Source organism: Fringilla coelebs (genome assembly GCF_963513975.1).
Source record: "Fringilla coelebs genome assembly, chromosome: 9".
In the NCBI taxonomy this organism is placed as follows: domain Eukaryota; kingdom Metazoa; phylum Chordata; class Aves; order Passeriformes; family Fringillidae; genus Fringilla; species Fringilla coelebs.
This window is the reverse complement of record NC_140067.1, coordinates 1244595-1382836: the sequence shown is the minus strand read 5'-3', so window position 1 is coordinate 1382836 and position 138242 is coordinate 1244595. Positions and strand designations below refer to the sequence as shown.

Genomic DNA, 138242 nt, shown 5'->3' with positions numbered 1-138242 from the left:
ACCTGAGCCAGGGCTGCCCACCCTGCCAGGGAACAATTCCTAATTCCCAATATCCCATCTAAATCTCTCCTCTTTCAATTCAAACCATCCTCTCTTCACCCCAACTCATCCTTCCCACGTCCCTGGGCTGTGGCAGCCACGTCCTGCCCATGGCTCCCGGGGATGTGCAGGGATGGGAAAGGGATGGGAAAGGGATGGGAAAGGGATGGGAAAGGGATGGGAAAGGGATGGGAAAGGGATGAGGGGGCTGGAAAAGCATCAGCACTTCTGGGGGGAAAGCACCGAGCCGGGAGAGAGCAGCAGGCAAAGCTGGGGCAGGGCAGGGGGTGCCAGGGTGGGTGCCCGGGGCGGGGGTGCTCTGTCCTTGCCCCCTCCCCCCGAGCCCCTGCTCTCTTCATTCCTGTCCCTTCCTGACCTAGTTCTGCCCGGCAGCTTCCTCGGGGTCCGGGCAGCTCTGGAGCTGGAGGAGCCGCCTCTCCCTGCTCCCTCCCCGCAGCAGCAGCCGGGAAAATGTTCCAGCGGCTGCTGCACCGCAAAACCCCCCCGGACCCTTCTGCTTTCCCTCTGGTTTTGGGGGAAATCCCAGTTCAGGGACGCTGGCTGGCTCGGTGTCCTCCGTTCCTCGGGGGATGAGGATTCCCGTGGCTCTGTTTCACCACGCTCACATCCAGAGCTGCATTGGCACAGATTCCTTTGGCATAGGAAGGTGGAGCTGGGATGTGGCGCTTCCTCCTCGCTCCGGAGCAGAGCTGGCGGGGCTGCTCCCTCTCCCTGGTGGTCCCCAGGTCACTCCAGGGGCTCCCAGCAGCTCCTGGTGTGTGCAGGGTGGAAGGTGAGGACCCCAGCTCGGGGTCTGCACCTTCCTGGGACAGGGATGTGCAGGGATGCACACGGATCTGTCCCCTCCGTGCTGCCACCATTAACCACAGATGTCACCCAGAGCCCCTGAGTGACAGCTGGCCTTGTCCCCAAGGACATCGTTTCCCACTGAGGCATGGAGCTGGGATTTCAGGGGGATTTCCACCAGCCCTAAACCCACCCAGGGCATCAATCCCAGGGATGAGCAGCGGGAGCAGATCCAGCCCTTCCTGGGACAGGGGGACAAGGGTCCCACAGAGCTCCTGCCACTGCCAGGAAACTCCTGACCCGAGGTCACCGTTGTTCACAGAGACTGCGATGCAGAGAAATGAAATAATAAACCAGCCCTGCTGCTTTTTCCCAGCTCAGCCTGCTCTCCTGGGGGTGCAGCTGGAATTCCACGTCCTTTTCCCTCCCCATTCCGTGGGAGTTGGGGATGAGCGTGGCTCACCAGTGATGTGTGACAGAGCCAGAACCAGGGACAGGACAAAATGGCCTCAGGTGGCACCGGGGGGGGTTTGAGTTGGATATTTGGGAAAATCTCTTCATGGAAAGGGTGGCCAGGCATGGGAACAGCTGCCCAGGGCAGTGCTGGGTCCCCATTCCTGCAGGGATTTAAAGGCCACGAGGATGTGGCACCTGGGGACGTGGTCAGTGGTGGCCTCAGAGGGCTTTTCCAGCCTCGGTGATTCCATATCTTTCTGTCCCTGGTGTTCCTCTGTTTGGGATGCAGTATTCCCAGGCAGGAGCTCTCTGCCAGCCGAGGGGATTTGGGCGCCACTGGGGCAGAGTTCACCTGCGACCGCAGCGGATGAGAAAGGAGAAGTGAAAATGCGAAGTTTCTCTGACAGTTGTGCAGTAAAAAACAGGAAGGAGCCGGGGCAGGAGCACAAAGCTCAGATTTTATCAGGGCTGGAGCGGGGCCGAGGGCTCCCGGCAGCAGCTCCCAGGGAGGGGAGGTGGCACTGCCAGCCTGGCACTGGGGACGCTGCGGGGACACGGGTGTGGCCAGGAAGGACAGGCAGGTTGTGGCCCTGCTGGTGGGGTTTAAGGCGGGTTTGGGGTTTTAGCTCTCCCCAACGTCCCTTTTGGGGTGACACCAGGAGCCCAAACCCGAGAATTCCCATTGCCAAGGTCCCCCTGTCCCCGAGCCCTGCTGCCGCCCTGGAGTGGCACCTCTGGGGACACGGGGGACAGCCGAGCTCTGGGGTGGGCTCGGGGGGCGACGGCAGCGCCAGGGGAGCACGAGGTGCCGGCACATCTGTCCGGCCCTGCACATCTGTCCAAGCCCAGCCTGTCCCCGCACATCTGTCGGGCCCTGCGCAGCTGCACAGCTCCATCTGCCGAGCTGCCGGCGCTGCACAGGGAGCGCCGCTCGGAGGGCCCCGGGAGTGGGGAATGTCCGCTCCGGGGACACGGCGGGGACACGGCGGGGACACCGGGGCTGGGACGGGCCCTGCAGGGCTCACACGCCGCGGGCGGCACAGCTGGATCCCGGCACAGCTGGATCCCGGCGCAGCTGGATCCCGGCACAGCTGGAATCCAGCACAGCTGGAGGCAGACGCTCCAGGGCGGCCTTTGCTGCCCCAGATGTTCCCCAGCACCGCCCCCACCTCTGCCCCCTCCCCGTCCTGTTCCTTTTCTGTGAATAAATTAATTTTAAGAAGAATTCTTTATTAGCCATGGCCCAAGCAGGCCCAAAGGGGATCAGGACGATACCCAAAGACACCTTCAATTTAATGGAAGGCTCCACTGGCATTTCTGAAGCTCTGGATTATGTCAGGGCAGAATTTGTTCCTCTGCATTTCTTTACACAGCTGTGAAATTTTCCTGGTGGATGAACTCCTGCAGCACTGACCCCCAGGCAGGCTCGGGGGCACAGGGGGTGGATCCACCCCCATCCTAAAGCACGTTCCAGGCTGATGCTTCCAGAGATCAAACCCAAAATAGGCTTAATAACATTTCAGGTGAGGCACGTGGTGTGAAATGGGGGTGCTGGCTGCAGCCCCCCAGGCCTGCATGAGGGTTCATTCCTGAAGGCCTTTTTTGGCTCAGAAATAAAGATTGATCAATTCCCACCGTTCTGGAGCATCCCGGTGCAGCCGCAGCTGGAGCCCATCGGGGTGGGGCTGATTGCCCGGACCGGTCCCGGTTATCAGGGCCGAGGGTGGAGCCAGGGGTGATCCTGGCAGAGCAGCAGGAGGTGGGATCCATCGTGGGGTGTGCAGGGATGGTCCTTTGGGATTTTGGGGGCTGCTGGTGAGCGGGTGATCCTGGGCCTGGTTGTGGTGGGGATTGGAGAAGGAATCAGGCAGGTGCAGTGAGCCTCTCCATCAGAAATTTCATTTTCCCAGGGCGGTTCTCCTGCCCCATCCAGCTCTCCTGCTCTCCCTGCTGTGTCCCGGGGTGGGGGCTCATTCCCACGTCCCTCTGTCCTTCCGGGAGCAGCTCCCAGGGTGGGAGCGGCTCTCTGTGCCTGGGAAAACCCCGAGCTCCTGGGGCAGGGGGGAAGGGGCTGCCCCGTGGGGCTGGGAGCAGCTGCAGCCCTGGCAGGGGCTGTCCCCATGGATCCTCCATCCCTGCTCCTGCCAGGACACTCTGGATGCCCGTGGAATGCTTTGGTTGCCCCCAGCACAAGGTGGGGCTGCCCAGGAGCGTTTGGGGTGCAGCCCCCCAGGGGTGGCACCGGGGAGTCTTGGTGGGTTTTCAGGACCTGGGGGATGGATTGATCCCCTCTGTGCCCTCCTGAGCTCCTTGGAGGGTTGGGTTCAGCTGCTCCTGGGGGTTCTCCCCTCTCCCAGCCTCCTTCCCTGCTAGGGAGAGCCTTTGAGGAAGGAATCCTGGAAATTGGCTCCAGGGAGAGCTCAGAGGCCTTCCAGGGCCTGAAGGGGCTCCGGGAGAGCTGGAGGGGGACTGGGGACAAGGGATGGAGGGACAGGACACAGGGAGCTGGAAAAGGGGGGTTTAGATGGATACTGGGCAGGAATTTTGGCTGTGGGGATGGTGAGGCCCTGGCACAGGTGCCCAGAGCAGCTGTGGCTGCCCCTGGATCCCTGGCAGTGCCCAAGGCCAGGCTGGACCCTGGGGCTGGAGCAGCCTGGGGCAGTGGGAGGTGTCCCTGCCCTTGTCCCCGGTAACCCCGGTCGTACCGGGAAGAGGCAAAGGCCGAACTCCCGGGAGCTCCGTCCCGCAGCCCCGGGAGCAGCCCCGGGCCGAGCCGCTCCCAGCCGGGTTTAATCCCGGCCCATCCGAGGGGCGATTCCGACACCCCCGGCTGCTCCTAACGCCGGGGATTTGCGGGGCCGTGCCTGAGGCTGAGGCTCGGGGTTTTATTTAGCAAATCCCGCCGCTCTGCGGGGCCGGGCGGGCTCCTCGGCGCCGCTGTCACATGGAGCCGCGGCTGACTCTGCCGGCAGATGAGTAATGCTCTCCGTGACTCATTTTCTGCCGCTTTTATTTGGTGTTTTTTTTCTTTTTTTTAATCTTCGGGCCCTTGACTTCATCTGTTGCTGGCAGCTCCCCACGCCTCTCCTTCGGGAGCTGCTGGAGGTTTCCAGGGCCGTCCATGGGAATTGTCCTTGAGGAGCCTCAGTGGGGCTGGGGGCCTTTGGAAGTCAAATTCCAACGTTTGGAAGTCTCAGCTTTGCCTCGGGAAGAGGGGTTGGGTGGTTTGGTGGCAGCTGCCCCCCCCCCAGGGAGCCAGGAATGCTCCAGGCTCTCCCTGTGCCTCCTGTTTTTTGGGAAGAGCCCATCCCAGAAGCAGCTTTGTGGGGTTAATTCTGGCCACGGGAAGGGGAGGTTTGGTCAGGCAGGAGGTGTTTGACAAGGCTGAGCTCTCCCACGGATCCAGGGAAAGCTGGAGCTGCCAAAGCATTCCCAGGTGTGAGGGGGAGGCTGCCCAAGGCCAGTGCTGAGATGGAGGAACCCTGGTGAAAAGGATTTTCGTGTCCCCAGGCTGGCCTGGAAGGGGTTTGCAGGGAAATCCCGGCTCTCCTGGCTGGCTCCAGGAACTCCACCCCTCTGGAGCTGGGGAAGGGGCACTGGCTCTGTCCCGGCTGTGGCACCCCAGAATCCCCAGGTTTAGGTTTGGAAGGACCTCAGAGCCCATCCCAGCCCTGCCAGGGCAGGGACACCTTCCCTGGGATGGCTCCAGCCCCGGCCAGCCTGCCCTGGGCACTGCCAGGGGTGGCACTTCTGGGGCTCTGCAGCTGCCCCAGGGAGATTTTGGGGGGATTTGTGTTATTTGGGTTATTTGGGAGGAATCTGGGCACGGGAGGTGCCCGTCCATCCCTGGGATGGTGGCAGCTCCCACGTGTGCCAGCCTGGCTCCTGGGCTGTTTGAGGGCCGGGACAGTGGCACAGCCAAGGGGACAGTGGGACAGCATTCCAGGGGCTGTGCTCAGCCTGGGATTACCAGCAGAATTCCCGAGGGCACTGGGCTCCTGTCCCTGAGCTGGCAGTGGGGCAGGCAGGTCACAGGAGCTCCTTGCAGGGATTACAGGAACCATCTGTTCAATAATCCCGTCCCTGTGGCTGCTGCTGTGGCATTTCCCACCAGCTGGGAGGGGACAGGGCTGGGCACAGAGACCCTGCTGAGGTCCTGCTCCCTCACTTTATCCAGACCCTTGCAGCTGCTTGGCTTTTGGATTAATTTTTTAAATGGGAGAGAAAAAAATTTTTTTTTTTGTTTTTTTACTATTTTAACAGGGCAAAAATTTTATTTTCATTAATGAAAAATAGGGTGGTTTTTTTCAATGGGAAGAATGATGTGGGCATTGCTCCCGAGCGGGGAGCAGCCCTGACAAACACGTGGGGCTGCCGGGGATGATCCTAAAGATGCTGATGCAGGGCGAGCGGCAGAGGGGAAGTTTTCCATCCCCGCTCGGCGGTCACGTTGAAAAGCCACATCGGAACGCGCGGGTTGTCCCCAGACCGCCGCTGCTGTGCCCTGCGGGGACAGGAGGGGCAGCGGCGGCTCCTCCGGATTTTCTGGGCGCTGGTGGTGCCGATCCCGGGTTTGTTTTTTTCCCCGGGCTCTGGGAAGCGGCGGGGACCAGCCCGGGCTGTCCCGTCCAGCCCCGATGCTCTTTGGGATGAGGGTCCCGGGAGAAGCCTGGGGGGGTTGGAGCACCTTCCTGCCAGGAATAAAAGAAATAAATACCCGGACTTTCAGAGCTGGTTTTGCCAGGGACGGTTTTAAATCCCGCATTTTCTTGGATAAACCAGGCGGGATCCCCATGATTTAGGCTGAGCCCCCAGTGACAGGTTGGGAAGGGGTGAGGGATCCCAGGGCGGGGGGGCACTGCGGGGGGAGGCGGGGCAGGGTGGCACTGGGGAGGGGACACGGGGCAGGGTGGCATCACAGGGACACGGGGCAGGGTGGCATCACAGGGACACGGGGCAGGGTGGCACTGGGGAGGGGACGCGGGGCAGGGTGGCATCGCAGGGACACGGCCCGGCCCCAGCTCTCGCAGCCCCCCCGCCGCCTCCCCGGCCTCTTTTGTTCCCCGCTCCGCTCTCCCTTCATGCGAGATTAATTCCCGGGCGCTGCTGGAAGCAGTCGGGGAGGAATTTCTCCCGCATCCTTCTTTCGGGCTAATTGCTGGCGCTGTGACGTCAGCGATGGATTTGTCCCCGGGATGGCAGCGGGAGCGGTGCCGGCGCTGCCCCGCTCGGTGCCGCTGCCTCCTCCAGCCGGGATCGATCCCTTCCCATCCCCGCACTCCTAATCTGACAGCGGCCGGGAATTAACCCGCAATAGGATTAAGGGAGGGGAAGTGCGTCACGAGGTGCGGACAGGGGTTCTGCTTTTGGGGAAAACGGAGCTGGGGAGGGTGGAAAAGGGGAGGAAAAAAAAAAAAAATCTGGGAAATAGGTTGGAGCGTTCCCGGGGGGTGTGTCGGGAGCGAGCGCGCATGTGAGCAGTGCGGGGCGGGAGGCAGCGAGCCCGCCTCGTCCTCCCTTTCTGCGAGCATCCTCCGCGGTGCCATCCTGGAGGTGATACAGGCGCAGCAGCATCCATGGCCTGCCCCTAGCCGCGGCGTCCCCGCTCCTTCCTCCTCCTCCTCCTCCTCCCCGCCGCCCGGGAAGCGCCGGGCCCGAGCGCTGCTGCCCGGCCATCGCACTCTCCTGCGTTTTTCCAGGCTCCTCGGAAATTGAGGAATGCAATTCTGCCACCATGATGGAAGGTAGGTGATGAGCCGGGCGCGCTCCTCCGCGGCTCCGGAGGGGGGGAGGCACCGAGCCCGTGCCCGGGGGGCTCCGGCCTTTCCCGAACGGAATAATAACGCTAATAATAACAGCAATCATGCAATCGGATCCTCCCCTCCCCCTAATCCCGGCCGCTCGGGGCTCAGCCGAGCGGCAGGGCGGTGATATAATATCGAGCCCGTCAGGTTATTTGCAATTCCATCCCCAGCCCTGTGTAGGCAGCTCGGGCTGCGCGAATTCCCGGCTTGCCGGGGAGCCGCCGCTTCCCCGGCCCAGAGCCGGCTGGGTTCGGATCCCGAAATCCCGGTTTATTTATCCTGCTGTGCTGCACAGGGGATGGAGCCGGGGGTGTGCAGCTGCCGGATGGGATCCGGTGGTTTTCCCTGGATGCGTGAGCACCGTTTCTGTGGGAAGCGAGGGAATCGCAGCTCGAGATGATTTTTTTTTTTTCCCCCTTGCCGAGCCGTGGAGATGCAGGTCGGGGGAAGGAGGGGGAGAAGCTAGATTGGGGTTTCTCGGGGATGAGGAGGAAATATGGGCTATAGGCACAGGATGCTTCGGGGAGCTGTGTCTGATCCTGTGTGGGAAAAGCCTCTGGGCATGACAGGAATTTTATCCTCTGTCGTCTGTCTCGGCCGTATGTAAAGCTCTCCTTCATTATTTATAATTTTAATTCCTTCTGGAGCAGGATGCAGGGAAAGGATGTCTTGGATTTAATCGTATTTTAGCAGAATGGATACTCCAGGGCCAGCAAGAGCAAAATATATTGAATTTAGGGGGATTTCTGGCCCGTTGGTGGCAGCAGCAGCAGGGCCTGGTGAGCTGGAGCCACTTCCAACCCACGGAGCTCCCCGGAATGACAGGCAGAAATTGGGAAATTGCTTCCTGGAGTATCCCCAAAATCTGGGGCTGCCCCTGCCCAAATTCCCCTGGAGAGGCCTCGGGATCCGTGGGATTTTTGTGGGTTTAGGATGTTTCCCTGGCCTCGGGGATTGGGGTGCTGTGAGGGCACATGGAGCAGCCTCTCCTGGGATGGTTCTGGAGGCTTTGGTGGGAGGGAAATGAGTTTTGTTGTCCTTTAGACCCCAGGAAAAGCCTTCCCTGCTCTCCCTGGTGCTGATGAGAGTCACAAGCAAAAGAGGTTTTAATTTTAGCCCATGACATCAAACCCATCCCACGACAGGAGCAGGTCATGGCAGAGAAAATGCCATTAAAAACCTGTCTGCTCCCAAAATTCCAGTGTTGATGGATGAATTCACGTGGATAAACTGAAGCTGTCCTGCTGTAGGCCTTGGTTTGAGTTATTTATTCAGCTTTGAGGCTGCTTGGGGGAAGTGATTTGGGGTTTTGAGGTTCTTTTGAGATTTGGGGTTTTTGGTTTGGGGATTTTTTGGGTTTGGTTTTATTCCTTGAGGGGTTTGGCCTGGCAGGAGCTTTGGTCACTGCCCAGCCCCACGCTGGAGATGGATCCAGGGCTGAGGCATTGGGCTCTGCCAGAGGTGGAATCACCTTCCATGGCCCAGTCATGCATGGGGAAAAAATTAAACACTAATCATAAAAAGTGAATTATTAAACAGCTTGAAATGTTCCCCAAGTGGCTGATGCAGGCCTAGAACAGAAGTTGGAAAATTAGAAATAATCCCTGGGTTTTTTGAGTTGTGAAATAGTTGGAAATTGGTTGGATTTGTGGGAGAGTGGAACCTCAACCCAAGGTGCCCCTGCAACTCTGGCCCCTTGCAGGGGTGGTTTATTTAATATTAATACAATTAATTCAGTGGTTTTAACAAGCTTGGCTTAACTGGAGCTGGAACTTTTAAACCTGTGCAAAGCACCGAGAGTTCCTCGCAGCGAGCATCTTAAAGGGGTTTAATTATCGTTGTAATGAATTATTTAAATAATTTCTCCTGCTGGAGTGGTGGACACTGGGCTGGCAGGGGAGGGTGGGAGCAGGACCTGAGGCCACCCACCCATGGCCTGGCTCGTGGATTCTCTTTGGATCCTTTTCCTTGGGGGAAAAAGAGAATTCCCCTGGTTGGGAACGGGGCAGGATGAGCAGTTTTTGCTGGCTGTGGACATTGTGCTCAATATATGGAATATTTTGTTGTTCTTCTGGGAGATGGGAGAAAAATATTTCTTTTTCCTGGGTGTCTAAAAATCCCAATGATACCCCAAAAAAACAAGCAAAAGAGGTTTTTTCCCAGAGCCTAGTCCTTGCTGGAGGACGCTGAAGGTGCCACAGGTGCCTCCAGGAATGGAAATTCCTCCAGCTCCATGGAGGGGCAGGAGCTTTCCATGGATTTGCTGTGCTTGGTTTCACTCAGCAGGGTTGGGATGGGGATCAAACCCTCTGGAGATCCCTCACGTGTGGAGGGAGAGGGGTTTGGATGTTCCCTGGGTTTGGATGTTCCCTGGGATGGAGGAAGGAGCAGGGTTTGGATGCTCCCTGGGTTTGGATGTTCCCTGGGACTGAGGAAGGAGCAGGGTTTGGATGCTCCCTGGGTTTGGATGCTCCCTGGGATGGAGGAAGGAGCCAGGGTTTGGATGTTCCCTGGGATGGAGGAAGGAGCAGGGTTTGGATGTTCCCTGGGTTTGGATGTTCCCTGGGATGGAGGAAGGAGCAGGGTTTGGATGTTCCCTGGGATGGAGGAAGGAGCAGGGTTTGGATGCTCCCTGGGATGGAGGAAGGAGCAGGGTTTGGATGTTCCCTGGGATGGAGGAAGGAGCAGGGTTTGGATGTTCCCTGGGTTTGGATGCTCCCTGGGATGGAGGAAGGAGCAGGGTTTGGATGCTCCCTGGGATGGAGGAAGGAGCAGGGTTTGGATGTTCCCTGGGTTTGGATGCTCCCTGGGATGGAGGGAGGAGCAGGGTTTGGGTGTTCCCTGGGATGGAGGAAGGAGCAGGGTTTGGATGCTCCCTGGGTTTGGATGCTCCCTGGGATGGAGGAAGGAGCAGGGTTTGGATGCTCCCTGGGTTTGGATGCTCCCTGGGATGGAGGAAGGAGCAGGGTTTGGATGCTCCCTGGGTTTGGATGCTCCCTGGGATGGAGGAAGGAGCAGGGTTTGGATGCTCCCTGGGTTTGGATGCTCCCTGGGATGGAGGAAGGAGCAGGGTTTGGATGCTCCCTGGGATGGAGGAAGGAGCAGGGTTTGGATGTTCCCTGGGTTTGGATGTTCCCTGGGATGGAGGAAGGAGCAGGGTTTGGATGCTCCCTGGGATGGAGGAAGGCTCGGAGGCGCCCCGGGCAGAGGTGAACATCCGGACACGGAACGGGTTTGGCTCCTTTGGAAAGCTCTGCTGCGTCTCCAGGGCCTTGGGAGGCTTTGGGAAGTTTGGGAAGCTCCTCCTCAGGGAGGAGCTTGGATGTTGGGGGGACAGGAGGAGATGTGGCTCCTTTGGAGAAGCTCATTCCTGCTTTCCCTGGGGTGCTCCCTGTGCTCCTGCAGACCCCAAAACGGGGGAGAGCCTTCCCAGAGTGGGAATTCCTCGGAATCTCTTCACTCTGGGGAGTTTGGTCACTCAGGGAATTTCCATGGGAATGTTCTGTCCAGCTGGGGACAGTGGAAGGCGCCCCAGCCCATGGCAGGGGTGGGGTGAGATGGGATTTAAGGTCCCTCCCAACCCAAACCAGTTTGGGATTCTCTGGTCACATCCAATCTTTTTGGGAATCATCTTTTAGCCCTGGTGGTCTCCATTTCTGGATTGCTGGGCCCAGAGGCATCAATGGCACATCCCAAAAATCCTTTTTGTTGCTTGAAAAGTGACTTTATTTTCAGGTGGTGGGGTTTCAGTAAATTCTGTTTGAATGTGCTCAGCGTTGTCTGCAGGACTCAGCAAGGAAATTATCTGGGAAAACTGGGGGGGAGTTTGGATTTGAGGAGGGCAAATTTGGGGGGGTTTGAATTTGAGGAGGAAAAATTTCTGGGGTTTTCTTTGAGAAAGCCACCAGCAGGTTTGATGGAAATATCATAAATTCAGGCCTGGATGGAAAACCATCCCAGAGAATTCCCAGAGCAGCGAGTCAGGAGTGGGATTTTCCAGAGTTTGGTCAGAAATCCACGGCTGAGCTCGGCTCCAAGGAGAGCCAGGGCTGGGTGTGGGATATCTCCATCTTTGCCCTCTGAGATGGAGTCTTCCAGACCTGCTGGAATTTTCTGCAGAACTGGGAAGGAAACCACTTTTTGAGGATGTAGGAGAAGATTTTTTTCCCCTCTTTTCCCAGGAAAAGCTGAGCCTGACCCGGGGATTTGGCTGCTCTTGTATCCCAGGATGGGCTGGGGGCTGGGGACATCCCACCACGCTCAGGACCAAAGATGTCCATGGAGAATTTTGGGATGTTTTTGGGGGGCTGATCCAGGTGGGTTTGAGCTGTCAGGGAGGGATTTTGTGGGAATGAGGCCTTGGAAGTGAAAAGGTTGGAAGAGAAGTGGGGAAAAGCTCTGGAGCTCTCGGGTTTGGGGTTCGAAAGCAAACAAAAAAACCCGGAACAACAACAAAGGAAAGGAAGCAAAACCTGGGAAAAGAAATGTGGCAAAACCTAAAAAAAAAAAAAAGAAAGGCAAAACTCCTCCTTGGGGTGAGCCCGGTTTGAAATGCGCCCTTGAGCATCTGGAACTGGTGCCCAAACGCAGGAATTTGGGATTTCCTGCCATGGCAGGAATTTCCTGTGTGATTCACCAGCCTCGCTCTGTTCCAGGGATTGCAGGAAAGAAAATTCCAGGTGAGGTCAGGGATGCTCACCTTGGACCCCCCCAGGGCAGGGTTTGATCCTTTAAAAACGTGGATTTGGGGGAAATCCTGCCCCAGTGTTGATGCTGAGCCCCCAGAGGTGTTGGAGGTGAAAAATGGGATTTACCCAGGATTTGTGGCAGGAATCCTAGCCCAGTTTTGGGATTGCAGTGGAGGAACGTGAAGGAAAATGGCATTTATGTAGGATTTGTGGAATCCCATCCCAATTTTGGGATTGGAGTGGAGGAATGTGAAGGAAAACGGGATTTATGCAGAATTTGTGGTTGGAATCCTGACCCAGCTTTGGGAGAAGAAGAACAAAAAGGAAAATGGGATTAACCCGGAGTTTGTGGCAGGAATCCCAATCCAATATTGGGATTGGAGAGGAGGAACACAAAGGAAAATGGGATTTAAGCAGAATCTGTGGCAGTACTGGGGTTGGAGAGGAGGAGTAAGAAGGCGAAGCTGGGCAGGAGGGGAATGCAGAGCTCCTCCCCCGAGCAGTGACCTGGAAGTGCTGGGAGGCTCCCGAGCTGTCAGGGAGGATCCATCTGCCTCGGCACGGAGGCACTGGGAATCCTGCCTCCTGCCCACACAGGGCTGGATTTCTTTTTTTCCCATATTATATATAGGTTTTCCCATCTATATATAATTTTCCCGTATATATATGTGTAATTTTCCATATAAACATATATATTATTTTCCTCATATATACAAAAATTTTTCCCATGTATATATAAAAATTTTTCCCATGTATATAACAATTTTCCCCATATATATATATATATATAAAAATTTTCCCATATATATAAAATTTTTTCCCATATATATATATAAAAAAATTTCCCTATATATATATATAAAATTTTTCCCATATATATATAATAAAATTTTTCCCATATATATAAAATAAAATTTTTCCCATATATATATATAAAAAATTTTCCCATATATATATATAAAAAATTTTCCCATATATATATATAAAAATTTTTTCCCATATATATATATATATATAAAATTTTCCCATATATATATAAAAAAATTTCCCATATATATATATATAAAAAATTTTCCCATATATATATATATATATATACACATATATATATATATATATATATACACACACATATATATATATATATATATATATATATATACACACATATATACATATATATATATATATACATATATATATATATATAAAATTTTCCCATATATTTATATATAAAAAAATTTTCCTATATATATATATATAATTTTCCCATATTTATCGTACTTTAAAATTTGTGTTTAAATTCTGATTTTTTTTAATTTGGTGACATTTGTGTTTAGTTCATTTTTAGACAATGTATTGAGGAAAAAAAAAATCTTAAAATTCTCCACCTACACCTGGTCATGAATTGAAAAGCTCAAGCTGGGATTCATTTGTGACACATTTCAGGAATTTGGGGATAATTGGGGGAGGAAGGATGAGATTTCCCAGGTGCACCAAGGATTTCAAGCAGCCCCACAAATAAATGAAATACAGGAAATAAAATATGATGTTAGCTTTATGGAAACCATTAAAGGTGTGCCTTGTTATTAGAGTTGATAGTAATCATTAATTAATAATAATCATGAAATCCTGGAATGGTTTGGGTAGGAAACACCTTCAAGCCCATCCCATTCCAGCCAGGTCAGGGACAATTCCCAATATCCCAGGTTATTCCCAGCCTGGCCTTGGACATTTAAACAGTCCCAAATTAATTAATAGATAATAATTAATAGAATTGCTATAACATGTAATATAAAATAATATAAAATAATATAAAATACAATATATAAGATACAAACCAGGCAATAGACACTATTATAAAATAATAGGAAATAGTAGGAAATGCAATGTATAAAATATCATATATAATAGTATATTATAGTATATATATATAATAATATCTAAGTTACTTCTGTGTGGGGTGAAGGGAAGGCAGCTGGGAGCTCTGCCACCTCCCTTTATCCCCCAAACTCCTGAAATTCCCTGAATTTCCCCCTCTGGATGTGACTCTGGGGGCACATCTGGCACAGCTGGGTCCAGGCTGAGCTCCCTGGCAGTCCTTAAACCCAGGCTCAGGTTTAAGCTGGGTTTAGCTTTTTCCTCCTCCCAGCAGTGCTCACAAACAGGGAAGGAGGGATTCATCAGGACAGAAATATTGGGAATAATAGCTGGGGAAAAAATAATAACTGGGAAATATTAACTGGGAAACAAATATTGAGTGGGAAATAATAACTGGGAAATAAATATTGAATAGAAAACAAATATTGAGTGGGAAATATTGAGTGGGAAATAAATATTGAGTGGGAAATATTAACTGGGAAAGAGAATATTGAGTGGGAAATATTAACTGGGAAACAAATATTAATTGTGATGCACATATTGAGTAAGATATTAACTGGGGAAAAACTTAGCTGGGAGAAAAATATTAACTGGGAAAGAAATATTAACTGGGAAATAATAACTGTGACACAAATATTGAGTGGGAAAAATAACTTGACTGGGAAACAAATATTGAGTGGGAAATATTAACTGGGAAAGAGAATATTGAGTGGGAAACAAATAATGAGTGGGAAATAATAACTGGGAAACAAATATTAATTGTCATGCATATATTGAGTGAGAGATATTAGCTGGGAGAAAATTATTAACTGGGAAATATTAACAGGGAAAAATATATTAACTGGGAAATATTGACTGGGCAAGAGAATATTGAATGGGAAATATTAACTGGGAAAGAGAATATTGAGTGGGAAATATTGATGGGGAAACAAATATGAACTGTGATGTAAATATTGAGTGAGAAGTATTAACTGGGGAAAAGAATTAGCTGGAAGAAAAATATTAACTGGGAAAGAAATAATAACTATGGAGTGGGGAAAAATATATTAACTGGGGAAAAATAAATTAACTGGGAAAAAATATATTAACTGGGAAATATTGAGTGGGAAACAAATATTGAGTGGGAACCACTAACTGGGGAACGATGACAGTGAAACAAATCCCTGGCCCTCCAGCCCTGAGCTCTCCTCCCCAGGTGGGCATTCCCAAATTCCCAGCTGGGCTTTGTGGCTGGATCTGGCTCCATGCCAATGCCAGGATCTGTGCCCCAGCCCCTCCCAGGCAGGGCAGGACCAGCTCTGGGGTCTCCAGCCTGGGGTGGGGTTGGGATCCCACCTGGAATATTCCCACTGTGGGCAGGGAAAGCCTTGGAGCGTGAGGAAGGCATTAATTAACCTAATTACCCAGGAAAACCGGGCACAATTAAAGCAGCAGGGCTGCAGGGGGAGGAGCTGGGGATTTGGGGCTGTGCCAGGGACCAAAAATGCCCAATTTTGGACCAAAATCTCCTGGTGGTGCCCAGGCTGCTCTTTGGGGTGCCCTGCAGAGCCCCAAAGCTGGGGTCTGGCTTTAGGGCCTGCTGGGGTTTAAAGCAGACAGGGCTCAGTTTTTTCATGTAGAAAAAGCTAATTCTTTATTCCTAAAACTTAAATAGTTTTTAAAGACTTTGTGTTTGACTCCAATTGGCTGTAATTTTTTGCTGCTTGTCCTATTGGTTACAAGGTGCCTGTGTGTGCATGTGCCAGAGTTTTTAAATGGATGTTTGCATTATTTTTGGGGGATTCTTACGGGCTAGAGTTATTGTTTATTACTATTATTTGTTATGACAGCTGTGACTAATTTTTCTAGGCAAGAATAGGTTGTTGTGTAAACTCATTCTTTAGATTCTTTCTCATGGGAATTAACTAACTGCACTTAGCAGGCCTCAACAACAATTTTATATTTTTCTTTTACAATGTTTTTATTTGTATGTAGCAATACCCTGCCTTAGAATTGAATTTACCTCGTGGCTTTTCCCTCTGGGAATACCTGAGGATTTCAGGAGTTTGCTTTGCTGTGCTGAGCACAGGCAGGGCTGTCCTCTCCTTGGATTCCCACATTTCTGGGCTCTCCCAAGGAATTTGAGAGGAATTTGAGTGTGCTGAGCAAAGGAAAAGTCACACAGTAAATTCAATTTTAAGGAGCGTGATGTTACCCACATAATAATTACATTATTTGTAGGCAGAATTTATTTTTATATATTTATATAATAAATATTTACATCTATATTTCATATATTTCATAGATTTCTATATATTTATTATTAACATTATATTAAATACCTTCAAAATATTACAAAAGAAAGGCTTTATAAAATGATGAACTTAGAAAAGTTAATTCCCACAAGAAAGAATCGAAAGAATGAGAATCAGTTTACATAACAACCTAATCTTGCCAAGAAAAATGTTACATCTGTCATAACAAAAGATCCATCCCATCAGAATCCACAAAAAATAATGTAAACATCTATAAAAAAACCCTTGCACATTCACACACAATGTGCAAGGTTCTATTCTAACCAATAGAACAAATAGCAAAAAAAATTACCAGCCAATCCGAGTCACACACAGTCTTTAAAAACAATATAAATTTAATCTTTATAAATAAAAGTTAGCTTTTCCTACGTGAAAAAATGATTAGAGGCTGCTCAAATCCAGCTCTGAAAACCCAAAACAAGGAAAAATCCATCCTAAGGGTGATTGTTTCATCTTTCTCCTCTTCTTCCTTCTTTCCCTGCTCCTGAGTCTGCCATAGATAAATTTTATCTTTGTGCACAGATGAAGCAGAATCCATTTCAAGCAATGTTTTTTCTACTTTAATCATCACAAAGAGCATCCACACCCTGTCATTCCTCTTGGGGAGGAGTTTTCCCTATGAGCTCCATGCTCCCAAGTGAATAATTTTCCCTCCAGGGACCTCCCTCAATATTTAAAACTTAAATTTAAATTAAAAATCAATATTTGAGAGTCCAGAGGCAACCTGGGGCTGGAGGGTGAAGGGCTGGATTTGGGGGAGTGGGGTTGGTTTGCTCCTAGAATTCAGCTTTTGGTACAGAAAACGTTGTTGGTCCTTCTTAAGAATACAGCAGAGAAAATGTCAGAGTTTTAAAACAGCAAATTGTGTTTCCCAGGTGGAATTCTGATGGATAGCAGGAAGAAAAGGGGTGTGGAGGTGGATGGTGCTGGGTTTGGAGAGGTTTTGAGGTGAGATCAGCCAGCAGCAGGGTTGGCTCAGCCCTGGAACCTCCAGCCCAGAGAATTCCCTGTGCAATTCCCGTGGCTCAGGGCTGGGAGCTTCATGGACGAGGTTTGATCACTCTTTGCAAGGCTGAGTCTTGTCAGGACAGGTCTGGGGGTGCTTCAGCCCTGAGAGCACCTGGCAGGGGACAGGAGGGGCAGATCCCAACCCCAGCTCAGCCCCTGCTCCTCCAGATGGGGAATTCTCCTGTGCCAGGGGCTCCGGAGCAGATCCCAACCCCAGCTCGATCCCTGCTCCTCCAGATGGGGAATTCTCCTGTGCCAGGGACTCAGGAGCAGATCCCAACCCCAGCTCAGCCCCTGCTCCTCCAGATGGGGAATTCTCCTGTGCCAGAGACTCAGGAGCTGCTGGAAATGCCACCCTGGGATTGGGGATTGTCCCCTGGGCTGTGTCCCTCTGTGGTGTCACTCACGGGGGGTTTTGGGGTTTGCTCTCAGCACCCCTCTCCAAAGCAGAGCTCCTTTTGCTTCCCCTTTCCCAAATGTCCCTGAATTCCCCTCTCCTGGGGTCACCAGCCCTCCAAGCAGATGGAACTCTTACCCAACCCAGCTTCTGGGCACATTCCTGCCACCTTTGGGGTTCTGCTCCAGGGGACACCAAAGAGCAGCTCAGCCCTGGGGCTCTCAGCCCCCCTGGGTCTGCTCGGGTTTTGGGGAGCAGGATTCTCCAGGGGGAGAAAAATGGGAATATTCCTCTGTTAAAGGACTCACCTGAGCCTTGGGGGTGGGAAAGGATGGATTTGGGAAAGCAGAGCCAAGAATGGGGCAGGATGAGCCTGTGGGGCTCAGATGGTTTTAGGGAATTCATGGATCCCACAGGCTGGAAAACCTGGGATGGGGGAAGATGTCCCTGCCTGTGGGGAGCAGGGTGAGCTTTAAAATCCCCTGCAGCCCAAACCATCCTGGAATTCTGCAAAAAGAGGGAAAAGCTTGGAGGAACCTGCTGTGCTTCTCTCCAAGGGCTGTGGTGAGGCTGCAGCTCCTGGGGCTCTGGAATTCCAGGATTTCCCAGCTGGCTCTGGAATCCTTGGTGCCAGGCATTGAGCAGATAAAAACCAGGGCTGAGCACAACCAAACTCGGGTTTAAGCTGGGTTTTAGCACTCAGGAGGGCTTTTCCTCCTTTCAGCAGTGCCCACAAACAGCATGGGAAAGGAGGGAGTCATCAGAACAGAAATATTGGGAATAATAGCTGGGAAATACTGAGTGGGAAACAAATATTGAGTGGGAAATATTAACTGGGAAAAAAATATTAACTGGGAAATATTGAGTGAGAAACCAATACTGGGAAATACATATTAGCTGGGAAATAATAACTGCAAAACAAATATTGAGTGGGAAATATTAGCTAGGAAATTTTGACTGTGAAACAATTAACTGTGAAAAATATTACATGTGAAAAAGAATATTGACTGGGGAAATAAATATTAATTGGGTAGTTATAACTGTGAAATGGATATTAACTGGGGAAAAATATTAAATGTGAAAAAGAATATTAAGTGAGAAATAAATATTAATTGGGAAGTTATAATTGTGAAACAAATATGAACTGGAAAAAAATAACTGTGAAATTAATATTAACTGGGGAAAACCCCTGAAATATTAACTGGGAAATAATAACTGAAACAAATATTGAGTAGGAAATATTTCCTGGGAATTAACTGTGAAACAATTAACTGGGAAACAATAACTGTGAAACAAATATGGAGTGGGAAATAATAACTGTGGAACAAATATGGAGTGGGAAACAACTGTGAAACAGATATTGAGTGGGAAATAATAACTGTAATAAATATTAACTGGGAAATAATAACTGTGAAATAACTATTGAGTGTGGAATATTAACTGTGAAATAACTATTGAGTGTGGGATATAAAGTGGGCAATAATGCAGTCCCACACACTGGGAGGGAGTTAATTAGTGTCAAATGAACAAATAAATGGCAGAAAGAAACGTCCCCACAAGCTCGTGGCAGCCCCTCAATTCTGAGACTCCCTGATCCCCTGGCTCTGGCTCTTCCCTTTTCTCACCTCATTTATGGGCTGCAGCCAGGAGGGCCTGAGGAGGATTTCCTGGGGTCCATGAATAATTCCTGTTCCCTGTTCCTCCCTCAGGACTGAAGAAGCGCACCAGGAAGGCCTTTGGCATACGCAGGAAAGAGAAGGACACTGACTCCACGTGAGTGACCAGGGCTCAGGAGGCTTTCATGGGCTGGCAGCAGCAATCTGGGCTGTCCCAGGCCCTCCTTGTCATCCTGGGATGCAGTTTCATCAGCAGACACATTCCAGCTGTTCCCTGCACGTGCAGCAAGTGTGGGATTTCCTGGGAGCTCTCAGTGTGCGGGGGATTTTTGGGGATGGGTGGAAAAGGAGGGCTCAGAGTTGGAGCAGATTCCTCTCTGCTCTTTGGAGCTGGTTAGAGTTGCAAATTGGATTTACACAGATGTTTGTGCAGGGCTTGGTGGCTGGGGAAGGGATTTTGCTTCCCAGAAAACATCTGGATTCGTCCCACATCTGGTGGGGGATGCTGTGTGTGGGGGATGAGCCTGGGCTGGGGCCCCAGGAGAGGCTGAGGGAGCTGGGCAGGGGCTCAGGCTGGAGCAGAGGAGGCTCAGGGGGCCCTTGTGGCTCTGCACAGCTCCTGCCAGGAGGGGACAGCCGGGGGGTCGGGCTGTGCTCCAGGGAACAGGGACAGGAGCAGAGGGAACGGCCCCAGGCTGGGCCAGGGCAGCTCAGGGTGGATATTGGGAATATTCCTTCCTGGAAAGGCTGCCCAGGCCTGGCACAGCTGCCCAGGAGTCCCCATCCCTGGAGGGGTTTAAAATCCCTGTGGATGTGGCGCTTGGGGACGTGAGGTGGCCTTGGCAGCGCTGGGAATGTTTGGGTTTGATGATCTCAGAGGGGTTTTCCAACAATTCCGTGACTCTCAGCCACCCCTGCTGTGGCTTTGGGGTGAATGTCCCCAAGTGTTGTGGCCAAGGAGTCTGTGCCAGCAGGTCCTGGGGACAGCAGGGGACAGGCAGCAGGGAGTCCCTGGGGACAGCAGGGGATGGCAGCAGGGAGTCCTCTCCTGCAGCTCTGCTGGGGTGTTTGTGTGTGTCCGAGGTTTTTCCTTTTATTCCCCTTGGATTTGTTCCCCTGAGCTGTTTTATGTCCTGCTTGGAGATTTCCCATGCCAAGGGACACAGGCCTGGCCAGGTGGCCCTGGTGGCACTGGCATCTCTACCGGGTTTTTCCTGCTGCAAAGAACAGGGACACACGGAGCACATCCCCAAAGAGGGAGGCGCCATCCTGCTGTCCCCAGGGATGGTGGCATCCACCCACCGAGCTGTGGGACAGCCGGGAGCTCCGGCTGGGAGTGAGTTCATCCACCCTTTATCCTGATGGGCGGGACTGAGGCTCCTTTGCCTCTCCTCCTCTTGGAAAACCACTGGAGCCGGGGCTGGCTGCTGCCTTATCCAGCGCTGGGATTCGCTCAGCTCCATCCCATCCCAACCCCGCTGTTCCCTCCATCCCATCCCGTCCCAACCCCGCTGTTCCCTCCATCCCATCCCGTCCCAACCCCGCTGTTCCCTCCATCCCATCCCGTCCCAATCCCGCTGTTCCCTCCATCCCGTCCCAACCCCGCTGTTCCCTCCATCCCGTCCCAACCCCGCTGTTCCCGGCGGGCTGCGGAGCTGCGGCGGGGCCGGGAGGGATTCCCGGCCGCTGCGGAGGTCGCGGAGAGGCCAGCCCGGAGGATGCTGCAATTAGCAGCAGCAGTGATTAGCACGGCGGGGTCACGGCGCGGGCACGGCCCCAGGGGCTTTGGGCGCTCTCCAAATCCCCGCCGGCAGCGGGGATGGAACCGGGAGAGAAGGGCAGGGATGGAGCGGGACAAGAGGCAGGATGAAGGGGGTGGAGAGAGAGAGAGGGCAGGGATGGTGGCACCTGCCACACCCTGCGGCCGCCCCTGGCCGCCACCCTCCCAGGACACCGCCCTGGGGCCCCTGGAGCTGCTGATGGGTCTGGAATGGTTCTGCTGGAGCTGCTGGGAGGGTCTCCCCAGCAATTCCAGCCGGGATGGGAGCAGGAGGTGACACCCCCTGTGCTGGGGGATCACGCAGTGAGGGGGAACCGTAACAGCAGAAGGGATTTTTGTGCAAAGAGATGGAACTTAAATAGGAGAGATGGGATACAGCAGGGGTTGATTGGAGAGCTTTCAGGGCTGGCGTTATTCCCTGGGAAAGAAGGAGCTCCCAGCAGGGTTCCCTGGTGCCCGAGCCCGGTGTGAGCCGGTGGCGCTTCCCTGGCGCTGCGGGAAACCCGGGATGAGCGGGGGGCGGAGGAGCCCGTCTGGATCCCATGGACATGGCATTCCCGAAATCCCAGCATCCCCTGCAGAGCTGCCGTGACCCAGCCCCGATCCCAAATCCCATCGACAGTCGGGGATCAGGGTCCCTGGGGAGCCTCAGCGGCCCCCGATGCACTCTGCAGAGCAGTGTCTGTCCTTCTGGAGAATGAAGGCCTGGAATTCCTCCAGTGGGATTCCCGTCCCCTGCAAGGGATGCACATGGGGCAGGGATGTGGCTGTGGGATGGTGCAGGAGCCAGCTGGGACAGTGCCAGCACCAGCACTTTATTTCCTCATAAACCTAAACTTTATCAGCTGATAACACGAGGGGAAAAAAGTCTGTGGCCTTGCGTGGGCTCCACAAGGAGTAGGTAACTCAGATGTGCTGATAATGTCATAACTTCAGGTTTTGCTGCCTTGAACTCATTTTAAAATTTAAAAAGTAATTTCCACAAGTTAATTGGGTGTGCTCTGGGCACTAACACAGCTCCTTTTTCTGTTCTTTCCAGAGGGTCACCAGACAGGGATGGCATCGTGAGTATTGCCCAGTGTCACCTCCCCTCCCACCACCATCAGCATTTGTGAGCAGCTTTCTGTTTAATATAGAAAATAAATGTAAAAAAGGCAAATTCCAGGTTTCCTATAAAAACACCAACAGAGGGAGGCCTGAGGAGCACAGGGGCAGAGGGAGCAGGTGTCCTGCTAAAGCCCAGCTCCTCATCCTCGTTTCCACCCCTGCTAATTGGCTTGGGCCAGATTTGCTGCCTGAGGAGTTCATTGCCAGAGCAGCTGTTTCCAACCTCTATTTTTATTTTCTATATTAACCTGAAGACAAGGAGATGTTTGTGGTTTGTTGGTTTGTTTTTTTTCTTTTTCTTTTAATTATTGCTGCTTTTATTCCTGGTGTTAGACTGAAATGTCCCTGCTAGAGCTGGGTAGGAGATGGGCCCTGACTCCTTTAGTGTTTGATATAAAAAATATTCTGGGTTCAGACTGGGCTTTACTTCCTCAGCAAATCCAGATTTTAGAATTTCACCTCAAAATAAAGATGAGCCCCTTGTGAGGCTCAGCAGGGAGAGCAGTGCTGGGGTATCTTCTAAAAGTTACAAATTTGGGGGCCAAGCTGCTCCTTGCAAAAAATCATTTTAGCTTTCCCCCCAATCTGACCCCAAATCCTTGGCTTTGGGCACTCCCTGTGTTTTTAAGCTGCTTGTTAGGAAATAGAGATGAAAGTAAAGGTAATGCCTTCAGCAGGGCTCTATTCAGCAGAGAAATTCCCAAATAGCAGGTTTAGGTTGGATAAATTCACAAATAGCAGGTTTAGGTTGGACATCAGGAGGAATGTCTCCATAGAAAGGGTGTTCAGGGAAGTTTGGAGTCCCCATCCCTGGACGTGTCCACACCTGGGTGTGGCACTTGGTGACAAGGTGGGGATGGGCACAGCTTGGGCTGGATGATCCTGGAGGTTTTTTCCAACCTGAGTTCTGTGAGTATCCAGGGAACACCCCCAGGCTGTTCCCTCTTCCAGCAGAAATCCCATGGGCAGCTTTTCCTTGCCAGGTGTGGGCGGAGGGACCTCAGGTGTCCTCTCCAAGGATGCAGAAATGCAATTTTTGGGGAACAAAACGAAGCTCCTGGAGGTGTTTGAGGCAGAGGAATTGGCAATGGAGACATTTAATATAATTTTTCATCCTCCAGACCCTTTTCCACATAATTTTTGTAGCCACTGGAGTGGCCAGGAGGCAAATCCTGACTGCTGAATAGAGCCCATGGGAAAATCCACCTTCAGTCCTGGTGGAGCCACAGCTGAGCCTTCCTTTCCTGACAAATCCGTGTTCCCTGGTTCCCAAAACTCAGCTTTGTGCACTTAAAAAGAAAACCCAAAAAACCAGGCAAGGAGCAGATGTTTAACCCTTTTTCTGCCACCCCCACCCTTGCAGCAGCCCAGCCCTCATCCCAATGATCCAACTTCCAATAGCAAACCCGAGGGCACGCGGGAAGGAGGAAATAAAAACGGGGTAAGGAAAACTGAGCTCGGCTCCCAGCTCCCACAGGGCTGTGGAAAACAGGGAGCTGCCCTTGGTTTGGAATCCAGAAAATCCCTTTAGGGTCAGCCAGGCCCATGGGAATGGGGTTAAATACAAATGGATGGGGGAAAGCGGGAATCCCCTGGAGCAGCACCCAGAATTCCCGCAGAACAGAACCCACAAGAGGTTTTCCCTCCTCAGCTGAGCTTCCAAGGGAGCTGCTCCATCCAGAGGTGTGGAGGCGAGGGGCTGCAGCCAGCCCTGGATCAGGGAGTGCATCCTGCCAGCCCCTTGGAGGGAGCTGGGATGGGAATGGTCCCTCTGGAAGCTCAAGGGAGCTGGGTTGTCCCATTTAGGTGCCCAGAATCTTGTGGCTGTGGGACTTTGGGTGGGTTTGGGTGCCCAGAGCCAGCCAGGAAAGGGTCCCAGAGGTGAGGGATGCCTGGAACCTCTTCCAAATGGAATTCCCTCGATGCCAAGCAGCAGTTCCTGTGTGTGTTGGTGTTTCATGTCATGGAATCATCCCACTGCTCCATCCCGAATTCACAACACCTGACATGTGGGATAACGGGATCTGAATCCTTCTTGGGATTTCCCTTTCTTGGGGAAGGGGTTTTATCTCCCAGGAAATGTTTCCTGAGAAGTTTCCCTGCTTGCCTGGTGTTGGGAGCTCCCTAAGGGCTGGAAGATCCCAGCACAGGGAGAAACAGCCCTTTCCTCACTTTTCCCTAAGGGATGTTGGATGTCCTCCTAAGGAATATTCAAACTCCCCCTCCTTTCATCTCTCTGGGATGGGAGAACCCCAGAGAGGGGAATGCCCTTGGGTTTCTGGGATATCAGCAGCAGCATCTGCTATGGGATGTGCTGTGCTCCTGCTTCCTCCATTTGAACCATGGGCATTTTCCTTTCCAGAAGAAAACCAACGGAGCCCCAAATGGATTTTATGCAGAGATCGACTGGGACAGATATGTAAGTGTCCCCTGGAGCTCCCCTGCCCCAGCTGCATCCCATGGGAACCCCAGGCTCTTCCCACACTCATTTTGGGCTCTTTGGGTGAAATCAGCTCTGTCCAAACTCCAATTCCACACCTGCAGGTCAGCCAGAATTCCCAGGAATGGGGTGGCTCTGGAGAGCTCTGTCCTGGCCCATGGGATGTTGCAGTTTAGCCAGAAAAAACTTTAAATTACAAACAAGGATTAAAACTTTTCCTTCTGCAAAATGAATCGTGGAATTTGAGGTGCCCTTTGCTCTGTGGGGCCTCAGGGGCTTGGGCTGTGCAAGATATCCTTTCCCACAGGAGGGAAGAGCTGCTCCAGCTTTCCAGAAATCCAAATTCCTAATTTTCCTGGGTTTGTGTTGTTTTTTTTTTTTTTTTTGTTCCCTATCCAGAACTCCCCTGAGCTGGATGAGGAGGGATACAGCATCCGACCCGAGGAACCAGGATATATCCTTTGGTTTTGGCTTTGCTTCTTGGGTTACAGCCTGTAACAGGAGCTCACAGGCAGGCCTCTGGCTCTTTTTATTTCACTGTTATTATTTATTATTTATTATAATTATTTATTTCCACCTTTTGATTTTCATTTGGAGCTGGCTGCTCACAGGGAACAGGGACAGGAGGAGGGGGAGCAGCATCAAATTCCAGGGGAAGTTTCGGTTGTATATTGGGAAAATTTCTCCATGGAAAAGGCTGATCAGGCATTGGCACAGCTGCTCAGGAGAGTTATGGAGTCTCCATCCCTGGAGGAATTTAAAATCCATGTGGATGTGGCACCTGGGGACACGGGGCAGCATTGGGGGATGGCTGGACCTGATTGTCTCATAACCTGAACAATTCCATGAAATCCAGACACAGAATCCAGAGAGAGATCCATAAATCCAACCCCTGGGCTCATAAATCCAACCCCTGAGAGCAGCAGCTCCTCGTGCTCTGGCTGCACAGGGATGCAGCAGTGACAGGCCCAGCACAGGATTTCCTCCCCCGTTTTGGGGTCAGCATTTTGGGACCGCCAGATTCCTGCTCTCCAGCCAGCCTGGACCACTGAGGGAGGAAAATTCCTTAACTGAGCTGTACCTACCAAAGGAAAGCACTTCTACTCCTCCAGCGAGTCGGAGGAGGAGGAGGAGGCTCACAAGAAATTCAACATCAAGATCAAGCCCCTGCAGGCCAAGGACGTCCTGCGCAGCGCCGCCACCGTGGACGAGCTCAAGGCCTCCATCGGCAACATTGCACTTTCTCCATCCCCCGTGGTGAGTCCCCCTTCCCCAGCCTTCCCCGGGCACTGGTGTGTCACAGTGCAGCTGGTTTGTAGCTGCCAGATGAATTTGGTGGTGTTGGTGCCTTGTGCAGGCTGCCCCAGAGCAGAGGCTGGGCAGAGCTCCAGAATAAAGCAGGGATTTATCCAAAGGATCTCCTCCATGCACCCACCTGGGGCAGCACCAGAGCCCAGCCAGGGCTGCACCCAAGATGAACCAAAATGGCCCCAAAATGCCCGGCCGGGCACGGGGTCTCTCCCTGGGATCAGTTCTGCTCCATTTGCATCTTGGGGTTCATTGTCCAGCCAAGAGTTTATTATGGCAGCCCCTTTTATAGGGGATTCCAAATTCCCAAGGATAGCTGATGGGTGGGGATCTCTGTGGTGTGTTTGCATTTCGGATCAGATGGGGCCGGCTGAGGTCCCCGGTGTAGGTTTGAATCCAACCTGTCCTTGCCTTGTCTGGGGATTTGTTTTACTTCTAAGCTGGTGAGGTCTGATATGACCAAATTTATCTGGCAGCTACAAAGCAGCTGCACTGTGACAGTGGTGGGCTGGTCCCTGTGCACCAATCTCAGTGGGAGCTGATGTTCCTCTTGGCTTTAGTGTGCTTATTTTGGGGTCTGGTCTGCAGGTGTTGCTCAGATGTATTGAAATTATGTTTCTAGTCCAAAACATCTAAAAAATTCCCTTTCCTGCTCATAAAAGAGATTAGGATGTATTATTCCCTGATTTCCCCTGCCCCTTATCCTCATTTTTCAATGAGGAAAAAGGGGGAATTTCAATTAAGGGGAATTTTCAATCATCACGATTCAGGGTCTTGCCCTGACTCCCAAGCCAAGGGAAGCATTTGTGGGGTTTTCCATGGGATTTTAGAGGGATGTTTCCCACCCTGGAGGTGAATCCATGTTCCCAGAAGGAAAGATCATTTTTCCTTATTCCATTCTCACATAAAGACCATCCCCCTCTGCTTTTCCTGAGGCTTGGTAGGATTCCTGTTGGCTCATCCCAATCTGTTCAGCCATGAAAAGATTGGATTCTGGGCTTTTGGGAGGTTTTGGTGTGGGCTGAAGTGACTTCCCAGACAAAGCTTTCCATGATTTATAAATAACCTGGATCTGAAGTGGGAATGGCTCTCCAAGCCAAAGTGAAGCTAAATCCATGAGCTTTGTTTCTGCTTCCCAAACAGGGAGTTCCTGTTTGGCATTCCAGGATTGGAAATGGCAGCTGGATGCTTTGGGAAGCACAAAAAAAAAGGGGGGGGGGAAACTCAACCTCAAAATGAACAATTTAATATTGATGATAATAATAATAATCAGAAAACCAAATTCTTGTAAAATGTGCATTTTACCAAATATTATTTCTGTCTCCTCTTTCCTGTGGTGTTTTTCCTGCCAAGGCTGGGGAGTTTGGGGAGGGGTGAGGAGGATCCCAGTGTGGGGTGGGCTGAGGGATTTGGGTGCTGGGCTGGAGGGGATCCCTGGGGCTGGGTTGGAGCCTCCCGTGGAATGTGCTCAGGGAAAGCCCCTGAGGCTGGGCAGGAGGATCCCAGAGCCAGCCAAGGGAGCAGATGGGCTGGGCAGTGAGCTGGGTCCTGGCACAGGCCAGGAAAGCACCAGAGCCCCGGGCAGGAGCTGGCCTGCAGGAACCTGGCATCCACAGGAATTCCAGGATTCACTGCCAGGTCCCTGCCCTCATCCTGGCCTTGTCTTCTCTCCCAAACCAGTCACAAAGCCCTGCTCTGGAACTGCTGGGAGGGAGATCATAAATCCCATGGACTGGGCTGGGAGGGACCTAAAATCCCATCCCATTCCATGGGCAGGGACACCTCCCACTGTCCCAGGCTGCTCCAGCCTGGCCCTGGGCACTGCCAGGGATCCAGGGGCAGCCACAGCTGCTCTGGGCACCCTGTGCCAGGTGCTGTGGCTGTAGTCACCATCATTCCCAGCCCTCAGGACTGGGAGCTCTGGTGCCTTAACTGGGAATGGCCAGCAGAGCCTGTCATGATAAAACAATGGAATTCTTCCCCTAAAATGGCTCAGACACAACTTTTCCATTTCCAAGTGCTCCCTCTCCCTCCAGTCTCCCATGTGAGGGGTGAAGCTGGAGCACTCCTGTCCCTCTGCTTTGTCTTTAACCTGACACAAATCTTTGATTCCTCTTTATTAAAAAATGCCTCACCTGATTCCTTCTTTTTTTTCTCTCTCTGCCTTCTTTTAGAGGAAAAGTCCGGTAAGAAATGCAATTTTTATCTCCTGGAATATTTAATCCAGCTTTGTGTGTGCTCTTGTCCTGTCTCTAGAGCTGAAATGCCAAAAGCAAATAACAAATCCTGCCCTTCTAGAATGAAGTTTAATTTCCTTTATTGCTGACTTAGAGTGTTTTAAAATAGAATGTGTAAAAATAGAGCTGGGCTTGGCTCTGAGAGTGCTTTAGGGGTGTAGTTGGGGTCCAAGAATTTGGACCAGGTGTGTAAGGGCTCGGTTTTACCTGGATTGGGGCACAGCCAAAGGGAGGAGAAGGCAGGAAACCCATCCATGGTGCCACTGGGGTTTCTCCAAGAGAACTCAGCTTCCAGGGAGGAAACTCCCCCATTTCCCAGGCTTTGGGTTCCCCTGGGGGACTGTCCCAGGGTGACCCACGAGGCGTGGTGGCAGCTGGGGACCTGGGGTGCTGACGTGTCACTCTCTGACCAGGTGTCTCTTCTCTCCCCTCTCGCTGACCGCAGCGGCGCAGCCCGGTAAGAACCCGCTCCTGGGATGGGCTCTGGGGGGCACAGGGCGTGGGGACAGCTGCCAGGGGTGTCACACAGCCCCTTGTGCCACCCCAGTGATAACACAGAGGGCCCTCAGTGATGGGAACCCCTGGAGATGTCCCGGCTCCCGTGGCTGGGAGGGTTTGGCTTTTGCCCCACGAGCCACTGGCACAGCTGCCCATGGCAGTGCAGGGTGCCCATTCCCAGAGGGATTTACAGCCCCGTGGATGTGGCACTGGGCACAGCAGAGCTGCCAGCCGTGGCTTTGTGTGGCTCAGGAATTTTCTGCAGGGCTTTCTGCTCCCTGGAGCTCAGGCTCCTGCAGGAAACGTGCCCTCAGACAGCTCCTGCCGTCTCTACTGGGCTGCTTTGCTCCTGGGGTGACAGCTGCCACTCACCCCTGTCCCTGTGCATCCCACTTATCCCTGTGTTTCTCCTTCCAGGGGACGATTAAAAGGAATTTATCCAGTAAGTATCTCCTGGATTCTGTGAAACCAGCACTCATTGCACCTGCTGAGGGGGTTGGGGAGTGGGGGGGCCCAAAAAAGGAGTGAGTTGAATTTGGTTTAAAGTGATCCTGCAGAGCTGGTGGCTCCCATAGTTTTCCCTGGAGAAGGTGTGGGGGACATCTGTAGCAGTGCAGTTCCCAGATTTTGCTCTGGACAGAAATCAGAATTAAAAGCAGATTTTTCCTGCCAGGATCCCTGCACAGCAGGTTGGGGGGGACACCAGGTGTGCCAGCAGGGGGTCTGGGGGGCCAGGGGGATGCTCTGGAGTGGGAATGGCTCTCATCCGTGTCTGTGCTGTCCTGTCCCAGGTGAGGAGATCACGCGGCCCCGGCGCTCCACGCCCACGCCAGACCCCGCCAGGTCAGTCAGATCATCCTGGCTGGGCCCATCCCAGGCTCAGCCTCCTCACCCCACCGTGGCTTTGGGACAGTCCCTCTTGCACTGCGCTGGATGGGAGGCTGGAGGGGTCAGATGGGATTTTGGGAAGAAATTGTTCCCTGGGAGGGGCTGGGATGGAATTCCCAGAGCAGCTGTGGCTGCCCCTGGATCCCTGGCAGTGCCCCAGGTCAGGCTGGACCTTGGGGCTGGGACAGTGGGAGGTGTCCCTGCCATGGCCAGGGTGGGGTCTAAGGTCTTTCCACCCAAAACCATTCCAGGATTTTGGCAGGACTGAGGGGCTGGTGGTGGTTGGGATGCTCAGTATCCATCCCTGCTCTCCAAGGACATTCCCTGCTGGAAGCCACCTTGAGCCTGATCCGTAGGGAGCTGGCCAAGCTTTGGGGGGGGGGGGGATTTATTGATTTAGGACAGCAAACATGCAAGTTTTTATGGAATAAAGCCAAATGTCCCAGGGAATGTGCCCTGTGCAGCTCCAGGGGTCGACTCAAGGTGTGTTGGAGCAGAGCATGGTCCAGACCTCAAGTATTTTTTTTAATCCTTTTCCATGAAGTTTTGACAAACCCCAAAGCAACTCAGTGTCCCAGCAGCTGCTGTGGCACCACAAGGCACCACAAGCACTGTAGTGCTGCTCCTTTCCCTTTTTCCCACCTGGAACCCCGTGTTTGGCCAGCTCCTCCTTGGTCTGGGGTAAAAAAGTCCTCAAGGATATTTGTGTTTGCCTCAAAGACGGGGTGAGAGCCCAGATCTGCCCCTCATGGCTGCTCTGTGCTCCTCTGTCCCCCCCAGACCTGCCCCTGATGGCTGCTCTGTGCTCTCTCTCACCCCACAAACACAAACCTGTCCCTCATGGCTGCTCTGTGCTCTCTCCTCACAAACACAAACCTGTCCCTCATGGCTGCTCTGTGCTCTCTCCTCACAAACACAAACCTGTCCCTCATGGCTGCTCTGTGCTCTTCTGTCCCCACAAACCCAGACCTGCCCCTCATGGCTGCTCTGTGCTCCTCCCTCCCCACAAACCCAAACCTGTCCCTCATGGCTGCTCTGTGCTCTCCCTCCCCACAAACACAAACCTGTCCCTCATGGCGGCTCTGTGCTCTCCCTCCCCACAAACACAAACCTGTCCCTCATGGCTGCTCTGTGCTCTCTCTCTCCACAAAGACAAACCTGTCCCTCATGGCTGCTCTGTGCTCCTCTCACCCACAAACCCAAACCTGCCCCTCATGGCTGCTCTGTGCTCTCTCTCCTCACAAACCCAGACCTGCCCCTCATGGCTGCTCTGTGCTCCTCCGTCCCCTCAAACCTGCCCCTCATGGCTGCTCTGTGCTCTCTCCCCACACAAACACAAACCTGCCCCTCATGGCTGCTCTGTGCTCTCCCACCCCACAAACCCAGACCTGTCCCTCATGGCTGCTCTGTGCTCTCTCTCCCCACAAACCCAGACCTGCCTCTCATGGCTGCTCTGTGCTCTCTCTCCCCACAAACACAAACCTGCCCCTCATGGCTGCTCTGTGCTCTCTCACCCACAGCAAGAAGGCTGGGGAGGATCCGGCGGCGCTGGCCCCGCTCTTCGGGCCCCCGCTGGAGTCGGCCTTCGAGGAGCACAAGCTGGAGGGTGAGTCTGGGACATGGAGGGGGACTTTGGGGCCGGGGTGAAGGAGTTTGGGGCCAGGGTGAAGGAGTTTGGGGCCGGGGTGAAGGACTTTGGGGCCATGGCAAGTGACTTTGGGGCAGGGGAGTTTGGGGCTGGGGTGAAGGAGTTTGGGGACCTGGTGAGCTTGGGCCTGGGCGGATGAGTTTGGTGACAGGGCAAGGGAGTTTGGGGCCACGATGAGTGAGCTTGGGGATTTGGCGAGTGAGTTTGGGGATTTGGCAAGTGAGTTTGGAGACAGGGCGAGTTTGGAGCTGGGGTGAGGGAGTTTGGGGCCATGGTGGGTGAATTTGGGAACCTGGTGAGGGACTTTGGGGCCGTGGTGGCTTTGGGCCATGGTGGGTGAATCTGGGGAGCTGGTGAGGGACTTTGGGGCCGTGGTGGGTGAATCTGGGGACCTGGTGAGGGACTTTGGGGCCATGGTGGGTGAATCTGGGCACCTGGTGAGGGACTTTGGGGCCGTGGTGGCTTTGGGCCATGGTGGGTGAATCTGGGGAGCTGGTGAGGGACTTTGGGGCCATGGTGGCTTTGGGGCCACGGTGGTATGTCCTGGCAAGGACATGGGAAGGTTCTCCAGCCCTGGCAGGGGTGGAGTCCCCGTTCCTGGAGGGATTTCAGAGCTGTGTGGATGTGGCACTTGGGGCAAGGTCAGGGGTGGAACTCCATGGGCTCTGAGGGCTTTTCCAAGCTGGACAATTCCCAGACTCCCAGGTTCCCAGCCCTCCTGCCGGAGGAGGAAGAGGCCCAGGCAGGGGTTGAAGGACAGGTGACCAAGTTCAGGGTTAATTCAGACTGGGTGGAAACACAGCAAGTGCTTAAGTCAATTAGTTAATTATGAGGTCTGGGAGAGATCCTGACAGGGAACAGCTCAAGAATATCAAAACTCAGCATTTTCCAGCCAAACCTTCACGCTGGAGCAGGGGGCTTTAACTCCACCCAGGATTCTGGAGGCAGCTGTTGGACGAGCCTTGCACCCCTCCATGCCTAGGAAAAGCCATCTCAAAAATGTCATTTTTTCCTTCCTTTGACACAGAGACACTTTGCTTCCTTCCAAAGCTGATTTTCCCAGCTTTCCCAAAGCACAGGAACCTTGCAAGACTTGCTTTCCCCAAAACCAACCCCATCCATGCCCTGGAGCGGGCTCTTCCCAGAGATCTCCTCCTCCTCCTCCTCCTGGAGGGGCCACTGCCCTTGTAGCCTCGTTATGTCCTGTCATTAACGCCTCCAGTTAATTCTTTTAATCAAAGCAACATTTGCAAGCAGTTCTCTGCACAAAAACTCCAAGAAATCTAAATTATATACAAACATATCTTTTTTTTCCCTGCCTTTATTCTCTGGGAATACAATTATCTTTTCATTTTACTACCTGATGGGGTTTTTGTTTGCATATCCTAAAATTCCAGACCACTTTGGCCATCAATACAATGTTTTCCTTCCCATAATAAGCCTCCAAATCCATCCCTGGCATTGTTTTGTTTGTCAAGCAGCATAAGTGTCAAACTAATCGCACGACCTGCTTCAAAATCAGACAGGATTTTAATTATCCACCGTTACAGAACCCTCTGTCCTTAATTAATGAGGTTTCTGTCACTGTCTGGGCCCTCTTTTCCCAGAGCCTCAGTGTCTCATCTGTGTGTTTGGGTGATGGGAAGAAAATATTTGGATTTTTCATTGCTTTCAAATGTTTATTTTTGATTTTTCAGCTGCTCTGGACCAGCCTGAGATATGGGGGTCAGTCCAGCCCATCAACACAAACGTAGAGTCCCCAAAACTTCCAAGACCTTTTCCAACTGGAAGTAAGTAACCATGGAAATAAACGAATATATCCAGAAATCAGGTCAAAGATTTGAGCTGTCCTTATCCAGGCTGTGCAGTTCCACAATATTTTAAATTAAAGGGGCTTTTTTCCCCCTTTGTTTGGCTTGGGTGACAGCACAGTGGGGTGGAGGAGGGAGTGGGATTGACAAGGGGTGGAGGGATGGGGTGGATCCTGATCCTGCACGTTCATGCCGAGGTTACTTGGCTGGAAAAGTCGGCAGCACCGGTTTTTCCAGGATAACATCAGGGAGAGCAGCTCAGCCCCAATCCCGGATTTTTATTGCAGCTTTCCCTCTGCCCGGGGCAGCTGCGGAGCCATTTCCTCTGCAGAAATGCCCCTGTAAAGCACAGCTGGTTAATTAGCCGCTGTTAATTAGCCCCAGCATTCCCGATCCGGATCCACATCCTGGATCCACGTGGGATGGGCACGGGAGAAAGGCGAAGGCAGCTCCGTGCCTCAGAGGATCCAGGTTTAATTAAAATGCTAATTTAGGGGGTTGAAGCAGGAGCGCAGGCTGAGATGTAAAAAAAGGGGAAAATTCCATAAAACCCGACAGAAATGGCTTCCCACTGCCAGAAGGCAGGAAGGGATGGGGTATTGGGAAGGAATTCCTGGGATATTGGGAAGAATTCCTCCTCGTGAGGGTGGGGATGGAATTCCCAGAGCAGCTGTGGCTGTCCCTGCATCCCTGGAAGTGTCCAAGGCCGGACTGGACACTGGGGCTGGGAGCTCATCCCTGCCCTGTCGCCTTTCCCAGCGATCCCGTCTGACATCCCATGGGCTGTCCCTGCTGCTCTCCAGCTGAATTTTCCCCTCTCTGCTCTCTTTCAGCCCCTCCGCCGCTCCCCCCGAAGAACATCCCGGCTACGCCGCCGCGCACCGGCTCCCCCCTGCCCCCGGCCATCGGTAACGGCTCCGGGGGTGGCACCGGAGCCACGGGGACAGCCCCGGCTCGGGGGTGGGACAGGGACAGCCCCGCTCTGGGGTGACACCGGGGGTGACACATCCCATCCCCAGCTCTGGGAGGACAGGTCCCCGTCCTCGTGGCTGCATTTTGGGCACGGATTTGGTCCCTGCGCATCCTCTGCCCTTGGAATTCAGAGAATTCCGGACTGGGCTGGGTTGGGAGGAATTTCTGTCTTATCCAGTTCGCACCTGCTGCTGTCTCAGGCTGCTCCCAGCCCCAGTGTCCAGCCTGGCCCTGGGCACTGCCAGGGATCCAGGGGCAGCTCCAGCCCTGAGGTGTCTCAGTGGATGCTGCAGTAGAAGCAGCACAAAGATGTTTTTGCCTCCCAAGTCGGTCTCACCCCGGTGAAATTAATGTTATTTACACCATCCCTGCCTTTGGATCAGTTGCTCTGGGAATGCAGAGCAGGATTAACCTCAATACCCTGCTGAAAGCTGGGATATATTCCCAATTCCAGAGCCCTGCTCCTGCCTGGAGCAGCCCTGCACAGCCTGTGCTGAGGAAACCAGAGGTGTGCAGGGTCTGCCTGTGGCAGGAGCTGCTCCTGCATTCCCTGCCCCCAAATCCCTGCTGAGAGGTGGGAAAAGCTCCCCTGATCCTGCAGCCCGGGGCAGGGAAGGGAAATGGTGCTGGGAATGAGGGACAGCGTGAGGGCAGGGATGGAAAGGTGTTGGATGCGGCCAGAGGACATCAGGCGCTTCCAAGCATATAATTCATGGTGCTGGCTGGGTCTGAGCAGGGAAGGCAGAGCCTGGCAGAGGGCACTGCATGGGGCCAGCCAGAGCCCCTCGGGGTGAAACCCCTGTGCCACGAGGAGCCCCCTGCTCTGTCCATCTCCATCTCATCTGTGCTCCCAAATCCTGATTTTTCCAGGCTGGCAGGGTGTCCATGTCCATCCATCCATTTCCAGCAGCAAATGCCTGATCATTTGCTGGACTGTGCCTTGTGTATTTGTGAAGCAAGTGGCTGAGGTCTGGTTTTGTCTGGGTCAGCAAATCCCTATTTTATCCCCCTCACCCTAAATGTAGATCCCAAAACAGAGGAGCAGGGATGGGGTGATGCTCCCATGAGGAGCCCAGAGGGCATTTAGTGTTAGGCTCTCCCTTCCCTGGATGTGAAATGCTTGGCTGATGGATCTGTGGTGGTTCTGGAGTCAGGTGGGAATGTTGCTGTGTGGTGGCTCAGTGAGCAGAGCCCTGGAATCCCCATCTGTGCCCTAAAATCCCCTTCTGTGCTCTGAAATCCCGAGCTGTTCCTGCTTGTGGCTGGATGCATTCCCTGTGGCTGGAATACACTCCCCATGTGCATCCTGTGCTGCATGCCCAGACTCCAGCAGTGTCCAACCAGCATGTCTGAATATATGTATTTATACCTGAGTGTTTATAAATATATATATGGAGAGAGTGGGGCGTGCCAGAGCGCTGAGTGCACACCTTTGATACCTGCTGATAAATCAGTTGTTGATAAGGACGTGATGTGGTTTAGAGGACAAAAAAGGCTGTGAATTTGGGATTCTTGGCTGTGAGTGCTGGCTCGTGGTGCATGCTCCCTCCTCCAGCCTTTGGATCCTGCGGGATTCATTCCATGTCACACCTGGCTGTGGTGGAAACGTCCTTGCCCATGAATTATATAAATATAGATGAGAAAAGGTGATTTTAGAGCCTCTCCCATAGAAGTAGAGCCCGTAGAGAGTAGTGCAGCCCTCGCTTAACGCCCGGTGTAAAATAAACCTCCTCTGACCACAGGAGGGGACCAGGCAGCAGCAGAGCCCAAACGGGACAAACTCCCGTCCATCAATGACTTGGACAGCATTTTTGGCCCCGTGCCGTCCCCCAAATCTGCTGCTGCCACCGCAGAAGACAAGTGGGTCAATTTTTCCGATCAATCCCCGGAAAACGCGCCTCCGGAATTGTCGCCCCGGGAAAAAGCGCCGTCCCCGGCGGCGGCCGCGGGCAGCCCGGCCAGCGCTCCGGCCGAGCCTCCCCGCCCGCTGCCCTCGCCGCTGCAGCTGGAAGACGCTCCCAAGAAGCTTCCCGAGCAGCCCCACCTTAAGGATGATTCCGCCGAGCCGGTCGCCTCTCCCAAAGATTTTGGGCCGGGCCAGAGAGGCACCCCGCCGCCCCCTCCGCCGCCCACCTACCGCGCGGTGGTGTCGTCCCCCGGACCGGGCGCCAGCACGGGAAGCACCAGCGGTACGTGCTGTGAGCTCGGGTGTGCTGCCGTGTGGCCCTGGTGACCCTCCCGCCTGGCTGTGTCCCTCCGGCCGAGCCCTGCTGCCCGCCTGTGTCCTGCGCCTCCCGTGTCCTTCCTTCCCTGTGCGGCTGGAAGCCCTTCCCGCCCCAGTCTGAGCACGGGGTTGTTGTTGTTGTTGTTGCTGCGGTTGTGTCCTCCGTGGGGATGGAATGGTTCAGGTAAATGGTCAGAGCGAGCCTCAGATCAGGGTTGGGGTGTTTGTTTTAATCACGTCCTCTCATCCCGGTGAGTCCCGGGTGGGAATGGTGCTCGGCTCTTCCTGGCTCTGGGTGTGGATGGGGAGATATGCTCCGGGGTGAACCTCTCCCCCGGGAGAAGCTGCTGGCTCTGCCTGCCTTCACCTGCTAAATTATAAATGTTCATTAAGGCAAACGAGCAGGGGAGGCTCGGCTTACTCTCACTCCTCGCTTGAGGAGCTGCAGCCTGAGCCTGTTCTTTCAGGGCCTGAGCCCAGCTCAGCCCCGTGCTCCCACCCTGCATCCACCAAAGGTGATTTTGGGGGGAATCAGAGCCTTGAGGAACCTGCACTGGTGCTGGGGTGGGTGTGCAGCCCTCCAGCTCCATGTCTGACTCCTGCCACCCTCCTGGTGGGAGCTCGGGCTTTGTGTCACTGCCTGGGGGATTTGTCACCTCCAGGAGGGTGCCCTGAGTGTGGCTGCTGCTGCAGCTGTGGCTTTGCTTCAGTGCTGGTGGCTTTTCTGTGCTGGCTCGGGGGGTGGGCAGGGGTCCCCGTGGGGGCTGCGGTGTCCAGCAGGAGCTGGAACTTCTCCAGGAGCAAGACACACCAGGATCCATCCTGCACTGCTCTCCAGCCCACTCCCAGCTGAGTGCAGGATGGAGACGTGCCAGGGCTCCCCCCGTGGGGCTGGATGGATGGAGAAGCCTGTCCCAGGAGATCCACAGCCCTGCTCCAGGAATTGCCTCCTGGCTCAGTCTGGGCAGCAAGCTGGGAAATGAGAGTGTGGGCACAGCCACACAAAAATGGTGCAAATCATCTGAAAGCTGCAGCACGGTGTGCAGCACAGATCCAGCATCTGTCCCACCCTCCTACCCTTCCAAGGCTGGTTTTTGGGTGCTGTGGAGCAGAGCCACCCCAGGATCTGCCTTCAGAGCCCGTGGGTGTCACCAAGGCTCTGTGCAGGGTCACGGTGGAAGGGCTGGGCTGGAAAGGATCTCAAAGCTCCTCTTGTTCTAACCCCCTTCCACCACTCCACGCTGCTCCAAGGCCAGCATTCCAGCAGATTTCTGATTCCATGCTGGTTTCCACATGCTGTCAGTTTCTGGTGTAGGAAATATCCATTCCCTGGATGGAAGCCACCATCTGGCTGGGATTTGGCTACCTGGTGGCCACAGACCCCTCCCTGACACTCAGTCCTGCAAGGTTTTTTTTCCCTCAATATTTCTTATTTTCTATGGCTTTTCTTGGGCTAAGGAAGGAAAAATTCAAACTTTGGTTCCTAAATTAGGCTTTGAAATAAAAGTGGCTTGAATTTTGGAGTTGTGCAGAGGAATGACTGGAATTTACTCCCTGTCAGCCAGGCCCTCTCTTGTCTGAGCCTGCTTTCCTTCACCTCTTCTTGTTTCTATAAATCCACCTTTGATCTTTGCTTATTCTGAGCTATCACCCAAAGAACTCAGGAAATTATTCTCTTGTAAGTGGGAAAATTATTAAGTTATCATCTCATCAGTCTGAGCCATGAGCTGCTGAGCTCCATGGAAGCTGGTGGCAAACACTGGCTCAGCTGTCCTGGCAATGAGCTCTGAGCTCCCTCCCATTCCTGCTGCCCTTTGTGTCCTGGTGCCCCCCTGCCCTCTCTGCCCAGGTCTTGCTGGGCTTCTCCTGGAAGGAATTCCTGTGTGTGGAGAGAAGAAGGCTCCTGGATCTCCCAGGAGGCTCGTGTTGGAATTCCCATTCGGCCACAGAAATCCCCTCTGCAGCAGGGTCTGTGCGAGCCCTGAGCTCAGCTCCCTTCTTCAGGAGTCTCTTCCAGAGGGGTGTGAGCTGTGTTGTGCTCCCAGCAAATCCCAGAACCTTCCTCTTCCACCCTTCCCTTTCTTTGCTGGGCCAAAGCTTTGCCCTGTGATGAGGATCTGTTGTATTTGTGGGGTGCTCTGTGGCAGGAAGGAATGATGAATCTGACTCCATGTTCTCAGAAGGCTATTTTATTATTTTATGATAATATATTACAGAATACTATACTTAACTATATTAAGGAATACAGAAAGGATACGTACAGAAGGTTAAAAAGATAACAATGAAACTTGTGACTCTCTCCAGAGTCTTGACACATCTTGACCCTAATTGGCCAATAAGTCAAAACAATTCACATCAAACCAATGAAATAATAACCAGCTGGATAAACAATCTCCAAACACACCACATGTGAGCACAGCACAGGAGAATCAATGAGATAAGAATTTGTTTTCCTTTTTCTCAGAGGCTTCCCAGGAGAAATTCTGGGTGAAGGGATTTTTTCAGAAAATGTGATTGTGACAAGGATCCCTAACTCCCAGTTGTGCCAGCCCTGGAGCAGTGCTTCATCCATCATCCCATCCCTCCTGCCCGTGTTTTTGAGAAAGCTGTAAGACTCTGCTGTCAATTTTGTAGAGAGAGCCGGGCACTGAGCAGCCCCTGCCAGGAATCCACGGGCATCATCCCTCCTGGAATGTTCGTTCCTTGCACAGCAGCTGGGCTGTGCCCCCATCCCGGGCAGCTCCTGGGGCTCTGGCGTGGGCAGCGCGGGGGCAGAGCCCGCGGGCACTCACGGCTCCCGTTCCTTGCAGGTTCCTCGTCCCCGGCACGCCCCGGCACGCCGCTGGCCACGTGTGGCACCCCGCCGCCGCCGCCGCCCCGGCCCCCGTCCCGGCCCAAGCTGCCCCCGGGCAAACCCCCCGTCAGCGATGTGGTACGTGGGGAGGGGCTGGGGGCACGGCAGGGCTGTGCCAGGGGCGGCGGGTGGCATTCCCAGTCCGGAACGGGACAGCGGAGCGGGGCGAGCCCGCCGCGGACACCGGGGTGGGCTGGGCTTCTCCAGGATTTGTGAATGTCCCGTGGGAAGGGCCGTGCCACCTCTGCTCTGGCAGCCTGGTGGTGCCAGCCGCGGTGCTCAGTCACGGCTGCGGCAGGGAGTGGGCTGGGGTGGGAATGTGCCCCGGGAAGGGTCAGGGGGCAGAGCAGAGCAGTTCCAGCCTCCCCAGGAGCGGTGCCAGCTCAGGGCTCTCCTGTGTGCCACCCCAGGCTGCTCCAGGTAAGGTGTGAGGGCTTTGGGGTTGATGCTGGGGATACAAAATGACCCCAAAGGATCCCTAAGGGCCTGGAGAGCTGGGCACTGCTCCCTGCCCAATTCCATCCATCCTACGGCCCCTGGAGCTCCCACCCTCAGTGTGGAATCTCCACCCCCACCCCCGCAGTGGTGGGGATAATCTATTTTCCCAGCTCCAAGCTAAAATGCCATTGGTACTAAAACAACTCAAGTCATTCCAGTTTTTCCTCTGGGCTGAGCAGTCAGGAGGGTCCAGGTGAAGTTTTATTTGTTTGATGCAAATGCTTCTGTGCGGATTTTCTATAACTTTGTGTTGTTTTATGTTTCTCTCCAGTCCAGGCCTTTTAGCCCTCCTATCCACTCCTCCAGCCCTCCTCCGATAGCACCTTTAGCCCGTGCTGAAAGTACTTCTTCCATATCTTCCACCAATTCCCTGAGTGCAGCCACCACTCCCACCGTTGGTAAACACACACAGCATTGCTGTTCTTTCACCTTTCCTAATCCTCCAATAATTCCTGAGGCCTTTTCATTCCCTAGGTCATTCCTTGGGGTCAGATTCGTTAGTTTCCATCAGGGTTTGAAATGCTAAAAGGGATTTGAGGGGGGTGATGGATCAGGAGGGTGATGCCGTGAAGGAAGTTGTTCCAAATGTTGTGGGAAATGGATGTTTGGTGAAAGTCAAGGGAATTGTAACAGAAAATGTGGTTCTGGGCTGTAAATTGGGGTAAAATAAGCTTTTTTTGTGGGGGATGCTTGTGCCTGGAGGGGAGTGGGGCTGGAAGCCAGACCTTGGGATCCAGGGATATTAAATCTCTTGGAATGTCTTAAATTCATACTTGCCCTTAAAGCAGTAATGGAAAAGGGGTCTTGGAAAAGAAAGTGGCTCTTCCCAGCCACTTGGCACGTCCTAGGGCAGAACCATATGCTGCAGTTTCCATCCTGGGAAAAGCGGGGTTTGCCAAAACCCCGGGGCTGAGATGAGGAATGGGAATCGAGTCTGGCTGGCAGCTCCCAGTTCCAGGCGCTGGGTCCCCCCACGCCTCCCTCTCCATCCCCTCTGTCCCCTCCTGTCCCCTCTGTCCCTGCTGCCGGTGCTCATCCCCCCCCTCCATCCCTGGCTGCCAGCCCTTCGCCCTTCGCTTCCTGCGGCTCCATCTCTTCCAGGATCACCTCCCTCCTTTGTCTTTTCTTCCCAACCCTCTGGAAAACCCGGCCTGGCGGGAGTTCCCGTGCTCTCGGCCACCGCGCTGGCGGCAGCGTTTGTCACCGCTGTCACCGTGGGGAGCGGTGGCACTGCCACCACCCCCCCTGCGGTGGCCGGAAGGTGCCGGTGACGGCTCTGTCCCCGCGGTGCCGGTGGCACCGAGCCCTCCCCGTGGCTTTGCTGGAGTCTCGACTGCGTCTCCGTCCTGTTGTCACCTCACTCTCAGGTGTTGTAGGTGCTCGTGCCTGTTCCGGCTGTTGGTCACTGTCACAGCACCTGGCTGAAAAAAATGTCACCAGGACAGCGAGCCCTGAGCGTCCCCTGTGCCACTGGCAGTGGCCTTAGCAGTGCCTGAGGGCATGGTGGCCACAGGCACACGGTGTTAGGGGAGGGGACAGCCAGGCTGAGGACAGGGACAGTGCCAGAGACTGTAGGAGGCTGGGAAGGGCAATGGGAGTGAGCTGACCTCTGCCACCCCAGCTCTCTCAGGCTCTCCGTTTGGATTTTTTTTTTCTCTCATATTTTTGGGATCAAAAGCTGCTGTTTGATGATTTAGTGACTTCCCCGTGCTGAGCAGAGGTGATGAGGTTGCTGGGCTGGGGGGAGAAGCTGGGGTCCCACACCCTCCATGGAGCAGAGCCAAAATCGGGGCTCTGGGGTCACCCCTGGCCAGGGAAGTCCAAAGGGGGCAGCCAGGAGGAGCATCCCAGATTTTGTAGGTGTTGCACTCCCAGCTCCATGCATAGATTATGCTGAGTGGGAAGGGACCCATAAGGATCACTGATCCAACCCCTGGCCCTGCACAGACACCCAACATTCCCACCCTGAGCATCCCTGGCAGCGCTGTCCAAATACTCCTGGAGCTCTGGCAGCCTCGGGGCTGTGCCCATTCCCTGAGGAGCCTGGGCAGTGCCAGCACCCTCTGGATGAGGAACCTTTTCTGCTGGCATCCAACCTAAACCTTGGGAAAAGCTGGATGGGGCACAGGCAGAGACAGACAGGTTTGGGGTCAGCCCTGGGAAAGCACCTCCTTGTCCCCACCAAGGTGAGGGCAGGCACTAGTGCTGGGTGAGCATCCAGGGAAACCCACAGCAGAGGAGGGACAAATTCCAATTCCCAAAAGAGGAAAAGCTGGGCTGGAAGGCGTGCAGGGATGGGCAGGTCTGGGATCAGGGACCACTGCAGGTCCCGGGGGGCTGGGGCACCCCAGTCCAGCTGGGGCTGGAGTCTGGCTCCACCACATTCCCCATCTCCCGTGCCCTGTGGCAAAGTCCCACGGAGTTTGTCCGGGAGCAGGGGCAGGGCTGTTCCATCCCCGTGTCCTCCGTGCTGTTCTGGTGTGCTTTCCTCGTTGGCTGCATGTCAGTCTGGACAATTCCTGGCACAGCAAGGAGCTCTTTTGTTCCCGTGTTGGTGCCCCTCCGTCATTTCTGTCTCTGCGTTGATACAAGTGCGCTGCTTGGTTTCACTTGGGATCCGTGTTTTCATTCTTTTTGTGCTCTTTTTTTTTTCTTTTCTTTTTTTCTTTCTTTCTTTCTTTGTTTCCTTTGCGTTTCTTCTGCTTGTGTTATCAGAGGATGATGCTTTTATTGACAAACTGCCCGCGTTTGAAGGGCGCAGGGAAACGCCGGCAGGTACTGTACTAGCAGGGAGTTTGCCGAGAATTCCGCCTTCGGAGCGGCACCCACCGCTCGCAGCACCTTGCATGACAGTTTCTCAGTGACTCAAAGGACTTGGAGGTGGAAGGTTGGCACCTCCCGAATTCCAAAAGGTTCATTTAGCAGCTCCAAAAGCTGTTTGCCCCACCCCCCTCCCGCCCTCACATCCCGAGTTATTCCAGCGTGGTGCCTTTGGAGGCGGCGGGAGCGCAGGGAGCTGCCTGTGATGGGAAGGGAAGGCTCCAGCTAGGATCCGCTTCTCTGTGTGCGTGTGTCCGGTTCTCTGCAAGTGTCGTGTCCTGAGATGCGAGAGCAAACAGCCACGTGTCACTGTCCCTGAGTGTCACTGCGGGGTGGCATGCGGAGCAGCATCCCGCCGGGAATGCTGAGGAGCGCCGGCCCCGCTCCGCGCAGGCAGAACCCGGAGCGCATGAGCCGACAAACCTCTTCTACCGCGGCCAAAAAAAGCGAGAGCACCCCTGCAAACCGCTCACCAGCGGGCAGAACGACTCTTCCATCTGGGCTTCCATAGCTTTGCTTCCTGCTTTCTGTCCCCCGAGCCGGCGGCCGGGTGTCACGCCCCTGTCCCTGCACGTGTGACCGCCCTGCAGCGCCTCGCCCCCTCCCCGTAGCGACATTAATGACCTGCTCTGTGACTCACACTGTGTCCTTCTCTCTCCCTCTCCTTAACCTTTCCCATCCCGCTTCAACTCCTGGCCATACAGAGAATGAACAGCCTTCCCTCGTTTGGTTTGACAGAGGAAAGTTTTATTTGACTTTCGAAGGTAAGTAGTGCAAAGCACACCCGGTAACCACTCGCTCCCCTCGCTCTCTCGCTCCCGGGGTTCCCTTCCAAGGCTCCATCCAATCCAGCTTTCCGGGCTTCATCCAACCCAGCTTCCCGTGCGGAATGCTATGGCTACTTAGATGACATCGCCAGTCCGACCGGAATCGGTTTGATTTGATTTGGTTTGTGCCATTTGTCCCGCTCATCTCTTTTTTTAACTCGTTGATTTCATTAAAAAAAAAAAAAAAATCCGACCCAAGCAAACCAAAAGCCCAAAGGAACATTCCGAATATTCCCAGACGGAGGTGAAAACCAGGGAGCGGAGCCGCTTGCACTGCCGAGGAACCTGACCCTGCCAGCCAGGGCTTCTCTCCGCGCTCCCCGCTGGCTCCCGGAGCTGGGCGTGGGGAATTCAAACCCCGAGGAGCCGCGTCCGCCGCCTCCTCCGCTCCTCCCGTCCCGCTGTCCGGCCGGCAGGGCTCCGGGAACGCGCTGGCTCTGCCAGCACCGCCCCGGGCTGGGCCAGGTTGTGCTGCCGGGGTGCTCGGCTGGAGGTGCCGGAGGCTTTGGGGTCCCTCGTGGATGAGGATGCAGGGAGGGAAAACCTCGGTTTGGGGCCGATGGCACCTTCTCCGAGCAGTGTCACATCCCAGAGAGGACAACCCCCCGAGGCTTTGGGGGCAGCTTCGTCTCGCAGGCACGGAGCCGACATTTTCCTTTTAACAGCCGAAGGAGAAGCAGGGGTTTGCCTGCAGCCGGGAGGGATTCCCGCAAATCCCAAAGAAGCAGCTGGGAGCTGCTGTGGGGCCTGCAGGCAGAGCTGGGGATGGTTCCATGTGGGATTCCCAAAGTGTCCCCTCCTGCAAAGGAGGGACCTAGGGTGGCGCTGCCTGGCTGGGGAGTGGCCCAGGACAGCAGTGCCTGGCTGGGGACAAAAGGGGTGGCCCAGGATGGCAGTGCCTGGCTGGGGAGTACAGGAGTGGCCCAGGATGGCACTGCCTGGCTGGGGAGCACTGGAGTGGCCCAGGATGGCACTGCGTGGCATGAGCTGCTTGGGATCATGGAGCAAACCCATCCTGGTGACAGTGATGGCTGAGCAGCAGCAGAAAGCAGGGATCAAGGTGGTGACCAGGGGTTTTAGGTCCTTCCTTCCCTCCTTTTTCCAAGGTCCCCACTCTGACAATTCCCACTTTGATGTCCCTGCTCCGATGGCGTCTCCCAGCTTAGACCCAGCAGGGGTCGTGCAGGAGCTGCTTCCTCCTGGTGCTCGGGGCAGTTTTGGTATTTCCAGCCAAAATCCCTGCTTGGGTTTCCTTTCTCAGGGGCTTGTTGGGAGCTCTGGGAAGAGCTGAGGGCAGCAGGGACAGTGTTATTTCTCAGCAGGAATATTCCAGCTCTACATTCCCCCTGCTTCCTTCCTGCCCCTCGCTCAATCCAGCCCCAGCACTGTGCTTTCAGGGCTTTTCCTGTGCCTTGGAATCTTAACCTTGTACTGGAATTCTTGGGCTTGGTTCTGGTGGTGTGAACGGTCTGGAGCTGGGGTGGGATTATCCCAGGAATGCAGGAGTGTGGCACTGCCCCAGGATCATCCCACAGCCCAGCAAGGAGCTGTCTCACTTCCACGCACTGGGTTTCCTCATTGATCTCGAAATATTTAAGCCCAATTCAAAAAGAAAAAAAATATAAACTTCGTGTACAGGGAAGTGAGAAGAGATCTGCTGAGTTTGGTGGCTGGAACTCAGGGCATGGAATACCAGAAGGGAAATTATAGTTTCTTTCTGGATTTGGGTTTGTTTGTGGGTTTTTGGAGTTTTTTTTTTTTTTTGGTGCAAGATCCACGTGCTTGATGAATGTGGGGCAGTTTGTCCCTGTGTGGAAGGAGATGTGGTGATACTCTCATGTTCTGGGATCCCTGGCTACTCCACTGTTGCATTTTCCACCTTTTTTGTAGGGAAAAATAAGGCTAATTAAGCTGGTCTGCTGCTTATGGCTGGATGCAAAGCTCCATAAAGTGGATTTATTTTTTTTCTCTGTCATTATCAGGTCATTTGTGCAAATGAAATGTTTATAAAAATGACTTTTGAAGCAGGAGCTGAAAAGGCAGGTTTGGGGTGGAGCTGTGCCACACCAACTGGATTTCTCTCAAGTTTCTGGACAATAATTGCAATCCTTATAATAGCTTATTCTTTTCATTTTTAATGAAAATATGTGCGTAAGGATTAATTTACTCCCTGAAGTCATGAAGAGAAGGATTTATGGATTCATGAGGGAAGAGTGGAGGGAACCAAGAACCCCAATTCCACCCACATGACCTTTAGACCATTAGAAATGAGGCTGTTTTGTTGTTGTTGCTGCTCAGATGGACTTACATTCCCACATCCCAGCTGAGCCTGGGAATCCAGATCTCCCTGTTTATTCCTGATTTTTCATCCAGGAGAATCAAAGATACAGGGGCAGAGGGAAAAGGAGAGATGAAAGATGAGGAGAAGAGTGTGGTGCTGTGGCAGACCCCTGGCCCTGGCGCGGGGTCCAGGCTAAGCCCAGCTGGAATTTGTGCATTTGGGTAGTGGAGATTTCCTTCTCCAAGGAATGATTATTCCATTGCCAAGCCCTTTCCTGTGCCTTCCCTAGGAGCCAAGCCTGAGGCTCCTCTGCTGCTTGGCACCTCTTCCATAGCCAGACTTTGTGGGTGTTTTTGGATCCCATCTGGTGGGGGCACACCTCGAGCGCTGTGTCCAGTTCTGGCCCCTCAGTTTGGGAAGGACATGGAGACACTTGAGAGTGTCCAGAGGCTGGAGAGGGGCTGGGAACACAAACCCTGAGAGGAACCCCTGAGGGAGCTGGGGGTGCTCAGCCTGGAACAAAGGAGACTCAGGGCTGCCCTCATCACTCTGCACAGCTCCTGAAAGGTGCCTGTGCTCAGCTGGGCTGGGCTCTGTCTGCAGCAGCACTGACACAACCAGAGCACACAGCCTCGAGCTGCACCAAGGGAAATACAGGTGGGATAGCAGGGAAAAGTGTTTAGAGAAAGGGGGATAAAGTTCTGGAATGGCTGCCCGGGGAGGTGGTGCAGACCCCATCCCTGGGGGTGTTTAACAAAGCCTGGATGTGGCACTGGGGGCCAGGGCTGAGTTGGGGTGTTGGGGCTGGGCTGGACTCGATGGTCTTGGAGGTCTCTGCCAACCTGGTGATTCTGTGAATTCTGTGAATTCTTTGATTCTGTGAATTTCCAGGTGGATGCAGTGGGAATGTCCCACTGCCAGGATATCGGCTGTGTTTGATGCTCTGAGGTGTTGTTGCTCTGGGTGGGCAGCAAGGATTTGCTCCCAGTGGTGTCTTTGGGAAGGAATTTTAGAAAATGTTGTCCTGCATGCCCCCTCAGTCATGGGGTTTTGGGATGCGGTGTCCTGTGGTTTTGGGGACCATGCCCTCATCTGGAACTGTGTCTGTTCGTCAGTGGGAATTCCACCAGGGAATCCCTGATGGATATCCTGGGCTGTGGCCTCAGGAGCAGGAGGCTCTGGGCTCGTTAGGATAATGAATGTGTGTGTGGCATGGGTCTGGTGTGTGGGGGTGAGGTGTTCCAGGAACAGCAGGATCCACTCCCTGAGCACCCCCATCCTGGGCTGCAGCTGCAATCCCTGATTCCCCCGAGCCTCCCCGGGGCTGGCACCGAGAGGGACCCGTGTGGCTGCATCAGTGTTTTACACTTTCAGGCTGCATTAGGCACTGGAAGGGAAAATCCCTCATCTGTGCCTCCAGGAAGGAGCACTTAGGATCTATCCATTAACACGTGGGTGCCTCAGGGAGGTGTGAGGATTCCTCCTTGCTGGTGGAAACCATCATTTCCCCCATTAATGTACCCACACTCAAAGTGTCATTGAAGTGACAGAAGTGTATCTCCCAGGAGATGTTGCAAATCCCAATTTCCTGCTCCCAAACCCCTGTTTATTCCCAGGGGTAGCAGCAGAAAAAGAAGGGAAGGGATCGTGTCTGAGGATGGGCCAAGCAGAAGAGCTTGCCAGGAGTGTAACACGTTTTGCTCAGCTTTGCTTCCCCCTTATCCTCTGCCTGTGGAAGTGCTGCCCTTCCCGGGGCTGGTGTTGGAATTCCTGTGGCTCTGGAATTCCTGCAGCTTTGGCTGGAGCTGGCAGGTGCTTGTATGCTCCAAGCAAAGCCCGGGCTGGATCTGTCCCCACTTCCACCCGCCTGGCAGGGATGGTGATGGACTGAGGTGTCCCTGGATAAGCTGCTCCTCTGGAGTCCTTTTCTGTTCCTTTTCAGCAGATTTGGGGCAAAATAATCCTCATGCGTCACCGAGTGTACAGGATGTGGTACTTTAAAAAGGTTCCCAAATGGTGCATTGCAGGAAATAGAGAGGCTGAAGGGTGGTGCCAGGGCAGGGAGTGACCTCTCCAGGATTTTTTGGCTGTCAAACACCTTGGGCATCTGGGCTGATCTTTGGATACTTTCCATGGGGAAGAGGTGTGGGCTTGGCTGTGCCAACCCCTTGGTGGTGGGCACAGGACTTGTGGTCCCTCAGAGGGTTTCCAGCATACCTGGAGCTCCTGAGGAGCACTTGAAGTGATGATTTCATCCTCAAATGTCTTTTGGAAACAATTCCTGGCCAGCAAAGGGAAACCTGTGCGTGATCCTGCAGGGCTGAGTTATTTTAGAGCCTGACAAGTGTCCAAGGAAGCACAGTAACACCAAGGCAAGCTTTTCCCCTTTTCCAAATCACGGAATCCTAGAATGATTTGGTTTGGAAAGAACCTTAAATCTCAGCTCCTTCCAGCTTGTTCCAACTTCCACTCTCCCAGGTGGCTCCTGTCCAAGCTAGCCTTGGATACTTCCAGGGATCCAGGGGCAGCTTCAGCTTCCACAGCTTCTCTGGACAAGCTGTGCCAGTGCCTCTGTTTTTCCAGGTTTCTGATGATTTGCAGATTTCCTGTCAGGCACTGAGGGTTTTGTGGAGTGAGGGGGGTGTGGAGGATGCCCCAGGCATCCACAGGGCAGGAGAGGGGAGCAGAGCAGAGTGTGCTGGGGATTGCAGGAGCCCCCTCAGCTCGGGGGGACATCAGGGAGACACTGCCAACACCCCGATGCCCGGGGTGACACACTGAACCCCCCAGCCCCTCGTTGTGGGCCCCAAAAAGCGACTGCAAAAACTGTCATGCAAAGCCTGCCGTGTGGCAGCCCCGCATGCTGCTCCCGCCTGGCCTCCTCCATCCTTTTCTTTGCTTGCTTTCGGCAGCGGGGCGGGGGCAGAGATCATTTCCCAAACGTTTCGAAAGCCTCATCTGAAGCCTGGGGGGTTTTGGTGATTCTTTGCCCGTGGAGTCAGGCCGGGGGCACGCCGAGGTGCCCGGCAGGTGCCAAGGGGGCCGTTTGCTCTGTTGCAGGCTCGTCACGGGGCCCCAGCCCCCTGACCATGGGGGCACAGGACACCCTGCCCGTGGCCGCCGCCTTCACCGAAACCGTCAACGCGTACTTCAAAGGGGCTGACCCCAACAAGTAGGTGCCGACCCCCGGGGTGTCCCTGCCGTGGGGACAGTGGGGAGGGATGAGGGGTTTGTCAGGGATGAGGAGGGAGGCTGAGGCCTTCCTCTGGCTCTGGCCCAGGCGGTTTTCCAGATGCTTTCTGTTCCAGCTGGGTAGTCAGAAACTGATGCCTTGTGCAGGCTGTCCTAGAGCTGAGGCTGGGCAGAGCTCCAGAATAAAGCAGGGATTGATCCAAAGGATCTCCTCCATGCACCCACCTGGGGCAGCACCAGAGCCCAGCCAGGGCTGCACCCAAGATGAACCAAAATGGCCCCAAAATGCATGGCCGGGCATGGGGTCTCTCCCTGGGATCAGCTCTGCTCCATTTGCACCTTGCAGTTCATTGTCCCATCCCAGCTTCAGCCCCTGCAGTCCCACCCTGCTTGTTTTTCTCTCTCCAGCCCACGGGGTTTGTGCTCTGGGGCTGAGATTTGGATCATTTGTCCTTGGTGCCCAGCTGGAGCAGGAATTGTTTTGTCTCCTGCTCTGTGCAGAGAGCTCAGCATGCCCTGATGTGAAGCCCAGACCCACACACTAAAGCAGAATCTGAATATAGAAAACCCAAACTTGAGGCATCAGGACAGGAGGTGATGTGGCCTGGGGTGTCCAGGGGCAGGACACTGTTGTGGTGACCTGTTTCAAAATGTTTCTGCTGTGGGAAAGGGAGGTGAGGACTTTGTGTGAGGAATCTCAGAGAGCAGCACAGGAAGGGTGGCAGGGGGGCTGCAGCCTTCCCCTTCTGTGCGTGGCCAACACAGGATGGCATTCCAACAGAATTCCAACAGAAACTTGGAGGGGTTTCCCACCTATGTTTTAAGACCCTCTAATAGATAAAACCCAAAAGGGACGACCAAAGACAAATTCATTTCACTGAAATACTGAATGACAGCAAAAATAAGAAGCTGCAAACAGGGTTTATTTAAGCAGATCCCTGTCAGCCCTTGTGCTTTTTCTGCTCTCTCTGAGGCCCTCAGAGGCTCAGATGTGTTGGGTGGGGAAGGGGGGACTGTCCCCACACCATCCATGGTGGCAGCCCTCCCTCGCTGCTGCATTTTGAGCCCCCTTTGCTCCCCCTGGCTCTCTGTGCTGGGCGCTGCAGGTGCATCGTGAAGATCACGGGGGAGATGGTGCTGTCCTTCCCGGCGGGCATCACCCGACACTTTGCCAACAACCCCGCCCCAGCCGTGCTCACCTTCCGCGTGCTCAACTTCAACAGGCTGGAGCACGTCCTGCCAAACCCCCAGCTGCTCTGCTGGTAAGGCCTTCCCCGGCAGCATCCCAGGGGAGGGCGGGATTCCCGGAAAATGGGGTGCTTGCAAAAATGCATGGCCTGAAGTGTCTTCCTTGGGAGCACGTGCTGATTGTGGGAGTGAAACTCTCAAACCCTTAAATACTTGATGAAATCCCAGAATGGTTTGGGTTGATAGAACATCAGGATTATTCTGATATCAAAATTACCCCATGGGCAGAGACACTTTCCACTGTCCCTGGCTGCTCCCAGCCCCATCCAGCCTGGCCTTGGGCACTGCCAGGGATCCAGGGGCAGCCACAGCTGCTCTGGGAATTCCATTCCAGCCCCTCCCCACGATCCCAGGAACAATTCCCAATTCCCAATCCCCCATCCAGCCCTGCTCTCTGGCAGTGGGAGCCATTCCTGTCTCCTGTCCCTCCATCCTTGTCCCCAGTCCCTCTCCAGCTCTGCTGGAGCCCCTTCAGGCCCTGCCAGGGGCTCTGAGCTCTCCCTGGATCCTTCTCCTCTCCAGGTGAGCACCCCCAGCTCTCCCAGCCTGGCTCCAGAGGGGTTCCAGCCCTGCAGCAGCTCTGGGGCCTCCTCTGGGCTCTCTCCAGCAGCTCCAGGTACAGCTGCTGTTGGCCCCAGGGCTGGGGCAGCTCTGCCGGTGGGGCCTGTCCTGTGAGGAGCAGAGGGGCAGAATCCCCCCTTTCCTGCTGCCCACACTGGGGGATCAGCCCAAGATTTGGGGGATGCAGAGGGATGAGGACAAGCCAGAGCTGTGTGGGAGGGAGCCAGTGTTCCTCTGGAGGTGGGATTGAGTGCCATCCCTGCGCTGTGTAGAACAGCCCTGTCCTGCCCAGGCAGGTTATCCAAAGGGTTCCTTCTCCTCTGTGCAGTGACACCGTGCAGAGTGACTCCAACTCCAAGGAGTTCTGGGTCAACATGCCAAATCTGATGACTCACCTAAAGAAGGTATCGGAACAGAAACCTCAAGCCACCTATTACAATGTGGATATGCTCAAATACCAGGTAGGGGTTTTTTTGTGAGATAAAATTATGAAAAAAAAAAAAACAAAAAAAAAACCTGTGCTGATTATGGCTGTAAAAAATGGTAAATGTAAAAGATGGTGTTTCCCTAGTGCAGAGTGGAGCTAATGTGAGGTGGGGGCTTGTTGTCCCACTGTCCCTTCTGTGTGGCACTGGGTTGGCTGGCTTTAAGCCCAGTACTAAATTCAGGGGGAATTCAAGGTCTTGCCTCCAAGTGCGATGTCTGCGTCTGTAAAACGGGATTTCTCCCTTCAGCCCTACGGAAACTAAATGTTTTTTCTGTCATTTTGGAAGGTGTCTGCCCAGGGTATTCAGTCTACTCCATTAAACCTTGCAGTGAGCTGGCGGTGTGACCCTGCAAGCACTGACCTGCGCATCGACTACAAATACAATACAGAGGCAATGACCACGCCTGTAGCTCTAAACAACGTCCAGTTCCTCGTCCCTGTCGACGGAGGAGTAACCAAACTTCAAGCTGTGCTTCCTCCTGCTGTCTGGTAGGGATTGCTCATCCTGTCCCTGCCTAGAATCCCCATCCTGCTGAAAGAGGGTCGGTGGGTGGGAGCAGGGGACACGCTGGGAACCCAAACCTGCCCTCCTCTTGCAGGAGGAAATGTTTAACCCCACTCTGGTTCCCTTTCTCTGGCCATTCCCACAGCAAAATGGTCAGAGATGAAGGGACATGTGCAGGCAGCAGAGCATCACCCTTATTTTGTGTTTTGGCTGCTTTATCCAGAGTTTAGAGGGATGCACAGGCAGGATCCCTGGCAGTGCCCAAGGCCAGGCTGGACACTGGGGCTGGAGCAGCCTGGGGCAGTGGGAGGTGTCCCTGCCATGGCAGGGGCGGCACTGGATAAATTTTAAGGTCCCTTCCAACCCAAGCAGTCTGGCATTCTGGGATTCATGGAAGGACGTGTGGCTGTTGCTGCTGAAGGCACTGGCAAATTTCCATGTCTCTTGTTAACCTGCAATCCTCATAACAATCATACAAATATTTTGTTTGGAAAAGCCTTCTAAGACTATCAAGTCCAACCATGACTTGAACTTTCACTTGCTGGGAAACCCAAATCCAAGCTCACAGAATTGCTACTCTAGAGAGCAGCACCAGAGTAGTTCCCCCCCCACCACACCCCCAGCCTTTAGCAAAATTCAAATTACTCCTTGGCAGTTTCTTGATTCCTACAGAAATGCTCTTCTCCATGTGTTTGCAGGAATGCTGAACAGCAAAGGATATTGTGGAAGATCCCTGATATCTCCCAGAAGTCAGAAAATGGAGGTAATCCTGCAAATATGCATGTCACTATCTCAGAATCCTCCAGGCAGGCATGGACCCACTGAGGGTGCCGGCACACGAGCCCAGACACTCGGGTTCCTGCTGGGGCTTGCTGGGGACAAAGCTATTTCATTTTGGAGCTCAAAAAGCAGGGCTGTGTGCCACCAGCGCTGCTTTGCCAACCACCTTGGCATCCCGAGGGGCATTCACACACCGGGCTGGGATGTGGTGGGGTGCCAAATCCTCAGCTCCCCTCTGCTCCGAGGCTGAGGCCCCGTTGGGAGGATTGCTGTCTCCCACAGGAGGTTTTCCACGTGGAAAGCTGTTCCTAGCGCTGGCATGTGTGAAAAGCCGAATCCTGCTGGGCGGATGAGGGGGTTTGGCTCTGCCCGCCCGGGGACGCTGCGGGGCCGGCCCCGCCGTGGCTCCGGTGGCGCTTTGGCCGTGCCCCCGTCCGTGCCGGGATGCTCGGAGTGCCCCCCGGCGCTCACCGGGGTCTCTCTGCCCTTCCAATCGCAGGTGTGGGGTCGCTGCTGGCGCGGTTCCAGCTGTCGGAGGGGCCGAGCTCGCCGGCCCCGCTGGCCGTGCAGTTCACCAGCGAGGGCAGCACCTTGTCCAGCTGCGACATCGAGCTGGTGGGCGCCGGCTACCGCTTCTCCCTCATCAAGAAGAGGTTTGCGGCAGGTGAGTGCCTCACCGGCGGCTCCGGTGTCCCCGCAGGTCTCCTCTGGCCGTGCCGGGATGCCGGGAGCGCCGGTGCTGCGTGTCTGCACACTGCAGCTCGGGCAGGGGGGGACAGAGGGACAGCCTGCGTGAAATAAATCCTGCTGCCGTCTGCCAGCCTTGGCTTTCACGGCTCATGTCTGCTCCTGCATGAAAGGCAAGGGCTGGCATCTCCAGGGCATCTCCAGGAAGAGCTTTTGCCCCGTTGCTGCAGAGAATAATGAGGATTTCTCCTCATGGCTGCAGAGAATAACGAGGATTTTTCCTTGTGCTTATGACTGTAAAGAATAATGAGGATTTTTCCTCATTGCTGCAGAGAATAGTGAGGATTTTTCTTCATTGCTGCAGAAAATAACAAGGATTTTTCCTTATGGTTGCAGAGAATAAGGAGGATTTTTCTGTGGGCAGGAAGGGCTGGTGGAGGTGGGCAAAAACTCCTGGGAATCAGGGCTGCTCCCTCCCCCCAGCTGATTTCTGATCCCGTTTCTAGGTAAATATTTGGCGGATAACTGATGGAAGCTTATGCAAGTCCATGGAAAATACTATGGAAAATACCCAAGGACTGCTGTGCGTGGAACGGGTTTTAATTACAGTTTAAGGAAAATGAACTAAATCCTGCACTCGGGACATTTCTGTTGGAAGTGTCGACAACTTTCAGCATTTTTTTTCCTTGGAAAACACCGTCTTGACCAGTCCTCCAGTATTTACTTCTAGATGTAACATTGTTAATGGTTTTAAAATGTAATTATTGTATTTGTAAATTGTACTCATTCCAGTAAGGCTGTATTTTGGCAGTTAGACACTTGAGTTTTAGCATTTTACCATTCATGAAATGGATGTAATTTAAACTGTGGTATATAAATCTAATAGTAGTACTGTTGAATGGCACAATGCTTACAGAGGTAGATTGCATTTTGTCAATATATACAATTTAAATACGATACTGGTAGCTGTTATGAAGGGGGTGCCTCATCAAAAGAGAGTTCAGTAGGGCCCACAGGCTGATTTAATTTTCCTTCAGTCCTTAGTACGTCTCACAGCAATCAATAAAAACCTTCAGGTTTAGCTGGTTTAACTCCAGAAAAATATTCTTGGAAAGGTGGAGGTTCCTAGGACAGTCTCCCAGGAAGGAAATCTCACTTCTGCAAGGAGTATTGACTCCAAATTTCCTGCCCTGTGTTCTCTTACATCTGCAGATTCCCTGTTGGAATCCCAGCAGCTCTTCCCTCCCCCATGCCTGTGCATTTTGCAGGGATACAGATGAGGAAAGAAGCAGCAAAGAGGCTGGGTGGTCCCTCTGAGCTCCCAGCACTGGCACAAAATGTCACTGTTGGGTTCAAGGATGCATTTTCCGAGCTGCCTCCGGACGTTCGGTCGTGTTTTTACGTTGCTTTGCTGGCTTTTTTCTGCCTTTGCCCCCCATTTTTGAAAGCTCTACGGGTTTAGAAAATGCTTTACAGGATTGCAGCCACACCTGCTTCTCTATTTTAGCACTCAGGCAGGGAAATGTGTATGGAAAAGCACAGGGCAAGAATTCCCCAGGGAGCAGGAGCAGCACGGGGGCTGTTGATAGCGGCCAGGGCAGGAGCCCAGCTCGCCAGCACTGGGAGCAGCTGTCTTGTAGAGATGGGAAAACACATGGAAGTGCTAAAATGGAGATGGGGGACACAATATTATCCCTCTGTGTTTTCCCTGTCCCACTGAGTGCTGCTCATTCCCATGGATCTCATCCCACTCCTGGCAGCACGGTGAGAGCGTTGGTGGCGTTCATGTGCTGCAGCTGCTGAGCCGGGCTTGTGAAACAGGAGAATTTGGCAATTTTGGGAAGAAAAATGAAGGAATCTTTGTGAGATTAAACACAAATGCACAGAGGAGCATCCATGAATGGTGTGCTGGGACTTTGGGAATGTGTAAGGTGACAAAAAGTGCTGATTTGCCAGGTGTTGCCAGGATTAGAGTGGTGAATTTACATTGGAAAACAGCCTGGGCATGGTGGGAAGAGCTTGCTCATGGAGCAGTTTGATGAAGGAAAACAGAGATCTGTGCCCATCTTGAGAGAAAAGAAGGAAATGTGGGGATATTTCAGGTGTGAGGCAGCTCCTAGGCTGAGATTTGGGGGGTGAGCTGTGTGTGAGGTGACAGAAGGCAGCAGCAGGAAAGAAAAAGCACAATTTGCTCCTGCAGCTTCCCACATCCTCACAGATTTTGGGAGTGCACTCCCCAGTGTTCCACTCCATTAATGATTTTCCCCCTGAACTGGAAATTTGTATAAAGTGTGCAGCTCACCCCTTTCTGACACAGAAATACAGGGGTAAACCCTAAGAATCAGGTTTATGGTGCATACAATTGCTCCAAACCCATCCTTCCAAATGAGATTTATGGCATAGACCTGAAAAAAAAGATTTATAATGTAAATATTACCAGAACATAGAGATTTTACTTTATATTTCATTTGAAAGACAAGGTGTTTACATTAGCATTGGGTTTTTGAGTGCTTTTTAAACAGAAAAACCCATAACCCAAAGCTCCCAAGCTCATCCTGTTTGAGCTGGTGAACAAAACAGAGGTCAGTCACTTTTTGGGGACACAGCCCTCACGGCCTGGAGAGAGAGATGGGAACAGCCTGGGACATTCTGTCCTGTTTCTGGGACATGTGGGATGTGCCAGCACTCCCAGCCCCACAGGGACACAGTCCCAGCTCCAGGCACTGCCAGGTGACACCAACCCTGCGACACTGGGACCAAAAGCAGTGATTTGGGAAAGGTTTTTCCACCCTGCTCTTGCCAGTTTTTGGCACAGGGTTTTCTCAGAGTGCCATGAGGTTTGTTGGGAGTTTGGTGAGAGCACCTAGCTCCAGAGAGGAACCTGTAGTGCTCAGGGCATTTAAGCTCTGCCAGCTTCACTTCGGCTTTTAGGAAGGAAAATCTGTGTATTTTCAGGGATTTCATCTGTTTGGGGTGGCCTGGCCCCTCACAGAGAGCAGGGAGGTGAAATGGCACTGATTTGGTTCCATACACATCCCAGACTGGTTTAGGTGGGAAAGGATCTTTAAAACCATCCTGTTCCACCCCTGCCATGGCAGGGACACCTCCCACTGTCCCGGGCTGCTCCAGCCTGCTCCAGCAGCACTGCCAGGGATCCAGGGGCAGACACAGCAAATCTGGGAATTCCATCCCAGCCCTCCCCACTCTCACAGGAATAATCCCACCCAATCTCCCATCCATCCAGGTCAGTGGGAGCCATTCCCTGTGTCCTGTCCCTCCATCCTTGTCCCCAGTCCCTCTGCAGCTCTCCTGGAGCCCCTTCAGGCCCTGCCAGGGGCTCTGAGCTCTCCCTGGATCCTTCTCCTCTCCAGGTGAGCACCCCCAGCTCTCCCAGCCTGGCTCCAGCCCTGGAGCATTCCCAAGGGGAAGCACCACAGCTCTGTTTCCCAGCAGAGCTTTTCCCAAGTCAGGCTGAGGCTGGAGAGGGGGCTCAGCCCTCTGGCAGCACCAGGATCCATCTGGGTGAGCAGAAGGATAAATAAAGGAGGCATTCAATCACAAATACGTGAATGCATGCACAGAAAGGCATCAGCTCCGTTCCTTCCATGGACATTTCCCCTCTGTTCTCAGCAGCCTCTCCCAAAGAAATTTCCCCTGGGAATTTGGCAGCCCACACCTGCAGAGTCAAGGTCCCACTGGCAGAGCAGGAGCATTTCTCCCCATGGACACCTTCAGACTTGGAATCTTACGTGGTAGGAGCAGGAAGTCATTTTTTGCCACCTTTCTGCTGTTTGTTGCAAACAGTCACAGTTCTCAGCCAGCTCACGGTGCTCCTCACAGGAGACCTTGCAGAGCAGATTCCTACTTTAACAATATTTCTCAATAACTCTGAAATCTCTCAATAGTGGGAAAAGCACCAAATACTGAGCTTTTCACTTGGTGTCTACATTTGTTCTTAAATATCACTGCCCTATTACATCTTCTTGGTTTTGCTGTCATTTGGTATTCCAGTGAAATTAATTTGTCTTCACTCTGCTCTTTCAGGTTTTATCTATCATTTTTTAAGACATAAATGGAAAAAACCTGCAAGTTTCTGCTGGAATGCCATCCCTTTTCAGCCAGGCAGAGCAGGGATGGGAAGGGAAGGTACAGCCCCCCTGCCACCCTTCCTGGGCTGCTCTCTGAGATTCCTCCAGCAGGAGCATCCTAAAAAAAAGTCACCACCTCTTTCTCCCAGCAGAAGCATTTTTCAATGGCTGGACTGCACTGAAAGGGTGACAGATTTTTAATTTACCTAAGAGAGAGTCAAACATTTTTTCCCTAACCTTTTGTGATTTTTATGTGAAAACATCTTGGTTAAAACCCCTAATTTTGAAGCTAGTCATGACCAAAATACGTAACACCATCCTGTTGTAGTTTCCAGGTTAGAAATTACTGTCTCAAAGATTTCATTTCATAGCCGGAATTCCTCTGTTCCTCTTTTTCTCACGATTTCCCAAGGAAATGAATCCATGTAGAGCAGGGAGGTTTTATGATAATCAGGATTATTCCAGTCAGGATTTTAATTCTTCTTTCACTGCAAGGCCAGGAAAAGATTTGCAGGAATACGCCCCGCTCATGCCTGGCTTCCCTTGTCCCTTTAGAAGGGATGATGCTGCTGGCAGTGGTTCTTGGAAGCAGGAATTGTTGGTGGTGATGCTCTTCAAAGGCCTGGGGACAAGCAGGATGTGGTGGGACACACAGATCCCAGTGAGGCTTTGGGGATGCCTGGTTCATCCATCAGAAATCCAGGTTTTCTGGGACAGTGGGAATCGCTGCGGATGTGCTGCCCCCATGTTGGGTTCCTCATCCATGCAGGAAGGGGTTTTCCAGTCCCAAACGTTGTAAGGTTGATGAAATTCCCTGGATGCTTGGATGACATGAAACAAACAGAGATGTGGCATGGTCTGAGGCAGGATTCGAGTCAGAATGTACCGGGAAGCTGCCAGGGGCTGGTGGGAGGACAGCCCAGGATGTGAGATAACCCCACTGTGACACCCCAGCAGTGAATCAGATATCCCCAGGTATCACCCTGGACCACTCAATGAACTCCCTCGTGTATAAAATGTTTATAAATATTTGTGGATGAAGATACACAGGTCTATTTTTAAGATTTAAGTTAAATAAGTTAATGAATGGCTGGCCTTTTCTGCCTGAACGTGCAATGAGATATATTATACCTTCAGTCTACGATGGCCTAGGTACTGCTTAGTCTGTGATGAAAACTTTGCTGCTTTCCTACTGTTCTCAGAGAAAAAAAAACAACCTATAAAAGACGTACAGGTTTGTTGCACAGGGACTACTGCAGCGAAGCTTTGTATTTGACCACTGGTAATATGAATGTGTTGTATTGACTTGTTGAAGATAATCATGAAACAACATATTTTAAATGTTACTTGCCTTATAGATTAGAGTACGACTATGTGGATATCATTTTTGTAAATATTGTTTTTTATAACTGTTTCTCCTCCATCCTCCCCGTCACCAATTTCACTGACTCTCAAATATGCAATTATTTACCATGCAGAACGTTGTGACAAAGAACAAAGTTTATTCATTCTATACATAAGAACCACATGAAATACCCAACTGAGTTGCAATTTAAATGTGATTATTATTATTTTTTTCCCTGAAAATAAACAAAAAAATGTAAAACATTTCTTATTCAGAGCCAGTTTTGCTTCCACGTGCAGGAGCACCCAGAGGAGTGGGCAGAGGGATTGAAGGTCGGCCCAAAAAAGGCTCCCTGTCCCAAAACCCATCATTGCTGCTGGAGTTATGTGCAGTGTCCCAACATGGGGACAGGTCGAGGGTGGCATGTGGGGACACACGAGGATCCACAGGGACCGTGGGGCTGGATGGAGCCTGAAGGAATGGGGCTGTGGGGACATAGGGATGTGGGCTTGAGGGACCTGTGGAGGCTATGGGGACACCTCAGGGCTGTGGGGACATGAGGAATGTGGGGCTTGAGGGACCTGTGGAGGGCATGGGGACAATTCAGAGCTGTGGGGACACGGGGGTCTCTGAGGATCCACAGGGATCTGTGTGGGCTATAGGGACCCATGGGTGACATAGGGACCCACAGGGGCCATAGGGACATTTCAGGGGGCTGTGGGGGCCATGGGGACCTGAGGAGGTCACAGGGACCCTCAGGAGCCATGAGAACATAAAGGAGCTGTGGGGACATTTGGAGGCCATGGGGCCATGCAGAATTTTTAGGTTTACGCGGGGACATGTGGGAGCTGTGGGGACATGTGGAAGTTACGGGACTGTGCAGGGGCCTGTGGAAGCCGTGGGGACACAGAGGGAGCTGGGGAAGCCATGTGGGAGTCATGGGAACCTCTAGGGACTGTAAAGGAACTCAGAGACCTGCAGAAAACATGGGGACGTGTGGAAGTCATGGGAACCTGTGGGGACTGTAGGAATATGTGGAAGCCACGGGGACACACATGGAGCTGTGGGGACCCGCGGGAGCCATGGGCACCTGTGAGGGCTGTGGGGACACACAGGGACCGCTGGAAACCATGGGGAGCCGGGGGAGCCGCCGAACTCACAGCCGTGAGGGTGGGAATGGCGGGGCCGAGGGGGGAACGGGAATGCGGCGGCGGGGAACGGGAATGTGGGTAAACGATAGGCCGGGAACGGGAATACGGACGGATGGAGGCCGGGAATGTGGGTAAATGATAGGCCGGGAACGGGAAAACGGACGGATGGGGCCGGGAATACTGAGGGCGGAGGCGGGGAACGGGAAGGCGGCGGGCGGGCCCCGCTCCCGGCACCGCCTCCCCTCACGCAGCTGAGGGCGATGGAGGGCGGTGAAACTCCCGCCGAGCCCGGCTCGGGTGGGTGTCGATTGCCCCTCCAAAACCCTCCGGCGCTGCGGTTTCTCCTTGCTAAACTCGGGCTTTGCCTCGCAGGGCCTGCCAGGCGCTTCCCGGTGGCGGCGGTGGAGGAGATCCTGAGGGATGTGCTGGGCAGCGCCCTGAGGGAGCGGCGCTACGAGCCGGGGCCGTGCCGGGAGGCGGCCAAGGACATCGCCGAGGTGGGACGGGGACGGGACACTTGTCCTCGTGCCTCCGTGGGGTGCCCCAAATATCCCCCCAAAATGCCGATAAAGTGTAAGATAAAGGCTGGAGGCAGTGTCGAGATGCCGGCAGGGGTTGCTCAGAGGAGGGTATACGAGTTAGTTAATGGATTTACAGGCTGTTCGGGTGGGGAGGGACCTTAAAGCTCATCCAGCCTCAGGGACACCTCCCACTGTCCCAGGCTGCTCCAGCCCCAGTGTCCAACCTGGCCTCGGGCACTGCCAGGGATCCAGGGGCTCTGGGAATTCTGTTCCAGGCCCTGCCCAGGGAACAATTCCCAATATCCCATCCATCCCTGCCCTCTGGCAGTTCAATACCATTCCCCCTTGCCCTGCTGTAAATCCATCCCCATTTTGAACACATATGAACTGAATCTGTTTTTCTCCGCAGGTCGTTAAGGCGCGGGTCAAAGCGCTGGTGGTGCCCAGGTACAAGATCGTGGTGGTGGCACACATTGGGCAGCTGGGTGGGCAGAGCCTGCAGATCAGCAGCAGGTGCCTCTGGGATCCCGAGAGTGACACGTTTTCCTCCTACGTGTTCAAAAACACCTCGCTGTTTGCTGTGGCAAATGTCTTCGGTGTGTATTTTGAATAGGGAGGTAGTGGAGTTTAACAGCAGGAGAAATTAATATTCAGCCTTACTCTTCCTGGCTCTGTTGTTGAAAATATCTGTGAAGGACCAAGGTACTCTCACCTGCTTTGAAATGTGAGCCTTTGGGTGAGTGGAATAAAGGTCTTTCCCAGAGTTTTCTCTGGGAAGTGGCTCTCCGTGGCACAGTTTTGCAGCTGATTGCTGCTTTCAGAACTTGCTCTGTAGGGGAAATATTTTCAGAATATTCACTGTAAGCAATGTTTTTCCTGTTCTCCTCCAGGAAACATTACTGGAAGTATTTGGATTAGGGAATAACCATGGGTTTTGCTTGCTCACTTTTGGGGCTGGTAGTGATGGTCCTAAGTCTCTCCTGGTGCAGCCATTCCCCACCAAGGTGGGGTCTGGCTCACCTTGCTCTGAATCTGAAACCAGACTTTTTGCTACTCCTATTTCCCAGCTGAAACCTGCTGTTAGGTTTTCCTGAGTCAGAGAACAAACCTATCACAAGCTGCTTATTTTAGTACATTTTAGGTGCAAAGCTGAAACCAGAACAGTAGTTAGTTGGGAAGTAATACTTCATGTACTCACAACTGAAAGTTTAACTCTTAACCCACTGTAAACACTGTGAAGTGCAGGCAACCTGAAGCCACTTGCTGGTGTGCACTGTGACATTTTAACACCCAAAAGCTACAATTAAAGAACAGAACTGAAAGGACTGTGGTTTATGTCATGATTATTTTAATCCCTGGAAGCTGTGACTCCGAGCTGCTGCATTTCAGCACAGGGAGCTGATCTCTGTCCTGCTGCAGCCCTCGTTACAGCAGGATGTGGCGAGCAGCTTGGCTGCCTCTCGCTTGCTGAGCACAGGAACTTTGCTGGTGTTTTGCAAGTCTTGCTCAGGTTTGACGTCCTGGGGTTCTTTGCTGTGGATCCCCAGCCTCGACTCTGGGTGTGGTGAGAGGTCAGCGTCACCTTTGTCCTCGTCTGGGAAACGCTGGGGGTTTTCACTCTCTGTCACAGGAAAATGAGAAGTTAAAAGTTGTGGAAAGATGAGTAATTTATGCTTTTTGTCTTGACTAGAAAGACACCAAGCTACAGCCAGGGAGCTGGGTGTTGCCCTCTGATAAGAGCACCACATCATGGACTCCTCGCTGTGAGGAGCAGTCTGTGATCAACGTGGTAAAACTGAGGAGTTCAGGGATTTATACTGAAGAGTCCGGTGGTGCCTTGGATCCTACACTGATACATTTGTTTCTCCAGGAAAAACTGTGATTTGATGTGTCAGAGGCTCTTGACCAGCACCTTAAGCTGGACCTGGGGGGGCTCCTGAATTGCAGGTGTTGCATGAAGGCATCAGTTACCCCAGAGTTCTGGGTGTTCCCACAGAAATTACAGTCCAGCTGCAGTTGAAGCGCCTCAGTGCAGCTGGGCCATGTGCAGTCTGTAAAGGTGTAGTAGTTCTCAGTTTTTGAAAGCAAGGTTCTTCAACAGATTTTGGGGAGGGGGTTGCCCATGCTACCACTTTTGTATTTGTTTAAAGCTGCTGCTACAAGAGAATTTTCCAAAAATGCAGATGTAGGAAGTGCAGAAAGCCTCTGTTGTTGTCACCTGCCTCCGTTATTTTCTTATTCCCTATTAATTTTGAGCAGAGTACAGATTTCTAGCTGTGCCTGTAACGGTTGAATTTTCTGACTATCAAATCAAAATTTTCTGAGTATCAAGAAATGTGCTAGTAAGTATAAGTATATACAGCATGTGAAGGTGCTTAAATTGCAGAGCAGATATTCAACATGATTTAATTACACAGTTTTATAAAGTTTCTGGTTTCTAGTGGGGAGAGTGAAGACCACAGCAAGACACTTGCACTGCCTTCACTGAAACGAGATGGCAGGTTTTCAGTGATTGCCTTGCCTTGGATCCTGTTCCTCAGGTGAGCTTAGAAAACCTCGGTCTGAATGATTTTTCTTTAGCAAAACAGCCCAGGGAGCTGAGCCGGGCAAGCTGCAAGGAGAGGGAGCAGAGCGCAGCCCGTGCTGGGGTTGGTGCTGTGGGGATTGAGGGCAGCAGGGCAGTGCTGATGCCCAGTCCCTGGATGCCTGGGATCCCGCTGGAGGGGTGCAGCGGGCAGGGCAGGGCAGTGCTGATGCCCAGTCCCTGGATGCCTGGGATCCCGCTGGAGGGGTGCAGCGGGCAGGGCAGGGCAGTGCTGATGCCCAGTCCCTGGATGCCCGGGATCCCGCTGGAGGGGTGCAGCGGGCAGGGCAGGGCAGGGCAGTGCTGATGCCCAGTCCCTGGAGCCCCGGGATCCCGCTGGAGGGGTGCAGCGGGCAGGGCAGGGCAGGGCAGGGCAGTGCTGATGCCCAGTCCCTGGAGCCCCGGGATCCCGCTGGAGGGGTGCAGCGGGCAGGGCAGGGCAGGGCAGGGCGGGTGCCGTGGCTGTACTCACCCCGCAGGTCGCGGTGCCTCCTCCAGCGCGAGCCGCCGCAGGTGAACACCACGGCTCTGATGAAGTCTCTCCCGCAGAGCCTCACCTTGTTCCCTTCCCCTTCCCCTTCCCGTGCCAGGAGCAGGAGAACGAGGCAGCCCAGTGCCAGCAGCGTGCCCCTCATGCTGCCAATGTGGTGCAGGGCAGGAGGGATGAAGGGAATTGTGCTGGAGCCTTCCCATTTATACTGACGGTCTGTCCACTCCACTGGGTAACAGCTCACTCTGAGGGTGGCAATGTTTGCTAAAAACAAATAAACTGCTTGTTTCTGGTCATGTTTGAAGTGCTTTGGGATCTCAGTCAGCTAGGAAAGATTTCTGTAGGTAGCTGCTTTACTGGGAACACCTGAGGTGTAACAGTTTATGGGGAATGGCTTAGGTGGATGCAGTTAATGTGTGTTCTGCCAGAACAAAAGGGTGTTTGTGATGGGATTTGTCCTCAGTGGGTTTGGTGTCTGTGTTCCCCACACAGCCTGATGCGCAGTCCTGAATGGGGTCTTTTTGTGTTGGTGATCCCAAAGAAAAATGGCATGAACTCCCCAGGATGTCTGAATCTTGCACCTCTTCATTCCCATTCCCCGCCTTGGTCGCTGCTAACTGTGGATGCTTGTGGGGAAACCCTGCCAGTGCCAAGCACTGCTGAGAAAACCCACTCCAGAGGAGTTTGTGCCATGTATTGCTATCCCAGCCAGGATTCCCAGTGTGCCAAGGGACAGGACATGATCCTGCAGCACATGGAGCTGAGTCTCTGCTCTGGGAGCAGAGCTTGGTTCTGAGTTATTGGTTCCTAATGTTGGCTTCGGTGTATTTACGTTTCTATAAAAAATCCTTGCAATAAAACTCCTCTAGGAGGAAATTTCTGAGTTATATGGTCAGAAATTCCATGTTTAAGAACAAAATACATGAGGAACTTTGGAGATCTTGAGCCCTTCCTAGCACCACAAGGATTTTCCAGCACCATAAAGTTACAGGTAATTGATTTTCACTGTGTGCAGGGTGGGTTATGGTGTGTTACAGAAAGCCTGTTTTTTAGCAGTAAGCAAACAGTCCCGGGCATGAATGGAAAATGCAGGGTGTATTTTGGTCAGATTTATAATAATGATTAACAAATGATTCACCTTAACGAGTGCCTTTCCTTGAAACACACCAAGATGAATTTTATGTCGGGGGAAGTTTGCACGTCCCCTGTCAGGTGCGCAGCACACAGAAGGAAGTGGATGTTAATGCAGCACAAATGGTCCTTAATTCAGTGATGTGTTTGAGTGCTGGGTGTTTATTGTCAGGATAATGAGAGAGGCTGCATGCTCTGCATCTATAAAATGTTTCCATACGTAATGTGCTCAGCAGCAGGGCTACACCTTGTGCTTAATCACTCCTAGAGATGCTCCCTGTTTCCTGTGGGCAGGAAGTTCCTGGAAATCCTCCAGCTGGGTATTTTTTTCTCTTTCTTCTGCTCTGCCCCCCAAAAAAGCCACTCTAGGCAGCCAAACACTGCCTGCTTTCAACCCAAGGAAGAAAGACTTAGGGGGAAAAGCAGAAAGGGATAAAGGCCTGAGGAGAAAAGACTGCAGAGACCTTTCCATGATTAGGATTCCAGAGAAGGCCATCCATGCATGAGCACTGATGGTGCAATGAGGGGACTTCCAGGAGGAAATCGAGGCCATTTGAAAGAAGTTTCTAAGAGGTGTGGCTTCAAAGAGAAACTTTATTGATTAAAAAACATAAACTGGTTATGTTCACACTACAGCAAGTGTTTCCTGAAGGAGAAGGGAATCAGCTACTGTTAAACAGCTCCAGCAGGAGCAACAATGTCATACAAGGAGCCAACCTGGAAAACAAGAGGAAAAAGAGCTGATTCTTCTGTGGAATTCTGTTAATGCTGGAAAACAGCACTTTTTGGCAGGCCAGGTTGGGTTGCACTTGTGCTGTCCTATTTGGCAGCATGCAAACCTTTATCTTGTTTATAAAGGAAATTAATTCCCAGTGGTGTGGCGGCAGAAGAGCAGGAACCACCACCTTTAGGCCAGCACTGGAACTGTGATCCCACCCATTGCAATATTGCCTGGCTGGGTGTTTCCAGGATTGCCTGGCTGGGGATGAGCCCAGGCACTCTGAGCACGGCCGTACCTGCTCGGCGCTGGGGACAGCCAGGCTGCGCAGCTGCCACACCCCCACCTGGCCACAGCTGTCCCCCAGGAGCAGGCACTCGGCGTTCCTGGCAAACAGCAGGGAGCTGAGGTTCCCTTCAGGGCTGGCAGCACACGAGAGCACGGGGTCGAAGCTGCAAGCCAAGAGTTAATGGGCACCATGCATTCGTCAGTGAAAGGCTGCACATCTCACTTGCTGTGTTCTAGGTTATCTCAGGGGTTGGGAAGTGAGGCAGTGCTTGGTTTGGGCTCTGCCTCCAGAAAAATCCCAGCTGCTGTTAACTAAGATACCCTGCTTGCCTAAAATCTGTCCTAACCTGGAGAGTGGTGGTTAATATTTTTATTAGCTGAATAATTTGCAGGATGTGGCAGGGCTCTGGATCCACCAGGGCTTCACACTGTCAGTAACACAAAACCCAAATCAGCTGGACAAGGTCACAGGTAACTGAGTCACCTCAACTTCAGACCATCCAATCTTTACCAAAGTAGCTCAGTTTTGTTATTTTTCCTTCTAACTCTGCCACAATTTCTGCAGAGAAGGGGCGGTTTTACACTTTTTCAGCTCCAGGAGGCATCCAGCTCCTTCTCACCCCAAATCTCAGGTAGCCACCATCTGCTCTTACACAACAAATATTTCAAAATGCAATGGTTTGAGCAAGCAAAGCTTGCTGTAATGATCTGATGAAAACACCGATGAGGTAACAATGAGTGACAATTAAATTTCAGACTCTTCCTTGAGAAGAGTCGTTACTCACATGCTGACACTCAGATCCCAAATCTCCACCCTCTTCTCATTCACTGCTGCGAAGATGAGGGCTGATTGTGGAGCCCACTTGATGTCATGAACAAAAGCTGTGACAGAAGTGAAGGTTAAAAGGGGGGTGTAGGAATCCCTGTGCCACAGAAGGATGCTCCAGTCTGCAGAGCAGCTGAGGAACATGTTTGTGCTGGTGGGATTCCAGGCAACTTTGTACACAGGGCCCTGTTTGGAGAGAAACAAAGCAGAACTTGGTGTTGCTGCAGAGCTACAGAATCTGTTCTAGAGCTACCCAGCCTTCCTCCCGCAGGTAAGACTATTTAACTCTACAGGACAATCAAATTTCTGATCGCTGTCTTAAAATAAAGCCAGAGCTAAAGTTTTAAAACAGTTTATAGTACCAATTTTAATAAATTACTTGAAAAAATCCTGACAGCACAGAAAGTAATGCTGTAAGACTGTGATGCTTTATGCTATGGGAATTCATTCCTAATATAAGAGAAGAAGTTTAGGGTTCTTTTGTTGCAGATGTTCATAAATATAAGCAAAGATTACATTTTTGAGTTGAGCAGTTTCTGCTGTCCTTGTTTACAGTGTCACTCACCTTGTGGCCTCTGTATGTGCCCAGAATCTGCTCCTTGCTTGAGCAAGAGCAGCAGTAAATGTGTCCCTCTTCTGTTCCAGCAAGAAAAATATCAGTATCCTGAAAGAAAGGGAAAAGTGGCCTAGGTTGGATGAATTTATCACTCCTGCAGGAATCATCCAGGGCTGGAGGAGTTCAGGGCCAAGGAGAAGCTCCTGTGAGTGGTGGGGAAAGTGGAACCACAACACTGCACATTTGTTTGGTGTGTTCTCCACCAATGCACAACGTGCTGGGCCTTGACTCCTCAAAATCTTGGTTTTCCAGCAATCCATCTGGAAAATGCATGAGTTCTTTGAGTGCTCTGCAGAGTAAGGACTCAGCTGGATGAAGAGAAGCTCAGCTGAGTCCTGGATGTGGGAGGTGTTGGAGAAATTCTCCCAGCCTTGGCCATCACACGAGGGGAGCTGCCCCGAGGCCTGCCCAAGGAAATGTGAGTAACGTGGCTGGGAGTGATGCCAGAAGTTTGAGCCTATTTACCTACAAATCCATTTCCGACAATTTACCCTATAAATCCATTTCCCACAATTTACCCTATAAATCCATTTCCCACAATTTACCCTATAAATCCATTTCCCACAATTTACCCTATAAATCCATTTCCCACATTTACCCTATAAATCCATTTCCCACAATTCTGTACTGCATTAGTATTTAACTCTGAACTTCATATAAATGTCAGCATGTTCTCCTCACAGCTCAGGCACACAGAGCAATCCTTTTCCAGCCCAGAGCCAAGGACAGTGCTGCAGCTCCAGCCCCAAAAGTGCAAACAGCAGGGAATGGAGGAGAGCAACCTGGGAGGGTGGGACTGCATCCCCTGGAGCTGGGATTGGACACTGATCCCCAAGATGGAAAGGGGCCCAAAAAGTGTGGTACATTTCCATATTGGGGTTAAAAAAGTAGGGTCATAAAAGTGTGAGAACTTGTGACTTGGGGTCCATCCTGGGTAGAGCCATGGCCAGGCTCTTGTACTACCCAAGGTGTATCCTTCAAAGGCCTTTTAATAAATCCCTACTTTATTCCTTTAACACTGCCTAGCCTCTGTTCCAGGGAGCCTCTCTAGGCCTCAGGAGGACTGGGCTTGTTTTACCATTTCACCCATTTGAGGTAAACCTTAGTAGCTAAAAGCAATTTATTTCAAAATTAATATGCTTTAAATAGCAGTGCCCAGTCCCTGGCTAGCTCCCATTAAAGCAGCTCCAGCTGAGCATCCCACCTCTGCTGCAGAGTTTTCCTGGCTAATACTTCAGCCAGGATGGGCCTTCTGAGCCTACCTCTGGATGGAAGTCGAAGCACATTCCAGCTGCCTGTTGTGATATGGGACCTTCACTTTTCCTTTCTTTCTCACCTGGTAATTTTTTCTTCTCACTTTCTGTTCGCTTGATTTGCATCACATCTGTGCAAAGAGCAGGAGGTTTTGTCAAACAGGAGTGAGGAACCTGTGCTGCCCTGGGATGCCCAGCAGCTCTGAGATGTTTTGTGGGATAACTGGTGTCAAGAATGCCAGCTGGAGTCAGAGAGAGCAGTTTCAGGGCTCACCAGAGCAATCCAGCCTTTGCTGAATGAACCACTGGGTCATTCGCCCATCTCCCGAGATGCACATCAGTCTCTCTTCTTTGTCACCTGCTGTTCCACCTCTGTCCTGCTCCACCCACCTCAGCTGCCACACTGGACCTTTGTGTTTATTTAGGGATGCACTGGGACAAAAAAGATACACAGGGTAAATCATAGATGAGCAAAGACAAGACAATATGGTTGAAAAATAATTAAGCTTCCACTTTGTAATGAGTGTTAAGTCTTATAATAGAAATGTTCTGCTTTTCTTTTTAAAATATGGTCTGAACATTGGTTGTTTTCTCCAGGACAATGTTTCATTATTAAATATGTTTGATAATTAGTTTCAGGGCATTGTTTATGTGCTTGTGCCATGAAATCAGTCTGCACCTTGTAGGAGAGACCTGGGGAGCTGCCCTTAGGGCAGGTGCTTCCCTCATCACCCACCCATCCCCTCTCCCGTTGTCTCCTTAATTCCTGCTCACCCCTCACTTTTGCTGATGTTCTTCTCTCCACTTTTGACAAGAGGGATAAGAGAGCAAGCACCAGAAGCTACCCCTGGTGTGCCAGGGATTGATTACCCAGGGCTGGACTATCCCAGCTAGGACACGGAATATGAATTATTTATTCATGAATTTACACTGTATGGGGTAAAGAGCTGCAGTCCCTTAGAGGGTGAGGGCCTGCTGGCTCAGGGGCGGGGGTCCCTGACCTGCTGTCCAGCAGCGCGGTGTCCCGGCGGCTGCTCACGTCGTAGATGGCCACACGGCCGCTGGCTGTCCCCACTGCCAGCAGGTGGGGCCGGGACAGCGAGAAATCCACAGCGGTGACGCCGTGCTCGCAGCGGAAAATGCGCTCTGGCCACTGCCAGGAGAGAGCACAGCAAGCTCTGAGCTGGGCGAGCACTCACCTCGCCTTCTTAGCACTCAGTGTCTGCGGGGAAACTCCAGGGACGGTGCCCACAGGGACCAGACATTCTGACTGGCACCATGTATTTCTGACTGGCACCATGTATGTCTGACTGGCACCATGTATTTCTTGCTACGACTGATAAAATTAGGAAAAAGATAAAGATTGGGCAGAAATATGACACTGGAAAATAAGTTAGGTGAGCCTACTCCAAACCAATTACGTAAAAATATCTATGGTGGCAGCAGGGAATCATGAGAGTATTTGGTGTGGCAAGGCTACTCCAAACCAATTACATAAAAATCTCTATGGTGGCAGCAGAATCACAAGAGTATTTGGTGTGGCAAAAATGCACCAAAGACTCGACTCTGTCTGGTCTAAATTAGTCTAATAGAATTTTGGCTAAGAGAAGTTTGTAGTAGAAATCAAACTGAAATGTTTTGATTTATGGCAATCAGAATTTTTTTACTTTGAGACACTTTGTGAGATTTCCAATTTTTTTTTTAATGGCTGGTTTTAAAATGATCCCTTTTCAGATGGATCTGCAGAGGTGTAAATGTTACATCTATGAAATTTCTTCTCTTTCTGACAGTGTTGTGAGAAGTTAGAGTAAATAACTGTAGCTAAAATGGAAATAAAGCAGAAATTGTCCAGAGAAAAGCAGACTGCAGGAAAAGCAAACAAAAGGGCTCGTTACCATGGGGTTCTTCAGTGACCAGCAGCAAGCCAGGCCTTTCTTCTTATCCCGAGAAAGAAACTCCCTGTAACCAACTGCCAGGAGATCCTGCAAGCACAGAGCAACAGCAGGGCCCCAGTTGCACCTGGAGCTCAGCAGGACATCTCCCAAGCCAAGTCTGGAATAACAAAGCTCTGTCCCATGCAGGAGATACACTGCTCTATAATCATATTTTAATGTGCATTATTTAATGGAGGACTTCTAGTTTTCCCTCTCAGGGTTAGCTGCAACAGGAGCTTCAGAGAGCACCTCAAACTCCTGGCTTTTTGCTTTCCACTGTTCAGTGAATTCCCTTCATTCCCTTCCATAGGCAGAAGTAAAAACCAGCAGCCTTCAGCTCCAGTAATTTTTCTTTTCTTGCACTCAACAAGTAGTTTGTGAAACTCACATTTTAAAAGCAGCTGATTGTTTGCCCTGTATTCTAAAACTGAAGTCTCTAAATGTGCCTAACTTTTTAATATCTGGAGATTTGGTGCACTAAGAGCATGAAATGGTCTTTATTTTCTCTCTTTTTTTTCCCTCACTGGCTTTCTGTTTCTCATCCTCAGCTGCTTTTTACCCCTCTTCCATTCATTATTTTTGTTTAATAAGTGAGTTCTGGTGGGAAAACAGAGCTTTACATGACCAGACTTAGGAGGCTTTGCCTTCTGTGCTGTCATTGTGCATCTTATCCCTAAATTTGGAGGAATTCTGCTGTTTTGGGAGGTTCCTGTTAGAGACAAAGACGTGGTGTCTAAACTACCACGAAAAAAACTCCATCAATGGTAACAAAGTTTAGCAGCAGGGGTTAAATTTCAATTTTAGAACAGACCAGGTCTATGAACATTGCTGCTTAGGGTAGACTGGAGCAATTAATGAAATTCTGTGCCAATTAAAGCCTATGGATTAAAGCAGTGAGAGTGAGGGACTGGATCCCCCTTGGAGATGCACCCAGGGTCAGGAGTTCTTGCCAGCCCCAGCTGCTTGTCCCAGCTCAGGAAGGGTTTGTGACTCACAGGGTTCACTTTGTTCCAAGCCATGCTGCTCACGCTGTGCCCGCTGGTTAAATCACAGCGGTACGACCACAGCAGCTCCAGCCTGGGGCCAGCCCCCTCTGCTGGGCTCTCGGCTGCCTCTGCTGCCCCTGCTGCTTCCTCCTGCTTCTCCTCATCCTCGTCTTCCTCACCTTCTTCCCCCTCGGTGTCGGAGGTAACAGGAGGTTCTAAAATGCACAGATGCAGAATCTGAGTGGAAACATTTCACTTACCTAATTATATATATTTAATTGTGTATATATATACACACCTATGTAATGTAACCTATGTGTATATATATACACACCTATGTAATGTAACCAATGTTATTGTATATAACCCACATTATATAACCCATATTATTATACATAACATAATATACATCATACAGAATATAACCTCTGTTATTATAGGTTATATCTCACTGCAATTATTCACACCAGAAGAAAAACTTGCCCTTTCAGCAAAGATTTTGCAGGAAAAAATAGAAAATAAAAAAAGTGAAGATTTGAGGAATTAAGACATCCTAACTAAAGCTGTGACTAAAATTGGCTGGGGACAGAGCAGACAGCTGGATTGGGCTACAGTGAGCCAGGTCTGCTGCAGGTGGGTTTAGCTACCCAGCCAAAAGTGAGGAATTTCTGTGGAAAATGAGGAATTTCTGGCTGGAAAGAGGGTACTGAGCAAGGAACAAACCTATGAGGACAGGAATCTGCCGATAGACTGCGAGTTTGGGCTGGAAAATGTTCTCCATGAGAATCCTCTCCACGACAACTAAATCCTGCTGCAGCTTTGCTGAAGTTAGGATTGCTCCTGAGTGGCATTCCTGCTCCTCGGGGCTCCTGGCAGGAGCTGCACTCCCTGCAAGGGTGATGGAGGAAGCTGAATTACAGAATCCTGGGATATTCTAAGCTGGAATGGATCCACAAGGATCGTGGAGCCCAACAGGCCCACACTGCCTGATAAGAGATAAATGGGATAGAAATGCTTTGAATATGATAAAACTTCACACAGAAAGATCAAGGGATAAGAATTTTCCTCCACCTGCAAAAAAGAGAGAATTTTAAAAAATACTTTCACTGTGAATTTTTTTCCCTATAATTTTCATATAATTTTATAATCTTATCATTTTTTCTCATTATAACTTTCTTCTCTTTTTCAGCTGCTTCTGGAATTTTTCACAAATGGTGTTTTGCTTCTACTTTTTAATGTGAGTACCAGCAAACCTTGTCCCTGAGTATTTATCTTTATTTAAGATGATTTCTGATGGCAGAAGATTCTTCAGCAAACTCTCTTGCAGGTTCCAGGCAGTGTTTTTCAGGAAGTTTTCCCCACAGATCCCAGGGATGTGCCTGCTTTAGGAAGGTGAGGACAGGGCAGAAGTGGGAAATGTTACCTGTGGCAGGAGGGACAGCCCCAGCCTGGCCCTGCTCTTCAGCTGTGGGAGATTTGCTGCTTCTCCCTGCTGGGCTTTCGGGTTCTTCTGTCTCTGCAGCTTCTGTTCCCGAGGCATCCAGGGAATTGCCCAAATCCCAGGGAGTCACCACCGTCCCTGGGAAGGAATTCCCTGTCACACAGGGCTCTTCTTTTGGTAAATTATTGCAGGGAGCTTCCTACACCCCAACTGCTGGGCTGGGCTTTGGAACCACCTTTGCTTCCAAAGCTGTTGATATTTAAACTGATATTTTTCATTTAATATTTTAATTTCATCTTTGAATTGCCATATTTTACAAATTTACAGAAAAGGTTGCCTGTGCTTAATAGGAATCATTGAAGCAGATAAAATAACCTCAAAGCTCCTCCTGTTGTGTGACTGGTGCAGCTCCATCAGGGTTTTTGGGGTGTGGCTCCCCTTGTGCAGGGCCAGCTCCCACCCAAAACTTGCCTGGATGTGCTCAGGGGCTGGAATGAGCCCTGCTGGTGCCACAAAAATGGTGGCAAATAGCTTTTCAAAACAGATTATTATCTACTTTTGGGGTTTATTCCCTCCACCATGTGTTAGTGGATGTTATTTTACATCCACTAACACAAAGGAAAACTGTTGGAACAGCATGCCCTGTAATTTCTTTAGCCTCTTACACACAACAATAACATTCTCTGGGAGTGTTAACAACAATTTTATTGCAATGTATTCGGTGTTCCAGCACTAAACTCGAGATTTAGGAGGGGCAGAAAAAGCCACCACAACTCACAGTGTCCTGTCTGCACTTAAAACTCTGGAAGTGGAAGTGGAGGGAATATCTGCCCAGAGATGGAAGTGAAAATGCCTTTTGCCATGCCCTGGCCAGGGTTACCTTTCTCTGCCACGGTGATGGCCTCACATTGCACCTCCTTGGTCTTGGCAGCTCCAGAGATGGTCTGCACGATTTTTTCTTCAAAGTACTCACTGTCAATTTTAGCCTGGCAAATCTCTGCATAAATCTTATTCCTCTCCCTGGGAGACAAAGGAAACACTGCCTGGAATTCTCAGTGTCTGGAACAAGGAGCTGATCAGGAGAGGCCTTTCCATGCCTTCCACGTCCTGCTTTTTGCATTGCTGGATGGAATTTCAGCCTTTGTGTTATTCAGCAGCTCGTTCTGATCTTTGCCATGCTGTTCTACAACAGGAATGGCCAGAAAAAGCAAAATTCCCTCTTCCAGCTGCCCCTGAGCTTTGGGGAATTCAGAGCTCTCACACCTGGGAGTGAGAGGCAGGAGACAAAAGGGAAACTTCTCCTTTTCTGTTTCAGCATTCCCACCAAAGCTCTGGTAGCTCAGGGAGGACCAAGGGGAGCTGCCTGCTACATTTAACTCTCCTTAATTAATGACTAATTAGAAGCTACCCACAAGAATCAATGGAGCAGTTTGGAATGTCTCGCTGCTTTCATAAAAACCAAATGATCACCCTCCTGCACCCCTGGATTTTCCTAAGCTGCCATGGTTTTTCAGTGGAAGGGAGGAAGAATTTCACCCAGAATAGGGAGCTGTAAGAAATGGAAGTTTTGCACTCAGAAATGGGTGCCAGCTGTGAAAAACACATTTATTTTCTTGAGAAAATTAAAAAGGTTTCCTAAAGGATAACAGGAGATAAGGAACATCAAGTAAAGATTAGGGCTGGGTGCATCTTGGCACTCAAGATACCTTTTAAATATTTTTCCCTTACATTAGCTTGCTGTATATTCATCAATAACCATGTAAACTTTTTCTTTAAAATATTAATATTCTAAGAATTGTTTAGCATGGTTCCTCTGCAGTTAGCAGAGGAACCATAGCATCTCTTGTTTTTGGTTGTGTTTTTAGGTTTTGTTATTATAATTTTTAAATTTTTATTTCATTATTTATTTATTTTAAATATTTTTATTTATTTATTTTATTTAGTTTAGGCCCTGGCCCACACTGTCTTTAGACAGTGAGTGCTGATAGTTGGTATATTTGTAGTAGCTGTCTTCTTTATGTGTTTATTGGATTTTATTTCATCTAAGTAGGTATTTTAACACAAGTATGCTTATATCAGCTATTTCACTACTATGTCTAAGCTTAATGAACATAAAATAAAAACTATAAAAATAAAATACATAAATGTTATATATTTATAGCAATATATAATATATAGCAATGTATATATATATGATAAATTAAAAATATATTCTATAAATATACATAGCAATATATGAAAATATAATATAGATCTAAAATATATATTATATGTATCATATATAGCAATATAATATATAATATACATAATATATATAATATATAGCAATATATACAAATAAAACCAATATATTTAAGCAAAGTTCTTTTAACACTACATGTGTGAAATCTATTTTAATATTGGCAATATGTATATAAATATAATGCATATATAATATATGTAGCGATATATATATATAAATTATATATTTATAGCAAAGTTCTTTTACCACTACATGTATGAAATCTATTTTAATATTGGAAATATATATATAAAAATATAATGCATATATAATATATATAACAATATATATATAGATGATATATTTATAGCAAAGTTCTTTTACCACTACATGTATAAAATCTATTAAAATGTTTATATTTATATATAAATATTATATATGTAATATATATAGCAACATACATCTATAAATAAAAGCTATGTATTTATAGCAAGGTTCTTTTACCGCTACATGTATAAAATCTATTAAAATGTTTATATATAAATCTTATATATATAGCAACATACATCTATAAATAAAAACTATATTTATAGCAAAGTTCTTTTACCATGACACATACCAAATCTATTTTAATATTTCTATTTATATAGAAATATTAGATATATAATCTACATAGCAATATAGAAATGTTTCTAGCAGAGTTATTTGAAGCCTGCACAGCTCAGTTTCAATATTCACAGCGAGGTTTGTGACTCACAGCACCCGGGGAGCCTCCTCAGCCTCGGTGGAGAGCAGGGCGGGGGGCAGGTGCAGCATCCAGAGCGTGTCTGTCTCACTCAGCAGCACCTCCACCACCTGCTCCAGCTCTGCCTCCGTCAGGGCTGCCTCCTGCTCCTCCTGCCCTGCGGGAGACACCCAGCTGCGTTTGTGCCTTTGTCACTGTGCTGTGTGTGCAAACCCACGTGGGACAGGTGGATGTGTGTGCAAACCCACGTGGGGCAGGTGCATGTGTGTGCAAACCCACGTGGGACAGGTGGACGTGTGTGCAAACCCACGTGGGACAGGTGGATGTGTGTGCAATCCCACGTGGGACAGGTGCATGTGTGTGCAAACCCACGTGGGACAGGTGGATGTGTGTGCAAACCCACGTGGGGCAGGTGCATGTGTGTGCAAACCCACGTGGGACAGGTGGATGTGTGTGCAATCCCTCGTGGGGCAGGTGGATGTGTGTGCAATCCCTCGTGGGACAGGTGGATGTGTGTGCAAACCCACGTGGGACAGGTGGATGTGTGTGCAAACCCACGTGGGACAGGTGGATGTGTGTGCAAACCCACGTGGGACAGGTGGATGTGTGTGCAAACCCACGTGGGACAGGTGGATGTGTGTGCAAACCCATGTGGGACAGGTGGATGTGTGTGCAAACCCATGTGGGACAGGGTAGAGACAAATTCCAATAATGACTGAGGAAAGCAAAGCATGGAACAAGGCCTTTGAACCTGTCCTTGGTCTGCACCTTGATAAGCCTTAGTTGATTTAGGAACATTTAAATTAAAGCTTTAAGGATGTTGCTTTTTGACAGGAACTTTCTGCTGTAGCTCAGCCTTAAAGAGTTTTGCAATAAAAACCTTTTGAGGTATAATTTTAGAATATTGTGTGTAGTGAGGATCTTTGAAACTAAAGCTTTAGAATGTACATAAAGGAAACATGCAGCTTGAGAAAGGAAGGTGGACATCAACTCAAGGACTAATAGGTTTGACCAAGGGCAGCTGGACATCACTGTTATCAGATTTATGGTCCTTGCCATCAAAAGGTGGAGCCACATCTGGAGACTGGACCTCACCAGATGGAATACTCCTCCCTTCTTTCAGAAACCGAACCACCACCACCTGGGACACTCCTTTTTCTGGGATACATCCTGAGAAAAACTAAATCACAACAGTGTATGGAATTGTGACCTAAAAATTGGGAATAGAACCTGCTGATGAGTAAAACTTGGGAATAGAAACTGCTGAGAAAGCTGATGAGCACCCTTATAAATACCTGAGAGCCCCAAATATCAGCGTGCAGCTGGAGGGAAAACTTCCCCCACTGCACCCAGCCCTGCATAGCTCACACTTTACCATATTAATGAATAAATTCATTGCTGCTGGAATATTGGCCTAGTCAAGCTTCTCATTTATAACACTGCTCCAAATCAATGGAAAAATTCACGCTGGGAATCAAGCAAATCCCAGAACACAGAATTTTAGGTATGGAATGGCTCGTTATTGGGTGTGCTCTTTACCAGGCAAGCTCAAAGCTGGGTCTTCTTCAGGTTCTGTCTCATCTAAGCCAGGCTTGGTTGTTCCTGTGCTGCTTCCATGTGTCCTTCAGGGATGAGAAACAAACAGAAATTGTCTCAAAAAACTAAAAAAAATGTTCATTTTCTGGATCATTATAAGTATTTTTAATCATTAGTGTTTATATTTAAATATTATTAGTATCTATATTTAATTATTAGTATTCTAATTATAATTTTTAAGTAATTTTTTAAAGTATATTTGCTCCTGGTTGGTATCCCAAGCCCTGGCATTGTCCTTTGGAACAGCCAGTTTGGGAAACATGGCAGAAAAAGCAATCTTCATCTCAGAAATCAGTGTTTACAATTGTAAATATAAATTGTGAATAATTACAATTATTCCTTCCTTTTGATCATGCTGTGGCTCAGGATTTTTCATTTAAGACAGCAATAATTATTCCTCTTCTTTGCATGACTTAATTGAGTTTGTCAGCCCAAAGACTTTGTTTTTTCCCTCTGTGCTGGATGTTTGTCATTGAAAGTGTAGTGAAACATAATTTAGGAGTTTTAACTCCACATTTTTTGTTTATGAGCTTTTTTGGAGATGGATGCACATAACCACACAGAGGTAACTTGCTTAAATGTAATTAAAGCAGAGAATTTTTATTATGTTAAACGCATTTTGATCATTGAACTGATATTTTTAATATTTTAATTAGATATTTTAATTTCTATATTTTATAATTTTGCATAAAAGGTTGCCTGCACTTACTGATAGAATACTTTAAAATACATATTTTACTTTTTAAAAAAATACTTATAATGCTTTTTTTTTTTTTTAATAGAACTTTTCTTGCCTGGCAGCATTTGTGTCTGGCTGGAAGAGGGGTTGGGGTGTCACATTCTTCCCTTCCTCATCAAAAACCTGGAGAAAATGGAAATGATTTTCAGGATAATCTCCCTGTGTTGTAGGGAGGGTACCTGGAAGCTCTTTCCACCTTTCCCAAATGCATCCAACCCAACCATTCCAGTTCTTCCCACCTTTCCCAGCCCAACCATTCCAGGGTTTCTGAGATCCTTCCCACAGGTGGATTTGGGGCTCTTCCCACTTTTCCCAAATGTGCAAAATCCAACCATTCCAAGGCTTTTAAGTTCTTCCTACAGGTGGATTTTAGGACTCTTCCCACTTTTCCCAGCCCAACTATTCCAGGATTTCTGAGATCCTTCCTGCACGGGGATTTGGGGGTCTTCCCACCTTTCCCAACCCAACTATTCCAGAGCTCCATGATTCTTCCCACAGGTGCATTTTGGGCTTTTCCCAAGGGTGTCCAACCCAACCATTCCAGTTCTTCCCACAGGTGGATTTGGGGCTCTTTCCATCTTTCCCAAACCTTCCCAACCCAGCCATCCCTGGGCTTTTTGGTTCTTCCTACAGACAGATTTTGGGCTTTTCCCCACTTTTCCTAAATGTTCCCAACCCAACCATTCCAGGGTTTCTGAGATCCTTCCTGCAGGTGGATTTGAAGCTCTTCCCACCTTTCCCAAGGGTGTCCAACCCATCCATTCCAGGGCTCCATGATTCTTCCCACAGGTGGATTTTGGGCTTTTCCCAAGGGTGTCCAACCCAACCATTCCAGTTCTTCCCACAGGTGGATTTTGGGCTCTTCCCACCTTTCCCAACCCAACCATTCCAGGCCTTCCCACCTTTCCCAACCTGACCATTTCAGGGCTCTCTGGTTCTTCCCACAGGTGGATTTGGGGCTCTTTCCATCTTTCCCAAACATTCCCAACCCAACCCAACCCTCCCCGGGCTTTTTGGTTCTTCCTACAGACAGATTTTGGGCTTTTCCCCACTTTTCCTAAATGTTCCTAACCCAACCATTCCAGGGTTTCTGAGATCCTTCCTGCAGGTGGATTTGAAGCTCTTCCCACTTTTCCTAAGAGTGTCCAACCCATCCATTCCAGGGCTCCATGGTTCTTCCCACAGGTGGATTTTGGGCTTTTCCCAAGGGTGTCCAACCCAACCATTCCAGGGCTCCATGGTTCTTCCCACAGGTGGATTTTGGGCTTTTCCCAAGGGTGTCCAACCCAACCATTCCAGTTCTTCCCACAGGTGGATTTTGGGCTTTTCCCACTTTTCCCAACCCAACAATTCCAGGCCTTCCCACCTTTCCCAACCTGACCATTTCAGGGCTCTCTGGTTCTTCCCACAGGTGGATTTGGGGCTCTTTCCATCTTTCCCAAACATTCCCAACCCAACCCAACCCTCCCCGGGCTTTTTGGTTCTTCCTACAGACAGATTTTGGGCTTTCCCCACTTTTCCCAAATGTTCCCAACCCAACCCAACCATTCCAGGGTTTCTGAGATCCTTCCTGCAGGTGGATTTGGAGCTCTTCCCACCTTTCTCAAGGGTGTCCAACCCATCCATTCCAGTTCTTCCCACAGGTACATTTTGGGCTCTTGCCACTTTTCCCAACCCAACCATTCCAGGGTCCATGGTTCTTCCTGCAGATGGATTTGGGGCTCTTCCCACCTTTCCCAACCCAACCATTCCAGGCCTTCCCACCTTTCCCAACCCAACCATTCCAGGCCTTCCCACCTTTCCCAACCCAACCATTCCAGCCCTTCCCACAGATGGATTTGGGCCTCTTCCCACCTTTCCCAGCCTGACCATTCCAGGGCTTTCTGGCTCTTCCCACCTTTCCCAACCTGACCATTTCAGGGCTCTCTGGTTCTTCCCACAGGTGGATTTGGGGCTCTTCCCACCTTTCCCAAACGTTCCCAACCCAACCATCCCCGGGCTTTTTGGTTCTTCCTACAGACAGATTTTGGGTTCTTCCCACCTTTCCCAACCCAACTATTCCAGGCCTTCCCACCTTTCCCAACCTGACCATTCCAGGGCTCTCTGGCTCTTCCCACCTTTCCCAAACGTTCCCAACCCAACCCTCCATGGGCTTTTTGGTTCTTCCTACAGACAGATTTTGGGCTTTCCCCCCTTTTCCCAAATGTCCCCCCCCAGCCACTCCAGGCCTGGCCCCAGGAGGATTTTGGGCTCCCCCAGGCCCCTCTCACCTGCAGGGCTCCCTGGCTGCCCACGTGGGCCCCGCTCCGGGGGGATTTTCCCAGGGAGGCCAAGGAGGCCGTGGAGGCTCTGCGGGAGCTCGGGGCTCTGCTGCCGCCCGGCCCCGCCCTGGCAGCGCCCCGGAATGTCGGAAAACAGCAAATTAAAAACAGGCAGTGGAAACCATTAAAACCATTGATAGGAAGGGATTTGGACAGTTTCTTCTATAATACAACTTATTCTTAATAATTAGATTCTAGTTACCTAACTATTTCCTAAATTTTATAATTATAATATTACATTTCATTATAATTCGTTATAAATTAATTATAAAATAATTATAATTACCTAAGTATTTCCTAAATATTATAATTATAATATTACAATTATAATATTACAATTCATTATAATTAGTTATAAATTAATTATAAATTACTTATAAGTAATTATAAATTCATTATAAATAATTATAGTTACCTAAATATTTCCTAAATATTATAATAGATTACATATTACCTATATTTTATATATTTAATATTTTAAAGGATGTAAACCATTTAGACGAAAGGATTTTTACCCATTTTTATATCATACATCTTTTTAATAATTATATTATAAGTACCAATTATTTTAAAGGATTTTAACAATTTTTAACCATTCATAAGAAGGGATTTTTACCATTTCTTTAATATTATAATTTATTACATATCACCTAATATTAAAAACTATGTAACCCATTTATAAGAAAGGTTTTTTACCATTTCTTATACAATACAACTTATTTTTAATAATTATATTATAATTACCAATTATTTTAAACGATTTTAACAATTTTTAACCATTCATAAGAAAATACTTTTACCATTTCCTTAATATTATAATTTATTATATATTACCTAATATTAAAACTATGTAACCCATTTATAAGAAAGGTTTTTTACCATTTTTTATACAATACTACTTATTTTTAATAATTATATTATAAGTACCAATTATTTTAAAGGATTTTAACAATTTTTAAACATTTATAAGAGAGGATTCTTATAATTTATTATATAGGACCAAATATTTTAAAGGTTGTAAACCATGCATAAGAAAGGTTTTTTGCCATTTCTTATCTATTATAATAGATTATATATGACCTAATATTTTAAAGGACATAAACCATTTAGAAGAAAGGATTTTTACCCTTTCTTATATAATACAACTTATTTTTAATAATTATATTATAATTACCAATTATTTTAAAGGATTGTAACAATTATTAACCATTTATAAGAAAGGATTTTTACAATTTCTTATATAATACAACTTATTTTTAATAATTATATTATAATGACCAATTATTTTAAAGGATTAGAACAATTTTTAACCATTTATAGGAAAGGATTTTTACCATTTCCTAAATATTATAATAGATTATATATTATCTAATATTTTAAAGGTTGTAAACCATTTACAAGAAAGGATTTTTACCATTTCTTCTATAATACAACTTATTTTTAATAATTATATTATAATTACCAATTATTTTAAAGGATTTTGACCATTTATAATACAGGATTCTTAGAATTGATTATATATAATAATATATATTATATGCAATCTCTTATAGGAAAAGATTTTTTACCATTTCTTACAGAATATAAATTATTATTTATTACCAATTATTTTAAAGGATTTTAACCATTTAGAATAAAGGACTCTTATAATTTTACAAATTGCCAATTATTTTAAGGGATGCAAACCACTTAATAATCAATATGATAATATAATAAATAAAATATTTGTAACAATTTTTCTTAAACTATTATATATGATGACATATTATAGAATGTAATTTGTTATGTATTATAATTTATTATGTATGACCAATTATTTTAAGGTATGTAAATAATTTATAATACAAAATTGTGGGATTGCAGCCACTTATTGATTATAATTTATTATATATTAATAATTATTTCAAAGGATTTTAAGCATTTATAAGAAAGGAGTGCAGCCATTTATTATAATTTATCGTGTATAATAACTAATTACATATTTCCAATTATTTAAAAGGATTTCAACCATTTATAAACAGAGCTTTTGACTATTTATTTGTTATAACTTATGCCTCATAATTTTAGAGTGTAATTTGTTATAGAATGTAATTTATTATAGAATGTAATTTATTATATACTACAATATAATTGATTATATACTACAATTCATGATCTATTGCCCATTAATTTAAATATGTCAACCATTTATAATAAAGGCTTTTTACCATTGATTTATTATGACTTATTACAGAATATAATTAATTACATATTATCATTCATTAAATGCTATCCTTTGTTTTACGAGATGTAAATAATTTATAATTAATATTTTGGACACTTATGTAATTTATTAACTCTAATTTATTATTACAGTATAGAATTTATTATGTATTACAACTTATGCATTACTAAGTATTTTAAGGGATGTAATCCATTTAAACTAAAGGAACCTTTTCCATTCATTAATTACAATTACTGCTCTGTTATAACCAGTTCTGTACTACAGTTTATCATCTATTCCCCGGCATTTTTAGGCTTTAAAGCTTTTTAATTCGCAGCTTTAGGCCGGGCCCGCTCTCACTCACCGCGGAGGCCGCGGCCCCTGCATGGCGTCGCGCCGTTACCGTGACAACGCCGCCCAAGACGCGGCGCGCCGATTGGCCGCCAGCAAGGGCGCCGCCGATTGGTCGGCGCGCGGCGCGCGGGCCGCGCTGTGCTCGCGGCCGCAGCCCCGGGCCGTCCCCGGCGCCGGTTCGGGTCCCGCCCCCGCCCCGTGTCACCGAACCGGCGCTGCCCGCGCCCGCCGCGGCACCGCCCCGCCGCCGCTCGGCCCTCCCGCGGGGCTGCGGCGCCTCGCTCGCGGGGGAGTCACCCCTGAGTCAGCAAAGTCGCGCCCGCCGGTTCTTTCGGCGCCGCCCGCGGGGACCGTGTGAGGGTCGGGGATGCGGCTCCTCGGCGGAGGCGCCGGGCGCGCGTGAGCCGCGCGGCTCTGCAGGGCACGGCCGAGGCCGCGGTGTCCTCGCTGTGACACGGCCGCGATGCCCGGCGGGCGCGCCGGGCGCTGCCCCGTGCCGGCCCGGGGACGGCGCTGAGCCGGGCAGGTGAGGCACCGGGGCGAGGAGGACGCGGTGAATGCCCGCCGGGCCCGGGTCTTTGTTCCGTTTATTCGGGGTGGTGTTTCGGGTGCTGTGTGTGACCTGGAGCTGTTATTGTGTCACCCAAGAGCCTCACGCCCATCAAGAGCCCCGTTCCCCGAGGACCCCGCGTTCTCCTCACGGCCGATGAGACACCCCCCACGCCTCTGCGGCTCCCCGCGTGAGTACGGCGGCCGCGGCCGGGCCGGAGAGGGGGAGCGGGGCGATGATGCGGAGGCGGTGGCGGCGGCGGGCGGGGCCGGGGGCACTCGGGGGCCGTGAGGGGCCGCGGCGAGCGGGAGCCCCAGCACCGAGCACCGGCCGGGGCGGGGCCCGGGCATTGAATGAGATCACAGGGGCGTGGCCTGCGCGTGATTGCCAGGTGAGGGGCGCGGCTTGTTCATTGAGCGACACGTGAGGGGCGTGGCTTGTGCCGAATGACATTTATGGGCACGAGGGGCCGCGGCGGCCGCGCCTCGGCGGGGTGGGGGCGTGGCCTTGCGGTTTGAGTGACAGGCGGAGCTTGTGGCGTCGTGACAGACGAGGGGCGTGGCCTGTGCGCTGAGTGGCAGGCGGTGGGAAGCGGTGTGCGCTTTGATTGACGTGTAAGGAGGCGGCCTTAGACTTTGAATGACAGATGGGGCCTTGCCTGTGAGTTGCGTGACACACGAGGGCGTGACCAATCGCCAAGTGACAGGAAAGGGGCGTGTCTTCCGCCCTGACTGACAGGTTGAACCAGCGCTGTATGACATACGAGAGGGCGTGTCCTTCCGTTGACTGACAGGCGCGGAGGGCGTGGCCTCCCCTGACCGACAGCCGCCGCACGCGCCCTGCCCGCTTCCCGCGGTGCGCGGTGACGTCGTGCGTAACGTGGCCCCGCCCCTCCCGCCCCGCCGCCGCTCCCGGTCCCGTCCCCGCGGCTCCCGCCGCTCCCACCGGGACCCGGCGGCGCTTCCCGGCGATGTGACCCTCTCCCGGGAATACCAGCGATCATGGCTGAGGTGAGAGCGGCGGGCGCCTGCCCGGGAACTTGTTGCGCGGCGCCGCAAGTTTGTTGCGGGGACCGGAGGCCCGCGGGCACCGGCGGTCCCGCCCGCTCCCCTCAGGGAGCCGCCCGCTCCCGTTCGGGGCCGTCCGGGGGGCTGAAGGCCCCTGAGGGGAGCGGGCGGGACCGAGCGCGGCGCCTCCCGGTTTTTATAGGACCGCGTATGCTAAACCATCGCTTTATTTCCTTTAAATACCTTTTTTGTAATCGTTAAAACAAAGGGGAATTGCTTAAAAGGTAGCCCGGGAGAGCTTTCCGGTGGGATTCCCGGGATTTGCGGGGAGTGGGGGGGGGGAATTGGGGATAATGGGAGTTGTGTTGTGGGATGTAATGTGATAATGATAGGGAAGTAATGGGGAAATGGGAAAAAAGCCTCTTTATCGCGGGGCTGGGTTGGTGGGGGTTGGATTTGCCCGTCCCGATAGGATCAGCTCTTTCCCTTTTGGGAGGGGGATGGGGACTGATGAGTGGGGACTGATGAATGGATATTCCATGAAGTTTTCCTCGAATCATGCCCTGATCCCAATCTCTGGGCTGTTTGCTGCTCCAGCACTGTTGACAAATGTGTTGAAAATGAAAATTTGAAAAGTATGCTTTGGAAAAGTAAAATTTGTAGGACGGGTGTTGCTCCCAGGGCAAGCTGGAAGTGTCAAGATTAGATTTTACAGATGGAGCTTCTCCCTTTGAAATTCCTGAATATATGGGGGTTTCTCCTTAAATTGCTTTCTCTTTTCCTTCCAAACCAAACCTTTAATGGAGCGGTCTTCCTGTTGTTGGGACAACACGTCCTGAGCTAATCTTAGAAGTTCTAAGAACCTGCCTGGGTGGTTTTGTATCTCCAGAGGGAATCACCAGTCTGATCCCAAAACCTGTGGGTTTTAAACCCACTTCTACAAAGCTGGAGAGACAGTGGTGTCTCTGCTGTGGCCGTCGGAGTACTGGGGATGTTTGGCTGGAGGTTTTGCCCGTTTTTTCCTGCATTGACCCCAATATCCTGTGGCTGTCCCTCTGTGTCCTGTGGGGCTGAGCTGGGGTCACTTCCTACTCGCTGTCACCCCCAGGGCAGGGAGGTCCCGCCGGGATGTGGGGCTGGCCACCTTTGGCTTTTCCCTTTTGGATGTTGTTCCTGTGGCTGAGGCCTCTGTTGCTCTCGGTACTGCACTCAGGGGTTTAATCTTGGTCTTTTTGGGGGTGAATTCCTTGTTCTGTTTGAGGTGAAGGGGCATGGGCAGTGTTTGATCTGCGTGTGGATGAGTTCAGCAGCTGCTGAACCTCGAGTTCATCCCCAGGCAACTGTTGCATCTGCATGGGGAAACAGTAATAATTTTAAAAAATTGATACTCAGAGTGATTTAAGGTCCTGGATACAGTTTCCAGCTCAGTTTGTATCCCTGCCCCTGGCAAAGAGCCGGAACTGGATGGTCTCTAGGGTTCCTTCCCGCCCAAACCGCTCCAGGATTTCATGAATTTAGGAAATCCACAGGGAGCAGAGTGGGAATTCTCCTTAGCATGGCATTTCCTCGTAGCCCTAGTGTCAGCCATCGGCCTGGAGGAGCTGCAGATCACCAAAGTGTGGATGGGAAGGTGGCAGACTGATGGTTCTTGCCCCCTTTGCCATCCTTTGTGCCAATGGCAGACCTCGTGCTGGCTGTGTGAGGGTGCACAGGAGCCCAGCCTGCCCTCAGGAGCAATCCAGAACCTCGTGTTGCAGAGGATCAGAGACAGGCACAGCCCTCCAAGCCCAGTGTGACTCTGGAACTTGTTGGGTTGCACAGGAAGGCTCTTCAGAAGATAGGGCTGGAGGCCAGAAAGTGAAACTAAATTCACCAAAAGTGCTGCTTCACTTTTGCAGAAGCGATTTGAATACAGGACAGACAAAGGGGGGAAAAAAAGAGATTTTGAATATATATTAAATTTGGGATTAATAGCCTGTGTTAGGGATCTTTTTACTTTTACATGATTCCTCATACTTCAACATGTCAGAAGTTTGTTCCAGGCATAAACTGGAAAGAAAATATCTCTAATTTAAGATCAGCTGAAGCTTTGTGACTGTTACAGTATCCTGCATTAAGCTGCTTACAGGGTGGTTTTGGTGGAGGGAATGCTGATACACACAGATTTTCTCCAAAATAAGTATTTTAATGCCTCCTGAGAAGAAAAGGTTGGGGCTGAAAAGCTTGATTAGCAGCTGAAAGAGAATGGTTTTTGTTAGTTCAGCCTGTATAGTGTTGGAGTGAAATGTAAGTGAGAGAATGAGATCTTCTGATCCCAAACTGCAAGAGCTGGGGTCAGACTTTTGTGTTTGTGTTGAACAGAGGCAGCTCAGTACCTGCTGTCATTTCCAGAAGTGCCCAATTCCTGCTGTTCCTTCTGTTCCATGAAGGGATGCCCCAGTCAGGTTGCTACACGATATCACTTGCCAGGAAACTGAGCACGCAAAACTAAAGGGAGCCAGGTGAGGGTTTGGGTTTTTTGTTGTTCTTCAGTGAATTAGGAGCGGGAAAGAGGGTGGGCATGTGTGGTCAGAGGTGAGGTGGGACCACTGGGGACTAAATATCCCTGATTTTTGGTTGGCATAGCTTGGGATTACCTGCAGGCTGGTTTAGTTCTGGGCTGAGGGGGTCTGAAGGCCCTGAAAGGGGAGGTCCTGCTCCTCCTGCTGCTTTTGTGTCATGTCCTGAGCTCCCATGGGTTGATCCATCTTGCTGAGAACCTCAAAGCTTCCTGCAGGGCAAGCAGGGAGAGATCCCACAGGAGCTGGAATGGGACAGCGGGACCAGCCCTGGGACCAGCAGGTCCCCAGAAGGCTCAGGGGGCCCTTGTGGCTCTGCACAGCTCCTGCCAGGAGGGGACAGCCAGGGGGTCGGGCTGTGCTCCAGGGAACAGGGACAGGAGCAGAGGGAACGGCCCCAGGCTGGGCCAGGGGAGCTCAGGGTGGATATTTGGGAATATTCCTTCCTGGAAAGGCTGCCCAGGGCATGTGGAGTCCCCATCCCTGCAGGGATTCAAACCCCCTGTGGATGTGGCACTTGGGGACACGGGCAGTGCTGGCCTTGGCAGTGCTGGGAGTGGTTGGAATGGATGGTCTTGGAGGGATTTTCCAACCCAGAGGATTCCATGGTTCCCTTCCCCGTGACCGATGCTGGAACATAATTCCTGTTTCTCCCAAACCTCCAGCAGGCAGCTGAGCAGCTCCTTGTGGTTCTCACCCAGAACCTCTGAGGTTCCTCAATTTTCTGACTTGCTGAAATAAGAACTTAAAGTTTTGCTTCCGCAGAGTGAATTTCTGAGGGGTTAAAAACCTGGACTGGCATTTTTTGGTGTTGGGAAAGTATGGAAAGGAGCAGGAGCTGTCTTGGAGCAGGAGCTCTCCTCTGGTGTCAGTGGACAGTTAAATGTCTCAACCTAATTTCTTTGACTGCGCTGTAATGTTTTTAAATTTCTGAAAGTTTAGTTGTTTTCAAGCAAAAAATCAGTTTATTAACATGGTGTGCTTTAAGAAGTCATTATAAATTCCTGTTGTCTGGAAAAATTTCCATTTTCCTCAATGTTCTGCTTCTTTCTGCTAAAGAATTTTGAACTTTGGGAATGTCACTGAATTCTGTTTTCATATTTTGAACATTACTTTCTGATTTCTGTTTTGGAACAGCTTCAGGACAGAATGCTGAAGGAATACGTGACCTGATAACTGTTCTTAGTAACCTTTTCACTTTCTTAGTGTTTTTATTGAACTAAGGTGTAGTAGGAAGCAGCAGTAAAGTTCACACAGTCACTGATGTGTTTGCTAATTGAGCTGTTTGAACAGTCAGGGTTTTTGAGGAGCTCCTGGATACAGAACAAGGTCAAAATAGATTAGATCCTGGTTTTCTACAGATCTAAATCACCATTAAAGTCAGGGATTGACAGCAGTCAATCATATTTTTCCTGGTTTGATCTTAGCTGTAACTAATTGGGTCTTTTGTGTCATTTTGAGCAGTGTTTGTAGAATACTGCACTGAGGTACCAGTGAGCCTAAAGCAGAGCTGGGAACTCTGGACTTTCCCTTCCTTGGTGAGAGAATAAACCCTGCAGTGGTTGGTTATAGGCACTGCTTGGATTCCCTCAAGGGAATTGCAGAGATACAGTGGCACTCTGCCTTTCTAATCTTAAAAGGAGGGTGCCCCTTGAGTTCTTTTGTCATAGTAGAAGAGTTTTGAGGATATTTTTTACATGTGATAAAACACTGATGTTTGTGGGCTTCCAGTCAGGACTTCAAGTCCTTCCTGACGCAGCAGAGGGATTTAGGCAGACACTGGAATTGTTGTAAAGTTGTTTCTTTTTGAGCCTTTTCCTGGCCAGAAGCCCCAGGCTGCATTAATATTTCCCTCCTAATCCGTTCACGTCACAAATTGTCCATAGGAATGTTTCCTTGTGCTGCCTGGCATATGACTGGGGCTGGTTGCTTCTGGAATTCTATAGCAGGAGCCAATCACTCCATAAAATCCCAGTTTTCTTACCACAATATTTTAGATTATTACAAGAAGTTAAGGGAGATGCTGGAGTGAAAATGAATAGGAGATGGGGAAGTGTGGAACTGTGTCCTTCAGGTAGGGCAGGTGTAGTTCTGATTGCCTGTGGTGTGGTGCTCCAGAATTCTCTTGGAATGGGGAATTCTCCTGGGGAAGTTGCAGGGAGCTTCATCTCCTGTCCCTCCAGCAGCTTCCTCAGCCTGGAGCAGCAGCACTTCCCTGAGGGCCCCATCCCTTGGGAAATCCCTGCCTGGTGCTTCTGGAGTGGCACCTGGGAGAGAAGCCATTGTCAGCACCCCAGAGTTCCCTGTCCCTTGCTGTGCCTCTGCACCCCAGGAACTGCAGATGTGCAGAGCTCTGAGCTGCCCTGGGAGGGATTTCAGGCTGGGATGGACCCAAGTCCTTCAGTGCAGGGATCCAAGGGGGGTCAGCTGCTGGCCTGGCACTCTGATGTCACTGTCACCTGTCCTCCTGCCCTGTCCCCACTGGACACCTCAGAGCCCCTGGCAGAGCCTGAAGGGGCTCCAGGAGAGCTGGAGAGGGACTGGGGACAAGGATGGAGGGACAGGACACAGGGAAGCTGAAAGAGGGCAGATTTAGGGGGATATTGGGAAGGAATTCCTGGCTGGGAGGGTGGGCAGGCCCTGGCACAGGGTGCCCAGAGCAGCTGTGGCTGCCCCTGGATCCCTGGCAGTGCCCAGGCCAGGCTGGAGCAGCTGGGGCAGTGGGAGGTGTCCCTGCCGTGGCAGGGGGGGATTTAAGGTCTCCTCTGCAGGCTGAACACGCACAGCTGTCTCAGGAATCTCAGAACTCAGCATTGTGGGATGGTTTGGGGTGCAAGGCAGCTCAGGAGGTCTCTGGTGTGACCTTCTCTGCTCTCAGGTCTCCCAGGCTTGCTCAGGGCTGTCTCCAGCCTGGTCTTGAAAACTTCCAAAGAAAAACATTGGGAAAAAGTCCTGTGGATACAGGGGTCAAATCTCCGAAGGGAACGGCCAAGGCGGCTTTGCTGAGGTAGAAGCTGCAAGGTTTGGTGTTCACGTTTGGGATCTGTGAGTTCAAACACTGCTCTTGATCCTTGTCTTCTGGAAGGACAGGAATGTCAAAATCCATGGATGTGAAGGCTTCCATTTGAGGGATGTCACTGCAGTTTGGGCTGTGCAAGTGTTCACAAACGGGACTGGAAAAGAGGACCAGAAGTGGTTTGGTTTTTTTCTTTGCTTCAATGTTGCTATTTTCTCCCCAAGATAAAAATGTGGCTTTTTTTTTTTCTTTTTTTTAGCATTTTAACACAAGTGAATTTGTAACACAACACACAGAGAGGGGCAGGCTGGGACTGTAGCCTTCCTCTTGTGGAAAGGGACATATTCCCTGTGGAATAAATAGTGTTATTCCCTATTTTACCCAGTTCTTTTCTCCAGACCCAGCTCACAGGAGAGTTTATTAACTTTGGGATATTTTGCTGTTGCAGAGTTCAAGACCTGAACAAATTGATGGGCTTGTCAGGCATATTGCTATCAATATAAAGAGAATTTAATTCTAGTTTTTAACTGTTTTATGTAACATTTCAGGAGCTATTAAAGATAACTGAGTCAGTTTGGACAGGATGTGTGTTTGTCTTGTAGACACTGCAGATTATTCTGCAAATTTTAAGATGTTCCATTGTTGATCAGTTCTGTTAAACAGTGTGAAAGGTGTCAGCAAAGACAAGAGTTTTGTGGGTAGGAGTGAAACTGTGCAGTGTCTGTCCCTTCTGTTCAGGTGGTTTTGCTGTAGGGGAAAGAGAGAAAGCTCAGTGCATCCCACTTGGAGCATCCCAGTTCGTGCCCCGTGCTGGAGTCAGACCTGGCTGTCCCTGCCAGCATGCAGCCCTGGGAATTGCCTGGAATAAACTGGGCAAGGCTGCTGCCTCCTGAACCAATGAACTGTCACAGGGCCAGCTCAGGGAGGGTGTGTCATTGCCATCCCAAGGGATGGGATGAGCCAGATCCCAAAGTCCAGGCAGATGTTTTAGGGAAATGCTGGGGATGTTCCCAGGTCTGACAAATCTCTGCTGCCTTCACCTCTTGGCAGTCACAGGTGTCTGAGGGCCACTGGCCAGCTGCAGTCCATCTACCCCATATCCATCTACCCCATATCCATCTACCCCATATCCATGCCTGGGGAATGGATTGGATGGGATCTGTCCCATCTATCCCATATCCAGGGCATGGATTGGATGGGATCTGTCCCATCTATCCCATATCCAGGGAATGGATTGGATGGGATCTGTCCCATCTATCCCATATCCAGGGAATGGATTGGATGGGATCTGTCCCATCTATCCCATATCCATGCCTTAGGAATGTGTTGGATGGGATCTATCCCATCCACCCCATATCCTATTGGATGCATACTGGGAATACACTGGATGTGATCTGGCTGGTTGTTGCTGCCAGTGTCCCTAACCTTGGGAAGTCCTGTCTTTCCTGAGATCCCTGAAAATACCCCTGGAATCAAGCAGTGGCATTCAGCAGTGCTGGTGGTTTGGGCTCAGTGACTCTCCTTTCTCTCTTTGCCTGAGGTTTGTTTCCTGCAGCCCTCAGAGCTGGGGTCCCTTCCAGCTGCTCTGGAGCATGGACAGCTGTGCTCCTTGGTGTGTCCATGCAGCAGCAGTCCTTGCTCACTGGAGTTTTTGCTCAGTGTCTGTGAGTTTGGAGTTGCTGGGTGATTTTTATTCCTTTGAGCTCACAGCAGGCCATTCACTGTTACCTTTGCTGATGGTGCAATTCCAGAACAATTGCAGTGTGCATTGCCTGTGGATTGTCACTATTCCCTGTTTTTCTTGTATTTTTCTCTCCTGGGCCTTGGATCCCATTATCCTTTGATAGGTGGCAGCTCCTTGTTCCCACGAGTGCCCTTGAGGCAAAAAGTGCTTCTGTGCTTCCCTGGGAATGGCTGGGCAGGAAATGAAGATCCACTGAAGAACAGGGGTGGCCTTTTCCCAGGAATTCCTGTCCCACAGCAGTGCCATCCTTAGGAATGTGGATCTGCCATGTGACCCTTAACCAGTGCCAGGAATTTGTCATCATTAAATGCCCCCAAAGCCATCTGTTGTCCCCTGGCCAGAGGCACCATCCCTTGGAGGCAGGGAATGGGACTGACCGAGCCTTGAGGCGTTGTCTTGGAGCAACTCTTCAACCAGAGGCTGCTCCTTCGCCCTCTGTGCTGCCAGCCTGGCACTGGAGGGTTTTCCAGCTCTCCTTTTCACGTGTCCAGCCCCAAGCTGGTGTTTGCAGCGCAGCTGGCACTCACAGAGGCTGGGACAAAGTCAGGGAGAGGCTGGAAAAGTGGTGCCAGTCACCTTGGGGGCTGGGCTGGCACAGCTGGCACAGCTGGCACTGGAGCGGTGCCAGAGGCCAGGGCTGCTTTTGGCTGCAGCTGGGCATTAATAAAGATGAGCTGGAGTGTGACACTGCTCAGGGCTGGAAATAGAAGCAGGAAATGATTGGCAGCTCGTCCCAGACTGGAAAGCCAGGAAATGCAGACAGGAGAGTGCACAGGCAGGGCAGATGTCACTGGCAAAGCCTGGGAGAAGGGGCAGAGAGCCAGAGGCTGCTTTTGGGGCTGGGTTTGGGAGCCGTGGCTCCCTGAACCCCCCTTATCCCTGCCTCGTATCCTGGTGTTCCTTCTGCATGAGGCCTTTCCCCAGAACTTCCCTTCCCAGGGTGGAGCTGAGGTGGGTCAGCCCCTCGGGCATGGACCAGCCAGAATTCCCCATGGATTACCCTGAAACCAAGGCTGCCACTACTGAGTGATAAACCCATAACCTGCTTTGCAGCTGAGACCTCCTCAAAGCTCCTCTGTTACAGCAAAAATTGTCCAGGGAAGCAGGGAGCGTTTATTTTTTTGGCAAAATGAGTGTCAATTTGTGTAAAGGCTCCCAATAACAACACATTTTAATGGATTTCCCTTCATTCCATGAGGAATTCTCATTGTGGTTTGGGATTCCTTTAAAAAGTGTGTCCCTGAATTGAAGGAGAACAGGGAATTAGTGCTCAGCTTCAAAGGGGAATAATTTCCCTTGGACTGGGACTCACTGGCAGTGGAATCTGGGATATCCCTAGGTTGTGGAAAGGGGGATTTATACCTGGAGTTAGATCACAGGAAAAGCTTTAATAATTTTAATTTGAGAGGAGTTCTAAAATGGTATTTGCAGAATTGATTGTTTACTAAGGAAAATATTTTGTCCCTCAGAATAAATTCTCCTCAGGCCTTTGAATCCAGCTCTGTTCCTTGGAGGGCAGAATCATTTCTGGAATAATTTTTCATCCTGTATTAAAGTTGAAAAAGAGTTTTTAAGATCATGGAGTCCATGTCCCCAAGTGCCACCTGCAGCTGGTTTGGGACACCTCCAGGGGTGCTGATTCCAGCCCTTTCCTGGGCAGCTGCTCCAGGGGTCACAGCCTTGAGGAAAAGGGGGGGCTCTCCATGGCTTTTCTCCTGGCCTGGCAAGATTGAATTCATTTGGTTTCCTGTGGGAATTGAATTTGTAGAGAAATGTTAAAGTCCGACAGAGGGTTCACATAGTGTGGATTTGGATGCAAATCTTGAGATAGGAAATGTTGATTTAGAAATGGAATAGGATAGATATTGCTGAGAGAGAAATGGAGCTAGAAACAAGTTTTAAAGGGTAGTTTTGTAAAAAAGATGAGCTATTTTGGAGAAATAGAATTATGAAAGATGGATTATAGTAGGATTTACAAGGGGTCACTTCAGATGATTGGTTTTAAGGTATTTTTAATAGAGTGTGATGAAAGTTGATAGGTTAAGAAATGTTTATAGTGTATTGTAACTAAGAAATAGTTGGGTCACACTTTAACATTTCTCTACAAATTCATTTCCCACAGTTTCCAGCCAATGATTGCTGCAATAAACACATTAAGACTTCTTTAATTTGTATTAATGATCATGTATTGCATTCTCTTAGTTATGCAGGTTTATCAGACAAACAAAACACCAAATAAAGACCAGTCCTTGCTGCTGATCCTGATATTCAGCTCCAGATCAGGAGTGCTGGACTCTGGAATTTGTTAAGATAATCTTTGCAAATAAAGACTTTTTTGGGTGTAGTGATTGGCAAAACTTCCCCTGGTGTTGTGCAACAATCTGCAAAAACGTTTGTGGTGTTTCCCATGAATGTGAATTTCTGTGGGAGTCCTGAGGGGCTCCAGGAGTGCTGGGGAGGGACTGGGGACAAGGGGACACAGGGAGTGAGGGATGGATGGGATGGTGGTAGGGAATTAAGGGTTTATATTCTGCATTTGCCTTATTCTGGACACTTTTTGAGTTCAGTTATACACTGGGGACTCCCACAAAGGGAAGCAGATGTGTGAGGGAAATTATTCCCTAAGAAGGTCTCTTTCTTCTCACTTTGAGGAGCTTTTGATATAAAGGAACTTCAAATCAGAATTTTTTCAGCTTTAGCTTTTGCTTTGCTGCATCACTAGGCTGAGTTGAGAAGGAGGCAAGGAGAAGGAAAACCCATCAGAAAATCCAAGTTTTTCCTTGAGGACAGCGTTGCACATTAATTAATGTAACCAAATCCAGGGTGCCAAACAATATCTGAGTTTGCAGGAGGTGGCAGGAGCACCACTGGGAAAATTCAGTTTTCCTGCCTTGGAAATCAACATTTCATTACTGTGTGCCTGAAAAGAGTGGGAACATTTGCTTGAATTATCCAAACAAATGAGCTTTGAATGGCTGACATGCAAATTTCCCCCCAGGAGGTTCAAGACTGGCACAGGGAAAGGATTTATGGGAGAATTTGTTTGTGGAGGTTATAAAGACCAGGTTCCCAAATTCTGGGCCAAAGAGGGGCTCTGGAAGCTGGATTATTAGGGAATAGTTTTCTTTTTCTGTCTCAGAAATATTTTCTGGTGGTGTTTTTGTTTTTTCCTCACAGCTGGGTTGGAGATTAGGATTAAATAGATTTTTCCTTTATTCTGTAAGGAATTCTTATTATGATTTAGGATTCCTTTAAAAAGTGTGTCCCTGAATTGAAGGAGAACAGGGAATTGGTGCTCAGCTTCCTCTTAAATAATTCCTTAATAGTTCCTCTTAAACTGAGGCTCACTGGCAGTGGAATCTGGGATATCCCTGGCTTGTGGAAAGGGGGATTTATACCTGGAGTTTGATCACAGCTGAAGTTAAAGAATTACTTACCTTGGTAAATCACTTTATTTATAAATTTATTTATTTACTTATGAATTTATTTATAAATCCATAACTTTATTTATAATATTTAGAAATTTATTTATAATTTAATTGCTTGTAAATATATTTTTCTGCAGTGAGTTGTTCTGTATCAGCTAAATAATTTGATTTATACAGGTTCAACATAGCAAAAATAATTTCCTTTCTTTTCTTTTTTTTTTTTTTTTTTTTTTTTAGCCTTCTGTTGAGTCTTCAAGCCCAGGTAAATATTTTTAATAATTTCCAAGGGTTTGGGCATCTTATGGGTGGAAAAACTTTCCAGGAGTTCCTTCAACTGGATTGTTGTTGCCTCCTGAGGTTTTATTTCTTTCAGAGAGATAATTCAGTGCTTCATAATTAAAACTTAGAGTCACTCCTCCCTGTCACACCCTCAGTGTGGGGCAAGGTTTGGAAAATGGAATTTAAATTGTCCAGGGAAAAAAAGGGGGAAAATATGAGCAGGATTGGGATTAAAAATCAGGAGAAAAGAGAAAATATGAGCAGGATTGAGATTCAAAATCAGAATAAAAGGGGGGAAATATGAACAGGGCTGGGATTAAGGGGGAGTTTTGTGAGGGTTTTTTTGTTTTACTTGCTGAGTTTTTGCTTGTGAGTTTTTGCTTGTGAGTTTTTGCTTGTGATTTTTTTTATTTGTGAATTTTTGTGAGTTAGCTTTTATTTCCGAGTTAATTTCTGAGTTTTTATTTGTTGACTTTTTATTTGATTTTATTTGTGAGTTTTTAGTTGTGAGTTTTTGACTCTCTGTAGAGCTCGATGGAGGCAGGTTTGTGATTATTGAAGGGTGAAATGCTCCCAGATAGAATTTCCCAGACACGCTGTGCAGAAAGAGGTTCCTGGCCCTTCCTGCCGAGTTCTCCCCACGAGGGGAATTTCCCTGGGCACGAGGCAGAGCCAGAGGAGCCATAACTGCAGATTTTGCTCACAACTGTGCCCTGAGCCCCCAGAGCAGCAGCAGTGAGGCCCAGCAGGGTGGCAGGCTGCTGCAGTGACGCTGTGTGGGCTCTGTCCCCCAGGAGGGTCGGCCGCCTCCGATGACCATGAGTTCGACCCCTCGGCTGACATGCTGGTGCACGACTTCGACGACGAGCGCACACTAGAGGAGGAGGAGATGATGGAAGGGGAAACAAACTTCAGATCTGAAATCGAGGATCTTAACAGGGTAGGTGGCCTCCAGGGATCCTGCCTGGCTTTGGAAAGACAGGTGGCTGCCAGGGAAGGCTGGAGCCTCCCCTGAAGTGGAGAATGTGAACCCCCACCCTCCTCTGAATTGCTACAAATTTGAAATTAAGGAGCTCTCAGGCAAAAAATATGGGAGCAGGAATAACAGTTCTGTAATGGGGAAGAAAATAAAGGATAAAATAAACAATGCAGTGAACTAAACCAACATTGCCAGAGCCAGAACTCAACCTGACACCCTGTGGGTCAGGGTGCTGGCAGCAGGGCCATGGAATTGTGGCTCAGCCCTCCTGCAGGGCCAGGGGTGGTTCTGCTGGAGCAGGGATCCTGGAGAAATCCAGTTGGAATTGTGGCTGCAGCCCTCCTGCAGTGCCAGGGGTGGTTCTGCTGGAGCAGGGATCCTGGAGAAATCCCATTGGAATTGTGGCTCAGCCCTCCTGCAGTGCCACGGGGGGTTCTGCTGGAGCAGGGATCCTGGAGAAATCCCATTGGAATTGTGGCTCAGCCCTCCTGCAGTGCCAGGGGTGGTTCTGTTGGATAGGGATCCTGCAGCAGTGCCATGGAATTGTGGCTCAGCCCTCCTGCAGCCCCAGGGGGGGTTCTGCTGGAGCAGGATCCTGGAGAAATCCCATTGGAATTGTGGCTCAGCCCTCCTGCAGTGCCAGGGGTGGTTCTGCTGGAGCAGGGATCCTGGAGAAGGGTGCAGAATCCTCTGGAGATCCAGGGGCAGAGGCAGCTGCTGCTCCTCTGGGAATGCAGTGCAGAAGCCGTGCTGGTGTTCCAGAATCTCCAGATTATATCCAGGCAGGAATGCTTGGCCCCTCCCCCTGGGCTCACATCTCCCAAGGGGATGCTGCAGCTCTTATCAGCCATGCAGGGACATTCAATCCCTGTTATCAGCAGGTGTCCCCCCAGAGGAAGGAGTGGTTGTGATCACTCAGAGAGAGATATGGCAAATTGCCCACTTGACAAAAGACAGCTGCCATACAGATGGTGATAGAATACATCCTGCCTTGCAATCTGGAACAGATCCCACACCACACCCACAAAACGTGCAGGAATAAAAAAAAAAAAGCATTAATAAATAAATAATAAAGAGGGGGAAAAGGCTGAATAAATTTACCAAGAGTTGGGGAAAATAAATGGTGCATAAATATTTATAATGTGCTTGGTTAATGGCTTTTTGCATCTATAGGATGTGAATTTTAGAACTAATATAAATTAAAATCTCATCTGACTAAACTTGTGTATTCCAGCTGCACTTGAGTAGTTCTTGTAGATTCTTATTTTAAAACAAATCCCCTCATAATTCACATTTCCTGTGCATTTTGATACAGATATCTGTCAACCAGAGTAGAGCACTTAGGAATAGCCTCATTTAAAGGAAGATGCAGAGGAAATGATGTCCAAACCCTATTTAAGCATGAATGATTATGCCAATAGCACTTTAAATTAATTTAGTGCATTTAATCAATATTTCCAGTGTAAATGCTAATTTCTTTTTGGTTCTGCTGTCACTTCTGTATTGTCTTCAATTATTTCTCAGGCAGGAATAATATTCTTAAATTACCAAGTGGGTTCATTATAAATGCAAAGTAATTTAGATCCTGTCTGTGGCCTTGCTGGCCTCCAGAACAGATCATTAATGATTCACAGATGAATATTTGATGTTCAAATCCTATTTAGCTTAAGTGATTCTGCCAATAGGACTTGAAATTAATTTACTCCATTTAATCTATATTTCCAGTGGAAATTATCTTTTTTTTTTTAATCTGCTAATTTCCAGGTTGATACTAAATGGAAACAAAAAGATAAATAAATAGTTGGTGAATCTAAATGTGCTTGATGTAGATTAAATGAGGAATGGAGCTCCACATGTCTCTCATGTGGGGTTTAAATTGAAAATTGGCTTTTCTCCCTTCATTTTTCATGTAACTCTCTCACCACATTACAACCCTTCACTTTATCCCCTCATAGCCAGTGGTTACCTCTAGCTGTGGGTAAATAATAAATAAATATATTCATTTTTTTCACATTTTCCATTTTACAATACATTGAAGAAATGAAGAAATCCCAGTTTTTGTTTTCTCTTGGAGAGTTGCTGGTCCCTGGAGCTCTTGGAATTGCAATGGACTATTGGAAGTTAAGAGGCTTAACCTGAGAAAAACATTATAAATACAAACCCCCTTTGCTGGGTAACACAGGGTCAGTGATATCCCTGTTCCATAATTCCCAAGAAACTACAAATTCCTGTCCAATTTTTCATTTTTAATTCTCAGCTCTATGGGATGGGAGTGCTTAAAGACAGGATATTCCTTTCCAAAATGTCCTGGAGAACATTTGGATGATTCAAATCTGATTTTTCTGCTGGCTCTGCTGCCAGGTTTAATTAAGAGCAGAGGCCTTTCATGTTGTCTGTGTCAGTAAAATATTAATTCCCCATCAAGTGACACTGTGGGGACCAAAAACCATTTCATTGCATGGGTTTTGTATGACTGGGTGTAAAGCTTAACCAGAGAGAAGGGGACAAGAGGTAGAATGGCTTTGTAAAATAAAATAAAATAAAATAAAATATAAAATAAAATAAAATAAAATAAAATAAAATAAAATAAAATAAAATAAAATAAATCACAGCTAAGAAGTGCTGATAAGCCCTGTCACTCCTGTTTTTATAGAGCACAACCAACTCCACTTTTGTCATTGGGATTATTGGGATGTTTCCAGAAATTAGATCAGGGCAGGCCCTTAGGATAGGAAGTCTAAGGTCAGCCAATAACTAAAAATATCTGATTATCAGCCAACATGTGCATTAGATACTAGGAAAAAACTATTTAGAGCAAGCACACAACTCCAAATAATAAACAAAGGATTTGATGCTTTGAGATAGAATTTTTAAATGATCCCTGAGAGTTTATGCTCTGAAAAATCTCACTTAGGGAGGGAGGCTGGACACTGAGGATTCAAAATAATAAAGGAATTAATTAGCAGAGCCAGCAATTTTTACTAATACTATTTATTAATAAAGTTTAATTTAAAGTATTTATTAATAATATGTATTAGTAATTTTTATTAATAAAGGTGAGAGTTTGGGAGCCTTTATTGTACTTGAAATAATTTGAGAACTGACAGTGCAAATTGAAATGTCTCCTCCGAGTGGACCAGCTTTTTCATGATTTTTAGATAAAATTTCTTACGATTTTAGCAGATTTATTTCTAGCTGGAGGTAGGTTTGGAACCAAGCAGCTTCAAATAAATGAGAAATAAAAATTCCTGCTGTCCTTCCCTGGGTATCAGGGATCCCTCACCCAATCCAAACTCTCAGAGAAAGAGAGGTCAGGGACACTGAGAGGAGCATTTTGGGTGGAGTTTTATATTCCAGAATTGTGGAACTCTGTGACACAACTTCCCCTCAAAGGTGGAATTCCATCTTCCAGCCAGGTGTTGTGATTGAGCTGAATTCTGGGAGTCACTCAGGAATTGCTGCTGACACACATTTCACCCCTTTTCCCACCAATTTCTACTAAAAAGTAGTGCAGGGAATACCAATAAATATTCCAGTATTTCCAATAAATATTCCAATATTCCTCTGGGAGCTCAAGGTGTTTGATAAAACCAAACCCTTTTAATGAGATTGATGGCCCCTTGGAGATCCTGTTGGGGTGGGAGGTCTGCTGCAAATAAATCAAGGATTGGGAAATAAATTATCCAGCAGAAAAAACCCCTCACATTTTCCATAAGAGCCAAAACTTCCAATTTTGCTAATCCATCCTTTTTGGGATGGCTGTTCTTGGTGTGGGCACCCTGATCCCTGTGGTTTGTGGGGAAGTGCTCACCTTGATGCTGCAGAGCAATTCCTGTGGAATTATTCCCATTAAATCCCAGTTTTTGTTTGGATTTTGCCCAGGAAAGCAACATGCTCATCCAGGAGATCCTGTTGGGTCCATGCTAGAAATAAATCAAGGATTGGGAAATAAATTATCCTGCACAAAACCCTCACATTTTCCTTAGGAGCCCAAACTTCCAATTTTGCCAGTCCATCCCTTTTGGAATGACTGTTCTTGGTGAAGGTGCCCTGATCCCTGTGCTTTGCTGAGAACCTTGATGCTGCAGAGCAATTCCTGTGAAATATTCCTGTTAATTCCCAGGTTTTTTGCCCAGGAAAGCAACATGCCCATCCAGGAGATCCTGTTGGGGTGGGAGTTCTGCTGGAAATAAGTCAAGGATTGGGAAGTAAATTATCCTGCAGAAACACCCCCCACATTTTCCTTAAGAGCCCAAACTTCCAATTTTGCCAATCCACAGTGACCATTCTTGGTGTAGTTGTAGTGACCATTCTGAGCCCTGTGCTTTGCTGAGAACCTTGATGCTGCAGAGCAATTCCTGTGAAATATCCCTGTCAATTCCCAGGTTGTGTTAGAATTTTGCCCAAGAAAGTGACATGCCCATCCAGGAGATCCTGTTGGGGTGGGAGATTTGCTGGAAATAAATTAAGGATTGGGAAATAAATTATCCCACTCAGAAACCCCACACTTTTCTAATGATCCCAAAGTTCCAGATGATTTTGCCAGTCCCTAGTGACCATTGTTGGGGTGGGTGCCCCGGTCCCTGTGCTGTGCTGAGAGCTGTGATTCCATGGAGCTGTTCCTGTGGGATGTGCCAGTTAATTCCCAGTTTTTTTGGGCTCTGCCCAGGAGAGTGACATGCCCATCCAGGAGCTGCTGAGCCGCTACGGCTACGATGGCACCGTGCCCCTGCAGGAGGAGGAGGAGGAGGAGGAGGAAGAAGAGGAGGAGGAGGAGGGAGAGGATGATGATGATGTCGATAACGATGACAACAGCGGCTGCAGTGGGGAAAACAAGGTAAATGTGCGCTCGTTTGCATATGTAAATTCATGATTTGCATACCTGCCCTACTCAGTGTCTCGGGTCGTGGCAGAGCTAATTTGTAATAGAGTTGATCTCATGAACCTGGCTTTACTAATAAGGTTTCCTCTTAATTACCCGTCTGTATTTCTCTTAATTGCTCTTAATTCCATCTCTGTCATCCCAAACAGAGGCAATTGAAAATCCCTGGATGCAGCATCACGTGAGGGATGGGAATTGTCCTTCAGAACATCAGCACTGACATTTTAAATGCCTGCAGACACCTTTAGGGATTCAGCTGAACACTTACTTGGAGTAGAAAAGCTGATTATTGAAACTGCACAAGTGTGGAGCTGGATTAAATGTGGCTCTGGGTCTTGGAAATCCTACAAGTTTTCCAGCTTGAGCCTTTTAAATTGTATTTTTCCAGCCTGGTTGTACTTGAATTAACTGAACTTAATGCTTCAAGTATCTTTGCCAAATGTTTAGTTTTGAGCTTAGCATTTTCAAACTCCTTTTCTGTGTTCTCTTCAAATATTTTTCTGATTTTAAAAAAGAGATTTTTCTACTTGGAATGTAGAGTCCTGTCATGGGCACAGCTGCTGCATCCTGAATTCCGTTAAGATACCCCTTGGAATTGTCAGTGACACAAAAGCTGAGGCCTTAGAGGAGGTTTCATTTCCTAATGTGGCTCTAAAAGAGATCCATTCTGGGGTTTTGGTACCTTCACCTATCTGAGAATCCCTGGAATGGCACCCAGGGATGAGGAATGGTACATCTGAGTCAGCAACTGAAGTTCCTGGGATTTACAAGCTGCCTTGACAGATGCTGGAGAAGATTGTTCTTTGTGGGGGTTGAACAGTTCAAAAGGAAGATCCAGAGTGAGACTGGATCAGGAAAGGTTCAGGGGAGGGGGAGAAACTTATGTAACATGAAGGCTGCAGGGAGAATTCTTTCAGGGAAAATTCTCTCGGGAGAATTTCCTCATGGAAAGGGTGGTCAGGTCCTGGAGTGTCCAGGGAAGCCCTGGATGTGACACTCGGTGCTCTGGGCTGGTGACAGGGTGGGGATGGGTCCCACTTGGGCTGGGTGACCCTGGAGGGCTCCTCCAACCCCAGTAATCCTGGCCAGAATCAAGCTAAGGCTCGGTGCTGCTCCTGGAGTGTCACTTCCTGCTGTGCCCTCACTGCTCTGTCCCCTCCTGCCACAAATGCCACCCTGGCTGTCCTCAGGGCTCTCAGCAGCTGATTGAGGCCCTGCCTCTGCTGTCCCTGTGTCCCCAGCAGGAGCCACCCCTGCAGGAGGGGCCCCACTCCATAGGGACAGTGCAGGGCTGGCACCTCTGCCCTCAGCAGCGCTGGCACAGTTCAACCAGTTCAGCCCTGCACTGGGAGCAAGGGCCCCCAGTCCATCCCAGTTCAACCAGTTCAGCCCTGCACTGGGAGCAAGGGCCCCCCAGTCCATCCCAGTTCACACCAGTTCAGCCCTGCACTGGGAGCAAGGGCCCTGCAGTCCATCCCAGTTCACACCAGTTCAGCCCTGCACTGGGAGCAAGGGCCCTGCAGTCCATCCCAGTTCACACCAGTTCAGCTCTGCACTGGGAGCAAGGGCCCTGCAGTCCAGCCCAGTTCACACCAGTTCAGCCCTGCACTGGGAGCAAGGGCCCTGCAGTCCATCCCAGTTCACACCAGTTCAGCCCAGCCCAGCCCAGCTCTAGGTCAGGCCTCTCCCATCTCATCCCAGTTCACACCAGTTCAGCCCAGTCCAGAGCAGCCCCCAGCCCAGAGCAGCCCCCAGCCCATCCCAGTCCCTCGCAGTCCCTCCCAGTCCCTCTTTAACCCCTCCAAGCACATCCCAGCCCATCCCAGTCCATCCCAGCCCATCCCAGTCCCTCCCATCCCAGTGGTCCCAGTGGGATTCGGGCCCCGGGCTGTGCTCAGGCTGTGGGGATGCTCAGGCTGTGGGATCAGGAGCTCTCCTGCTCCAGCCCTGGCCCATTTCCCTCCCTGCACTCCCTGCTGCTATTTTTAATCTGCTCTGAGCTGCACATGTGACAGGGCTCTGCAGGCTGCTGGAGCTGCACAGCCCCGTGTGCTGGGCCCGATGCTCCACACAGCCCCAGTGCATCCAGCAGAAAACACCAAACCTGCAGACAGCAGGCTTGGCAGCACAGAAAATCCATTTTAAAAAAATATTTATCATTTTCATTTTTTCTGCATGTAACAATTCCTGAGTTCTGGTGGTTTGTGTACAAATAAAGGAATTTATTCTGATTTTTGGCTCAATGTTCTGAGCCAACCCTGTTCTTCCTGTGGGGTTGAACCACCCAATTCACATGGGTTTTTATGGCAGGTACCATTTCCATCTAAATCCCTTCCTTTTTTTTCTTGAAAATTCGTGAGAATGGATTTTAAAGACCAAAGTAAAATTTCATTGAAATGAAATTCAATAAAAACCATGAGGATTAAAAAAAGCAAAGAAGCAAAGATTCAGATTTCCTTTGGGTCCATGTTTCTGATTTGTTACAGTCTGGCTGTTCTATTGATCTTAAAAACAACCTCAGAGTATGTCCACAATGAAAATGTTACTAATTAAGGAATTTATCCTAATTAAGGAATTTATTCCTATTTTTGGTCTTGGCTCAATGTTCTGAGCCAACCCTGCTGTTCCTGCGGGGTTGAATGACTCAATTCACATGGATTTCTGTGGCAGGTGCCATTTCCATCTAAATCCCTCCTCTTTTTATTGAAAATTCCTAAGAAAGAGCTTTGGAGACCAAAGTAAAATTTAATTGAAGTGAAATTCAATAAAAAACATGTGAATTAAAAAAAGCAAAGATTTAAGTTTTATCTACTTAAAAAGCAACCTCAGAATGTGTTCACACATTAAAAAAATTACATTTGTGGTGGCTCAGCCAGGACAAGCCACAAATAAAGGAGATTTGGGGTTAATCTATTGCCAATCCTGGCAAGAATATTTAAAAATCTGATTAAAAATCGGATTTTTCGCTGCCAGGGATAAGTGAGGTGCTGCTGATTTTTTCCCTAATTGATTTTGATTTGCATTTGTGGCAGGAGGAGACCATCAAGGATTCCTCAGGGCAGGAGGATGAGACCCAGTCCTCCAATGATGACCCAGCCCCATCTGTGGCTTCTCAAGACCCCCAGGAGATCATTCGCCCTCGGCGCTGTAAATATTTTGATACCAGTAAGTCCAGTTTGCTCAGCCCCAAAATCCCAGTATTCTGTGCCTGAAATTCATTTTGAGCCCAAAAATATTGAGTTTTCCTCTTCATGGCCCTGCTGTTGGTGAGAATTGTGCTCAAAACAAAGAAGGAAAATCTTGGTTTTAGCTGAGGGCTGAAGCTGCTCTGCTGCCTCTTGGAAGGACTGGAGATAATCTCTGATTTTACAAGAAAGGAGGAGATCTGGGGGCAATTGAATAATTGAGATTGAAATTTGACATTTTACAGGTTCAAATGAATTGGTGTGCTCTGGTTATTTGCCAAAGCCTGGGCTCTGTCCTCATCCAAAGGACCTCAGAGTCCACCTGAAGGGAAGAATCAACTGAAATTTCCTACAAATAAAGCACAGATTTCCTCAGAAACAGAAAAGCAATAAAATCTGGCAAAGACCAAGAATTGTTAACCCTAAAATAGTGAAAGGGGCAGGTCACAAACAATAAAAATTTGCTTCAAGAATTCCAGTTTTGATTCTGTTGCCAGCTCTGAGCTGATCATTTTCATTCTTATTTTGTTTACAAATGGATTTTGCATCCCCTGAACTCTGATTTCCCTGGAATCTCCCCTGATGGGATCTGACCCCCTTGGGCTGCTTGGGACAGCAGATATTTTCTTTTTCTTCAATAAAAGTGGCTGTTGCAATTTGAATTCCTTCTGTTCTGTGTTTGAACAAATAAAAGGTTCCTCACCATACCTTACACTTGATAATTATTGGTTAGAAGTGCAATTATTAATTTGTGGTTTATTTAAATGCAAAATTGCCAAGGAACCTTTAAATTTCAATGAACAATTGCCAAGTGTGTAGCTGTGCAGAGGATTGCAAATATCTTCAATAAATGCCTATTTTTAAGCACAGATTTAACTTAATTCACTTGTATTGCATTAGGTTTGGGGGTTTGCACAGCTCTCAGCTGTGTATAAAATGTCATTTAATGTATAGATAATTTAAATGCTGCTGTATCACATCCTGTACAGAAACCAGCACCTTGGGGAAGGCAGCTGGCCAGTACCATAAAGAGCTTAACATTCCTGCCAGTCCTCATCCCAGATAATCCCCTGGAAGTGCTGCTGGGCATCCCAGGCTCCGAAATGTTGCCCAGGAGGAAACACTCCCAGATTTCTCTCACCTTCTGCTGAGATCTGCCTGAAACTCCCTGGAAAAGAACAGCAGCAACTAAGCCAGGAGCTGATGGAAAAGGGCTTGAAACCCACAAAAATATTCCCACAAATTCAGAATAAACTTAGATGGGGATCCTTTGAAGCCGAGGGAAAAGAAATGTGAATTTAGTAACAAAATTTAGGGATGTTTTTATTTATGTCTGAATTTCTCAGAGCTTGGCTTGTATCTTGATCCAAATCTGGGTGGGTCATTTTTTTATCACTGCTGAGCCATGAGTGTTGTCCCCAAAAGTGTCCCTGAGATAAGGAGGGAGGGAGCTGGGGCTGCTGGGCTCTGCCAGCCCTGCTCCCCTGGGCTCAAATGTCTGCAAAATTCCTTGCAGATAGTGAAATAGAGGAGGAATCTGAAGAAGATGAAGATTATATTCCCTCAGAAGACTGGAAAAAGGTAAATATTCAGCCCACATTTCATGAATAATTAATTCATCTGTTACTGGGTAACTCTGAGCTCTGTGGAGCACCTAAATCCTCTGCAGTTTTCCCCCATAAATAGGAGAGTTTTGGTAATGAGAAGTCTTTAAGTCCTCCCCAAACAGTCAAAAATCCATTTCCATATAGCTGTCTTCAATTTTGAACCTGTTAATTGCATTTTTAGATTTTAAACAATGGAAGTTTCAAGAGGGGAGGAAAAAAAGATGTGATCATGCTCCTGTTTGCTAACAAAAAATCTCAGGGTGGCTTCACTTCTTCTTTTTATTCCAATCAGGAAATCATGGTGGGCTCTATGTTCCAAGCTGAAATTCCAGCTGGCACCTGCAAATACAAAGAGAATGAAAAAGGTGAGATTTGACCATTTATTGCTGCTTGGGATCAATGTCTGATTAGGAGAAAGAAAAGACTGGATTGATGTCATGTGTCTTAATAAAGGAGTGACAATTAGAGGCACCATCATCGAATTAGAGCTCATCCTGTGCTTCAGCAGAGCTGGAGGAAGAGGGAAAGAAGGATTTTATTCTTGGCCTGGTGCCTCTTGAACCTTTGGAGTCTGATTGAGTGATCCCACAAGCTGCAACCTCTTCACTTATGGATTTCTTTCATGTGAAATCAAACAGCCAATGGAGAAATTGTGCTGCTGGAACTGGATTATCACATTAAAAAGGGCAAAATGGTGCCAGCAGCTTTGCTTTTCACATTTTGTACCTCTTCAATCAGGAAGAAGAAGTTCTGCCCTTGTGGATTTTTTTTCCCCAGCAATTTTTCCCCTCATCCCAAGCAGAGGCTTTGGCTGGATGCTGTCAGGAAAGGCAGGTCCAGTTTAAACTGGGAGCAGAAAAAGGAAATTTTCCTGCTCATTCAGCCCATTCCTAAGGATTTGCTCACACTGCAGGTCAATGAGAGTGGATTTCTTTGTAGTTTTGTAGAATTTAGTTTTTAAATGAGCACCACAAAGCCTGGAGCCCTTCTAGAGCCCAAGTTTGTGCTCAGTTATCTCATTGCCCAGGGAGGTTGTGGCTCCCTCTGGATCCCTGGGAGTTCCCAGGCCAGGCTGGACGGGCCTTGGAGCACCCTGGCTCAGTGGAGCTCCCTCCTCCCAGTGGAATCCATGGAATTGGATGGTTTTTAAGGTCCCTTCCAACCAAACCATTCCAGGATTCTCTGAGGCTTCCTAGAACTCTTTGTTTTCTTGAATGAGCAGCCAAACATCAGCTGAGTGGGAACCTCTGGAACAAAAACCCAGAAAACTCCTGGGAGCTGTTCCCAAAGTGTGTCCTGGGTGAAATGAAGCTGCTTTCTTTGCAAGACATTTAATCCTTTTCTTTTCCACCTTTGGGGGTTTATTTATATTTATTTCCACAATAAATTACTTTTTCCAAATAGAGATTCATCTCTGAACCCCCTGAGCTCCCCCCACACCTCCCTCCCTGTGCTGGCTGTGCTTTCCCAAGCATTTCCCTTGGAATCAGTGCTCAGATTCCTTCCTTGCTGCTCTTCCTCAGGTTGTTGGAGCCCACAAACAAGGTCTGGATATTTTCCTACTGTAATAGCCAGAATTTCACTTTATTTTGCTGCAGTCCAAAGCTTGGCTCTTTCAAAATAATCAGGGGATATCTCACTTGGCCCACATTTCTCCATTCAATTCAGTTTACTGTGGCTTCCCTGCTCTCAGACTCCCGTGAAAGCTCTGGAAAAGGTGGAGATTAAAATTCTGGAGGTGCAGGATGAGTTCTATAATCCAGAACCCAGATCATGCCAGGATTTGAAGGCAGAGTCCAAAACCCAAGTCATCTGCATCCTGCATCCATGAGGTTTTACTGATTGCCAGATGAATGGTGCTCATGATCCCCCAGGGTTGATCAGAAACAATAATTACCTTTCTAATTATTTCATTTGATTATAATGATTTCATTTGCTTGTGCTCTCCCTGGGGTTTATCCAGTGTATGAAAATGATGACCAGCTGCTCTGGAATCCTGACTTTTTACCAGAGGATAAAGTCATAGAATTCCTCAACGAGGCCTCGAGGCGCACGGGAGAGGAGAAGGGCCTGGATGCAATTCCTGAGGGCTCCCACATCAAAGACAATGAGCAGGTACAAAAAAATAACCACAATTTGCAGATTATTTTCTAGAATTAATCTTCTTTTTAGTTCATATTTCTCCCAAGAGGGGAAATCTGGTTTGGAACAGTTTCATTGTTCCTTGTGGAAATCGAAATTTGATGAGGATTTTACCTCTCAGTGAATATTAAACTGTTAACTTGAGCTTAATGTTGCTTTATGTAAAATAAATATATCACAGAAAATGAATAAAATAATTTTTATATATATATATATAAATCTGTATGAATTAATTCTCTCAGGTACAGAATTTTTCAATGATAAAATACTCTATGAATGCACACTTGATATTTCTTCATACCCAAAAAAACCCCTACACATCAATTTAAAAAAAGTGTGTAGTGGATTAAAAATCTTCAAAAAAACCCTCCATCAACTTCACAAACTTGTGTAATGGATTAAGAAGTTGCAGTGCTCTGCTTGGGCGTTTTCTTGGTTCTGTAAATAGAGATTTGGAAGTGTAAACACAGTAAATACAGCTCCAGTTGCACTGCATCGATCCTCAGGGTTTGTTTTTAGTCTGAGGAGGCACCGGGGGTTTCTGGGCGTTGCTGTGCCGCAGCAGGCTGGGGTGGCCCTGCAGTGCTCTGTGTGCATTTCCCTCCCTGCAGTGCTCTGTGTGCATTTCCCTCCCTGCAGTGCTCTGTGTGCATTTCCCTCCCTGCAGTGCTCTGTGTGCATTTCCCTCCCTGCAGTGCTCTCTGTGCATTTCCCTCCCTGCAGTGCTCTGGTGCATTTCCCTCCCTGCAGTGCTCTGGTGCATTTCCCTCCCTGCAGTGCTCTGGTGCATTTCCCTCCCTGCAGTGCTCCCTGTGCATTTCCCTCCCTGCAGTGCTCTGTGTGCATTTCCCTCCCTGCAGTGCTCTGTGTGCATTTCCCTCCCTGCAGTGCTCTGTGTGCATTTCCCTCCCTGCAGTGCTCTGTGTGCATTTCCCTCCCTGCAGTGCTCCGTGTGCCTTCCCTCCCTGCAGTGCTCTGTGTGCATTTCCCTCCCTGCAGTGCTCTGTGTGCATTTCCCTCCCTGCAGTGCTCTGTGTGCATTTCCCTCCCTGCAGTGCTCTCTGTGCATTTCCCTCCCTGCAGTGCTCTCTGTGCATTTCCCTCCCTGCAGTGCTCTCTGTGCATTTCCCTCCCTGCAGTTCCCTGTGTGCATTTCCCTCCCTGCAGTGCTCTGTGTGCATTTCCCTCCCTGCAGTGCTCCATGTGCCTTCCCTCCCTGCAGTGCTCTCTGTGCATTTCCCTCCCTGCAGTGCTCTCTGTGCATTTCCCTCCCTGCAGTTCCCTGTGTATTTCCCTCCCTGCAGTGCTCTCTGTGCATTTCCCTCCCTGCAGTGCTCTCTGTGCATTTCCCTCCCTGCAGTGCTCTGTGTGCATTTCCCTCCCTGCAGTGCTCCATGTGCCTTCCCTCCCTGCAGTGCTCTCTGTGCATTTCCCTCCCTGCAGTGCTCTCTGTGCATTTCCCTCCCTGCAGTTCCCTGTGTATTTCCCTCCCTGCAGTGCTCTCTGTGCATTTCCCTCCCTGCAGTGCTCTCTGTGCATTTCCCTCCCTGCAGTGCTCTCTGTGCATTTCCCTCCCTGCAGTTCCCTGTGCATTTCCCTCCCTGCAGTGCTCTGTGTGCATTTCCCTCCCTGCAGTGCTCTCTGTGCATTTCCCTCCCTGCAGTGCTCTGTGTGCATTTCCCTCCCTGCAGTGCTCTGTGTGCATTTCCCTCCCTGCAGTGCTCTCTGTGCATTTCCCTCCCTGCAGTTCCCTGTGCATTTCCCTCCCTGCAGTGCTCTGTGTGCATTTCCCTCCCTGCAGTGCTCTCTGTGCATTTCCCTCCCTGCAGTGCTCTGTGTGCCTTCCCTCCCTGCAGTGCTCTCTGTGCATTTCCCTCCCTGCAGTGCTCTGTGTGCATTTCCCTCCCTGCAGTGCTCTCTGTGCATTTCCCTCCCTGCAGTGCTCTCTGTGCATTTCCCTCCCTGCAGTGCTCCGTGTGCCTTCCCTCCCTGCAGTGCTCTCTGTGCATTTCCCTCCCTGCAGTGCTCTCTGTGCATTTCCCTCCCTGCAGTTCCCTGTGTATTTCCCTCCCTGCAGTGCTCTCTGTGCCTTCCCTCCCTGCAGTGCTCTGTGTGCATTTCCCTCCCTGCAGTGCTCTCTGTGCATTTCTCTCCCTGCAGGCCCTCTACGAGCTGGTCAAGTGCAATTTTGACACGGAGGAGTCCTTGAGGAGGCTGAGGTTTAACGTCAAAGCGGCCAGAGGTGAGTTTGCATCCCTCAGTCCCCATCTGGGCTCACAAGGTGGGTTCAGCTCCATTTCAAGGCAGCCCCAGGGAATCCCTCACTGTTCTCTGGAGAATGGAATTAGCAGTGTGGAATTCCCTTCCCTTGCTGGCCATATTTGATACAAATATCTGCGACTTCTGCCCCAACTTCAAGGTGAAAATCACTTCTTGACAACTCACCTCAATATTTTAGGTATTTTATTGTTCTCTTTTAGACCCTTCAGTCATCAAAGTGAATGCAACAAACAGGAGACATGAATTCATTCTAAATAAAGGAGCAAATAAAACTTTTATTTTACAAAAATGACATTAAAAACCCTGCTATGTAAAATGAATGAATTCTAAATAAAGGAGAAAATTAATTTTTTTTACAGAGTGTAGCATTAAAACCCTGCTACATAAAATAAATTAATTTTAAATAAAGGAACAAATACATTTTTTATTTTACAGAGTGTAGCATTAAAACCCTGCTACATAAAATAAATTAATTTTAAATAAAGGATCAAATTAATTTTTTATTTTACAGTGTGTAGCAATAAAAACTCTGATACGTAAAATGAAATAATCCTAAATAAAGGAGCAAATAAACCTTTTATTTTACAAAGTATAACATTACCCTGCTAGATAAAATGAATTCATTCTAAATAAAAGCAAAAATTAACCTTTAATTTTATAAAGTATAAGGTTAAAAACCCTGATATAATGAAATGAAATAATTCTAAATAAAGGAGTAAATTATTTTATTATTTTATAGAGTGTAGCTAAAAACCCTGATACATAAAATGAATTAATTCTCAATAGAGGAGCAAATAAACCTTTTATTTTTCAAAATATAATATTTAAAGCCCTGATACATAAAATGAGTTAATTCTAAATAAAGGAGAAAATGAATTTTTGATTTTGCAGAGTAGCATTTAAAACCCTAATACATAAAATAAAATAATCCTAAATAAAGGAGCAAATTAACCTTTTATTTAATTATTCCCACCATTTGATTTACTGGGACCTGAAGGATCAATGAGGCCAGATCAGGTTTTATTCATAGAGTCCCTACAAAACCAGCTCCTCCCATCTCCCAGCCTGGTCCTTCAACGGGAGAATTCCCATTTTTCTACCAAAAAGTGAAATTCCTGGGCTGCTTCCTGTGGAATCCTTCTCCAGCAGCTGGAGGAAGGACCCAGATCTTTTCTGTCACTTCAGTTGCTTTTTAGTGGCTTTTCAAATTAACTATTTTCTTTATTGCTTTTATTTTTGATTTTCCTGTAGAAGAATTATCTGTTTGGACAGAAGAGGAGTGCAGGAACTTTGAGCAAGGGCTGAAAGTCTATGGCAAGGATTTCCATGTGATTCAGGCAAATAAGGTAAAATTAAGTGCAATTCTCACTTTTTACATTTGAAAACAAAGTAATTGTGAATAAATTTTGTCCTTCATAAAGAAATGGACAAAATTATTTCATTTTTACTGTTGAATCACAGAATCCTGGAATGGTTTGGGTTGGAAGGGACTTTAAAGATCCCATGGGCAGGGACACTTCAGTATCCCAGCTTGCTCCAGCCTGGCCTTGGACCCTTCCAGGGATGGATCCAGCAGGAATTTTTTCCTCCTCAGTTTTTTCCCAACATTTACATCCAAATTGGTTTCTCAAAGCCCAGAATTTGTAACTGGAAGTGCAGAAATCCTGCAAAAATCCTTCCTTCCTTCCTTCCTTCCTTCCTTCCTTCCTTCCTTCCTTCCTTCCTTCCTTCCTTCCTTCCTTCCTTCCTTCCTTCCTTCCTTCCTTCCTTCCTTCCTTCCTTCCTTCCTTCCTTCCTTCCTTCCTTCCTTCCTTCCTTCCTTCCTTCCTTCCTTCCTTCCTTCCTTCCTTCCTTCCTTCCTTCCTTCCTTCCTTCCTTCCTTCCTTCCTTCCTTCCTTCCTTCCTTCCTTCCTTCCTTCCTTCCTTCCTTCCTTCCTTCCTTCCTTCCTTCCTTCCTTCCTTCCTTCCTTCCTTCCTTCCTTCCTTCCTTCCTTCCTTCCTTCCTTCCTTCCTTCCTTCCTTCCTTCCTTCCTTCCTTCCTTCCTTCCTTCCTTCCTTCCTTCCTTCCTTCCTTCCTTCCTTCCTTCCTTCCTTCCTTCCTTCCTTCCTTCCTTCCTTCCTTCCTTCCTTCCTTCCTTCCTTCCTTCCTTCCTTCCTTCCTTCCTTCCTTCCTTCCTTCCTTCCTTCCTTCCTTCCTTCCTTCCTCCTTCCTTCCCTCCCTCCCTCCCTCCCTCCCTCCCTCCCTCCCTCCCTCCCTCCCTCCCTTCCCTCCCTTCCCTCCCTTCCCTCCCTTCCCTCCCTTCCCTCCCTTCCTTCCCTTCCTTCCCTTCCTTCCTCTCCTTCCTCTCCTTCCTTCCTCTCCTTCCTCTCCTTCCTCTCCTTCCTTCCTCTCCTTCCTCTCCTTCCTCTCCTTTCCTTCCTTCCATCTTTCCTTCCGTCTTTCCTTCTTTACAAACCCCCTGAACTTCCCTCTCAGTTTTGAACTTTTTCACCGAGCATTTCCCCTTTTCCAGGCAGTTTTGGGTGGGGATGTGGCCCTTTTTGCTGGGTTTGTGGGGGGCAGAGCTGACCCAGTTCCGTGTCTGTGCCCCCAGGTGCGGACGCGCTCCGTGGGGGAGTGTGTGGCTTTTTATTACATGTGGAAAAAGTCGGAACGTTACGATTTCTTCGCTCAGCAGACCCGCTTCGGGAAGAAAAAATACAACCTGCACCCTGGGGTCACGTAAGATGTGCCTGATTTCATCCTTTTGGGGTTCAATCTTTGTTTAGGCTTGCTCTCAGCTGAAAATTCAGGGATTCAAAGCCTAATTTGCAGCAGGAAAAGAGCCAAAGTGTAAAAAAGAATGTCATAAGTGTGTATAAATAACGTGTCAAATACATTTATTTGGGGTAAGGCCAACACTTTGCACTGAGGAGCAATTTGAGTTGGAGTTCTGTTAGGATTTGGTTGGTTTACTTTTTAAATGTTAATAGGGTTTTTAAATAATGCTTGTTTCAATTAAATATATTTTCTACAAAAGCATGAACCCCAAGTTCCAGGTGGAATTTGTGGTGCATTTGTTTGTCCATCGTTCTGGCCAGCACAACACCAAATCCCAGGGGATTTTGGGCTCTCCAAAGCTCCTTTTCCCATTCCCATCCTTGCTGAGGAAAGAGGGAATGTGTGAGCAGAGCTGCACTCCCAGCTTGTTCTGCTGCCCTTCATTCCAAAGCTCTGATCTGCCGGTCCCACTCTTTCCACTGCCTCCTGCCAAGCTTTTTTACTATTATTTTCATTCCTCATTTCTTCCTGGCTCCTCTCTTGATCCTTCTGTGGAATATTATTGTTTCTTCAAACATTTCAGGGCTCTGGGACACGCAGAGTTGCCATCAGGGACTTTGTGGGTGTTTCAGAGAGCTTCTTACCTGGCAGGGACTGGCTGGCTCCCCCTTTCCTTCCATCTCTTGGTGGGTTTTTTCCCCCCTATTTTCCATTTTCCCTCTTTTCCATTTTCCCCTATTTTCCATATTTTCCATTTCCCCTCCTATTTTCCATTTCCCCCCCTATTTTCCATTTTCCCCTGTTTTCTATTTTTCCCCTATTTTCCATTTTCTCCTATTTTCCATTACTCCTGTTTTCCTCCATTTTCCATTTTTCCCCAAATGAGACATTTTTGGGTCTCTTCCTGCTGTTGGGTGCAGCAGCAGTGGCATTAAGGACTGGACTTGTCTGTTCTTGAATGATTTTGCAGATAAATTCAGGGTATTCAGAGTGGAATTCCAGGATAATTACGTGTCAGGAGAAGTTTCTGGAGTTACTCCAGCCCTCCCACCATATCCAAGGGTTTCATCCACCAGCTCCCTTTGTTTCCATCTTCATCCTGCCCTGAACTGGAGCTCTGGAATAAATGGCACAGATGGGAATGTCTTGGACTCTGGAGTTTTTCACCTGCTTTTAGCCTGACCCCTTTGGGTGTTTTGTGCACAAATGGGATTTATATTGACTGGAATGGTTTGGTATTGGTGGCTCAGCAAATTCCAAGGGTTCAGTGCCTGGAGGGATCACCCTGGAAGCACAGGGCAGACACAAAGGGTTTGGAATCATGGAATGGTTTGGGCTGGGAGGGAACTCAAAGCCCATCCAGTGGGCAGGGATGGGGGACAGAGGACACTGCCAGAGGACACTGCCAGGCTGCTCCAGCCCCAGGGTCCAGCCAGCCTGGCCTTGGGCACTGCCAGGGATCCAGGGCAGCCACAGCTGCTCTGGGAATTCCAGCCCAGCCAGGAATTCCTTCCCAAAATCCCATCCATCCCTGCCCTCTGCCAGTGGAAAGCCTTTCCACCCTGCAGTGTGTGCAGGAGCATCTCCAGCCCATCCCAGCCCTGTCCCAGCTCTTGTGTCTGTGTGTCCTACAGAGAATCCATGGATCCTGTCCCAGCTCTGTGTGTCTGTCTGTCCTGCAGGGATCCCGTGGATGTGTCCCAGCTGTGTCTCTGTCTGTCTGTCCCGCAGGGATCCCGTGGCTGTGTCCCAGCTGTGTCTCTGTCTGTCTGTCCCGCAGGGATCCCGTGGCTGTGTCCCAGCTGTGTGTCTGTCTGTCTGTCCCGCAGGGATTACATGGACCGCCTCCTGGACGAGAGCGAGAGCGCCGCCTCCAGCCGGGCCCCGTCGCCGCCGCCCACGGCCTCCAACAGCAGCACCAGCCAGTCCGAGAGGGACAGGGACGAGTGCGCCCCCGGCAGCGCCCCGAACGGTGAGGGCCCGAATGCCCGGCACGGCATCCCCATCCCGGGCTGCTCAGGGACACCTCCCGCCATCCCGGGCTGCTCAGGGACGCCTCCCGCCATCCCGGGCTGCTCAGGGACACCTCCCGCCATCCCGGGCTGCTCAGGGACACCTCCCGCCATCCCGGGCTGCTCAGGGACGCCTCCCGCCATCCCGGGCTGCTCAGGGACACCTCCCGCCATCCCGGGCTGCTCAGGGTCACCTCCCACCATCCCGGGCTGCTCTGGCTCGGGAGAGCCCGTCCCTGCTGTTCAGGGTCACCTCCCACCATCCCGGGACACCTCCCGCCATCCCGGGCTGCTCTGGCTCGGCAGAGCCCATCCCTGCCGTCCCTGCCGTCCCTGCCTTGCCAGGGGCGCCTCCCGCCATCCTGGGCTGCTCCCAGGCAGCCTCAGGCCCTGCAGGGGTGCAGCAGCCGCAGCTTCTCTGGGAATTCCGTCCCAGCCCCTGCCCACCCTCACAGGCTGCTCCTGTTCCTCTGTGCCCATGTCCCATCTGTCCCTGACCTTTTGCCAGTGTGGTGCCATTCCCTGTGTCCTGTCCCAAGTCACTCTGCTGGAGCCCCTTTCAGCCCAGGAAATGGCTCGGCGCTCTCCCTAAGCCTCCTCTTCTCCAGGCGGGCACCCCCAGAGACAAGCAGCCTATTTCAAGTTAAAACTGGTTTTTAAAACCCCTCCATGTTTGCATGTAGGCAGGGGCCTTGTCTGGAAGATAAACCCCACCAGAATTTCCTGTGAGCTGAGGTTTGTGAGTTCTGTGTGCCCTGTGCCAGGCAGAGGTGGAGCTCAGTGCTGGGGGAGTCCTGAGCAGGGCACCGAGCCCCTGGGAGCTCCTGCTGCTCCTCAGGAGCTGTTCCTGAGGGCTGGGGAGGGAGCTGGGAATGGGAGAGGAGCCAGGGAGGAGAGCCAGGCCGAGGGAGGAGCTGGGGACTCACTCAGGGCCTGGAAACTCCCTGGAAGCTGCATAGAGTGCCCAGGTGAGCAGAGCCCTCCTGCAGCCCCGCCATCCTGGGCTTCCAGGACGTTCTCTGTTCCTTTGAAGCACTTGCCTAGGTTCTGTCAGTTGTGTGCACATCAGTCACACAGTGAGGAGAAGCAGAAAAACACTGGATTTTTAATGAATTTTGAGTGCAAATTCTCTTTCCTGAGCCAGCCCAGGTGAGGAGAGCCCACTGGGGTCCTGGGATTCCAGGACATTCTCTGTTCCTTTTAAGCACTTCCATGGACTCCCTGAACCTTTTGTATGCACATCAATCACACAGTGAGGAGAAGGAGAAAACCACTGGATTTTTAATGAATTTGAGTTCAAACTCTGCTTTCCTGAGGCAGCCCAGGCTGTTGTGTTGCTGCTGAGCTTTGCTGATGGGGTTTCTCTCCCACCCAGGGGTCTCTGCCAACGGCCCAGGGGAGGTGCCAGGGAAGGAGGAGGCGAAGCTGGAGGGGCTGCACGTCAATGGACCTTGCAGTGGGAAGAAAACCCCTCACACAGAGCTGGACACAAACGGCTACGAACCCGAAAACCTCTGCAGTGACCCCAAACTGGCTCACTCGGCCTCCAGGAACGAGCCTGAGCTGGAGGAAAAGAGTGAGAGACCTCTGAAAAGAAGAAGAATTAACAGCAATGGGAAGGAGAGCCCGGGTGCTTCAGAGTTCTTCCAGGAAACCAACTCCCATGGGAAGCTGGAGGAGCTGGAAACTTTGGAAGACTGAGTGCTGGGAGCTGATTTTATTCCTTGGAGTAAATTCTGGGTGTCTAAAATTTTCAGGGTTGATGGGTTACCTTCCAAAGTCCAGTTCCATAAACAATCTGAGATTTTTTTGTTTTGTTTCCTGAGACCTTCTAGTCGGCTCTAAAGATCCGATGATTTGGTTTTCTTCAGTGCTGAAAAGCAGCAGGAGAATATTGAATTTCTCAGAGCTGGCAGCTGCAGTTCTGGGATAAAAGGCTCTTAAATATTTAAGGAACAAAGCAGTGAGTTGCTGCAAAAATATTCCCAGCCTAACACATAAAAGAATGTGTTAATACAGCATTTAATGTATAAAACAGCATTTAATCAGTGTACAAGTGAACAAAGCATTTGGGGCTTTGCAGGAAGTTGAAATAAAAGAGGAAAAGCCAAGACAGAGCAGGCACAGAGACTTCCACTCCTGCTGGAGAGAGGAAAATGTCATCCCATCATTAAGGAACCCTCATGAATCCTGAAAGTTATGAGCACAACTATTTTTATATATAGAAGTTTTAAAAGGTAAATAAATAAACCAGGTCAGGTTTGTCTATGTAAAATTGTTGACATCAATGATGTCTTTCCATATTCTTTATCTGGGCTAAAGAAATACATTCTGTATTTTTCCAGATTTCTTTGTAGCCTTTGAAAGATTTTTACAGTACTTATGTCTTGATTGAACTGTCCTTTCTTAAAACAAAAGCTTGTATAATTTTCTTACCTTGTACAGTTGGTAAACTTTTATGAGAGAGTTGATACCCTGAGTCTAATGTCAGCTTCCTTTTATTTTGCTGAAGTCTTTTCTAAAAAAAAACCAACAAAAAAAAAACCCCAAACCAAACCAAACCAAACCAAACGAGTTAAAAATTAATCACCAACGTGTTAATTTTCTTCCCAGAAACCGGTAAATAATTAATATAAGAGTGGTTAGGAGGCATTTGATTTTGGAAGCGTGGATTTTACTCCTTTTATGGCAAATGATGATGTCTCAATTTCTGTTAAGCATGCTGCTTGCATTGCACACATTTCCTTGCTTTCTTCCCCCTTTGTTTGGAACTCAGAGGAATCTCCCAGCAGCCAAATTCTCGAGTTCACTGAACCTTGTGCACGTTCAGCTGCTCCATCATCCCCTGGTTTGTTCCCTGCCAGGTTTCAGGGAGCACAGCAGGGGCTGCAGTGAGGCTGGACTGGCTGGAAAGGCAGCTGGGAGCTGGATGGAATTCCTGAGCAGCACCTGATGATCTCAAAGGTCTTTTCCAACCTAGGAAATCCTGGCATGCTGTGTTGGTGCACAGGGACACGCTCACCTGGAGAAGGGAGAGCAGGAATTTCACATTGAGCTGGGGAGAACTAATTCCAGTGTGGAAACCAAAAATTCCTCATGACTAAATGGGAATAGGGTGATGCTCACCCTGCCAGCAGCACCACTGAAAAGTTGTGGGTGTAGGATTTACATCCAGCAATCAGGAACGTTTGAAATCCCAATTCACTTTGGTTTTGTTTGGTTGTTTTCTTCAGCCCAGCTCCACTTCTGCTCTGTTCAAATCCGGGATAATTGTTCAGTTGTACCATTGCTGACCCCGTGTCCTCCTCCTCCTCCTCACAGGTGTGCTGTTCATCCTTCCCTGGTTATTTTCTCTGCAGGGTTATGCTCTTTATGGTTCCAGTTGAACTGAATGGTTTGAAATGGATGTTTCAACCCAAACCCCAGTGCTGAGGGCTTGGGCTGATTTGGTTTCTTCTCCACTGAACTTCCCCTGGACTTTGTGATCAGGAAAGAGCCAAGCCTCGGGATGAGGATGGGTTGTGGATGCAGGAACCCTGGGGAATGATCAGCTCTGCCTGCCAGCCCTGCTCCTGGAGAGCCTCTGGGTGAGGTTCATTAATTAAGGCCTGTGTTAATTAAGGAATGCAGTGATTAATGCCTGAGGCAGAGGTTGCTGTTAACTCTCCCCTCTGGTCATGAGCAGAACCTCAAGGACGGTTCCACACAAGCAGAATCCTATTTTCAGTTTTATTTGGATGCTCTTTGTTTTCGGTTGCAAGTTGGAAATGCTTCCCAACAATGCATAGGAAAGTTTCCAAATGAATTGTCTCAGGCTCGTGTGTGAAATCCAGCACTGTGTATATTTTCAGGAATGTTGCTTTGTTTTTTATCTTTCCTTATTTTTATTTTGTTTTGGTGATACTTAGAAGAGACCTGACATTCCATAATCCACTATGTAATGCTCAGCTAGACTTTAAGAATATTTAATTCTAATTTACCTTTTGTTTATGCTGGTGTTTTATACAATACTTTGTTCATGTTTCAAACTGCAGCCACTGTAACTCGTTAAGTCATTGCACTACTAAAGCTATTGAAAATCCTGGAAACTGCTAACTTTGCTTTCATTTTCCAAGCCTTCTGTACAGTTGGGAATCCAGTCCAACAGGAAATCCTTGTGCTTCCCAAAGGGTTCAATGTGCTATAAATTCCCCCCCCACACACACAAACCCTACAGATTAGTTGGATACATTTTTTCCACACAGTATTTTGCACTGTCAGTAATTCCCTCCTCTTACTCCCCTTCCCCGTCTGCAATTCTGGAAAAGCTTATTAAAATATTTTTAAACTTACTGTCTGCATCCAAAATTCCTGACTTTCCTTGCTCCAGAGGGGGGGAATATTCCCTCTCAGAGGATGGGAGAGCAGTGACTCTGTTACTCTGCACTGAAACCCATGGAAACAAAACCCAGTTTTCTGCATCAACTTCCAGCTGTTCCCTTCATTCTCCATAATGTTTCCAAATCCCTTCTCAAGGAATATTCAAAGCTGGAAACCCAGAATCCCCCCCCTCACCCTGCTGGGGCTGTGAAGAGCCCCCTAAATCCCAGATTTATCCACCCCAGCATTCCCACCCTCTCCAGCCAGGGAAGGGAGGGCTGAGGCAGCAGCAGCTTTGGTTCATTGGTTTATTGGAAGCAAATACAAAAATACAGAGGCACATAAATCCTTTCTGCTCTCATTCCTCACATCCACAGCCTGCCATACATTCAGGTTTTCATCACTAAAATGCTCATTTTGTAAATAGATTCTCTATAGAAAACATTTGTTTTTTAGTCAATTAATAGCATAGAAAATACTGTTAGAGGAATTCTTGGCTCTCCCAGTGTTTAGGATCCAGCAGGATCCCAGCACGGACAAAATAAGCTTTAAAAATCCTTCTCTGTTAGGACTGCAAATCTAACCAGTAGATTCAAAACCAAACAGAAAATCATCATCAAAACCCCTCTGGCAGAATCACCCTGCTGGCTGTGACCTCAGCACGGGGCAGTCGGAGCACACAGGGGAGAAAAAGGGATTTGGGAATTGGGATTTGGGACTTGGGAATGCTGCAGCAAGGGGCAGGAGCTGGGGAAGGAGCCCCAGCAGCACCTGGGCACTGGGAACCAGGACAGAACCAGGACTGGGACCAGCAACCCCATCTGGGCTGGGACTGGAGGCTTCTCCATGCCAGGAAGGCTTTGTGACCCTCCCTCCCCCAGACAAAGCTGAGGTTTTACTGGAATTTTGGGAGGAAAAATGATCAGGGATTTTTTTTTGACTGTGCTCAGAGGGGGAATGTGCTGAGGGGCTGCTCCAGGACACCCCAACTGCCTGCAGTGACCACAAAATCCCACAAAAAAAGGGGAATTGTGGCTCTGGAATTGCTCCAGGAGCAGGGATGCTGGAGCAGGCAGAAGCTGACTCGCTCCACACCTTCCCCAGCACACCAGGCTGGAGCTGCACCCTCACAGAAAATCTCCTTCCCATCCAAAAACTTCCAGTAAACTCCAACAAGTGCAGCTTTGCCCAACAGCAGTTCCAGTTTAAGCAAGTATCTCCTAAAAAACCCCACTGTCAGTGTCTAGAGAAGCTGTGAGGCTACAAAAATCTCTAAATACATTATTTTACTAAAGTTCTTTAACCAAGCTTAAAAACAATTCTTTTAAAACCAAAAGACAACCTGGAAAGAGGTGCTGGGTAATACAACCTTTAAAAATCACTGACCACTTCCCAGTGTTCTACAATTCCCATTCCTTTAGTGGGTCACAAACCCAGGGTGATTCATTCCATGGAAAACAAGAATTATGGGCCCCCTGTACTTGCCAAAAAAGAAGATTTAAGTCCTTGTGCCTCTTCCAGGGGTGGGATCTGCAGCCCCTGCAGATTCCCTGGATGTGCTGTGCCAGGTGGGACAAGCTTGGCTCTGATCCCAGCAGCTTCTCCCTGGTGATCTTCCCAGTAAGGCAGCAGCTTTCCCAAACCCAAGGCTGGATCCAAGGGAGGCTGCAGAGCTCAGCAGGGCAGGAAAACCCTGCTGGGAATGTGACTGAGCCTCGGAAAGCCAGAGGTGGATGCAGGGCTCTGACAGACCCAGGAGGGCAAACCCAGCTTGGAAAGTGGGTTAATGGACCAAACAAACAGTTCATCAACAGCCAACAGCTAAAAATTCAGTTCAGAGAGCAGTGAACATCCATCCAGGAGGTCTTGGCCCAGCCCAGGAGCAGCTCCCGTGTTCCAGAGGGAGCAGGCTGGGCACAGAGCCAGCCCCAGCCTCCCACCCCGCTGGGATCAGCAGATCCAGGGATCCCAGGGAGCAGATCCAGCCAGGAACACCCCGGCACACCCCGGGGACAGAGCTGCCAGCCCTGCCCTGCCGTGCCCATCTCCGCTGCCAACCCCCGCCTCGATTAGAAACCCGTTAATTCCTCCCGTTAATCAGGCTTAATTAGGCTCATCCCTCCCCGTGCAGGCTGGGTGGGCGCTCCCAAGGATTTGTGAAGGCAGCAATCTCAGCTGTGCAAATCAAGAGCATCCCCGGGGCTCCTCCCCGGCCCTGCCCGCTCCTGACCGCATCAGGCGGCAGGAGAGCGGCTCCGCAGCCCCGCCCGGCTCACACCGAGCTCTTCCCTCGCGGGTCCATCTTGCCGCCAGCCTCCGACTCCTTGCTCATCTGCTCCTCGGTGAAGGTGATGTAGGAGTACACCAGGCTTCCAGCAATACTGCAAGAGATTCGGGGAGCCCGTGGGGAGCAGCTCCCGGGGACACGGAGCTCCCAAACACGCGGCAGAGCCGCGGCACCGGCACCTGCTCCAGCAGAATTCCCAGCTTCCCTCCCAAACCCAGCAGCTTTGCTTCATTCCAGATCTGCTCCACCCCCAAAGGGATCCTGCTGAAGGACAGAAGAGACTCCCACAACAAAGCCCAGAGAGGAGATATTTTCCAAGATTGTATTTTCCAATAATAAGATGAATCCCCAAAGAGTACTAAGAATAATATGAAATAATAAGAATAATAAGAAATAATCCCCAAATTCTTGAAATTGAAATAAACCCCCCAAAAAATAATAATGCAAATTGAATAATCCTCAAAGTTCCTTCTTTGCTGCCTTAATTCTATGACTCTGCTTGGTAACTCAGGGAAAACTCCATTTTCCTGTTAAAATGCTCCTGTGGGTTCTCCTGGCTTTAAAACAAACCAAGTTTGGGAACATCCCACAAAACCTAAGCACAAAGCACAAAACCCAAGCACAAAAACCCAAATCGGTGTGGTTTTTTTTTTTTTGGGGCAGGTGAAATCCATTAAATCTGTCAAATTGTCCCAGTTTCACCCCAGTTTTCACTTAGCAGTCATAAATAAACCTCTGCTCTTACCTGATATTTAGACCAATGAAGTTCATCCATGTAAAAATATAATCTCCTCCAAAAAACATCCCAATATAGGTTATTAAAATATTCTGCAAAGGAACAAGATGGGAGGAACAAACAGCCTGAGACACAGGAATTGTATGGAAAAGGGAATTTATGGAAAATGGAACGCAGGGGGTGGAGCATGAGGGGTTAATGCAATTCCCAAGGGATCAGTGAGGGGCTTTTGTGGGAGCAGGGAATGCCACTCACCTTAATGCAGCCAACTATTGTAGTTGTAAGAGCAGAGTTGTACTGAGTGCAAAGAACTGTGGAATACATCAGAATAAACCTAGGGAAAAGAGCCAACATCAGGGACAGCACCTTGGGAACTCCTGATCCCTCCCCCTGGCCTTCAGGGAATGAGGGGAGCCCAAGGTGGCCCCTAACCCACAGCATTCCAGGATTCCAGGATCCATTCCCACCCTTTTTTCCCCCACTTTTTCAGCTAAACCTGCACTGGAGGAGGGTGGGAGATAATCCCCACCCAGCAGAGCTCTCAGGAAGGCTCTCCCTAGCAGGACTGAGGATTTATGATGGTTTTTAAATAACACCAGTTATTCAGGCACCACAATTCCCAGTTTCTGGGCTGGAGGTGCCTTCCCTGCTCCCAGCCCAGCAGCCCAGTCCTTACCCCATCACACAGGACAGCGTGAACTGCACGAGGAAGAAGGTGTCTGCCCAGCCCTGGTACTCCACTGCCTGCAGGAACAGCACCTTCAGAGCCTTGGCAAGCACACAATTCCCAGCAGGACCAGGAGCAACCCCCCAGCATCAGCTGTCACCTCCCAGCAGGGAAAACCAACCCGATTCCAAGCCTGGAATGACACCCAGGGCTGGGGATCCCCCCTGGCAGCACCTCCAGCCTCAGCACTCGGCTCATCCCTTCTGGAAAAGGCAGGGAATGAGTGTCACCAGCCAGAGGGCTCAGGAGAGGCATCTCCCAGCTGGCTGCTCCCCAGAACTGCATCATTTTGGCTTTCACTCCCTGCAAACCACAGCACTCATCCCAAGGGAGCTGTGACCTGGAGATGCTGCTGAGAGTGGCTCAAGGCAGCCTGGATTCCAGGGAAGGGCTTTTCCCTGGGCCTCTGGGGTTTGGGGTTTGGATCCTGTGCCCAGAGAGTCCAGAGGGGCCTCAGAGAGTCCAGAGGGGGCACCGAGGTCCTGCAGGGACTGGAGCATCCCTGGGGAGAGCTCAGGGGCCTCGCCCAGGAGCCAGGGACACAAAGGGACACACAGGGACACACAGGGAGGTCCCCCTGGATGGCTGCAGGCACTTGGAGAGGGGCAAAGGGAAGTGGGGGAGCCTCCACCCTTGGAGACACCCAGAACCCAGCTGGAATCCTCACCTGCTCCAGAGGGACCAGGGAGCCTCAGCCACGGGGCAAGAGCTGCTTCCCTCACCCCCTTCAGCTGGGCAGGGAATGCCAGAGCACCCCAGGCTCCTGCCAGGCACCTGGGAATGCCCTTCCCCCAGGGACACCAAATTCCAGCCCTGGGGGGCCCCTCCTGCAGCTCCTGCATCCCCTTTTCCCCAGGAATTCTGCACAGAGCAGGATGTGTTACCTGGGCTGCCTCCAGAGCAACCACAGGAATTCCCAGAGCCAGAGGCACAGGAGAGGCCCCCGGGCCCCTCCAGCCCCTCCAGCCCCCCCAGCCCTTCCCAGCCCTTCCCAGGGGGTTCCTGGAGCTGCAGTTTCCTGGCAGCAGCCCCAGCACACAGCACATCTTTGTGCAGCCCAGAAAGGAGTTTATTCAGGGGAAAAGCAAATTTTAAAAAAAGCCATTTCTCTCTCTGGGCTGAACAGAGGCTGCTCACAGCCACGTTTTCCTGCCCAGGCCCAGCTCCTGCTCCTAAATGAGCACTTTTATCCCAAATCCAGCCCTGGGAGAGGGTGGAGCTGAGCCACCTTCACCCCTCCTGCCAGCCCTGCTAAGCCCAGCTCATTATCCCCGGGCTTTAAGCTCCTCAGGAGGACAAAGCCACCAGGCTGGGGGACAGAGGGGCTGGCAAAGCCACCCCCAGGGTGGGCAACACCTCCAGCCCTTGGGGGAGAGAATTTATCTGAGTTCCCTGCACATGGAGGAGATCTCCAAAAAACAGGCAGGAAAAAGGAACTTGTTGCTCAGGAGAGCCAGCTGCACATCAGTGGGTGCAACAACAACAGAAACAATTAATAATAACAGTAATAGTTATAATTACAAATAATGTAATATTAGTAATAATAGCTTCATGTATACAGGACCACAGGTAAATAATTATAATCATAGTAATAATAAGGAATAATTTCATCTATAAAGAACCATAGCTAAATTATTATTATTGTTGTTGTTGTTGCTGTTGTTGTTATTATTATTATTATTACTATTATTATTACTATTATTATTACTATTATTACTATTTTATTTATTAGTATTGTTACTATTATTATAATCTCCAAGATCACAGGCACCACAAGCAAAGTGGACCCACACAGCAATTCCACAAAACCGCCCCAGCAAGAGGGAAAGGAAAGGAAAAAAAAAGTTTCAAGAAAACTCATTAATTCTAAAATTACTCAGCTTCTTTAAATAATATTTGGGTTTTCTTCTTGCTCTCCACTTCCCCATTCCTCAGGCGTTACAAAAATGCCTGAATGGAGCAACCCTGTGGCTTTAAGCCCAACGTCAAAGCTGTGGCTCCTTCCCCAGCCCCCCAGGCTGCCCATGTGACAGTGGATTTTGGGATGGGTTTGGGATGGATTTGGGATGGATTTGGGGCGGCTGTCCTACCTTCTGTGCATCTCCAGTGATGTAGGCAATGGCCAGGGTGGGCAGGATCATGAACAGTGCATTGTAGTAGAGCAGGCCGTACTTCCCCAGCTCCTGCAAGGGGGAACACCCCGGGGCTGGAGTGGGAACAGAACCCCTGCCCACCCTGCCACGGGCCTGGAGCTGACTCCAGGTGGGATTCCTCCCGCTGCAGGGTGGGAATTCTGACATCTCATGGAATTCCAGGCTGGTTTGGGTGGGGAGGGACCTCAAAGCTCATCCAGTCCCACGGGCAGGGATCTCCCACTGTCCCAGGGATCCACAGGGATCCAGGGGCAGCCCCAGCTGCTCTGGGAATTCCATCCCAGCCCCTCCCAGGGAACAATTCCTTCCCAATCTCCCACCATCCCTGCCCTGTGGGAGCCATTCCCCGTGTCCTGTCCCTCCATCCTTGTCCCCAGTCCCTTTCCAGCTCCGAACAGATTTTGGGAATGGGATGGCTGAGCCTCCCCCCTCTGCCCTCACAGAAACCAAGGCCAGAATCCCAACATCCCAAAGGAAGCCAGAGCTCATCCCACCTTGGAATCCAGCTTCTGTTTCACGTAGGCACCGTTTGCAGCTGTTAAGGCATCGTTGATGAGGATAAAAATGTATCCCTCCAGGTCGAATGCCAAGTCAGCACTGGGAAGGGGAAAAGCAGGAGTTAAAGCTCCTGGAAGGTTCCTTCCACCTTCTGTGGAGCCAGCAAGTTGTCAGGGAAAGTTCATCACGGGAGGAGGGGGTGGGATTTGGGTCAGGAAAACATTCTTTCCTACTAGAGAGCATGTCTGGCAGGGGGGAAAAGCCAGCGCTGAATCCCTCTGCTCTCCCAGGGAACTCCACTGCCATGGCACCCACCTGGCAGCCACAAATGCACCAAAGATCATGGCAAATACTGTCATCTGAATGCTCCAGGAAAACTTCTTCCTGCAAAACAGAGGCAGCAGGACATGGCACCAGCCACTGCTCAGTCCTTGGGAACACTCTGAGCAGGGAGAAGCTTTTCTTCCTGAGGAAAGGGGGGAAACCCCAACCCAACCCAACCCCAACCCCAACCCCTGCAGGAGCTGTGAGCAAAGACATTTCAGACAGCTGTCTCTGTGATTCTTTTAGCAGATAAAGAACTCAGCCTGGAGGAGCTGGGGCAGGGCAGGGAGGGCTCAGCCAGGCACGGAGCAGCTCCAGCCCTGCAAGGGGCCGCGGGCACTCCGGGAGGGCTTTGGGGGCCCGGCAGGAGCTGGGGCTGGCACAGCATCCCCCGCTCCCGAAGGGGAGCCAGAGCAGCACATCCCCCTCTGCCAGCTCCGCGGGAAGGGATCCGGCAGCTCCCGCACCGCCCCTTCCTCCCTCCCACCCTCCTCCTCCTCCTCCTCCCCCTCCCGCCCGCCCCGCAGCCCGGAGCCGGCCCGGGGCTGGCAGCACTCACTTGAGCAGGAATCCCTCGGCAAACATCGTGAACAGGATGGAAAACCTCCGCAGCACCGTGAACATGGGCAGGCTGCGGGGAAGGGCAGCGCTGAGAGGCTGTGCCCCCTTCCCCGAGCCCCAAACGGAGCGGGGATATGGGATCAGGATAGGGATATGGGATCGGAGCAGGGATATGGGATCGGAGCAGGCATATGGGATCAGGATAGGGATATGGGATCAGGATAGGGATATGGGATCAGGATAGGGATATGGGATCGGAGCAGGGATACGGGATAGGAACAGGGATATGGGATCACAGCAGGGATATGGGATCAGGATAGGGATATGGGATCGCAGCAGGGATACGGGATAGGAACAGGGATATGGGATCGCAGCAGGGATATGGGATCAGGATAGGGATATGGGATCAGGATAGGGATATGGGATCGGAGCAGGGATACAGGATCGGAGCAGGGATATGGGATCAGGATAGCGATATGGGATCACAGCAGGGATATGGGATCGCAGCAGGGATATGGGATCGGAGCAGGGATACGGGATCGGAGCAGGGATACGGGATCAGAGCAGGGATATGGGATCAGGATAGGGATATGGGATCAGGATAGGGATATGGGATCGGAGCAGGGATATGGGATCGCAGCAGGGATATGGGATCGGAGCAGGGATATGGGATCAGAGCAGGGATATGGGATCGGAGCAGGGATATGGGATCAGGATAGGGATATGGGATCGGAGCAGGGATATGGGATCGGAGCAGGGAGATGCGATCGGCCTGCCCTTAGTGGGGAATTCCCTTATGGGAATGGCACTGCTCCCATACCCCCTTTAGATCTGAGCCTTCAGGGACGGGGGACCCCAGGGACACCCCCAGACCTCACCCCGTGGTTAAGGGCCAGCCCCGTGTCCCTCCCTGCCCGCGGGGAGCATTTGGGAACACGCACGTGGCACATCCATCCCGGCGTGGGCAGGCAAGGAAGGAAGGAAGGGAAGCGCGGGGCCCCGAGCGGCTCCTGCCCCATCACCCACAGCCCCGGGGCCCGGCAGGGCTCCCTGGCAACCCTGGAAAGCCCCGAGGAACGGTGAAACCCTCCCCGAGCGGGAAACCCATCCCTACTTCAGTTTCTTTGTGCTGAACAGTCCTGTGATCTGGTTCCCGAAGTACAGGAGAGGTAGAGGAAATGTCTGGAAAGGAGAGGGATAAGGCTGTGGGAGCGAGCCGGGAGCTCCCCGAGCCTCGGGGGATAAAAATAGAATGGAATTATTCCCACCCGCCATGGAAACCTTCACACACACACTCACACACTCACACTTACACACTCACACACTCAGACACACGAGTCCCGGAGCTCCAGGAGCCCCGGAACGGGCACAGGCATCCCAAAGAGCCCCTGGTGGGACAGAGACCCAGGGAAGGGGAAAGGAGCCTGGAGAGGGGAGCTGGGTGCTGGGGAGGGGATTTGGGTGCCCGAGGAGGGGATTCGGGTCTGGGGAGGGGTCTCACCCGCCGGGGGATGTGTCTGTCCAGGTCAGGGAACTTGACCACCCGCAGCACCTTCCCCGCCCAGAGCACGGCCACCGTGGCCACCATCTGCAAGAGAGCTGGGGTCACCCACGGCCCCCCGGCCCGGGGTGCGGGGACACAGCGGGGTCGCACTCACCTGGCCCAGCCCCACGCAGAGCGAGGACGGGAACCTGCGGGAGGAGAGCACGGATCAGGGGGGGCCCCACACCGGGGGTCCCGCACAAACCCGCGGCCGTGGGGACACCGCGTGGGGACAGCCGGGCTCGGGGGGTGCCAAGGGCTGGGAAGGACCCGGGGCAGGGGGGGTGACACAGGGGGGGACCCGAGCGCAGGGACCGGAGTGAATGGCGGGGTCTCGATCCCCATCCCACGGGGGGTCCCCACGCCGATCCCGGGGGGTATCCCGATACCGGGGGGTACCTCAATCCCGGGGGCGGGGGGGGATCCTGATCCTGGGGGGGTATCCCGATCCCGGGGGGGGGGGAGGTCCCGATCCAGGGTGGGGGGTCCCGATCCCGGGGTGCGGGGGGGGGGTGGTTCTGATCCGGGGGGGATTCCCGATCCCAGGGGGGTACCCCGACGGCGGGGGGGTCCCCGATCGCGGCGCGGCCGTACCCGTAGGTGGTGAGGACGCTCTTGTTGACGACGACGATGAGGAAGGAGCTGAGGCCGTAGAAGGCGGCGGCCAGCAGGCGCAGGCAGAGCGGCGGGGCCGCCATGCCCCGCTCCGCATCGCCGGGCGCGGGGGCTCCGGCGGGGGCTCCCCCCTCGGCCGCCCCCTCGGGCCCCCCCCCGGCAGCGGCCGCGGGGCGTCTGCGCGGGGCCGACATGGCTGGGGCGGGGCGGGAGCGGCGGGAGCGCGCAGCCGCGGGGAGGGACCGGCGGCGACCGGGAGGGACCGGGGAGGGACCGGGGAGGGGCCGGGGACGCGGGGCAGGGAACGGGCAGGGATGGGGACATGGCACGGGGGGGGATGGGGACAGGGATGGGGACATGGGGACATGGCACGGGGATGGGGATGGGGACATGGGGACATGGCACAGGGATGGGGATGGGGACATGGGGACATGGCACAGGGATGGGGATGGGGACATGGCACAGGGGATGGGGACATGGGGACATGGCACGGGTGGGGGATGGGGACATGGGGACATGGCACAAGGATGGGGATGGGGACATGGCACGGGGATGGGGATGGGGACATGGCACGGGGATGGGGATGGGGACATGGGGACATGGCACAAGGATGGGGATGGGGACATGGCACAGGGGGTGGGACAGGGATAGGGGACATGGCACAGGGGATGGGGACATGGGGACATGGCACAGGGATGGGGATGGGGACATGGGGACACGGCACAGGGATGGGGACATGGCACAGGGGTGGGGATGGGGACATGGGGACATGGCACGGGGGTGGGGACATGGCACAGGGGGTGGGGATGGAGACAGGGATGGCAACATGGCACGGGGACAGGGATGGGGGACATCGCACAGGGGGCTGGGACGGGGGGACATCACACAGGGGTTGGGGGACAGTGATGGGGGACATGGCACAGGGGGCTGGGATGGGGACGGTGATGGGGTGGGATGGTGGCACTGGGACTGGGATGGGGGCATTGATAGGGGGAGGATGTGATGGGGGCTGGGATGGGGGCATAGAACGGGGGGGTTTGGGGCAAAGGGATTCTGCCAGGGGAGGGCATGGCACGGGGACGGGCTGGGGACACTGCGGGGAGGGGTGGGCATGGCTCGGGGACTGGTTTGGGGGCATTGGTGGGGGTGGGACGGGGCTGGTGCGGGGGCACAGCAAGGGGGGCGTCGCACGGGGGTTTGGGGGGGCAGCACTGGTGAGGGGAACCCCCCGGGTCTGGCGTGGGGGGCATGAGCAGGGGAAGGGGGGCGTGGGTGAGGTCGCACATGGGGGGGCACTGCCGGGGGGCACTGCAGGGACAAACGCGTGTCCCCTATATGGGCAGGGGGACAGGGCCCCCTCCGCCCGTCCCCACGCAGAGCGGGGGTCAGAGCCGCGCTGGCCCCGCTGTCCCTGGCCCCGGGGGCCCTGCACCCTGCCAGCTGCTGCCCTCGGGTGACCCCGCACGCAGGATTTTGGCACCGGCCCTTCCCTTTCAGAGATTAAATCTTCCCCTCCGGGCTATGCTCTGCCAAGTGGAAAAATCCCAAAACAAGGCGGCTTGGAGCGCAAAACCGCCTCCGCCCTCCGGGACGCAGTGAGCAGATTGAGGGCTGGGGGACAAGGGGTGACACGCACACCTCGGTGTCACCGCGGGAATCCGCTCCCTCCGCCCGATCCCGCCCGGGCACAACTCCGTCCCCACCGTGTCCCGGAGCCCCCGAGGGGACAGGACACGCGTGGAGGGACAAAGCTGCCCCGGTGGTGTGGGGGGAATGGGGCGGGCATGGGGATGAGGCATCGGCTCAGCCTGGAAACAGCTGCAATTCCATAAAACCTTGGATCTTTTAGGTTGGAAAAGCCCTCGAAGACCGTCCAGTCCAACCGTTCCAGCACTGCCAAGGCCACCCCCATCCCTCGTGCGTCCACGGCTTTTGAACCCCTTCAGGGCCGATTTTGGGATCACTCCCGAAGTGAGGAGGGAAGGCAGCAGCGGGACATTCACTGCCCGTGGCCTCGGCGGTGTTTACAGCCTCTTTTGGGAAGGGTAATTCCCAATTTTCTCGCTGCCAGGACCTGCCTGGGCACAGCCGGGGCCTGCAGGCTCGGGAGGGAAGTGGGGCACGGTGGCCCCGCGGGCGGAGCTGCCGCTCGCCCCGGCACGCTGGGCTCGCCGCGGCGCTCTCCCCTGGCGGGGAAAAGCCGACCCTGCCCCAACTTTCCTTTTCCCGGCTGGTTCACGTCCGTGCTGCTGCCCCGCTCCCAGGGAAGGAGCGGGAGCTGTTCCCTGGCACGGCTCACAGGAAGGACAAACTGACTACAAAGTCCGGGAGCAACCTCCCCATATCTCGGGTGCCCTTTTACCCCAGCCAAAAATCACAGCCAAACCCCCTTTGACATTGGCATCACCTTCCTTGTTCCTGCAGCGAGCCCGGAGCTTGGACCCTAATCCTGCCCGGAGCGCCGTGCCAGCGGGGCTGACGCCAGCAGCGCTCGTTCCTGTCCCTCCGGCATGTCCCTGTCCCCCGGGAACCCCCACCGCGGGGACAGGGAGGCCCCCGTGGGGACAGGGAAGTCCCCGCGGGGACAGTGTCCTCAGCCCCGGCGCAGGTGTCACCGCGGCACCTCTAAGATCAAATACCCGGGTGTCCCCTCGCAGCTGCCAGCAGGGCAAGAAGGGTTCTAGCCTGTGCCTGTGCCCCATCTGTGTCCCCCGTGCCGGGCACGGCTCTGGGGTGACACAAGATCTCCATCCCGACCTTTCCTCCCGCTGCCCGAGCGTGCCCACCAAGGATGACAAATGTTCCGTCAATCCATTAATAATCCATTTTCATCTCCTTGCCAGCCTCAGGCAGGGCACGGGGCACAGCGAGGGGGCGGGAGGTGGTGGCAGCAGCGGTGACAGTGGCAGTGGCAGTGGCAGGGCAGGGGAAGGGCCGGGCTGATGCCATCGCCGGCGCGGGGGCGCTGGGAGAGCACGGCACAGCCCCGGGGAGCGGGGCCGGGGCTCGGGGAGCGGCGCCCCCAAAAGCCGGGCGCTGCTGGGGGGGCTGAGCCCGGCCCCGTGCCGAGGCTCCGTGCCAAGGCACCGTCCCGTGCTGGGAGCGGCCGTGCCAGCCTCGGGAGGGACTCTCTGCAGGGCACCAGAATGCTGAACGGCCTTTCCACCTCTGCACGGAGGATCACACACTCCTGGAATGGTTTGGGCTGGAGAGGAGCAAAAACCTCACCTTGTTCCACTGTCCCGGGCTGCTCCAGCCCTGTCCAGCCCGGCCCCGGACACTGCAGGATCCAGGGGCAGCCGCAGCTGCTCTGGGCCTCCCCAGCCTCACAGGGAGGAGTTTCTCCCTGAACCCACCTAACCCTGCCTCAGTTTCCATCAGGCTCTGAGGAACACCTGAGCAAAGCACAGAGAGCCCCGAACACGACGGGCTTGGAAAGTCGGGGCAGTGGAGCTGCCTCAGGGGAAGGCGACAGCAGCTGAGATTCCTGAGCAGGGGAAGGAGGAATCTGTGGGGAAGAGCCGGGTGTGAGCCCCGGCCCCGCTGCCAGGGGAGCTCTGAGCCGCGGTCCCGGGGCTCAGGAGGAGATCAGGACCCGTCAGTCAAGGGGCAGCGGGAGATGGGGCTGGGAAATGCAGGAACCCGCGGCTCCCGGGGGCTCTGACACCTGTCCCGGGAGAGCTCCACATCCCACCGCACTGTGCAGCTCCAGATGTGCCACCTGGGCCCAGATGTGCTTGTCCTCCCCCAGATGAGCCGAGCTGGCTCCAGATGTGCACGCTGGCCGTGCAGCCCCGGCTATTGAACGTTCCCAGGACATCCCAAAGCTGAAATTCCCACTGAAACGGAGCCCCCCTGTCCTGCTCGGGTGTGTGTAACCACACAAACCTTCCTGCCGCCACACGGGCACACGGCACACTTATACACATTCTGTACGTTCTATACATTACATAACCACACCACCCGGCGAGGTGCCGGCAGTTCCAGCTCTCCCTTCCACAAAAAATCCCCGTGGAGCAGCCGAGACCGGGAGCAGGCAGGGCTTGGGGCAGCGGGAGGCTCTGCCTTCCCCGGGGGGGTAAATTCTGTTCCCCGACATTTCCTCCGGCGAGGCAGAGGCGGGAGCAGTGCGGGGTTTCCTGTGGTTGCAGTGTCTAATGAGGTTAACACTGTTTTTGAGGTTTAACTCTTGACGGGGAGCGAGGAAGGAAGCGCCGGGCTCTGCCGAGCCGGGCTGCGGGAGCGGCGCAGGGAGCCGGGGGAGCAGAGCCCCGGAGCATCCCTGGAGCATCCCGGGGATCTCCCAGCGCTGGGAATGCGCTGCCTGCGACAGCTGGGGACAGCACGAGCACCGAGGGGGTGACAGAGGTGTCACCGAGGGGGTGACACTCAGTGCTGGTGAAAACAACCCCGTTCCTTAGGGAGTTTTCATTGCACGCCTCTGGGATCGGCAGGAAAAGTTCTTGCCCTGACAGCACCCAGGATCCTGCCGTGCTCCCAAGGAGACCAAAGCAACCCCCGGGGATGGGCTCAGCTCAGCCAGGCTGAGCCCAAATCCTGCCAGGACGCCGAGGTGCCCCTTCCCCGAGGCTGGGCTCGAGGGGGTGCTGGGTTTTCCCAAGGACTGACTCAGACCGGGAGGGAAACTCGGCTGCTCGGTGCAGGGCAGCCCCACGCTGCCGCTGCAGCTCCCGCCGCCACATGCCCTGAGGACCGCCAAGGTAAGGATTCCCTGCTTTGCCCAGCCCCCAGCCCCCCGCATTTAACCCCAAAACGTCCCAGCTGCTGCTCCTCACCCGCTGCTCCTGCGTTTATCCCTCCTGGCACGGCCCCTGGGGAAGGCTCCGTGGGATTTGGGTTGGCACCGTGGAGCAGCTTCTCCCTTCTCTGCTGAATTCCCATTTCTTCAGCCCTTCAGCACCAGGAGGCTTCACCAGAGACCAGCTCAAAGCCCAGCATCTCCAAACAGCCCCGTTCCTTCGGCTTTGGAGTCTGCAGACGCCTCTAAATTGGAATAAAAGCACAAAGGTGGTTCCAGAGGAGGCAGAGCAGGGCAGATTTAGAGTTTCCAGCTCTTCTCACAGGACCCCAACTGCATTTTTTCATTTGCCCTGGTTTGCAGAAGGCTCACGGGCACGGGGAATCTGACAGCTTTTCTTTGTAGGTCAGGTAATAGGGAGGCACTTGAGGTTTGACTCACCCACCATGAATGCTTGATCAGCCCTAAATCCAAACCAGGTCACCTCACCCCGCACGGGAAGCACCAGAGCACTCACTGCTCCTGCTGCTGGCCTGGTTTGGGCTGAAAAACGGCATTTTGAAGCTTTTACTGAGGACTCTGGCCTCCCTTCAGGGAAACTTGCCATTCCTGACAGCAGGTATTGCACGGGGAAGGGCAGTGAGGGAGTGTGGGCTCGGCCCCAGGCAGGAGAGTGGGGGTGCCAGGGCAGGTTCAGGGTCTGCTCTGTGACCCCAGAGGGGCCTGGGGGGACGCTGGAGCCACCCCAGCTCCAGGGGGATGCTTCCAGGAGGATGCTTGTCTTGGAAAGGAGCAACTTCCCCCGGAGCTGCATCTCCCTGCTCCTCACCAGTGTGTGCTGTGGGTGCTGGCTCCACTCCACATCCAAGCCCCACAAGGCTGGTGAGGCTGGGATTGCTTTTCCTGGCTTGTGGGAATTCTCCCAAAGAGGCTGTGGAGAGAGGCAAAGGGGGCAGGAGAAAATTTGAGCAGCTGTGGGATGCAGGCACAAGGGTGGGAAGGCCTGGCCTGGGATTTTGGGGCTGTCTCAAGGGGTTCGGTGCTGGGAAGAGCCTGGCTCAGCCTGGGCAGGACCTGTGGGAAAGATGTTATGGAAATAGGGAGTTTCTATCCCATAAAACCGTGTCTGAGCATCCCCAGGGATGGACACTGCAGGACAAAAACCCTCAGGGCAGCAGCCCCACTCTGGCCACCTTTAAAGAGCTTTTCTTTTTTATGTTTAGCTGGAATTTCCTGATTTCCTGACCCCGTTGCCTCCTGTCCTGTCCCTGGGACACACCAGGAGGAGTTTGCTTCCCTCACCTTTACTCCCCCACCAGACATCCATCCCCAAGGATCTGCCCCCCTTGAGCCCCTCCTCTCCAGGCTGAGCAGCTCCCCCAGCCTTTCCACACTTCCCAGCTGCTCCTGACCCTCGGGGGGCTCATTCCAGAGCATCCACATCTCTGCTGTGCCCGCGGGAGCCCAGCCCTGCATGCAGCCCTCGGGGGGGCTCTGGGCAGAGGGGCAGCACCCCCTGCCCCCCAGTCCCACCTTCTCCGAGGCAGGGCGGCTCAGATCTCCCACATTGCCTTCCTCCCTCCTGCTCCTCCCAGCAGGATTCGCTCCATGGTTTTTTACCCCCCAGGCGATGCTGCAGCCCGGCCCATGGCGGGGGCCGGCCAGGCTTGGGTGCTGCCCGTCCTGCTCTGCTGCCTGTGCCCAGGTGAGTGACGGTGACAGCGCCGCCAGGATGGCACCCGAGCAGCGTCCTGGCCCCGCGGGGCACTTGGGGTGGGAACAGGACATTGCAGAGCTGTGGGGTTTGAGGGGAGCTTTGCAGGGTGGGGGTCCCGTGCCCTGCAGCTCCTGCTCCTTCCCTCTCCCCTCCTTGGAGCGGGGACAATCCCAGGCTGCCAGGGCCATTCCCAGGCTCCCAGGTCCCTGCAGCCCCTGTGCCGAGCTCTGCCCCTCTCCCTGCAGCCCCGGAGCACAGCCCTGCCCTTTCCAGGAAGGGCAGATGGAGCCGATAGCGCCTGAGAGCCGGCGCTGCTGCAGAGCTTCATCTGATAGGGAAGGGCAGCGCCCCCGCCGCCCTAATCTTGGGGATCAGAGCTCTCAGAGCGCAGGTTATTTCCCTGCACTCATTTAACATTCGAGCCGACCTGAAATCGGTGAAACTGGCGGAACGGGGCCGTTTCTGATCTGCCGGGATGAGTCAGCGGGGCCGGGGCGCTGCTGCAGGGGTGGGGGCTCATCCCAGCCCCGGCCTGCTTTGGGCTGGGAGGGACCTCGGAGCCGGGACAGAGCGCTCCCAGTCCTACCCAGCCTGGCTTTGGACACTGCCGGGGATCCAGGGGCAGCCGCAGCTCCTCTGGACACCCTGTGCCAGGTCCTGCCCACCCTCAGGGGGACAATTTCTCCCCGGCATCACTCGTGCCCCCCTTTTACTCGCGTCCCATGGGGCTGGAGGTGAGCAGGGCGGGCTGTAATCCCCTGGCTGCAGGTTCCGGCCGTGCTGCTGCCGCATCCCAGGGAGCAGAGGCACTCCCTGCCGAGCCCTGCAGCCCCCGCTGCCCCGGGACAGCCCCGGGACAGCCCCGGAGCCCACCCGCTTTGGCGCAGGTGCTGCGAGCCTGGAGTGCAAGGGGCGCGTCTGGATCGAGCCCGCGCCCGTGGTGCGGCTGGGCTCCGACATCTCCATCGGCTGCCAGTCCTGGCTGGGCTGCCCCTCGCCGCAGCTCCTCATCCTCCTCAACTACAGCCGCGCCCAGGGCACCCTGCTGGACCTGCCCGGCGGCGCCGCGCTCCTCCAGCTGCGCCGCTTCCAGATGCCCTTCGCCACCGTCGCCTGCTTCTCCCGCTGCGCCCAGCGGGACCGCCTGGTGTGCGGCACCGAGCTCCGGGCGGGCTGTGAGTGCCCCCGGCCCGTGCCCAGCCCCGCGGAGCCGCGCTGGCTCCTGCCGGGGCGGCCGCGCCCTCACCCCGCCTCGCCCCGCAGACCCTCCGGACCCGCCGGGGAACCTGAGCTGCGCCATCGCCGAGGGCTCGGAGCGCCTGGAGTGCGGCTGGGACCCGGGGCGGCTCACGCACCTGCCCACCCGGCACAGCCTCCACCTGCGCAGGTGAGGCCTCGGGGGATCACAGCGGGGCTGCCGTGCCCCAGTTCCACTTCCTACAGCCACGTTTGTCACCTCCTGCCCGAGAGCCTCCCGCTCCCCCGCATGCCCCGCTCACATCCCGCCGTGCCCTGCCGCGGGCAAGCCGCAGCTCCCAGCTGCTGGGGCTCCCTCCGGGATAAAGAGAGGGTGACCCCAACGCTGCCCAAAGCCCGAAGCCCAGCTGGAAGCTAAAGCAGAGGTGCTGGCTGCTGCACGGTGTGCCACACCCCACCCTGGGATGCTCCCTGTCACCGAGGTCCCCACTGGCATGTCACACCCGTCCCAGGATGCCGTGGCTGGTCCCCATGGCCCCAGCCCAGCAGGCTTTCAGTTCTCCTGACTCAGTTTCAAGGATGTTAATCCCATCACACGGAAGCTTTGTGAGGAGAAGGGACAAAGCTCTTGCCTAAATATGGGATCAAACTGAAGTGTGCAGCCAGAAAGGAAGGAAGGAGTTCTCTTCCCACTGTGAAAATACAAATCCCCAGCAGCAGTGTCAGGGAAGGGAATGATTTTCCATCTTGCTTTAGGGGTGACAAATTCAGGGGGTGTGAAGCTGTGACACTTCAGGAGCTGGGGTGGCAGTGCCAGCAGGGGGGTGGTGATGGGATGGGCACTGACAGGGCTGCCTTCTGCTTCCAGGGTGGTGGCACAGGATGAGGAGGATGAGGATGATGAGGAAGAAAAGACCTTCCCTGCAGACTCACCTGTGCTGCTGAGAGAGCTGCACAATGACAGCCACTACTCGGTGTGGGTGCAGGCCAGCAACGCGCTGGGCACTGCCCGCTCGGCCCCTCGGCACCTCAGCCTGCAGGAGCTTGGTATGGCCATCTGTCCGTCCGTCCTTCCCTCCATCTGTCCGTCCGTGTCTCCATCTATCATCCATCCGTCCATCTGTCCATCTATCAGCCATCCTTCCCTCCATCCATCCATCCCTCTGTTGATCCTTCCATCCCTCCATTATCCCTCCACATCCATCCATCTGTCCATCCATCCTTCCCTCCATCCATCATCTATCCATTGATCCATCCATCCCTCCACATCCATCCCTCCCTCCATTTGTCCTTTATCCATCCATCCATCCATCCATCCATCCATCCATCCATCCATCCATCCATCCATCCATCATCTATCCATTGATCCATCCATCCCTCCACATCCATCCATCCCTCCCCCCCTCCATTTGTCCTTCATCCATCCATCCATCTGTCCATCCTTCCATTATCCCTCCACATCCATCCATCCGTCAATCCATCCACCCTCCCTCTGTCCCCCCGTGAACATCACAGTCTGCTGGGGCTCTGCGTGGCCCCCTGCCCTGCAGTGTCACTTTGGGGACACCCCTGAGCACAGGGACAGTCCCCACCCCGCCTGTCCCCGCAGTGGTGCCCGCTCTGCCCGTGCCCATCGGCGCCGAGACCACGGACGCGTCCCCTGCCAGCACCACCACGCGCTGGAGGAGCCGGACCCGGCTGAGGGACGTGCACTGCCAGGAGAGGCACAGGGCCACGGGCACCCCGACGTGGCACGTGAGACCCCCAAACCCCCAAACCCCCCTCGGTGCCCGGGGAAGAGCTGCCAGCCCCGCTCCTGCTGGAGAGCCGGCGGGCAGTGGGGATATCTGGGCTCATTCCAGACTCCCCCCTTTGCTCTGGTGCTGCTCAAACGGGCACCCCCGGCCGCAGGCAGGGCCCACTCTGGGGACAGCAGAGCTGGTGCCCTCGGGGACAGCAGATGGCCTCGTGGGCAGGGTTAGCTCAGCTTTCTGAGCAAAGAGACGGAATTCCAAACGTTTCCAAACGTTCCGCTCGGCGAGGACAAGGCACAAAATCCTGGGGGATGCTCAGAGCACGCCCCAGACAAACCCACACTGGGGCAGGGATGGAAACTCCCCGAGTGCTGCCAGGGCTGAGCCC

At 51.1% G+C, this 138242-nt stretch overlaps 5 protein-coding genes across 7 annotated transcripts; 3 read left to right on the top strand and 2 right to left on the bottom strand.

Moving 5' to 3' along the window:
- Positions 1-5682: 5682 nt before the first annotated feature.
- Positions 5683-53172, top strand: SGIP1 (SH3GL interacting endocytic adaptor 1; the record flags this gene model as incomplete). Its single annotated transcript, XM_084210950.1, has 25 exons — positions 5683-5746; positions 6894-7046; positions 19084-19147; positions 21810-21834; positions 23241-23318; positions 24240-24296; positions 24717-24771; positions 25393-25574; positions 28308-28319; positions 28778-28802; positions 29152-29203; positions 30769-30854; positions 32594-32686; positions 33541-33615; positions 35422-35868; positions 38714-38835; positions 39527-39653; positions 42780-42839; positions 48244-48355; positions 49482-49637; positions 50513-50645; positions 50958-51160; positions 51875-51939; positions 52456-52620; positions 53150-53172. The coding sequence occupies 25 exons, from the start codon at positions 5683-5685 to the stop codon at positions 53170-53172; spliced, it is 2634 nt and encodes an 877-aa protein (XP_084067076.1).
- A 6080-nt stretch (positions 53173-59252) lies between these two features.
- Positions 59253-60361, top strand: DYNLT5 (dynein light chain Tctex-type family member 5; the record flags this gene model as incomplete). The annotated part of the gene is given in 5 exon segments (XM_084210949.1): positions 59253-59305; positions 59435-59471; positions 59473-59524; positions 59600-59724; positions 60158-60361. Coding segments are annotated over 5 exon segments (471 nt in total).
- A 4264-nt stretch (positions 60362-64625) lies between these two features.
- Positions 64626-82227, bottom strand: DNAI4 (dynein axonemal intermediate chain 4; the record flags this gene model as incomplete). Its single annotated transcript, XM_084210948.1, has 17 exons — positions 64626-64670; positions 64970-65123; positions 65745-65971; positions 66351-66449; positions 67664-67785; positions 67929-68086; positions 68656-68807; positions 69550-69636; positions 70584-70789; positions 71298-71462; positions 71998-72153; positions 72896-73035; positions 74994-75138; positions 76521-76603; positions 77363-77439; positions 79587-79704; positions 82205-82227. 17 exons carry the CDS (start codon positions 82225-82227, stop codon positions 64626-64628), a joined length of 2157 nt encoding a protein of 718 aa, XP_084067074.1.
- A 233-nt stretch (positions 82228-82460) lies between these two features.
- On the top strand, positions 82461-118955 carry MIER1 (MIER1 transcriptional regulator). 2 transcript variants are annotated; one of them, XM_084211241.1, is made up of 14 exons: positions 82461-82720; positions 82843-82934; positions 94735-94759; positions 95571-95716; positions 100425-100592; positions 103670-103802; positions 105339-105403; positions 105722-105794; positions 107393-107544; positions 109732-109813; positions 111103-111197; positions 112446-112573; positions 114442-114584; positions 116000-118955. In XM_084211241.1, exons 4-14 carry the CDS (start codon positions 95618-95620, stop codon positions 116323-116325), a joined length of 1464 nt encoding a protein of 487 aa, XP_084067367.1. In that variant the 5' UTR covers positions 82461-82720; positions 82843-82934; positions 94735-94759; positions 95571-95617; the 3' UTR covers positions 116326-118955. The 2 variants fall into 2 exon arrangements, with proteins under 2 accessions (XP_084067367.1, XP_084067366.1); XM_084211240.1 differs by lacking the exons at positions 82461-82720; positions 82843-82934 and adding an exon at positions 83633-83754.
- A 332-nt stretch (positions 118956-119287) lies between these two features.
- On the bottom strand, positions 119288-128624 carry SLC35D1 (solute carrier family 35 member D1). Of its 2 annotated transcripts, XM_084211067.1 has the most exons (12): positions 128407-128624; positions 127928-127961; positions 127771-127857; positions 127384-127451; positions 126268-126339; positions 125700-125768; positions 125381-125483; positions 124824-124916; positions 122683-122750; positions 122262-122340; positions 122016-122098; positions 119288-121364 (listed from the first exon to the last, which is right to left on the bottom strand). In XM_084211067.1, exons 1-12 carry the CDS (start codon positions 128619-128621, stop codon positions 121256-121258), a joined length of 1080 nt encoding a protein of 359 aa, XP_084067193.1. In that variant the 5' UTR covers positions 128622-128624; the 3' UTR covers positions 119288-121255. The 2 variants fall into 2 exon arrangements, with proteins under 2 accessions (XP_084067193.1, XP_084067194.1); XM_084211068.1 differs by lacking the exon at positions 127771-127857.
- Between the last annotated feature and the right edge of the window lie 9618 nt (positions 128625-138242).

What these genes read in the sequence shown, in the direction of transcription:
- MIER1 (XM_084211240.1), top strand. An exon ending in TGTTGAGTCTTCAAGCCCAG is followed by an intron (nt 94,760 to 95,570) that starts GTAAATATTTTT and finishes TCTGTCCCCCAG; the next exon opens with GAGGGTCGGCCGCCTCCGAT. An exon ending in GCTGCAGTGGGGAAAACAAG is followed by an intron (nt 100,593 to 103,669) that starts GTAAATGTGCGC and finishes CATTTGTGGCAG; the next exon opens with GAGGAGACCATCAAGGATTC.
- SLC35D1 (XM_084211067.1), bottom strand. Translation starts at nt 128,621, where the DNA reads ATGTCGGCCCCGCGCAGACGCCCCGCGGCCGCTGCCGGGGGGGGGCCC. An exon ending in GCCGAGGGATTCCTGCTCAA is followed by an intron (nt 125,769 to 126,267) that starts GTGAGTGCTGCC and finishes TCTGTTTTGCAG; the next exon opens with GAAGAAGTTTTCCTGGAGCA. An exon ending in TTCATTGGTCTAAATATCAG is followed by an intron (nt 121,365 to 122,015) that starts GTAAGAGCAGAG and finishes AATCTCTTGCAG; the next exon opens with TATTGCTGGAAGCCTGGTGT.